We start from the raw sequence: 136,918 nt of genomic DNA, 5'->3' as shown, positions 1-136,918 counted from the left end.
GGGCTCTTCCCACCATGATTTATTGTCCCAGACTACCAGCAAAGCCCCAGGGGGGGCAAAGGTAGACAGGCTCAGCCTCTAGGTCAGGGCCCCCCATCTCCCCATCTTCCTGGACAAGAGTCTGGGGCACTGGGGTTATGGGAGGCCCTACACTTCTCATCACCAAACCCTGTCTTGGGGAACAGCTCACAAGATAGGAGGGGGCCCTCAGGAGCATGGGGCAGAGAAAGAGGGAAACAGGCAGGAGGTTAGAGGACCTTGACCTGGAGCTGAACAGCCAATCCTGGGTCAAAGTTTGTATACCTTTGCGTGAGAAGCCCTTTGGCTAGGATTCCCTAGCGATCGATACCAGGAACACAGGGGAAGGGGTGGGCAGTGCAGAAAGGAGAGGGCTCTGGGCTGGAGGCAGAGAGACAGCTGAGGGTTTTGGCCCAGCAGAGTGACCCAGCTTAGAGTCTTCAGTCAGCACTGCTGAGGGCTACGTGGCAAGGGGATGAGGAGACAACAAGACCCAGAATAAAACCCCTACCCCACAGTGGAAGCAGGAAGCACGCTGAACAGAGCCTATGCTAAATCTGGAAATGCTACAGGAGCTGTGAGAAGGCTGAGGTCCCTGGGGGAGAGCAGAGGACTAGAGAAGGGTCCCGGCATATGAGGAGTACAGGGAGGGCACACCTGGCATCGGAGGGGGCATAACTTGAACAAGTGGGAGGTGGAGGTGAGGCAGTTTGAGAAGAGTGGAGTTTGAGTGGATGTGGAGAACTGGGACTTGTCTTCCAATGTGTCCTCACCCCACCAAGCCACCCTCCACCCCACCTGAGATCTGAGCCCTGAGCACCTTCTCCTCTCCTACCTGTGCCCAGAGAGCCAGAGAGATTCGGTTTGCAGGATCCAAGGCTCAGATAGGGCAACCCCTGGCTCTCTGGCTCTTGGCTGCTATAGATAGGGTGACAATACTTTCCCAGGATAGTCTTGGACTAAGCCTGTTGTCTTGTCTATTAAAAGTGCCCTCGTTCCTTCTCAAAAGAGTCCTGGCTTGGACAATAAATTATATGGTCACACCAGTGATAGTCGACATGTGAGTGGTTTCGTGTGCCCAGGATCCATCCTCTCTTCTTCTTGAAATACCACTTCAATTGTCCTTTGGGGACCACCCCACCCTTACTCTTAGCCAATAGGCTTGGTGGAACTAACCCTACCCCAGGCTACCAGGCTGACACATGACTCAGACCAAGCCACTGAGAGCCCTGTGGGGTTTTAATGAAATTGTTGGAAAGAAATGTTCTTTCTGCCAGTGGTGGCTAAGCTGGTTAGAAAATAATTCTGGACCTACCAGTGGCCATTTTTTAAGAAGTCCATTAGAAGAAAGAAGAACTGGGAGATGAGGGGAGGGAGGGAAAGAATTGATGACATTGAGCACCTAGATCCAGTTATTCCTGAAGCCAGTGAAGTTCACCATAAAACATCTCTGTTATGTGAGTCAATAACATCACCACCTCCGCCATCTCTTCCTTTCCCCCTTTTTCCTTCTTCTTTACGGTTTCCTCTTTCTCTTCTTCTTTCTCCTCCTTCTCCTCCTCCTCATCTTTCTCTTCTAGTAGGAGTGGGTTTGGGGGTTTGCAACTGGAAGAATTATAACCCAGAGAGACTTACCCAACAGTGTTCTCTGAGTGATTAAACCTCGGAACTTGAGACAGATCTAAAAAAGGCCTGGGCAGGTTGGACAGAATCCTAAGAAGTTACTCCTAATAACTTCCCACTGGTTTGTCTCTGTGCCAACAATGCCACCATCAGCACCACTGCGAGCGGCTAGTTTTATCTCCAGAAGACCCCGTGATGGAGGTGAGGAGTTGTTGGCTGGGAAGTGCCTGGAGAGAATCCACACTCGAGGCAGAGATCATCAGATGAGTCTGTGCCATCTCACTGCTCTGGGAGCAGAGTTCACACCCTGCTGGCTGGGATGCCCTGGGAAGGAAGGTGCCCCATTTGCACTCCCAGCTCCTAGCTGAGGAAGTGACCCCATCCTTTCCCCAAGTTGAAGTTTTCAGAAGGAAGTTTTTGAAGAATCTCAGAGGAAACAGTCCTTACAATGGCCTGCAGGTCCCTTCCAGATGTGGCTCCCTTTATCCCTCTGACCTCCTCACCTGTTACTCCTGCTTCCCCGGCTCAGTCCTCTCCAGGCACAAGAGTAGCCTGAGGTTCCTAAGACACACCAGGCAAGTCCCTCCCTGTATCTGTCAGGGTCAGTCCCTGCAGGAAACAGAGAGCCCCCTCAAACTAAGTCACTGAGGAGAATTTAATAAAGGGACCATTCACAAAGGTTCAATGTTTAGGGAAATCAATAGGGACAATGCAGCGGTCCAGGGCTAGCAGCAGCAAGGCCAGAAGTGATGAGGGGAAAGAGCTGAACAGAACCCAGAGGAGGTGGCTGTGGAGAGGCTATAGAGAGGAGCTCTGGCCTTCAGTAGAGAGTTGCTGCTAGCATGCAAAGACCCTACAGGGAGAGAGCCTAATACTCTGATCTGGGACTTCCCTGGTAGTGCAGTTGTTAAGAATCCACCTGCCAATGCAGGGGACACGGGTTCGAGCCCTGGTCCAGGAAGATCCCACATGCCGTGGAGCAACTAAGCCCGCGTGCCACAACTACTGAGCCTGTGCTCTAGAGCCTGTGAGCCACAACTACTGAGCCCACACACCACAGCTACTGAAGCCCGTGCACCTAGAGCCCGTGCTCTGCAATAAGAGAAGCCACCGCAATGAGAAGCCCATGCAACATAACGAAGAGTAGCCCCTGCTCACCACAACTAGAGAAAGCCCACACACAACAACGAAGACCCAACACAGCCAATTAATTAATTAATTAATTAATTAATTTAAAAAGGGATGTATAACAAGAGATGCGCTCTTGTCCCTCTGGCCCTTGTCATGTCTGGATGTGTTGGCCGGAACTGTAGCAGCCATCTTGTGACCTTGGGGAAAGGCTGATATTCCAAGGATGGTGGAGCAGAAATTTGCAAAGAACCAGTTTATTATTCACGGTCCTTGCAAGAACAGAATCCATTCAAAACTGGATCATTGAGAAGAGTTTAATAAGGGGACTATTTACAAAGGTGTTGACAGGTTATAGAGAAACTAACACAGGATAGTGTGGTACCATATGACTAGTAACAGAGAGGAGCCCTTCCTATCTTGAGCCTGAAGGGGCAAGAGGAAGGATCTGTTTCTGGAGCCCAGAGAGAGAGAACTGTGAGGAGAAGAGCGCTGCCTGGCAGGAGCTGTGGCCTAGCATGGTGACTTTGCAGGGAGGGTCTGGAGAAAAAATACCCCAGACTCACTCTCCTCCCACCCTCCCATCTCATGCCCATGCCTCCCATTGACTGAACCCAACAAGTCGCCAGAGGGTGGGGAGCCCACTGACACAGTCTGCTGAGGTCAGCCTCTCGCTGCATAGAGCAGGGTGGAGAAGGGGGGGAGTGGATGTGGAGGACAAAGAGGATTTTCAGCACAACCTGGGTCTGCAATGATCTCATTCATCTGTTTGCTTGCTTGTTGTCAGTCTCCTCCACAAAGGCAAGGTCTGTGTTATTCACTGCTCTAAGTTTCCTCTGAGAACAGTGGCTGGCAACATAATTTATGCTCAAAGAATATGGCTGAACATCCACTATGTGACAGGTACTGCACTAAAAACTGAGTAAATAAGAACATAGTTTGCTTCAAGTTGTTCATGGTCTAGAGAGGGCAAAGGAAACCAAAGCAATATGCCACTGTGGTGTTTGTGCCATGGGAGAGCTATGCCCAAAGGAGGAGGATCTAAACCAGAGTAGGGGGTCAGTACACACCCCAGAGGAGGTGGACCTGGAGCAAAGTTTTGGAGGCTTTGCTTTAATGGAGAGATGAGAATGCTTTGTCACATATGCATCATAGTACTGCAATATAAGTAAGCATCTCTAACCTGGAAGCGATGCATTTCCATGAGAGTGTTTGTTGGATGGGGAAGAGGTGGTTGAGAGGAGGTTAGGGTGTTCCAGGCAGAGGGAACAACATGTTTGAATGCACAGAGGCAGAAAACTAGAAGAATTCTAAGAGTTCCTTCTGACTGGTGGATGTATGAGAGGGAGGGAGTCGTGGGAAACAAGGTGAGAGAAGTGAGTAGGAACTGGCTCACATGCTGAGCTAAGGAGTATGGTTTGGTTTTTGAATGTCTTAAGATATTAGTACTAAGGGGTTTTACAAAGGGATATGGATTGCTCAGATTTGCAATTTCAGGAAGTTCACTTGGGTGGCAGTGTGGAGCCCAGATTGGAGGGATGGGATGGAGGGAGCCTAGAACTGTGCCATCCAATACAGTAGCCACTAGCCACATGCAGCTAATTACATTTAAAATTAAATAGAATTTAAAATTCAGTATTTCTAGGGCTTCCCTGGTGGTGCAGTGGTTGAGAGTCCGCCTGCCGATGCAGGGGACACGGGTTCGTGCCCCGGTCTGGGAGGATCCCACATGCCACAGAGCGGCTAAGCCCGTGAGCCATGGCCGCTGAGCCTGCGCCTCTGGAGCCTGTGCTCCGCCACGGGAGAGGCCACAGCAGTGAGAGGCCCGCATACCGCAAAAAAAAAAAAAAAAAAAATCAGTATTTCTGTTGTACCAGCCATTTCAAATGCTCGCTAGCCACATGTGACTGGTGGCTACCTTATTGGATAGCACAGACTTAGAATATTTCCATCATCACAGAAAGTTCTACTGGGCAACACTGCCCTAGAGACAGTGATACCAGATAGGAGTTACCTGCAAAAGTCCAGGTGGGAAGCGGCGCTGAGAGTCTTCTCTGGGCAGTGCCACAGTGTTGGAGAAAGTGGGCAGACTCAAGAGGTATTTAGGTGGTAGAATCTTGAGAGTTTGGTGGGAGGTGAATAAGAGGAGTCTTTGCCGATTCCCAGGTTTCTAGCTAGGGTGATGACCCAGTAGGAAGGTGTTTGGGCAGAGAGGTGACATCATCCATTTGAACATGTTGAGGAGGCAGGGGCAGGGGCCCTCTGGGTGGACACATGCAGTAGCGGGTGATTGGATGTCCAGGACTGAATCTCCCGGTCCTTATATAATAGACTGTGAGACACACACCCGCCCCAGCTTTAATTATTTGCCCGTGCTTCCCACAGCACCTGTGTCCACCATGGTCCTTCCTCTCTGCCAGGTCTGGGCACAGAGATGAATGGGACTCAGCCTCTGTCTTAGAGGGGCCCACAGTCTGATTTAGGGTTTGGTTTAGATGATGATCCAGCCCCAAACTACAGCTCTTTGTGGCTAGATCCACAACAGAGGTGAGAATGGAATGATGAGGGGCACAAAGGAGGACTTGCTCCACAGGAAGCAGGGAAAAGGCTGCCATTTACTGTGTTCTGACCACTGGCCAGGCTGGTGAATGTGCACTGAATAAACTTGTTGAGTGACCCTCACCCTAACCTTAGCCACACCCTGCCTCTCCCTGGGCTCCCCTCTGGATAGTCAACTCTGAATGTGCCTTCTCTCATGATAGCTTCCTGATTTGCCCTCTCCCCTGCCCCGTGCCCACTGAACTGCTTTTCCACCATATTCTGGCTCTGGGGAAAATTACTTAACATCTTTAGGCTTTCATTTCATCAACTGTAAAATGAGGCCAATAATAGTACCAATTTCATAGTGCTGCTATGAAGCTCAGAGAGACAGCCAATGTTAAACATACAGCACAGATCTTGGGGCATAGTGGGTACTCAATAAATTTCAACTGTAAGGATTACTTGTAATTTCTATAAAACCAATGCAGGGAAATGCTGACAGCAGTCTTCACGAAACTCTTAACACAGGATAGCACTCTCACTTGTGAACACTAATTGATTCAACAAATCTTTTTCTAAATACATGCTGTGTGTCAGTCCCCATGCTAGAGACTAGAGATCTGAAGAAAAGCAGAGGTTGCCTTGACCTTCAAGGATCTCACAGTCCATGGGAGAAACAGCATGATGGGGGCTGTCGAGGAGGGCACTTTGGGGCCTGTGGGATCTCAGAGGAGGGGCTCAGACCCAGCCAGCATGGTGACAGCTGAGCAGCATATAAAATGATGAGCAGGAGTTGGCCAGGGAACACAGGATGGGGTGCAGGTTTCCAGTAAAGGGATCAATAAATGGAGAAAGACAATGGAGGCGGGGGCAAGTGGGACGTGGTGGCAAACAAGGCCAGAGAGGTTAAGCAAGAGCTGCCGCTGAAGCCTTTGCATGCCAAGCAAAGGAGTTCAGTTTTTATCTTGAAATCTATGGGGAACATTGAGGGGTTTTAAAAAGGGAAGTAGTCGGGCTTCCTTGGTGGCGCAGTGGTTGAGAGCCCGCCTGCCGATGCAGGGGACACGGGTTCGTGCCCCGGTCCAGGAAGATCCCACATGCTGCGGAGCGGCTGGGCCCATGAACCATGGCCGCTGAGCCTGCGCGTCTGGAGCCTGTGCTCCACAACGGGAGAGGCCACAGCAGTGAGAGGCCCGCGTACTGCAAAAAAAAAAGGGAAGTAGTCAACAGACACTCCAGGATGGTTGAAATCAGAAGATTAAAAACAATCCAATGGTGGTGAGCATGAGAAGCAAATTGAACCCTCAGTCACAGCCAGCGGGAGTAAAACTGGTTCAACTACTTTGGAAAATTGTTCAATGCTAGGATTTATTAACACTGAGCTATGCCTAGCCTATGACCTAGCATTTCCACTCATAGGTCTATACACAGAAGAAATGCATACAGAAACATGTGCAAGAATGTTCACAGCAGCAGGGCTCATCACAGCCCAATACAGAAAGCAACCCAAATGTCAATCAACAGTTGAATGGATAATACATTGCTGTGTATTTGTATTTTAACGGAACACCATACAGCAATGGGGATGAGCTACAACTATACCCAGCACTGTGGACAAATCTCCTAAAAAAGAATAAGTGACAGAAACCAGATACAAAAGAGTACACGCTGTCCACTGAATCATACACTTTAAAAATGTTTGAAACAGGGGCTTCCCTGGTGGCGCAGTGGTTGAGAGTCTGCCTGCTGATGCAGGGGACACGGGTTCGTGCCCCCGTCCGGGAAGATCCCACATGCCGTGGAGCAGCTGGGCCCGTTGAGCCGTGGCTGCTGAGCCTGCGTGTCTGGAACCTGTGCTCCGCAATGGGAGAGGCCACAACAGTGAGAGGCCCGTGTACTGCAGAAAAAAAAAAAAAAAATGTGTGAAACAGTAGATTTTATGTTTTATATTTTACCACAATTTTTTAAAGTGAAAGAAAATTCATAGAACTGCATAACACAAAGAGTTCGTCTTAATGTAAACTATGGACTTTAGTTGATAATATTGTATTAATATTCATTCACCAATTGTAACAAATGTATCACACTAATGCAAGATGTTAATAACAGGGGAAATTAATTGGGGGAGGAGGCATATGGGAGCTCTCTGTACTTTCATTCCATTTTTCTGTAAACCTAAAACTGCTATAAAAATGAAATCTATTAAATTTTTAAAGTTCCATGCCAAAAAAAGTACACAGCATGATTTAATTTACATGAAAACCAAAAACTAACAAAACTAATTTATGCTGTTAGAAGTTAGGGTCATTGTTATCCTTAGGGAGAGAGCACGAGGGGTTTCTAGGGTGCTGGTAACATTCTGTCTTTTGATCTGAGGACTGGTTACAAGACTTGTTAAGTCTGTAAAAAATTCATTGAGCTGTACAGATTATCTGCACTTTTTTGTATGCATCTTGTAATTTAATAAAAAGTTTTAAGAAAATATTTAAAAGAAAAAGATAAATCATCTCTTATGCAGAAGTCCAAATAATTTACCCAGAGACTGTCCTCAGGGAGGGGAGCAGAACTCTCCACTTGTTGGTGTGGGCTGTGCACATGACTCCCTTCCAAAGAGTACAGTACAGAAAGGGGAAAGGAGTAATGTTCCCATGGAGAAACCTGAAAAACACTACTGCAGCCAGCTGACCAACACCAACATCAACCTTCCTGTCAAGTTGATAGTATGTACCCTTGATATGATATGATGAAAAATGGCACTTTACTCCTATGGTTTTCCTACCAATAACCCATAACCCCAGTCTTACCATGAGAAAAACATCAGGCAAATCACAGTAGTGGGACATTCTACAAAATACCTGACCAGTTCTCCTGAAGAAAGAGTCTGAGAAATGTCTCAACCAAGGGGAGCCTAAAGGGATATGGTGACTCAATGTAACGTGGTGTCCTCCTTGATGGGATCCTGGAACAAGAAAGGACAAAAGGACATTAGGCAAAAACTAAGAAAATCTGAATAAAGTATGACTTTAGATAATTAGAGAGAGAGAGAGAGGGAGAGAGAAAGGAAAAGACAGGAGGAGAGAGAGACAGAGAGAAATAGTCAGTTTTCTACAAAACCTACTCTAACTTCAAACCTTGACCTTTTTTATAGAGTGAGCTGAACCCAATGAAGGTACAGAGAGAAAACATCTTTCCTTTCCTCTCAGCCACAGTCTTCAAACAGGCCCTGTGGCTTTTTCAGATTCCCCAGCCTTGCCCTTTGTTTTTTGTTTGGTTTTTTTTTTTTAAGTATTTTAGAATTTTATTTATTTATTTTTGGCTGTGTTGAGTCTTCATTGCTGCGCGCGGGCTTTCTCTAGTTGCGTCGAGCAGGGGCTACTTTTCATTGTGGTGTGCGGGCTTCTCATTGCGGTGGCTTCTCTTGTTGCAGAGCACGGCCTCTAGACACGCGGGCTTCAGTAGTTGTGGCACGTGGGCTTCAGTAGCTGTGGCTCGCGGGCTGTAGAGCGCAGGCTCAGTAGTTGTGGTGCACAGGCTTAGTTGCTCCACGGCATGTGGGATCTTCTTGGACCAGGGCTCGAACCCATGTCCCCTGCATTGGCAGGTGGATTCTTAACCACTGTACCACCAGGGAAGTCCCAAAGATAGCTTTATCTGCTTTAATTTTCTGTTGACTGGGGGCAAGGTCTCACTGTGGACTGCCACCATCATTGGGGTAAAGGATCCAGGCCACGACCGCTGTTTCCAGACTCTCTCCATTGTTTCTTTGTTTGATGGTTGGTTGTTGTTTTTTTCTGGGAATCCCCAGCAACACCCCAACTATTGTTCCAGTTTCTCAAGTTCATCAAGGTGTTTTTGTACCTCTTCTTTTACAGTTTAACTCCCACTTTCCCTCTCTCTGTCTCTGTCTCTCCCTCTCATTATCTGAATTGTGGGCAAACACTTTCCTCCTGGCCCCAAGCCCTTTGTTTGGATGTCTCAGACTCAGTGCTAAAACCCAAATGCTTGGATTCTTAACCACTGTGCCACCAGGGAAGTTCCAGGAACCAATCTCTTTATTTGGCTGGTGCTGTTTATCTTCTCTCTTAGCTCCAAATGCCCTTGTATGTAGCAGACGTTCCACTGCCAGCTTTTCATCGAGTACCTTTGAGCCCCAATGTGCCCTCCACATCACACAGTTCCTAACATAGCTGCTGGACTCTGGCTGACCTCTTGCCCACCCCTCAGCTAGTTCCCGCAGGGTACCCCCTATAACCTGTCATTGCAGGGTTTCCCACTCCTCTGTAGCCAGGTCTTATCCATGCGGTTCAAGTCCAGTTCCCTTCAGCATGTCCATTGGCCCTTCGGAGACTCACATCCTAGTAAGGCACCCATTGGGCTGTGCAGGCTGCCCTCTGCTGCCCCTGCCATGACAGGCTACTCTGCTCTGCCTCCATATGTCCACACATTTCCCCCAGATCCAGGGACACGTGTCAAGCAGGTGCACATAGTGGTCTGGAGCACAATCTTCTGAAGGTTTGAGCCCAACTCTAACACATTGCTATGTGACCTACAACAAATTACATAACTTTTTGTGCCTCCGTTACCCCTCATATTGTAATATGAGAATAGTATTAATTTCCATCCCATAGGATTACTGAGAATGTTTTTTGTTGATAGATATAAAGCTCTTATAACAACGCCGGCCCATAAGCATGGGGCCCATAAGCATAAGTTTGTGATAAATACACGAATGCCACAGTCTCCCTCACCATGGTCCAACCCATCTGGACTCACAGCTGAGGAGTTCCCTTCTTGAAGATATCCCACTCTTAAGGTTTGGGTCTCCTGGAGCTCCTTCACTTGGCTTTGTGAGATGAGGGAGGAGAGAAGCATCATGGGACTCCTTACCAAACAACAGCCAGCCCTCCACTTCAAAGCTCCCTTTCACACAATGGACACCCACGTACCTTCACGTAGGTTCTTATATAGCTGACGTCTGTCATATCTACTCTCTCTATAGAGATGCGCAGATAGACGTACATTTTTTAAAACAGAATCATTTAAAAATAAGTTGCAGAAATCATGATACTTCATCCCCTAAGCACTACAGCATTCATCTCCTAAGAACATTAATCTCCTAAGAATATTTCCTGAAATATTCTCCCACATAATCATGATGTTAGGCTCATATCTAAAAAAATTAACATTGATTCCATAATATCATCTAATCTCCAGTCCTTGTTCATGTATCTTCAGTTGTCCCAAAAATGTCTTTTGTAGCTTTAAAAAAAGTTTTTTAGATCCAGGGCCCAATCAACCTTCACACATTTTTGGCATTTGATTGTCCCTTTAGTCTCTTTGCTCTAGGAAAGACCCTTGTCTTTCTTTTTTTTCTTCTTTCTTAATGACATTGACCACTTTGAAGATTCCAAGCCAGTTGCCATGCCCCCACAGCATGAATTTTCTTCATTCACTTTTACCATCTCTCACCAAGAGGGAGGAGGCTGAGGGAGCCTCTCTTTAGAATATAGGATCCTCATCATTTCTTGTTTTCAGATTAAGGACCCGGGCTGAAATTCAGAGGTGGTCAGAACATACCTATTTCTTATCTGGTTTCACAGGTTGTTGGAGGGGTATTACAGGACACCTTTCTGGAGAGGAGCAGTGAGTCTCCCCCACTGATTAGCCTGGACTAAGTGCCCCCAGGCAGGGTCCCTCCTCATGGGTACAATGGGAAAGTAGGTTGGACTAGCCCAGAGAACTTTCACTCCCAGCACCCTGCATTGCCCTTGAGAGAAATAAGCATTACCTCCCAACTCTGGACCCTGAAAGGAGCTGGACATTCCTCCCCAGGGACATAGCACCTATCCCCAGAAGAGCTGCCCCTGGGCCCTGGGAAGTAGGTGGAGCTGAGGGATCATGGCTCAAGGCCAAGAGCTGATCCTTTCAACTTTTTTTGGTGACTTTGATATCAGGTGACCAGGACAGCAAGGCCAACCTGATTGGGGTGGTAGTTACAAAAGGCCACTCACCCGGAGCCAGAAGCTCTGTATCAGCTCCCGCAATCCTGCTGATCTCAAGCACCTGCCTCTACAGGTACCTTTCTTGGGCTCATTTCTTAGCCCTTGGGATCCCCCATCATATATCCTGGGAACCAGTGGAGATGGAAGGATATGGGAGAACACTGGGTTAGGTGTGGGAAGCCTGAGTTCTGGTTCTTCTTTTTTTTTTTTTTTTTGGTTGCATTGGGTCTTCATTGCTGAACATGGGTTTTCTCTAGTTGCGGCGAGCAGGGGCTTCTCTTGTTGTGGAGCACAGGCTCTAGGCACTCGGGCTTCAGTAGTTGTTGCACGTGGGCTCAGTAGTTATGGCTCACGGGCTCTAGAGCGCAGGCTCAGTAGTTGTGGCGCATGGGCTTAGTTGCTCTGCGGCATGTGAGATCTTTCTGGACGAGGGCTCAAACCTGTGTCCCCTGAAATGGCAGGTGGATTCTTAACCACTGTGCCACCAGAGAAGTCCTGAGTTCTAGTTCTTGCTGCCCAGCTCCAGACTTCGGTTTCCTCATTTTTAAATGAGAAGCTTGGACTGGGCCACCTCTAAGGACCCTTAGTGTGACTGGATTGAAGAGATGGGTAGGGCCCCCCACCTGGCATGAGGGCAGCCCTGGCCCTGGCTGCAGCCCAACCTCAGCCTTCCAGACTGTGAGAGGATGGGGCAGGGGGGTGAACTTCCCTGGTGGTCCAGTGGTTAGGACTCCACACCTCCACTGCAGGGGGCACGGGTTTGATCCCTGGTTTGGGAACTAAGATTCCCACATGCTGTGCCGCGCAGCCAAAAAAAAAAAAAAAGACTCTGAGAGAATGGGGACTTGTCCTTGGAGGAGGTGTCCTGGTTGGTCTTGATAAAGAATGCCCTGGGGAAGGGGGCATCAGAAGCCATTTGCATCAGCCCTGAGACCTTGATCCCATCAGTGTTGCTAGCGGGGAGAGCTCCCTGTTCCCAGAGTATGAGGAGGTATCAGCAGGAAGGGTCCCCGTGGTACAATGCCCAGCATACACCCTGCACTGGGGTCCACAAGAGTGCTTCTCCATTTTGAAGTGATCACTTCAGCCTCAGAATTGGTAACAGGTGATGGGCAGAGGGGATGGCCAGGGCTGGGATTTCAGACGCTCAAGTTGGGTATCTCAGGGCTCTTTTCCAGTGCTCAGATTCTGTGATACACCATGGGTGAGCTCCTGGGATGAAGGATCCATGTAATTTAGTGAATGCAACTTAGTCTTTCTGGTGTCCAGCTGGGAGCCAAGCACAGAACATGTACAAGTGCTTATTGACTGAGTAAATGAATGAATGAGTGGCTCTATCTCGTCCCTCAGTCTGGCTCCTCCGTTCTCTTCCCCTGTAGTTGGTACAAATGGCATTGTCCCAGGCCACTCCCTTCTCAGCCACAGAGCTTCTCCTGGCCTCAGCCACCTTCTGCCTGGTATTCTGGGTGGTCAGGGCCTGGCAGCCTCGGGTCCCTAAAGGCCTGAAGAGTCCACCAGGGCCCTGGAGCTGGCCCCTGATCGGGCATGTGCTGACCTTGGGGAAGACCCCACACTTGGCCCTGTCGCGGCTGAGCCAGCGCTATGGAGACGTGCTGCAGATCCGCATTGGCTGCACACCCGTGCTGGTGCTCAGCGGCCTGGACACCATCCGGCAGGCCCTGGTGCGGCAGGGTGATGACTTCAAGGGCCGGCCTGACCTCTACAGCTTCACCTTAGTCGCTGATGGCCAGAGTATGACCTTCAACGCAGACTCTGGACCAGTGTGGGCTGCCCGGCGACGTCTGGCCCAGAATGCTCTCAACTCCTTCTCCGTTGCCTCAGACCCGGCTTCCTCGTCCTCCTGCTACCTGGAGATGCATGTGTGCAAGGAGGCTGAGGCCCTCATCATCAAGTTCCAGGAGCTGATGGAGGGACCTGGGCGCTTTGATCCCTATGACCACGTGGTGGTGTCAGTGGCCAAGGTCATTGGTGCCATGTGCTTTGGGCAGCACTTTCCCCAGAGCAGTGAGGAGATGGTCAGCCTTGTGAGGAGCACCCATGATTTCGTGGAGACTGCCTCCTCCGGGAGCCCCGTGGACTTCTTCCCCATCCTTAAATACCTGCCCAACCCTGCTCTGCAAAAGTACAAGAGCTTCAACCAGAGGTTCATGCAGTTCCTGTGGAAAATGGTCCAGGAGCACTATCAGGACTTTGACAAGGTGAGCCCAGGGTATGGGTGGTGTGAGGGCACCCAAGAGTCTGTGTGTGGCCCCTCTTACCCAGCTCCAAGGTACCCACACACCTGGTGTGCAGCCAAGGCCTAGGAAGGCTCTGGGACCTCTCAGATCACCTGTGTGACCTGGAGCCAATCCCTCTCCCTCTCTGGCCTCAGTTTCTTCATGCCTGTAGCCTCCCTTTCAGGGCTGCTCAAAGCCCCAGAGAGATAAGGTCGAGAATGGGGCCCTGGCAGAGCCCTGTAATGTGGGGTGCTGTTATCATGAGAAGGCTTTTGTTCTGCAGGAAACTGAACTCTGACAGAGACTAATTCCCAGCTCGGGTGTCACTTTACTTCCCTGTACTCACCCCAACCTCCTTCTCTGATATTGGACCCCTGGGGTTATTGGGAGGAAGGGTCAATGGGGCATGAAATGATACTTTAAGCCCTACCTTGGGCTACTACCAGCTCCTGTCGTGAGCTCAACCCACTGCCCAGAGGCCAGCAGACGGTGTCAGATGGGATGGGGCAAGGTCCATACTTCTACCCCAGAAGTGCTGGGGTGCTCCTAAGCTTGTGCCCCCTCAGAACAGAGTCCAGGACATCGTAGGTGCCCTGTTCAAGCACTACGAGGATAACTCCAGAGCTAGTGGAGGCCTCATGCCCCAGAAGAAGACTGTCAACCTTGTCAACGACATCTTTGCAGCCGGTAGGAGCCAGACCCCTGCCCCTCCATCCCTCAGTGCCTGCTGTTGCCCAGCCCCGGGTCCATCAGATAACTCACCAACTACATGTCAGATGGTGCAGGACACAGAGACCAGGCCCAGGCTCAAGATTTGAGCCCAGGCTGTACCACCAACTCCCAGTGAAAACTCAGCCAAGTCCCTCTCCTCCTCTGGGCCTCAGTTTCCCCAACTAAACAGTAAAGGCTTCTCTGGGCTGTAAGTCTAGGCCCTTGTAATTCAGCAACTAATCATGAAAGCAGTGACTCAAGTTTGTGCTGAGGTGACTCCACCTCTGCCCTTAGAAAATTCAGGGTGAGGGGCTTTGGGGGAAAAGGAGGCAGAGAAAGACAATGTCTGGTACATACATGGTGGGTGCTTGGTAAATGCTGCCGTCTTGTTCCTGTCTTCCTTTCTTCCTCACCTTGCCCCATGCTGCCCAGGGTTTGATCCGATCACAACAGCCATCTTCTGGAGCCTTCTGTACCTTGTGACAAATCCTGAGATACAGAGGAAGATCCAGGAGGAGCTGGGTATGTAGTGTCCCCTAACCCTCTGGTGGAGAGAAGCCTTAGGGTCCCAGGTCATCTGTTCAATCTACATATAGCTGTTATGTACCTACTAAGTACAAGCCCTGGGCATACAATGGTGCCCACCCTTGCCTAGAGGATACTGGGGGGTCAGTGGGTCTCAGACCTGTAAAAAGACATAGTACCACATAGAGTGACACCTGGTATGATTGGGGATGCAGATGCCATGGAGCAGTCAGGACAACCCCTAAGCCTTGTCCGTCCTCTGTGTTCTGCAGACACAGTGATTGGCAGGGCACGGAGGCCCCGGCTCTCCGACAGATCCCAGCTGCCTTATTTGGAGGCCTTCATCCTGGAGACCTTCCGACACTCCTCCTTCGTCCCCTTCACCATCCCCCACAGGTGAGGCCTGCCTATTCTGCCCTCCCACCTCTGAAATCATTGCCATGTTTTCTCCCCAGCTTCTCAGCCCTGGCCCTGGTCAGACCTCAGCATCTCCTTCCTTGCCATGACACCAGATTCCTCACAGACCTTGGCCTCTACTCTGCCCCCATCCAGTCCAAACATGATCAAAGTACCCGGCTCTCAGGAGAAAAACCACACTTCTGACCTCAGCACTCATTCACCTCTGCTCACATTCCCTCCCTACAGGTACCCTCAACCCCACCAGGCTGGCCTCACCATCCCTTACAAGCATGAACCAGCCAGCCTCCAATTTTGCTTATGCTGGACCTTCTGCTTGGAAGGTCTACATTCTTCTCTGGCTACCAGAATCCTATCTTACCTTATTCTGACACAAACTTCCCCTCCCCTAGAAGGCTTTCTTGATTCATCCAGCTGGCATAACTTCATTCTGATATTTTGTAGGACTTACAGCCATTGGTCCTTGATTAGGTCCTGGGATTTTAACAATGTCAGGAGAATTAGTGAACACTTACTTCAGCCCATATTTTGGTCTAGTTATACCCAGAGGAAGAGGCCTGATGTCTCAGCCAAGCTGGGAACTCCCCAGGACGGGCCCAGACTGCCTGCTTCTTGGCTCCAGGGAATGGCCAAGGGCACAGATGGGTACAGAGAAAAGTTTAGTAAACATTTGTTGAAGAACAGGGTCTGAGAAAGGGGATGAATAATTTCAACCCTTCCTTGCTCCTGATATTCCCTCATAGTGTATGGTATAGAAACCATGGTGGACAGGCTATTGGAGTGGGGTGGAGGAGCAAGAATCTCTGGGGGGGGTATAAATTAGGAGTTTGGGATTAATATATACATAACTACTATATATAAAAAAGATAAACAACAAAAACCTACTGTAGAGCACAGGGAACTATATTCAATATCTTGTAATAACCTATAATGGAAAAAACCTGGAAAAGAATATATAGGTATATATATGGCTGAATCACTTTGCTGTACATCTGAAACTAACACAACATTGTAAATTAACTATAGTCAACTTTTTTTTTAATTGTTAAAAAGAAAAAAAACAACCTTCCAGAGACACACCCCAGTTTTCCAGCCCCTGAGACTGACAGAACCCTCTTCCCTCCTTAGCACAATAAGGGACACAACACTGAACGGCTTCTACATCCCCAAGGAACGCTGTGTCTTCATAAACCAGCGGCAGGTCAATCATGACCCGTGAGTACATATCCCCCCCGAAAAATGTGTGAAGTTCAACAGTCAGGAAGGCTGTTTGTCCCCCTAGGAACTGGTTATACAATAAGGGAATGGTGCCTCGATGGTTCTGCAGCCTGCTCTAAGGGACAAAATTTAGGTCCATTTTTCTCAAACTTTAGTGCATTCACAAGGAAGTTGGTTTTAGATTTTGGTGCCCAGTCCCCCGAGATTCCTCTTCGGTAGGTAAGATGGAGTATCTCAGGCGATTCTGATGTGAATGGCTTAGGGACTTCTTTGGAAAATCTCACTTTATAGGCTGGAGGATCTATAATTTACCATCCAAACTAGGGCACTTCTGCGTGTGAAAAAGGATGCTGTAAATAAGTACTCCAAAACAATAAGCATAAACCAGGATGGACGGTTGATTCCCCTTGTATATTGAGTAGGATAGAGACGGACATGTGTTCCTTCTTTTAATTTCTTTTAGTTAAAGTATTATTTCTTTAAGATAAAAAATTAATATTAAAAAGCACTATTTTCAAGGCTGGTGATTTTAGAGAGAGCTATGTAAAAGAAATAAACATCAAAATACAGTTTGGCTCCTTTCCCCACTCTCCTTTCATTGCTCTAGATCTATTCTAACACAGATGTCCCCCGCCCAGGCCTTTCCCGAAGGGCCTCCCCAGCCCAGAGATACCACTTCCTCTGTTCATCTCGCAGGAAGCTGTGGGGGGACCCATCTGAGTTCCGGCCGGAGAGATTCCTCACTGCCCATGACACCACCATCAGCAAGACCTTGAGTGAGAAAGTGATGCTCTTCGGTATGGGCAAGCGCCGGTGCATAGGGGAGGTCCTGGCCAAGTGGGAGATCTTCCTCTTCCTGGCCATCTTGCTGCAGCAGCTGGAGTTCAGCGTGCCACCAGGTGTGAAAGTGGACCTAACCCCTATCTACGGGCTGAGCATGAAGCCTGCCCGCTGCGAGCACGTCCAGGCACGGCTGCGCTTCCCCATCAAGTGAAGAAGTTACCAGCATTCTGAGGCAGAGGGAAGGGTGGAGGTCACTGAGGAATCTTTGTTTCTTTTCTTTTTTAACTAACAGCTTTATAGAGATATAATTCATAGACCATATAATTCACCTCCTTAAAGTATACGATTCAGGGCTTCCCTGGTGGCGCAGTGGTTGAGAGTCCACCTGCCAATGCAGGGGACACGGGTTCGTGCCCCGGTCCGGGAGGATCCCACATGCCTCAGAGCGGCTGGGCCTGTGAGCCATGGCCGCTGAGCCTGCGCGTCCGGAGCCTGTGCTCCACAACGGGAGAGGCCACAACAGTGAGAGGCCCGTGTAATGCAAAAAAAAAAAAAAAAAAAGTATACGATCCAATGGCTTTTAGTATATCACAGAGTTGTGCTGTCACACCACAATCAATCTTAGAACCTTCTCATCACCCAGTAAAGAAACCCATACCCCTCAGCAGTCACTCTCCATCTCCCCCTAACCCACCTTCCCTACGCCACTAGCACTAGAAAATTACTAATCTACTTTCTGTGTGTACAGATTTGCCTACTCTGGGCATTTCATATAAATGCAATTATACAATAAATGGTCTTTTGTGACTGGCTTCTTCACTTAGCATGATGTTTTCAAAGTTCATCCATGTTGTGGTATGTGTCAGTAAGCCCTGGTTTCTCGAGTCCTTAGACTAGGCTCAGTTCACTGTTCTTACTTCTTTCCTGTATGATTCACATCTTGGAACACTTGAAGGGAACGGAGAGGAAGGAACCCAGCCTTGTAGGCCAAACCCAGATGGGTGAAGGGGGATCCCTCATGTTCTATCCTCAAAAGGTAGAGAATATCTGACCTCTCACAATGTTCTGATTTGTTCATCCATAGCTAGGGGAAGATAAGCCCCCCAGAAGTGCTTGGGTTACCTGCAAAAAGCCCAGGTCCCATCAAAAGGGGACTATCAAAATAGTGAAAAGATAAGCCACAGAATGGGAGAAAATATTTGCAATTTACATATCTGTAAAGGATTAATATCCCAAATATATAAGGAACTCCTACAGATCAACAACAACAACAAAAAAAAAACCAATTTTTTAAATGGGCAAAAAAGTGGCGATCGTTTTGTAATGTATAGAAATATCGAATCACTACATTGGGCATCAGGAACTAACATAGTTTTGTAGGCCAGTTATATTTCAAAAAAAACAAACAAACTCATAGAAAAAGATATTAGATTTGTGGTTACCAGAGATAGGGGGAGGGAAGGGGAATTTGAATGAAGGTGGTCAAAAGGCACAAATTTCCAGTTATAAGATAAATAAATAAGTACTAAGAATGTAATGTACAATGTGATTAATATAATTACCACTGCTGTACATTATACATGAAAGTTGTTAAGGGAGTAAATCCTAAAAGTTCTCATCACAAGAAAACTTTTTTTCTATTTCTTTAATTTTTTTGTATCTATACAAGATGATAGATGTTCACTAAACTTACTGTGATAATCATTTCATGATGTTTGTAAGTCAAATCATTATGCTGTACACCTTAAACTTATATCATGCTGTATGTGAATCATATCTCAACAAAACTAAAAGGAAAAAAGACAAACAGAAATGGACAAAAGACTTGGATAGACAGTTCTCTAAAGAAGATATGCAAATGGACAAGTACATGAAAAAACACTCAACATTATTAGTTATTAGGGACATGCAAATCAAAAACACAATGAGGTACCATTTCACACCTACTAGAATGCTACAGTAAAAATTAAAAACTAGGGACTTCCCTGGTGGCGTAGAGGTTAAGAATCTGCCTGCCAATGCAGGAGACATGGGCTCGAGCCCTGGTCCAAGAAGAAGCCACATGCTGCGGAGCAGCTAAGCCCAAGCGCCACAGCTACTGAAGCCCGTGCACCTGGAGCCGGTTCTCCGCAACAAGAGAAGCCACCGCAGTGAGAAGTGCGCGAACCGCAACGATAAATAAATAAAATTTTAAAACTAGAGAGCTATTTGGGAATTCCCTGGCGGTCCAGTGGTTAGGACTCCGCGCTTCCACTGCAGGGGGCCCAGGTTCTATCCCTGGTTGGGGAACTAAGATCCCGCAAGCCGCGTGATGTGGCCAAAAATGAAAAACAAACAAAAAAACCCGCTAGACTGTGATCATATGATCACCTCAATAGATGCAGAAAAAGCATTTGACAAAATTCAACATCCATTTATGATAAAAACAAAAACCCTCCCAACAAAGTGGATATAGAGGGGATGTACCTCAACATAATAAAGGCCATATATGATAAGCTCACAGTTAACATCATACTCAGCGGTGAAAGCTAAAAGCTTTCTTCTAAGATCAGGAACAAGACAAGGATGCTCACTCTCACCATTTTTATTCAACATAGTATTGGAAGTCCTAGCTAGAGCAATTAGGCAAGAAAAAGAAATAAAAAAGCATCCAAATTGGAAAGGAAGAAGTAAAACTGTCCTATTTGCAGATTACATGATATATATAGAAAACCCTAAAGACTCCACTAAAAAATTTGTTAGAAATTATAAACAAATTCAGTAACATTTCAGGCTACAAAATCAATATATAAATATCTGTTGCATTTCTATACACTGATAACAAACTATTGGAAAGAGAAATTAAGAAAACAATCTCATTGTTTCAAAAAGAATAAAATATCTACAAATAAATTTAACTAAGGAGGTAAAAGACCTGTACACTGAAAACTATAAGACACTGGTGAAAGAAATTGAAGAAGACACAAATAAATGGAAAGATATTCTATGCTCATGGATTGGAAGAATTAATATTGTAAAATGTCCATATTGTCCAAAGCAATCTACAGGTTCAAGACAATCCCTATCAAAATTCCAATGGCATTTTCCACAGCTATAGAACAAACAATCCTAAAATTTGCATGGAAGCATAAAAAAAGATCCCAAATAACAAAAGCAATCTTGAGAAGGAAGAATACAGCTAGAGGCATCATGATCCCTGTTTTCAAACTGTATTACAAACCTATAGTAATCAAAAGAGTATGGTATTGGCATAAAAACAGACACATGGATCAATGGAACAGAATAGAGAGCCTAGAAATAAATCCATGCATATATGGTCAATCAATTTATTACAAAGGAACCAAAAATATCCAATGGGGAAAGGATAGCCTCTTCAACAACTGGTGTTGGGAACACTGGACAGCCACATGCAAACGAATGAAACTGTACCACTATCTCACACAATACACAAAAATTAATTCAAAACGGATCAAAGATTTGTCCATAAGGCCTGAAACCATAAAACTCCTAAAAGGAAACACAAGTGGTAAGCTTCTTGACATAGGTCTTGGTGATGATTTTTTGGGTTTGATACCAAAGGCAAAGGCAGCAAAAGCAAAGATAAACAAACAGGACTACATCAAACTAAAAACCTTCTGCTTAGTAAAGGAAACCATCAACAAAATAAAAAGGCAACTGACAGAATAGGAGGAAATATTTGCAAATCATATATCTGATATTTTGGTTAATATCCAAAATATATAAAAACTCACACAATGCAATAGCAAAACCCCCAAACAGTCCAATTTTAAAATGGGCAGAGGAACTGAATAGACATTTTTCCAAAGAAGACGTACAGATAGCCAACAGATAAATGAAAAGTGCTCAATATCACCAATCATCAGGGAAATACAAATCAAAACCACAATGAGATATCACCTCACATCTGTCAGAATGGCTATTATCCATCCATCCAACAGTCCATCAGTGGATGAATGAATAAAGAAAATATGGGATATATATATTGTGATTATATATATTTATAATTCAACCATAAAAAAGGAAGTCTTGCAATTTGCAACAACATGAATGAATCTTGAGGGCATTCTGCAAAGTGAAATAAGTCAGGCACAGAAAGCCAAATACCATATCAACTCACTTATATGTGAAATCCAAAAACAAACAAAAACCCCCAACACCCCCAAACAATCAAAAAGACCAAGCTCATGTGTATAGAGAACAAATTGTTGGTTGCCAGAGGTTCGGGTGAGGGCAGGGGGTGCAAAATGGGTGAAGGGTGTTAAAAAGTACAAACTTCCAGCTATAAAATAAATAAGTAATGGGAATGTAATATACAGCATGGTGACTAGTGTTAACAATATTATACTGAATAATTGAAACTTGTTAAGAGGGTAAATCTTAAAAGTTCTCACCACAAGAAAAAAAATTGTAACTATGCGTGGTGGCTGATGTTAACTAGATTTATTGTGGTGATCATTTTGCAATATATACAAGTATTGAATTATTATGTTTTACACCTGACACTAATATAATGTTATATGTCAATTATATCTCAATTTAAAAAATGGACATTAATGTGTTGGTGAGGACATGGAAAAATTGTGACCCTTGTGCATTACAAGTGGGAATATAAAATGGTACAGTCCCTGTGGAAAATGCTTTGGTAGTTCCTCAAAAAGTTAAGCATATAATTACATATAACCCAACAAGTTCACTCCTAGGTATCTACCCAAAAGAATTGAAAACAGGTGTTCAAACAAAAACTGGCACAGGAATGTTCATAGCAGCATTATTCTCAATAATTAAAAGGTGGAAACAACCAGTGTCCAACAACAGATATATGGATAAATAAAATGTAGCCTAGACATACAATGGAATATTATTCAGCCATAAAAAGGAATGGCATTCTGATGCATTCTACAACACGGGTAAACTTTGAAAACATTATACCAAGTGAAATAAGCCAGGTACAAAAGGACAAATATTGTATGATTCCACTTACATGAGGCATCTAGATTAGGCAAATTTACAGAGAAAGAAAGTATTATAGAGGTTACCAGGGCTGGGGCAGGTGGGGTGGGGAGGGAAGAATAGAGAGTTATTGTTTAATGAGTGCAGGGTTTCTGTTTGGGACAATGAAAACGTTCTAGAAATGAATAGTAGTGATAGTAGCACAGCATTGTGAATATACTTAATGCCACTGAATTACGCACTTAAAAATGGTTAAAATGGTAAATTTTATGTATATTTTACCACAATTTTTTTTTAATCTTTTGCCCGCACTGCACAGCATAGGGGGTCTTATTTCCCTGACCAGGAATCGAACCTGCGCCCCCTGCATTGGCAGCATGGAGTCTTAACGACTGGACTGCCAGGGAAGTCCCTTACCACAATTTTTAAAGGCAAGTAACACAATAAAACGTTGTGTGCAATAAAGAGAAACAAGCATCAAAACCACAAAAAGACATGGAGGAACTTTAAATGCATATTGCTAAGTGAAAGAAGCCAATCTGAAAAGATTACCTATTTTATGAATCCAACTATATGACATCCTGGAAAAGGCAAAACTATGGAGACCATCAGCGGTTGCCAGGATTTCAGGGGTGAGGGGGTGGGTGGGAGGAGGGGGAGATGAACAGGTGGAGCACAGAGGGTTTTTAGGGCAGTGAAACGATTCTGTATAATACTGTAATGGTGGGTACACAGCATTATACATTTGTCAAAACCCAAAGAATGTACAACACGAAGAGTGAACCCTAATGTAAACTATGGACTCTAGTTAATAAAAGTGTATCAATACTGGTTCATCAATTGTAAAATAATTACCTACTAATGCAAGATGTTAATACAGGGGAAACTGGGAGCAGGGAGAGCAGGTACATGGGCACTCTCGGTACCTTCTGCTCATTTGTCCATAACTACAACTGCTCCAAAACTAAAGTCTATCAATTAAACACACAAAAGGCAAGTAATCCAATAGAATATTGGCAAAACATTAGGGGGAAAAGGCCCAGGCCTCACCCTCTCTTCACATAGCCCTGGGGGTGGAGCACTCACTGTGCTCCCTTCCATGGTGCCAGAGCCCCCTTTGCTGCTCCGAAGCTCCCTAATTTCACCTCCAGTGTTTCCACCTGCAAAATGGAGGCAAAGAGTTGAATTAGTTTACCTCATAAGAGCCCTCGATTCTAAGTGCATAATAAGTTTGCTTTGGTCTTCGCAAAATGAAAGACGTGTTCATTATGTTTTATACGCATGAGCAAGGCCCTTCACCACTGAAAAAAATGGATACAGAAAAACAGAGCTTGAGGACGCTGAGATTTGGGCTTTGTCCCTTCCCACACACACCTGAACTGACCACTGCTTCCTTATTACCCCTCCAGCCCAAGGCTCTTTCCAAGGACATACCTTTATGCCTGGAGGGATCAACTGGATATAGTGTGACTCCACAGTACCCACCCTGGGGGTTGGGGATGAAGGAAGGAAAACGATGGAGGAATTCTCAGGGAGGGTCCTAGAAGGAGATAGAAGAGAATGACACAGAAAGAATGGCTGTGCCTGCACATCTATCCTGATGCCCTGTTTTCTGGAATAGCCTCATCCAGCCACATGGGCAGTAGAGCGGATCTCTGCAAAGTGAATCTTATTTTCCTACTGCCTTTTTTTTTTTTTGTGGTACGTGGGCCTCTCACTGTTGTGGCCTCTCCCGTTGCGGAGCACAGGCTCCAGACGCGCAGGCTCAGCGGCCATGGCTCACGGGCCCAGCCGCTCCGCGGCATGTGGGATCCTCTCAGACCAGGGCACGAACCCGCGTCCCCTGCATCGGCAGGCGGACTCTCAACCACTGCGCCACCAGGGAAGCCCTCCTATTGCCTTTTATTACTGCATTAGAGATGTGTTCTGTAGGGAAAATAGCCACTAATCGTTCAAAATGAGAATTTAGTAAGAAGATGGTTCAAATAGTGACCAACCCCTAGCTGTTGTGGTCCTAGGAGTGAGTTTACAGAGTTTTGACCCTGCCAGCGCTCCTTTCCAAGTAGCCCATATACACGGCTGCTGGACCTCACTTCCTACCACTTCTGAGCAGTAACCACAAGGACTAATAGGGCTAAGCTGTAATGCCACCTGACCAACAGGAGCTGCTACCTAATATATGCCATCTGCACTCTTGCTGAAGCGTTCCTTCAGTTTGTTCGTTTTTGTTTTTTTAAAGGGAACTTTATTATTTGTTTCTTTTTTTATTTTTGGCTGTGTTGGGTCTTCATTGCTGCACGCAGGCTTTTTTTAGTTGCAGCGAGCGGGGGCTGCTCTTTGTTGTCGTGTGCGGGCTTCTCACTGTGGTGACTCCTCGTTGCAGAGCATGGGCTCTAGGCATGCGGGCTTCAGTAGTTGTGGCATGCGGGCTCAGTAGCTGTGGCTCACGGGCTCTAGAGCACAGGCTCAGTAGTTGTGATGCACGGGCTTAGTTGCCCTGCGGCATGTGGGATCTTCTGGGACCAGGGCTCGAACCCGTGTCCCCTGCTTTGGCAGGCGGATTCTTAACCACTGTGCCACCAGGGAAGCCCCATCAGTTTGTTTTTGCCTTCTCTATTACTAATCAAGACTCGGCCTTATCTGTCCTACAAATTATGATTTTCTGAAATGAGATGAAAATGAGCCAGACCTCATTTTCAAAGTGTTCATCCAGTGGCAGAATTGCCTCAACATTCTGGAAATAATCATGGCTGTCTGTGGCTTTGAAGAAAATAATAAATTTAAGAATAAAATCAGCCGGATTCTGTGCTAAAGTCCTGGAGGGAGGAAGCACCTCACCTGAGCTCCACTTGTCTGTCCTCAAACCCAAAGCAAACTCCTCAAGGAACCCCTTGAGGAAACTCAGCTCACCTGTCAGACAAAGGAGGCTCAGCTCTGCCCTAGGGAACTCCAGTCTGAGGGGGAAGATAGTCCTGTCCTGGGAACCTGAGGGTGAGCAGGACGTGACCCTGTCCTGCACATCACAAGCAGAGGGAGGAGACACAGGCCTACCTGGGGACTCCAGTCTGAGGGGGAAATGAACCTGCTCTAAAAGTCCCAGTCTGATGACGGAGATGCAGCTCATCCCCCGGAATCTCAGGAAACACGGCCCTGTCTGAGGAAGGAGACAAACCCTTGTTCTGGGAGCTCCAGTCTGTCGGGGACATGGTCCTATCCTTCAGAGCCCCTAACTAGTGGAAAATTCCACTGAAGCACCCTAGTGGCACACATAAAGACCCTCAACAAGCAACAAACAGACATTGCCATACTTCGTCAATCCAAGACTCAGCAGAGGCCCAGCTCCCTGGGGAATTTCAGGCCCAGTGGTCACTCAGGGTCACTGCCCTGTCTGGCTCCCTGTGGTCAGAAACTGGCCTGAGCTTCTCACGCACACCTGGCCAATCTTTAACTCACTTGGGCTGGCTTAGGGCTCCCCTCTGGCCAGAGCCAAAGGAGGAGAAATTGGACATGGAGACTTTGCCCCCCACAGCAGGCTGGAGGTAGACTGCAGTGGTTCTGTCCTGGCCCTCCCTGGGCAGGTCCTGGACACACACCATCCCAGGCTGTTCTCACAACAACCCCAGGAGGCAGACACCATTATAACCACCCCCCCTTTTTTTTTTTTTTTGCGGTACGCAGACCTCTCACTCTCCCGTCGCGGAGCACAGGCTCCGGACGCACAGGCTCAGCGGCCATGGCTCACGGGCCCAACCGCTCCGCGGCATGATCCTCTCAGACCAGGGCACGAACCTGCGTCCCCTGCATCGTCAGGCGGACTCTCAACCGCTGCGCCACCAGGGAAGCCCCATTATAGCCCCTTTTGAGATAAGGAGCACAAGGCTTGGAAAGCCTGAGCTGGGAAATGGTTGGGGCAGGACTCAGGGCTGTGTCTCTTACACCCTGTGCAGGGTCTCTTCCCCTGCCTCACCCACGTAGCCAGGACTGTTCAGATAGAACAGGGCAGCTCAGAAAGGCAACACGATCATTGAACCGTGTGCAGAGTTGGAAAGAACACTGGGCTGGAGGATTAGGAACCCTAAGCTCAGGTTTTACCTGTGGGTGACCTTGGGCAAGTCCCTCCCCCTCTCTGGGTCTCAGATCCCCCATCTTCAGCCACCTCTGAGGTCTTCTCCAGCACCATAAACCTGAAGATCAGGCCACTGGCAATGACCCCTGGTCTGCCAACCTCACTTAAGGCTGTGGGAGAAATCACGTGAGAATCTGGCAAACTGTGGGGTGCAGTGCACTGGGGAGGGGTGATTTGGTTAAGATGAAATGATGGGAAAAGCCCTGGGTTGGGAGTCCCATGAAATGGTGGGAAAAGCCCTGGGCTGAGAATCCCACGTCAGCCTCAGAGGGAAAATTAAGTGATTTCCCTAAGTCTCCCAGCTTGTTCAGTTCAGTCTCTCAACTCCTTTTATCTCAAGCATCCACCACTAACCAGCTCTTTGCTTTACTTAACTCAGCTCAGGTTCTTGAGAAATGAGTTTGATTGAACCAGGCCATGTGTCAGTCAGTGTTGAGTCCCCTTGGAGCAACATCTGTCTCTGGTCCAAGTAGTCACAGCACACATGCCACCTTGGCAGGTGGACCCTGCACACCAGGCCCCGGAAAGACAGTGGCACAGGAGAAAGCTTACAGAGCCACACAAAAGACTCCATTTGTTATTTTCTCCTGCCCTGCCCACCCCTCCCCACCTTCAGTACAAAGCAATCTTGCCCTCACTCTCAGTCCTCCCTGAGACTCCAAAAGGTTAGGTTTCTTGACAAATTACCGAGAAAAACATCACTATTCTTATTTTGGCCCAGCTCATCCTTTTTCTGATAGGGACTGTGACACTGGGGTAGGTGGTCCTGCCTGGCTCCTTTTTCCCTCAGGGTGACCTCCTCCCAGGATCCCCTTGGTCCCTATGCAAATGAACCCAGTCACTGGGGACACCCCCCAGATCTGCCCAGATAACTCTTAGTCCAAAGGCAACTTGCTCCCTAAGGAAGGATTTTCCAAGTGACAAAGGACTCTGAGGAGGGAGCGGACTTCTGAAAGAAGGGTGGTGAGTGCACCATCTGGGTGGGGGAAACCAGAGGCTGGATTTTCCTAGTCCAAAGTTTATATGGTGCAAAGACGCAATCCATGAGTCAACCCTCCACCTTATCCCTGTCATTGGCTCCTGTCCCCGAGAGGGGGCTGCCACCAGAGGTCATCACACCCTGAGCCAAGTTCCCCATCCCTTAATGATCCCCTCTCTCAAAATTTGCCCCCCAAGATCCTGCACTCTGGTTACCCCTGTACCACGACATAACACCAGGTTTGCAGGATGCCCCTTGAATTGGGGCCGTGATTCAAGGTTGTGCAACTGTAGCAGCAGCTCTCAGGTTGTGCAGGGGAGGGGGAATTTTTGGATAGGGAGCCTACCCAACAGCCCTCAACCTGCACTGATGAGGGAGGCAGCCTCTGGTCTCCACTGAGGCCACCTGTGCTCTCCCTGCCAGCCCTGCGTGCCAGCAGATGTTTCTAGTATTAGAAGGACGACATGGTGATACTTGATATGCTTCCCCAAACCACCCCCTCACCTGTGCACCCTCTATGCTATCCTGGGCCAGTAATTAATGATAAGAGTCTAATCCCCAGCAGGGCCTGGGAAAGGGAAAGGGGATAAGGTAGGAGGCTGGCTCACAAAGAGAGGTCTAAATCCCAGCTCGCCCACTAACGCTGGGCCAGTTGCATAACCTTCCTGAGTCTAGATTTCCTCAGCTTGCAACTGGGGATGATAATCCTACCCCACAGGGTTGGGGAGGGCCTAATGAGATGGAGTGTGTAAAGTGTCAGGTATTAAATCAATGCTACATACACACACACACACACACACACACACACATACACATGCACGCACACCAGGAATGCTGGGAAAGGTGGTCTGGGGGCAGGACTGAACCCGGGACATGGGCATGGCATGTGCAGCTGTGCATATACCAGGTCCATGTGTGTGAGCCAGCATTCCCGGGACCCCACACCCTCTCACTGGGGTCTTGCCAGGGCCTGGGCTCAGCCTACTTCCTTCCACTGCTCCCCCCACCCAGCAGCTGGGGAGGGCTGGGGGTGCTGGCGTGACAGGGAACAATGGGCCCCCAACCCCTTCCGGCCCATTGCGTGAGAAGGAGCTGCCGGAAGGAAACTCACCTCCCAGTGGGACAGGCCACCGCCCCCCTGATGACTGCCCCAGGGAAGATTGGAGACCCCCCATGCTGCTCAAGGGGAGGGCCTATGCACTCTAGGACTCTCATTCTTGGTACATTCTGTCCTTGAACCTAGACTGGCCTCCCCCACCTCCTTTCAGAGGCATCCCTGACCCCCTCCCCAGGGGCTGGGCTGGGTCCTCCTGCAAGAGTCCAGGGCCCTGTTCTCATTCACCTCTGTGGCCCCAGAGTGGCCTGGCTAGAGCAGTCCCAACTGATGAGTGTTGACCAACTGAGTCAGTAACTGAGTGCAAGAAGCCAGTCCAGGGATGGTCAGGGCCCAGGGGCTGAGCCAGAAAAGATGAGAGAGAGGGAAGGATCCATCTCAGGGCTCAGCCAAAACTCCTACATTGCAGATAGGGATGAGGTCAGAGCCCCAGAAATCCCCCCAGAGAGCACAAGGCACACTGCTGGGGGACAAAGGATGTTCTCCCCCCGAGAAGTCCTTCCGGTACTCAGGGTTTCACTTATGTAGCAGCATCTTCACCTACACCCCCAACTTCCTCTCTCATGCACAATCACCCTCACTCCAGGTGGGTCCAGCGCCTCCACCCTCAGACAGGGAGCCCTCTGATGTGGGGGGAGGGGGCTCTTCCACTGTGCCTGTCCACACCCAGCAGGATGTCTCGGAGGGTTCACCCCTGGTGGGCTGCTGACCAGAGGCTCTGGACAAGATGCACCCTGTCTGGGCCTCAGTTTCCCCACGTGGCAGCCTATGTGGGGAGTGGACTGGGTGGGAACATCCACGTAGCTGGGCCCGACCATCCACGTAGCTGGGCCCTCCTGGCCTGGCTGCCCAGCGCACAGCTCTGTCTGATCTGCATCTCTCTCCACTACTCTTTTTCAACACCACAACCCCCCAAAGCTCTGGGCAGGGTCTCGGCTCGCCCTGTCCAGGCAGATGGTGTCAACAGGTCCAGGTCTCCAGGCTCTCAGGCGTGACCATCGTCAGCGAGAGGGAGGAGCAGAAACACGCTCCGCAAACCTGACTGGTTATCCCACCAGCCGCCTCCCCACCTCCACCCCCACCTCGGAGGACGTGCTAACCTGGGGCCTGAGAGATTCCTCAATTCCCACGGCAAGAAGGACTCTCAGGCACGCGAGTAAGCAGCTCCCGTGGCCCTGAGGGCACAGGAGACAGCAGGCACACCTGCAAACACACGCCTGGCTGCAAGCACGCACATACCTGGCTGGCATGCTGATGCACCTGAACGCACACCTGGCAGGCTCACGCACAGGTATACACCTGACCACACCAGGCTCGTGCTTGCCCATGTGCACGCACACACAGAGAGAGGGTGTCCCACATCTGCGGGCTTATCCACCCCCCAGGACTAGCCTTGACATGCATGCCCACCCCCACCCCCCTCCCCACCAGCCCACTGGTACTCTTGGCTGGGCCACCCCGCAGGAACAGCACCTTCCTTTTTTTAAAACTTTTATTTATCTATTTATTTTATTTTTTTTTTTTATGGCTGCGTTGGGTCTTCATTGCTGCACGCGGGCTTTCTCTAGTTGCGGCGAGTGGGAGCTACTCTTCGATGTCGTGCACAGGCTTCTCATCGCGGTGGCTTCTCTTGTTGCGGAGCACGGGCCCTAGGCGCGCAGGCTTCGGTAGTTGTGGCTTGCGGGCTCTAGAGCGCAGGTTCAGTAGTTGTGGCGCACGGGCTCAGCTGCTCCGCGGCATGTGGGATCTTCCCAGACCAGAGCTCGAACCCGTGTCCCCTGCATTAGCAGGCAGATTCTTAACCACTGCGCCACCAGGGAAGCCCTCCATCTTCTTATGGACCCACACCATGTCCACTTTGGCAGTTCAGAGGATACTAGGGGTATGGCAGGGCTTTGGACATGAACCCCAGGCAGGGCCCACGGGTAACAATGGGGTCTAGTGCTGTGTAATAAATGATACAGCAGTGAGTTTTTGTGCCCAGAAATTCTACCAATTCATTCATTCATTCATATAAGTTTTTACTAAAAGGTAACATTTCAAATCAATGGGGCAAAGATATATTACTGAATAAATCATGTTGAAAAAAATTGAAAAGATCGATCCTACTAAATAAAAGTAAATCATTTCTACATTTAAAAGAATCGTAAAGTCAAAAGACATACCACAAATGTGTGCTGGATCTCTTCCATTTTGCCCCTCCAGATACCCTCTCTACCCTTGTCTACCCTGCTCTCTGTCTTGTGAAGCTGGCCTGCAGGGGCCTCAGCCACAGGCACCCTTGCCCTCTGGTTTCTAGTTGGTTTCCTGGAACCAAATCTCTAATAGGAGATGGGAAAAGTGACCTCTCAGGCATCCCTCCGCGTGCAGCTCTTTCCCTGGGGGGTCTAGTAACAGCTCCCTCTAGTGGCATCCTTCAGGCAACTGAACTACCCCGAGAGCCCCCACTATTCCCTGCCTATGTACCCTTGTAAATAATCCCTTATTAACGCTTCCCCAAATTAACCTGAATTGAGAATTCCATCTGTTTCCTGCTGGAACGCTGCGTGATACACAGATAAAAGAATAATGTCCTTAATATGCAAAGAGGTCCAACCAAAAAACAGCAATCCAATAAAAACGCACAAAAACATGATTAACAGAAGAGTAAAATACAAATAAATTTTAAACTATAAAGAGATACTTATACAATATTGTACATCAACTATACCTTAACAAAAAACAAGAGAGATGCTTGACCTCACTTATAATAAAAGAAATGTAAACAATATACAATTTTTCACCAATCAGATCAGCAAAGATGAAATGTCTGCTAACACACTGTGCTGGAAAGGGTGTTGAAAACAGGCACTCATATTCTGGTGAAGGTGCATTTAAGTTAAAAAGTAAACCTCTAAAAAATGAATCTGACAGTATTCATCAAAATTTTCAAAGTACATACTCTGACCCAGCAATTCCACTTCTAGAAATTGATCCTTCAGTTAAGCTTACACAAATGACAATAATATGTTCAAGTATCTTTGCTGCAGCATTCCATTATTTCCAATAATCTGGAAATGACTAAGTAAATTATGATAGATCCATACAAAATAATATGCATGATATGGAAGATTCTCCAGAACAAAGTATCTAGTTTTGTTACCATTTACGTTTTTAAACACACTATACTAATACATGCAGAGAAGATCCTGCAAGGATGTATAAGAAAAAGTCTCTAAAGAAAGTAACGGATGTCCAGAGGACACGTGTTTGAGAGAGATTTTATCATTTTGTATCATGTGTATAGATTTCCTATGCCAAAAAAGGAATTTACATCATATTGATTGAATACCTACTATGTACGAGGTTCTGTGCTGGCTGGTGGAGACATAGCTGTGAATAAGATTAGCATATGGTTATTTCTGCTCTCATAGAGCTTAAAGTCTAGTGAAGAAACAGACTAAAAAAAGTAAACATACAAGTAAATACCCAATTACAAATTGTAATGAGATTTCTGAAGAAGAAGCAAAAGTGTAATAAAGAGACAAACAAGGACGATGGCTTTAGATGGGTGGATCAAGGCAGGCTTCTCGCAGGAGGTAGAATTAAATAGGAAGGGAAGAGGATAAAAGAGTTCTGGGCAGAGGGAGCAATATGTGCAAAGGTCCTGAGGCAGGAAGGGGCTTACTGTGTGCCCAGGGCAAATCACCACCCTTCTCAGGGAAGGCACAGCCTCACAAGTGAAATAACTCCATTTAAGAGATGGACAGACAGAGCCTCAGACAGGGAAGACGGTTTCCCCAGGAAAGTTGACGAGGCAGGACCAACACCTGTATCTTTTGAGTCCATGAACTCAGAGCTATTTTCAGTTCATTTGGGGACTTTTTTGCAGGATCACAGAGACCAGGAGCAGAGGTAAAGAGGGGAAAAGTTGGCCATTCCCCTGGCTCTTTCCACCATCTCAGGGCCTGAGGGAGGGGGAAATCAGAGAGACTTCGTGCACCTGCAAGTGTATACACACACACCATGAGCACCAACCACACCCCAGACAGCTGAGCTGCTAACCTACCATGGTCATCTCAGGCCTGAAGTCAGATACCCCCTCTACTTTGCCCCAGACTTTGAAATGTGTCTCTTAAAAAAAAAATTTTTTTTAATATTTATTTATTTATTTGGTTATGCTGGGTCTTAGTTGCAGCACATGGGATCTTTTTTAGTTGCGGCATGCAGGATCTTTAGCTGCAGCATGCAAACTCTTAGTTGCAGCATGTGGGATCTAGTTCTCTGGCCAGGGATCGAACCCGGGCCCCCTGCATTGGGAGCACGGAGTCTTAGCCACTGGCCCACCAGGGAAGTCTCGAAAGGTGCCTCTTTTAGAATGCTGCTTCTTTTGTGTACAGACCTCAGGGCACGCAAGTATGTGTGTCCTTGTGTATCTGCAAGCTTATGTGTGAGTATTCTCAGTGTGTTTACACTGAGCGCTCCCAAAGAACAGCATCCAGTTCCCATTTTCCTCGTTATGTAATAAAAATTTAATCAACAATCCTTGGGGCACACACTATTATTCACCCCTTTTTACAGATGAGGAAACTGAGGCCCAGATCATCACATAAGTTGTCCAGCAAGTAAATGGCAAAGACTCAGACCCAGGGGTGTGGGATGGCAAAGCCCCTGCCCTTAGCTCAACACTAGATAAACACGCAATGAATAAATGAATAAGTGAGCCTCGTGGCATAGATGGGGAAACTGAGATCTAGATAGGCACCTAGCAAGCTGATGTAGGCAAGGCTAAAACCCTAGCCTTCATTCTTCCCAGGCGGGCCCCCTCCCAAGAACCACCCTCCTCAGGACTACAAGATCCTGTCCTCCTCCTGCCAGGCTCCCACACAGCTGGGCAGGCAGGCAGTAGATAGGAACGGGCAGGATATCCTCTTTGCCATCCTGGGATGTAGCTGAACTCTCTGGCCCCTGCCCTGTACCCCCAACTTGCAGCCCGAGAGAGTCCTGGCCTTCTCTGCCCTGCACCCCCAGGGATGCACCAGATGATGAGTGTGACAAGGGGCTGCCTTCTCCCTAGGCTACTCCCTCACCCTACCTCCTCACCCAGAGAGGGCCCCAGGCCCCACTCTGAGGGCAGGTGGAAGTCCTTTGCTTACCCACAGCTGTGCCTGTGCTAAGCCCATGCAGAGCCCAGGGGAGCAGCTGACCTGGGAGGAGGCCAGGAGCTCTGAAATGAGCATACTCATTACACACAGGCCTGCTCCCTCCCACATCAGAGCCCCCCTTTAGCCTCCTTTCCCTGCAAGGTCTGTTTCCCTGGAGGGGTGTGCAAGCCCAGGATACTGGAAAGCCTGCACCACGGTCTGCCCTCCCAGGGGATGATGAGAGGTACTCCAGGAAGGGCTATAGCCCACAGCTCGCCACCCCCCATGCCTCCCACCTGGGGCCAGCACTGCCCTCCGGACTCCTCTCCTCCTGTGCTTTAGTCCCCCTCCTCCCTCCTCTCAGCAGCCATATGCTTACATTCTCCTTGCCCCAGAGGAGGGAGAATCTGTCCCTAGAGTGCCTCGCCCCTGCAGCTGTTCAATTCTGTGCCCCTCTTCCTGCCCCCAGATCTCAGATCAGGATCTGCCCCCATCCTCCTTCCTCCTGCTTGGAGCTGGAGCAGCGATAATGCAGTCTGGGCTGCCCCCTCGTGACCACTCAGAGAAGCACATGCTTCCCGAAGCCACTGATCCATCACCTGCAGCCCTGGGAACCCCATGCCAAATAGACAATCTAAGGAAAAGTGAGTTTATTTCGCAAATGCAGCTTCAAGACAACTCTCAAGTCCTTCCTTCCCATAAATTGTGGAGAAGCCACCAAGAATGGTCAGAGGACTCTCTTCCCAAACCCTTCCCCATCACTCCTTGGCCTGGTCTTCAGAGACACACCTAAAGTAGAAATTCCCTGTCCAGCTTCCTGATAGGCGTTCACTTCCATTCTCTTACTTCCAGAGACAGGGAACTCGCCCAAGGGTGACCCATCATCTTTTCTGTTCTGGGGCACCAGGAACACTGACAATGTAGACCCACCCCTGATGTCCTAGGACTCACACTGCTCAGGTAAGCAAACAAGGGCCTCAGGTGCACTGATCAGCACAGAGATGGGCGTGGCCAGTGCTACAAGGACCTACACATTCACCTACCTCTTCTCAGGGGTCTTTTTGGGGTTTTTTTGGCTGCGTTGGGTCTTCGTTGCTGCGCACAGGCTTTCTCTAGTTGCAGCGAGCCGGGGCTACTCTTCGTTGTGGTGCTCGGGCTTCTCATTCCAGTGGCTTCTCTTGCAGCGGAGCACGGGCTCCAGGCACGCAGGCTTCAGCAGTTGTGGCACGCAGGTTCAGTAGTTGTGGCGCACGGGGGCCTAGCCGCTCCGCACCATGTGGGATCCTCCCGGACCAGGGCTCAAACCCGTGTCCCCTGCATTGGCAGGCGGATTCTTAACCACTGCGCCACCAGGGAAGCCCTTCTCAGGGGTCTTGTAGTCAAAGGAATTTAGCCCTGGAATCTTGAAGATATCTGGAGGCTGACTGCCCCCTTAATTCTGCTTGAGAATCAGCCACAGTCCCCTGAGCACTTGCTCTCTGCCAGGTCCCTCCTGGTACTTTGCCCCACTTAGTCCTCACAACACTGTGAGGGCAGTGCACTCGTGTCTGCTGGGCAGATGGGGATGGGGTGCAGAGCGGGAGGTCACCCACCCAGGATGTCATGGCTAGTCATTTGCAGAGTTGGACTTGACCTCAGCCTTGCTGGTGGCTCCTGCGGCTCATGCAGACTACCCTGCCCCAACGCATGACATCTGGGCCCAAGCCAGACCTGCTGAGAAGGTTCAGGGTAGACTCTGAAGCCAGAAGTTTGATCCCAGCCTGCCCCCTCATGCCCTTCCCTTCCAGCTCTGCCTCCACCAGTGCCCCCACCTTGAGGCCCAGGGCCATTCCAACCAGACCCTCCTGCCCTGCACCAGCAGCTCCTCTATACCTCGAGGGAGGACTGGCAGGCGGGATGTAAACATCCTCCCCACAGCTCACTGCCCCTTCACTGCCAAGCAAACCTATGGCCTGGGGACTCTGGAACTGCCGTCTGAGACCAACCTCATGGGGCAGGAGAGAGAGCCCAGGCTTCGAGGTGGTTCTGCAAATCACCTTCTGTGGGCCTCACTGGCCATACAGGTAAGATCTAGATGCTACTGTTTTCCTTGAAGGATAGTGATCAAATGAAATCCAATGTACAAACACCCAGCACACAGTAGGTGTTCAACAAGGCATGCCTTCCTTCTCGACCTTGCCTTGCTCTTGTTATTCAGAAGAATACCAGGAGCATCAGCAATGCTCAGGCCAGTCCAGGCACCTGGGACCAGTGTGGTAATGGCCTTGGAATCAGAGAACAGTCCAAGTTGTGGGACCCTGGGGAATTCTGGCAGCCAGGACAGATCTGGCTGTCCCCCACCAGCATCCCATGTGGAAAAGCCCTTCCAGAGCCAGACAACAGCCACTGGGGGTGGTTTCTGGAACAGCTGGATTCTGCCCCTCTGTGAAGGGATGACCAACGCACCCATGCTTTCCAGAAGTGGTCTTATCTCCTCCCCTTCTAGCTGCCCTGGGTTCTCTGTCCTCATCTACCCTGGCCAGCCCTGCTCAGAACCCGCCCTGTGGCACTCTCAGTTGGTGAGGGTCAGCTCTGGCTCTGGCCCTCGTTGAGCCCTGGACAGGGTCGTGCCCAGGCTTCTAGAAGCCAACTTTTTCAGAGCAGACACCTGCTCTACAGGTGAGGCCCTGGGGCTGCTGGCCAGAACCTTGAGACTGCCTTGCCTCCAGCCCCATCACGTTCCCTTCCCCTTGGGATCTGCACTCTAGCCACCAGGAGGCGCTGTTCCCCCTCAGACCCGATGAGACCACAGGCCTCATCGTTAAATGAGACCAAACTCTAAGAGACAGCAAAAGGCAAGTCATAGCAGAGACTGCAAGGGGAAGACAATGGCCTTTGTCTGATGCTGCTATGAATCTGGCACTTCCCACACAGGACCGTACCTCATCCTCCAGCCGCCACAATGGGGGTGGGGTCGGGGGCACGGGGTGGGGTTCTGAGTCACAAACAACAGAAACCGACCTCTGGCTAACAAGCAAAAAATAAACGTGCTGTTCACCAAAACAACAGAAAAGATAATCACTCAAAGAAGACAGCCAACATCAGGCCTCCAGTGCGGTTTGAACAGGATGCTGCTCCCAGCTGCAACTGAAAATAATCAAGGGTCCCTAGAGTTCGTGGCACTGCTTTCCTCTGTTACACACCCTCACCCTCGCGGACTTGAAGCTTCATGTTCCCTTTGCACCACGAGCTCAGGGAAGCAACCAGCTCCTCCCAAGTTTTGGTCCTATCACCCCAACCTTCATCCTTCACTCACTCATATCAACACCAGGCACCTAGGACCCAGTCTCCCAGACTCAGGCAGGCCCGCCTTTCCTCTGAGGCTGCCGCCCTCACTGCTGACTGGCCACACGGTTGAGGGCCAGGGGGAGGGAGGGAAGGCCGGCTGCACTAGGTGTACCTGAAACTGGAGTTGCTTGGACCCAGGGATGGGGGGGGGCGGGCCTTTGGAGATAAGAGGACCATCTCTACAACCAGAACTGGCTTTGGCTGGAGAGAGATGTGACCTGGACCTCTATGTCAGGAGAGCACTCCTGGAGACCCAGCAGTTAAGAGCAGGGGTCTAAGAAGATGGGCTGGGGGGAAGGACAACAGGGAGGCAGGCAAGGCCCTTTTCCTTGGGATGGGAGCCCTGAGACCTATGGCAAGAATGGCAGCCAGAGACCCCAAGGAGAATTCGGTTGCTCACTTATTCACTCAATACACATTTACTGCTACAGGCTCTGTTTGCCCCATGGAGAGACAGTCCCTCTCCTCTCCACCCAGGTACCCGCTCTTCAGAGCTAAACTCTGAGGGCCTTAGAAACATGTCCCTCCAGGTGCCCATCCCTGTCTCAGGCAGCTTCTAAAACTTCCTCAGCTCACGGAGGACCTCCTCCCTGCACAGTTTCACCCCACTCTTCCAAAAGCTCCCCTGATCTCAGACACAGACACACAAGTTTATTCACAGGTACAACACCTGGGCAAGAGGATTTGCATGTGATTTGCAAAAGCTTGGCCTGAGGCTCAGCAGCACCCAGCTGTTCTCCCTTTGCAGCCCAAGCCAGGCAAACCTGCTTCTTCTCCTTGCCCACCCCCATCCTAGGCCAAGTTTCCAACTTTTGTACCGTGAAGAACCCAGAACCCCTTTTCGGCTTTCCCCCAAACAGTTCCCATGAGAAAGGCAGAACAACACCAACTCGGTTTCCAATCTGTGCAGTTGAGCCTGGGGACTTCTGGGTGGAGGCTTGTCCTGCTCAAAGATGACACGCGGCAGGAGAAGGTCTCCAGGCAGCCTCGAGGGGGAAGCATCAACCTTTCAGAAGCTTTCTGAGCCCAGGACTCCGGGTACCAAGAACCAAGGAAGCTCTGGCCCTGCCTGACCCCAGGGGCTCTAGTGCCTGGGTAGTAGTACACATGCCCTCAATATTTGGGGAATGGATGGAGGAGGGTTACTGTTCACAAGCCATTGTGAAACCGTAGGCTCAGGAACAGACAAAAGCCTCAGGAAGCTGGACTTAGAGGACAGCAGGGGAGAGCCAGTACTACACAGCCTGTTTCAGGAGTCAGAGAAAAAATATTCATCTCACTGCCAGTGAGTGCAAGTGTGCCTGGGGCCAAAGCACTGTGCTAAGTGATTAGCTTTTCTTCTTCTCTGTTTAGCAACACGAGTGAGGTGAGCCTCTCATTTTAGAGATCAGGAAACTGAGGCTTAGAAAGTTATATGACTTTTACTTAAGGTCACACAGTTGGGCAGGAGTGAGGCCAGGACTCTAAACCAGAAGCTTTTAAATTAAATTGGGTGAGAATGATACAGTGGCATCCTGAATCCTTCCTCTCCTACGCAGGGTCTGGTGGCTGAGTTCCCTCATGGAATCCCCTTCAGTTCCTTTTCTGCAAAATGGAGAGAATAATGATACATACCTTGGAAATATATTACAAGGATTAAATGACACTTAAGACATGTAAAGTGCTTAGGACAGTGTCTGGCATATGGTAAAGCCTATATCAGTGTTAACTATTGTTATTATTATTATTAATTAAAACTCACATCACTCAGTCATTCAACCAACATCTGAGCACCATGTTTCAGCCTCCAGTGGCAGACCAGGAAACTTGCACAAAGCAGGTAGTCAATGCTACAAAGCTGAGAAGAGGGCTCACTGAGGGGCACAGCAGAGGGGAGTGATCTAGCCTGGGGATTTGGGAAAGGCCATTGCAGCTTCCTGGAGGACAAAAAGCCAGTCAATTCTCCATCAACAGGAAGAAGTGATCTTTTAAAAATGCAAACACAGGGACTTCCATGGTGGTGCAGTGGTTAAGAATCTGCCTGCCAACGCAGAAGACACAGGTTTGATCCCTGGTCCGGGAAGATCCCACATGCACAGAGCAAATAAACCCGTGCACCACAGCTACTGAGCCTGTGCTCTAGAGCCCACAAGCCGCAACTACTGAGCCTGTGCACCACAACTACTGATGCCCGTGCACTTTGAGCCTGTGCGCCACAACAAGAGAAGCCACTGCAACGCAAAGCCCGTGCACCGCAATGAAGAGTAGCCCCTGCTCGCCGCCAACTAGAGAAGGCCTGCGTGCAGCAGCGAAGACCCAACGCAGCCAAAAAATAAATTAAATAATTTTTTTAAAATGCAAACACACAGCTAAGGCATTGGCGAAACCCTCAAAGAGCAGGGTTCCTCTGCCCTGAGGTGGACACAGGAGGCCCTGCAGGCTCTGGCCACTGACCTCTCCTCCCAAGACTGCCCCCCATGCCCTGCACCTCAGCCCATCCTGGCCTCTTTCTGTTCCTCCCAAAGCTCAACCCCTTCCAGCTCCAGGGCCTCTGCTCCTAGTATCCCAGGCATCTCTCCTCCTGCAGGGTCTCAGCACTCAGGTGAGGAGGGCTCCTCTGCTGTGCACCTGCGTCACACCTGCACATCTCTCCTAGTAACTCTCATCATGCTGTTTAACATCTGTGCCCCACCAGACAGAACATTCCAAAACCAAGGACCAAGGAGGAAAGAAATATGTGCCATGAGGAAGGCACCAGATAGTTTGCAGGGATCCCAGGTTCCTTGACCAATTCATGTCATGAACTTGGCTCTGCATCTGCCTGCTCCAGAGAGATTCTGAATTGGGAAGCCCAGACCCATGACCTTCAAGGTCAGGAGACCAGCCAATTAACCCCTGTGGTGTGGTCGAGGAAGCCCTATGTACCAGCTGCCTCAAGCCACAAGAGTGAGGTCCTCCAGCTCTCAATGGCCTCTCGGTTGGGTCACCACCACCGCTAACACCACAAAAGCCAAAAAGCCACCAAGCCATCAGCACCAAGACTTCTGCCACCATCATGGCGGAAACAAACAAACAAGCTTCCTTAGAAATCCCCTTAGAGCAAACTGTTGCGGTAAAGAGAAGAGACTTTAATCTCACATTTAAAACGTTTGTGCAGGGCTTCCCTGGTGGCGCAGTGGTTGAGAGTCCACCTGCCGATGCACGGGACACAGGTTCGTGCCGCGGTCTGGGAGGATCCCACATGCCGCGGAGCGGCTGGGCCCGTGAGCCATGGCCACTGAGCCTGCACGTCCAGAGCCTGTGCTCCGCAATGGGAGAGGCCACAACAGTGAGAGGCCCGTGTACCGCAAAAAAAAAAAAATGTTTGTGCATAGTAAGTGTCCAGTAAATATCAGTATCATCATCATTAATAATAATAAAGTATCGGGCACATAGCAGGTGCTCAGTAAATGGTAGTTCCCTGGTCCCAGGGGGACAGAAGTTAGAGTCCGTTGGCAGCTGCCCACCCTCCCCATGCCCAGGGCCTCCACCTGTGCACAAGGAGTCAGAGCTGCAGGAGATCACCAGATGCAACCCTTCAGGACACAGGAGGGGAAACTGAGGCCTGGATGGGGAGGACTTGCCCAAAATCAGAAGCCAGTCTGTCCCTAGAACCTGGGTCTCCCAGGCCAATGCCTTGTCCTCGTGATAAACTCAGCCAGCCCAAGGAGGGAGGTTTTCAATGAGTGATGCCTCTGGATGCAGGTGGGCAATGCTTACTCCCAAGGACAGCTTTGTGAGGGTGGGGTCTCAGGCCCCTTGAGGAGAGCACAGGGCTTAACTGGAAGGTCAAGTCTTTGCCTCTGCATGAAGCAGGCATAGCTTCTTGCCTTGACGGAGCCCATGGAAGCCAGCTCTCCTGCGGGTCAGGAAGGGAAAGAGGTCACAGGGGAGGCCCATGCTGGCCCCTGGTTCCCTGAGCCTTTAGCAGCTGTGGCTATCAGCTTGGCCACCCTGCCGAGTGGTCCCTGATGTTGAGATGGCCACTGTGGCCACTTGCTTTCTCCTGCTTCTGCCCTTCCCTAGGCCTCTCAGGCCCCAGCATTGGTCCAGTCTCCCCAGCTACCTTCCCTGAAGCCCCCCTTTGCATTGCTTCTACCCCTCGACCCACTCCCACAGGTCAGTGAGACCCTACAGCAAGAAGTGGCATTCACACCAGGCCTGAACGATCCCAAAGCCCATGCCCTCTCAGTCTGGTCTCACTGCCTCCTAGGTGTCCCCAGGTGCTGTTTCCCGTTGGTGCCTCCTTCCACCTTCCACAGCCTCTTGCTGGAGGGGGCTCATTCCCCCAAGGGCCTGGCAGGAGCTTCCTGTGGGGATGGTGATGACGAGGTTGAAGAACAGCTCCTAAAGCAGGAGAGCCGGCCTCTGCAGAGCCACCCAGAGGTGCTGTCAGCGAGGGAAGCTGCCCACAGTCAGCTCAGCCTGAGCACCTGCTCTGCAGGAAGTAGAAGGGGACTTTGCTGGAAATCTGCCTTTAATCTTGGCTTCCTGTTTTCTGCCCTGAGGGACTGCCCAGACATCTGAGTTTCAAACTATTTCACACCAGTTTCTCTAAACTGTCATTTCAGAGCAAAGAGGCTGGGGGAGAGGAGGAGGCAGCGTGGCAGGAAGTCCTTTCCTTCCCAGGGGACCCTGGGATCAGAGCTCAGTCCACCCATAAAGGTGCTTAAGCTCTGGACTTCTGGCTACCAACCCAACTTTGCATCGAGCTACTGCGGTGGCATTGTGTCATCAAATGCAGCCAGAAGTCCTAAGCCCTGTTCCCACATTCAGGGGTCTCAAGCCTCCCCTCTTTTCTCCATTCCCCCAAGGTGGGGACAACAGCTCAGCCTGGGAAAGCTAGCACTTGAGCCTACCTGGCAGGGAAGGGCTCCTCTTAAATTTCCTCCCCTATCCTAGAACCCAAAGACCCTTCTCTGAAAGGAAAGTTCCTTTCCTAGGGTCTGCTGAGAGGGGAGGCTGTTTGGTGCCCCAGGCTTTGGAGGTCTCAGATTGGAACCCCAATTCTGGGAGTGGGACTCTGGGAAAGTTCTGAGTTCTTCGAGCCTCAGTGGCCTTGTCCGTAAAACGTGGCTCCAAACGCCATCTTGACATCTCCCTGTCTCACAGGTGTCTTAACCTTAGCTTGTCCAAAGTACAGCTCCTGAGCGCTACCCCCAGCCTGCCCCTCTCCCAGGTCCTCCCTACCTCAGCAAAAAGCACCAGCATTTCCCCATGTTCCAGCTGTACCTGAGGATCAGGCCCCCTTTCTCCTGGGGCCTCACTCCCCCAAACAGCCCATCACCCAGAGCTGCCACGTGGCTCCCCTTTGTCCACTGGGGTCCATGCCCATCATCACTGGCCGTAATATGCAAAGTCTGCTCACTGGTCTCTTGACCTCTGCTCAATCGTGTCACTCCCCTGCTTAAAAATCCTTCAGCGGCTCCCCATCACTCATGTAATAAAATCCAAACTCACGTAATAAAACCCCCGCCCCATAACACCCTACCAGATCCAGCCCCTTCCTCTCATACTACTCCCCTTCGCTTGCTGGTCTTGTCACCTTGGCCTTCTGGCTGTCCCTTAAGCTGCTGGGCCCTCTGTGTCTGTTTCCCTGCCCCGTGCTCTCCTCCATCAAGCATTCATTGCCCTCATGCCACAGTGTCTGATTGCCCTGCTTATTTATTTATCCCATGAGGCAACAACCACGGTGGTCTTTCTCGCCCCTTCAACTCCTGCATCCAGGATAGTGCCAGGCACTTAGTAGCTGCTCAGTAAGTATTTGAGTGAGGGAATGAATGAATGAATGAATGAATGGTGGTGAGGTTGGAAGTTCATTGGCTCTTCCACTGGAGGATAGCTCTGTGGGGCAGGACCCTTTATTGATTTGTCCCCTGTGCCTGGCGTTCAGGGAAGTTAAAAAATTTATTGCATTCTACAGTGAAGAGGTGGAACCAGGATGCATATACAAGTCTATTTGACTCCAAAGTTCACACTTAGGCCACAGCAAACCCAGGGGAAAATGTCAAACATGTTTGGGGGTAAAGGAAAATGGATTGGTGAAAAACTGGGACAGGGATTAGAGCATTTTCCACATATCCCCACAGCCCTTTCCCATTTTGCCAGCTGATTCAGTCAGGGGAGGGGAGATATCAATTTGGCCCTTCCAGAAGCCTTCGCAGAGCTGCTGAAGTGCTTTCCTTTAGGCTGATAGGTGGCCCCATCCGGTCCCACTTTATCATTCCATCTTGACCTCAGAGGAAAGAAAGGGAAACCAGCCAAGCTGAGCACCCTCCCCACCTCCCCCACCCCTAGGCCATTATCTTGCTGCATCTGCACCATCTCTTGTGAGAGAGTTTGCATTTTGAGCTTGATCTTACAGAGGAGGAAACTGAGCTCAGAGATGTTAAGTAACTAGCCCAAGATCACACAACTAGGAAGTGGCCCAGCTGAAATTTAACTTTACAATTTGAACCCCAAATCCATGCTTTTTCCTGTTACACCATAGCTATCTCTGAGCTTACTGGATGTCTCCTCAAAGGGCAGTGGTGTGACTACCACTTCCCTCCTTGAAGGGCTGGCTCCTTTCTGGAAACTGGCCAAGGGGTGCACTGGGTCAGAGGGCCATCCTGCAGTTTGTCTGGGGAGGCACACCCAACTCCTGCTCTTTGCAATGCACAGCCACACTGCCTTCCCAACTCACTCTCCTCCAGGACCCTAGTCCCTCACTTATTTTGAATTTCAAGACTTTGCCTGTACACCTCATTTTCCCCACCACAGAATGCCCCGCCAATCCTGACCCTTCCTTCAGGGCCCAGTCCCTAGGGAGTAGCCTGCCTCCTTGTACCCACACTGGAGTCTCTGGTCTCTCCTCCATCATTGCCCCCGCCCCCAACTCTATGCTCCCCGCCCCGCCCCACACACACGCTGTCTGCTCCTGAGCTCAGAGCAGATCACGCCCTGCTCCTCGTTAACAGTAATATATAATAACAGACGATACTTAGCTAAGGGCTGACCATGTGGCAGCCACTGCACGCTAAGCACATTAAGCGTATTAACTCATTTCCTCCCCACAAAACCTTAAGAAGTTGGTGCTATTACTTTCCCCAGTTGGTAAACTAGAGCACAGAGAGGTTAAGTAACTTTCCCAAAATCACATAGCTACTGACAACTTCCTCACTGCTGCCAGGCTGAAAACAAAGTCCAGGAAAGTTCCATAAGGCCCTTTGGATCTCTCTTGCCTCTGGGGCTTGCAGGGACCCCATCTCCCACTACTTTCCTGGACCCACACTGCAAACTGCAGCCGTACTGAGCTATTTACAGTTCCCAGAGCCATCAAGTGCTCTCACCTCTCCCTACCTTTGTCCATGCTGTTCCTTCTGCCTAAGGTCCCAGCTCTGTGAAGTCTCATTAGGCCTTCCCTCTTTTCTGCTTCCTGTGGACCTTGTACACCACTTCTTCACTTTTATCAGTTATTTCTTAGCGCTTGTCTGTTGGCCTGTCAGTACTGGGAACTCCTGGACGGTAACGAAGCGGTCCTACTAGTAGACTCCTGAATAGTCACATTGTCAGCGCCAGGAAATGCTTGTGAATCTATGAATGCTGCTGTGAGTGAGGCCCACTCTCCACAACCAGATCCGAGGAGAGGGGACCAGGCCTGGCCTCAATCGCTTCTACATCGGGGGAGCTGCGCCCGGGGAAGGCTTGGAGGTTGCTCCAAGGCGGGCTGGTCGGCCCTCGGTGAGGGACCTTCAGGATCCTTCAGCGCCAGTGGGCAGGTGGGGGCAGGGCGTGGGTGCGGACACACCCCCCCGCAGTGCCCCCGGCGCCCGGCAGGGGGCGCCGCCCCGCCGGCCCACGCCCCGCGGCGCGCCGGGCCGGCTCCCTCGCGCAGGCGCGCTGCCGCGGGCGGAGGATCCGGGCCGCGCTTCCTCTCGCCAGGCCTGCGAGCTTCCTCCCAGCGGAGCCCAGGGCGAGCCGAGCTTGGCCGCCGCCACTGAGACCGCCGTCGCCCTCTCGCTCTCGCCCCACCCCGCACCCTGCCCGTAGGTCTTGCCGGGGTGGGGTCCGAGCGGGGCGATCGCCCTGCCGCGCCGCCGTCGGGGCCGTCCCCCGGCCAGCGTTCCCTCCCGCCCCAGTCAGCCTGTGGCCGCCGGAGCCTCCGGGACGTGGAACGCGGGGACCCCCTGCGGCCCCTATCCAGTGTCCGGGGCAGCCCCGGGCAGCCGGCGCGACTTCTCAAAATCGAACCTCTGTGGCGGCGTTCGGAAGCGGAACTCTACCGGGGCCGCGCCGGCTACATTGTTTCCTCCCCCCTACTCCCTCCCGCCCCCCTTCCCCCGCCTTTCTTCCCTCCCCGACCCGGGCCGCGAGGCCATCCCCCTGCCTGTCTGGCCGTCCCTCCTCCCCCTCCTTTCGCACCCAGACCTCTTTGTACCGCACCACCCGGGGACCCCTGCGCCCCTCCCCTCCCCCCTGGCCGCATGGACTGCCCCGCAGGCCGCTGATGCTGCCCGCAGCGAGGTGGCCCGGACCGCAGTGCCCCGAGAGAGGTGAGTGCCTGGCAGACCTGGAGGAGGTGGGCGTCCGAGTGCTTCCTAGCGGGAGGCGGGTGGAGGTCGCTCGTCCCGCTTCTGCTGCTTCTGTTGCAGCTGCCGTGGCGCCCACACCCATCCCCCACCTCCCTTACCCCCTCCTTCCCGGGTTCAAAATCTCCCGGGAGTCACTGTCAGCCCAGCCCGACTGGGAGGGGAGCGTACGAGGGAGGTACTGCCTTTGGAGCCCCACAGACTTGTCTTAGGCCACCCCGAGTCTGTCCTCCCCCTCTTGTGGGGGCTGGCTGGAACCTGGAGGGAGGGGGTCGGCATGGGCCAGGGCCCAGGAGAATGGGCGGTTTGCCATTCCCGGCCCAGGGCCTCCCTGCAGGTTCCTTGGCCTGCCTGGTTCTGACCCCTCCTGCATTCCCCTGCGGAGGCCCTGCCGTCTCCAGGAAGCCCAGGGCCCAGCCACCTCCCTTGAGCCTGCCAGAGGTTGAGCCTGTCACCCTCGGCCTCCCAGAAAACCAGGCCTAAGCCAAAGGACCTCTGACCCTAGGGTGGGGAAACTGGGCAGGACCTCTGTCCCGGTGGAGGTGACACTGGGCATTAGGACCATGCCCCACCTCCTGGCAGCCTTGTCAGCCCGTTCTCCCAGGCTCCTCAGGGCCCAGCCAGGTGTCAGGAAGGGGCGTGTCCAGCCACTAGATTCTTGGAGCTTAACTAGGGGTTTATCTTCCCTCCTGTTTTGTAGACCAGGGGACTGAGGCTTAAAGGGGGAAGTTGCTATCCCAGGCCTCTGGCAGAGTTAGGCTGTCTGTCCTTTCATCCCCACCCCCCCTCCGGCTCTGCAGAGCTGGACTGCTGTGGGTAGAGAGAAACCAGGCAGGTGCCTTTACCCACCAGGGACATAAGCCCCCAGCCTGGCCCATGGGTCCTCGTGGGGTGAACACGTGCTCCCCTACAGAGGGCTAGAGAGAAGGGAGAGGGCTTCCGGCCCCGGCTCTGCCTGGGTCTGGGCTCGGGCAGCATTGGCACTGCCCATGGGATTTCCCCCGGTGCCTGAGGCTGGGTCCCACTGAGGGATGTGGTGTGTGGGGCACCCATGGGGTGCAGCCCTGGTGCTGAACTGAAACAGCCTGGTGGTCATTTCTGACCCCTCCCTCCTATACACCTTTGGCTCAGCTGGTGAATGGGATTGGATGGGGAAGGCGAGAGCCCTGTTTCCCCAGGGAGCACCCTTCAGCCTTGGCATGGGAGCATTGTCAGAGTGGGGACACCCAGAGGGTCTCTTCCAAGCTCCCTACACCCTGGTGTTCCCAGTGTCTTTCTTGGTGGGGCCCTAGCAGGAACAGGGTGAAGGCAGCAGGAAGGAGATTGGGACTGTGGCAGGATCCTTTTGCTGCTGGAAGTGTGGGAGGTTCCCTGGAGGATACTTAGCCACGTCTGGGGCCCCTTGGGGCTGCTGGCAGTTTTGTCCCGCTCAGGCCTCTGCCCTTGATTTAGAGTTGTTTCCGGTTGCCCTGACATGCACAGTGGAGGGGACACAGATGTGTTGGGCCTGTGAGGCTCCCCTCACCCAGCCCTAACTTCCTTGCCAGCCTGAGGGCCTGGGGCTGAAGCCTGACATGGTTGGACGCCTGTGAGCTGTTGGGTGCAGGCTGGGGTCCCAAGACCCTTGTAGAAAGGGGTCTGGCTTCAGGCAAGCACGTGTGCAGGGCTTCGCTTTTTATGTGGCGAGCTTGGTGCCTTCCTCCCTGCTGTTCTCTCTGCCTTGGGTCTGGGACAGAGAAGGACCAGAAGACGGTCCCCAGCACCACTGCAGAGGGCACCAGGCCCCAAGGGGTTGAGCCACCACAGAGCAGACCAGAGTACAGGCAGAGACAGAGGCCCAGGGCTCACAGTGTGACGTGGCCGCCCCGACAAGCCTGATCTGGCAGGACGGCTTGGGTCCAGTTCTGAGCTTGTTCTTTGGGAGGTTTTGAATCTCATTGTCCCCAAAGGTGTTTGGTCTGGGAAAGAGAAGGTAGGGAAGGACCCTCATGTGTCTGAGGGGCTGTCCCAAATCAGAAAGGCCATCCCTTGATGTCCCAGACACCAGGACCAGAGCTGGGTGGCAGGTGGGTCCCCAGGAAGCAAATTTGAGCTCAGAAAACTACGTATGTGGGTAAATAGTATTAGGGTTCTTAATTTACAAAGTAACAAAACAGCACTACAGAAAATTTAGAACACAGAAAATTCACCCACTGTTTCTTCACCGGCACAGTGACTGTTAGTATCTTGGAGCTCCCAGCCAGTCTTTTCCTGATCTTTTTTGCCTTTGTCGCTGTTTTCATTTGGGTGTGCATGCCATCACACCTTTTTTCATTTAATACCATATCTGGGCGTTTTGTCATATTGCTACACAATCTGTGCAACTTTGCCCCTAAAAAGCAACAAAATATTCCCGAAAACTCTGCCACAGCAACCTTACCCCAACCCTCTTACCAAGCTTGTGCATTGCCGTTTCCCATCTGTTGCTGTTGTAATTGTTGTTACTGCAGGCCCCCAAAGCAGCTGAGGGTATTGGAGAGAGTGGGCAGCTTGGCACCCAACCAACGTGATTCCAGGCCCAGCTGTGCCATTTAGGCCAGGGAAGAGGGACCTTGGACAGGTCATCCTTTGAGCCAAAGTTCCTTTATATACACAACAGGGACGCTGATACCTACTTCAAAGGGGAGTGTGCGGACACGGAACTAACTAACCAAGGTACTAGAAGGTGTCTGGCACGCCCCCTGGCATCCACTAGGCGCTCTGTGAGAAGGGGTAGGCTTTGTTGAAGGAGTGCCCACTGCAGGCTGCCTCAGCATGTGCAGAAGACACCCGGGCCAGGGCTGGCTGATGGCTCACCTAGCCAAGGGTGGTCTCTGCCCAGGGAGCCCTTCAGAAACCCTGTGTTCAGAGACTGCTCTGGCCAGTATCCTTTCCCCTGCTCTCTGCCTTCCCCCGTCCCCATCACCATGTGGAAGGTGGGCTACTGGTTGGTTTCTGGGGCCTGGCCCTACCCATTCTCCCTCTGTTCTTCCAGCATCAGAGCTGAATGGACGAGGCCTTTTCTCTGAGAGCCTGGCTGCCTCCTGTCCCCCAGTTTCAGCTACTTCCTAGGCCAGCCCCACATTTCCCCAGTGGAGATAGAGGAGGCCCACTTTCCTTGGGAAAACTGAGTCTTAGCAAGGAACCCAGGCATCCGGAGCCCCAAGCCAGGGACAGCCATGCCAGCCTCATCCTCCCGCCCAGCGGCTGGGGAAGGGAAGAAAGTTGGGGTCAGAAGGCAGAGGTTCTGGAGCCTCCCAGCTGGGAGTTGAAGGGGAACATAGATGGTTCACAAATCACTAGGGAAGTCTTGTATGTTAGTGTCCTTCTCTTCAGCAGGTGCTCCCCAGGTCTAATCTGAGCGTGTACTGCTGTGACATCGCTTGCTTCCTCTTGTTCCACGTCTGTGGAGATCAGAGAACTGGGAGTGCCCTGCTAGGGTCAGCCCATGGACAGTATGAGGAAAACAGTCTCAGCTTGGCACTCCCAGGGCCTAGGAGACCATAGCCCCAGATGACCCTGGTATGTCTCACGACTAACCTAGGTAGAGGGTCCTCCCCAAGGTGGCCCATTCATTGCAGAGGGCTCCCAGGCGCGTGACCTCGGACTCCGGCCGCCAGACTTTTGCCTTTGGAGTGTCCCCCTCGTCCCTGGTCTTGGTGCAGGGGAGGCGGGCATTACAACTGCCCTCCTGTCCCACAGCTTGGGCTGGGATGAGGTCACAGGGTGCGGTCCTCTCCAAGATGCTGGCCTGGCTGGGGTGAGCACTTTGGGAGTTTCTCAGTGCCCCCCCTCCTTGGTTGGGGACAGGATGGGTGGAGGAGGCAGGCCACCCTCCACACCAGGCAGGGAGCACTGCCTCCCCTCCTCCTCTCCTCTGGGTCCCTTCATCCAAGGGCTGGAAATAGAATCCGCTAAGTAATGATTAAAGTCAAATTCAGACCTAAAAATAAAGAGCTGGTGAGGAAGAACTAGTGTGCTCCCTGCGTGGCTGAGGGGAGAAGCAAGCAGGGCGAGGCTGGCTTCGGGGGGCCAAGCCCTGCTACCCGGGAGAGGCCAGAGCCTGCTGGGGGACCAGGAGTACTCCACTAACTCGGGGTGGGGGGGGTCTCTTGTATCAGGCATGATTCAGCCTGTACCAATCAGGGTCAGACTGGCAGGACCAGGGAGAGAATCCCATTTTTCCCGTGGGGAAACTGAGGCCTGGGAGGGACAAGTGGTTTGTCCAGCAACTGTCCAAAGAGCTCCCCTTGGCAGGCCCCCAGGGACCTGAGGGCCCCATGCAGCCCAGCTCGCCCTTCTGCCGGCTCAGTTTCTCTTCCTGGTTTTGAGGTACTGTGATGAGGGTAGCTTCTCATCACACACCAGCTATGTACGCCTCAGTGGGGCTGGGCCTCCAACCGCAGCTTCCCTCTGCCTCCCCTCCCCTTCCGTGGTCTAGGCCCCTAGAAGCAGGAGAGGCTGCCTGGTGCGCCCCTCCTCCCCACGGGTCCTGCTCTCTGCACAGTTGGAAGCCTTGTGGGTGGGTGAAAACTTGGGTGTCGTCTGACGCCTGCACACCCTAGCTGCTGCTTCCCAGCCCTGCCCAGCCCAGCCGCTGCTCCTCACCCGGGCCGGACATCTGTGGCCCATGCTGTCAGGGAGACTGGAGTGGAGAGGAGAGAAGGAACCCTGAGGCCCCCCTGCCGACCAATAGAGGAGGCCAGAGTCAGATAGGAGTCAGTCAGTAGGGAGAGGCCTGTGGTTCCAACTTCCTGGCAGGGCTGTGGGGAGCTCAGAAGCTGGGGATCTGTGTAGGCTGGAGCAGCCAGGAGGGCTTCCTGGAGAGGAAGGGCCATGAAAATCAAGAAGCATTTGAGAAAGAGACAGGGTAGGGGCAGAGGTCCTTGCTTAGAGCTCCTACACTCTCTAGGGCTGCTGGCTTCTCTAGTTGCTGTGCGAGGCACGGTATGGCACATACTCTGTGCGAGGCACAGATGTAACCCATCCTTCCCAGAGCAGGAGGGCCGATCTCTGGGTGAACCTCCCCTCAGCTGCCCACTCTCACCTCTCTGTCCAGGGTGTCATCTGTCCTGCCCAAGGAAAGGGTGGAGGGGCTTTCTCCCGACCAAGTTCAGACAAATCTGAGCTGAAATCTTTGCTCTACCCTTTGGAAGCTGGGTGATCCTCCTCAGCCTGGTTACCCCTCTGTCAAACAGATCAGTGGTAAAACCTCATGGGGTTTTTTGGAGAATTAAGTAACTAAGGCAGGATTGAGTCAGTAGGCTCTCACTCTTCGTGCTTTCATTTTTACAGTCCATCCCGTGGGGCAAGGGTGTTGGTAACCCTTCTCCCTACACTGGGTAGCAAGACTGTACGTCCTTTGAGTTGGGCCCCCTCAGCTTTACCTTCTGAGCCATGTGTTCTCAGGGTCCCAGTTCTGAGATGGGGAGACCAGGAATCTGGGGGCCAGCTCACCGGCCTCTGGGCCGCAGTTTCCCCACCTGTAACGTGGCTAGGGGACTTGGGGGTGAGGGACAAGGACACTCTGGTTTTTAAGGGTTCGTTGGAGGTGGTTTTTAAGGGTTCATTGGAGGTGGTTTTTAAGGGTTCATTGGAGGTCAGTGCTGACAGGCTGTATGTAAATGTAAGCAAATGAAGATGCAATGGCCACAGGCTGTGCTGAGGTGGGTGGCGGAACAGAGGCCTGGAGTCCCCACTGCCCAGTGCATGTAGGTAATTAGGCTCCTGAGCGGTAATTAGAAACCTTTCTGGGCCAGGAGTGTCAGCCTCAAGCTGCAGCGGTGCCTGGGGAAGGAGGCTCCCCTTATTAGCCTCCTCTAGCTCCAGCCCCCACTGAGCCATTGGGGGGGGGCAGGAAAAAAGCCAGTGAGTTGCTGTAATTTAGTTTTTAACACTTTGCAGCCATTAAACTCACCCCTCCCCTTAGGGCAGGGGTGCTGGATGCTGAGGGAACCCTGGGGGTGAGGGTGGGGCAGCCCACACTGCAGACAAAGTGGGACTGTCCATCCTTCCAGCCCTCTCCTGACCCCCAGGGAGGTTCAGGCCTCTCCAAGGGTCTTGTGCCCAATTCTGCAGCTGCCCAGCTGAGGGCTCTGGGACCACCCATCTGGCTCAGTGGGAACCAGCCTCCAGCCCATGGCCTGGTGTGTGGCCAGGGGCATCACAGTGCCGTCAGCCTGGGTGCCCTGTGCAGAACCAGAGGTGGGGCTGATTTTACTGCTGCCAAACCAGCCCAGCTGCTGTTGGTGCCCCGCCCTCCTCAGGTGTCTTTCGGAGGGGCGTGCCCAATCAGAAACGCAGAGCTGTGTGCCAGACGCCTGGGTTCAGAGCCTCTGTTGACCCTCACCCTGAGCCTCCTCCAGCCTTAATTAACTCTCTCTGTACCACTGTTTGAAATCCTAATCCTGGCCCGATCTAGCACAGTCGCTTCTACCTGAGATCCTCCCCTCCCCTCCCCCTCTTCCTGGAAGCCCTCCCCAGTGGCCTTTGTCTCTCTCCTCTGCTGAGGCACCAAGCACACCTGGCCATGATTGATCACCTGGTAGCCAGGAGGGCTGGAGCAGGGCTGGGCACAGAGGAGAGATGCTGAGTAGCATTCTTGGGGTCCCAAGGGGAGGACCTCCTGGGCCCTTCCCCCCTCCTGTCCATCCTGGCCACCACACATGGAGCTGGGCTCACAGGGAGCCTCTTGAAACGGTGGCTCAAAGAATAAGAGGGCAAGGTGGACCTGCTTGTTGCCTCTGGGGGCTGCCCTGCCCCGCAGAGGCTCCAGCTGGGTCCTGTGGCAGGACCAGAGTCTCTGGGGGCCATGGCCCCCAGAGTTCCCCCAGATCTCTTGTGCACTTCCCTTTTCAGTGGCTATTTTTAGCTGGGTGTAAACAGTTACTGAAGGCTCCCACGCCCCATTAAGCAGTGGAGTTTTGGTGAGGGGGGCAGGGCAGGAGCCCCTTAACCTACCCTGGCCCTCAGCACGTGCTAGGCTGTGAGGGTCTACAGCTTCCCCAAGGCAGGGAAAGGGCAGTTGCTGGGCTTCCCCCCTCCCTGCCAGCCTGGACTCCCAAGAAAGGCCTGCCTGAGGCTGTGGCCACTGACCTCAGCGCTTGGGCACAATGCCCAGCCTGTTCCCGGGACCCCAGCACAAGAACTCCTGGGAGCAGGGTTTGGGGCAGGAAGTCGGAGTGAAAGTCCCCTGTCCCCCAGCCCTGTGGGGTGGAGTGGCAGCTGCTGTCCCTTTGGAGTTAAGTATAGTCCTGTCGGTTATGGGACTGCAGTGTGGTGCAGCCAGCCTAGTTTCCCCCTGTTGTTTGTTGGTTCATTCATTCATTCAGCACTCATGTGCTGAGCAGCCGCCCTGGGCCAGGCTCTCCTCCTGCAGGGGCTCCCAGGCCAGGGTCAGTGAGCTTCTCGCATGAGAGGCTCTGGAGGCCCGGAGCAGCCACCACAGCTGGGGAGCCACGGAAGGCTCCTGGCACAAGTGGTTTTCAAAAAGTTATTGATTTTCTTACTAATCTTATTTTTGGGGGGGAGGTAATAGATGCATGTGGTTAAAAAAACAAAAGTTAAAAGAACAAAATAGCAAATATACAACGAACAGTAAGCTTCCCTTGAACTTGATACTCACTACTCCTTCCCATTCTCAGAGACGACCTCTGTTATCAGTTTCTTCTATCTTTCAGAGATAATCCGTCCATATCTAAGGTTAGGGGCGAATGGTATGTCCTTTTAAAAAACAACAATTTGTAATATACCATGGGTGATGTCCTGCACCCTGCTTTTTTTTTCGGTCTTTGAGTATTTCAGACCTACCAAAAAGCTGAAATAATGGTATAATGAATACCCATGTATGCTTTACCCAGATTCACCAGTTCTTAACATTTTGCCACATTCGCTTTACCTCTTCTTTTATATACATGGACATATGTGTATACGTTTTTTTTTTTTTTGCTGATTTGAGTGTTAGTTGCAGGCATCGTACCTTTCTCTCCTAAGTACTTTATCATGTATCTCTTACATAATCACAGTACCATGATCACACCTAAGAAAATTAACATTAATTCCATAACATTATCTAACATTTTCATTTTCCCAGTTGTCCCCAAATGATCTTTATAGCTATTTTTTTCCTCTGATCCAGAATCTGATTCAGAATCACTCATTGAATCTTGCTATCATGTGTCTTTTCTTTTCTTTTTTTCTTTTCCAGCTTTGTTGAGATATAATTGCGATTTAATGTGTAAGTTTAAGGTATACAGTGTGATGATTTGATATATGTGCATATTGTGAAACGATTACCACAGTAAGGTTACTTAACACATCATTCACCTCACGTAATTACCATTTTGTTGTTGTGTCCTGTTTCTTTTGTGTCTTGTTTAATCCAGAACATTCCCCAGCCTTTCTCTGTTTGTTTTGTCTTTTATGACATTGACTCTAAGAGTCCAGGCCAGTTATTTGGTCTCTGTCTGCCTACGTCTTCCTGATTGGAGTCAGGTTAAGCCGCTCTGCGGGGCCATCGCACAGAGGATGCTGTGCCCTCCTTAGTGCAGGAGGCACTCAGTGTGCTCCTCTCATTATTGGTGATGCTTAATTTGATCACTCGGTTAACAAGGTATCTGCCACATCTCTCTGTGGTGGAGGTGCTTTTCCCTCTCTCTGATTAATCTGGAGGGTGGTACTTAGATGCCATGTCACTGTCCTATTCCCCCGACAACGTTTCCTTCATGACTTGAGCTGGCTTTTTGCCATTTCTACTTACTCTCTCATGAGGAGGTTTCTGTATCAGCACCTAGAGATCCGTCCTGGCCCCATAACAGCTGGAGTTGTGTTGCCGCCTTTTCAGGCTATCTGGTCATATATTTACTTGGTTCTTTATTAACGGACATAAAGGTTGTCTCCCAGTCTCTTGCTACAACAAACAGTACTTCAGGGACTGTCTCACTACATTTTCTTAGGCACACGTGCAACCCCTGAAGGTTGAGTGGAAGTTCCTTGGGTAGAGAAGGGGGAAGGAGTGGAGAGTGAATGCCAAGGCGGGGAGGTGGGTGGGGCACCAGGGTCCTAGGAGCAGCAGGTGAGAAAGGGATCTGGTTCAGGTGCTGGAGAGCCAGTGAGTCCCAGAAGGGTCAAGGGACTTTCCCAAGGTAACACAACAAGTTGGTGGCAGAGCAGGAACAGGACTCAGAGCCCTTGACTCCCTGGACAAGGTTCCTGCACTTCTTCCACAAAGTGGCCTGAAACAAGGTTCACATAACCCTGGAAGGGCCCCTCTGTGCCTGATCAAGGCCTGACTAGAGGCCTAGGTTTGCAGTAGCGCCTCCCAGCCACTCTGACTCTTGGCCTCTGACCTGGAGGGGGATAGTCCGGCTGGACCCTCAGAGCCCTAAGGATGGGACCTTCTTGGCCTCATGACTTCGCCAGGGAGGAGCCGTCAGAGAGGGTCTGCAGCTCCTGCTGGCAGGATTTCTGTGGGAAGAAAGCAGGCTTCAGAACAGCCCTGGGAGCTGTAGGGTTGTCACCAGCCCATTGTACAGATGGGGAAACTGAGTCCCGAAGTCATAGCCAGTAGAGCAAAGGGGAGAGGCTAGCTCCTCCCTCTCGTTTCCATATCTGTCAAAACCCAGACCCTCAAGAAAGGCCACCCTGCCCCTCCTGGTCTTGCCCCTTCCTCTGAGCACTGCTTGATTCTCCCTCTTCCCTTGCACTCTCTTTTCGAGGCCAGTGTGGTCCCAGCCTGCTGGCAGCCCCCGCATGGTGCATGCACATAGGCAGGAGGCACCAGGGGTGGGGGTCGAACTGGCCTGCTGGCTCAGGCATATGACACCTGCATGGGGCCGGATGCTCACTGGAGGTGCAGCCTCAGGTAAGGCCACTTGCCTCTCAGCCTGGCTCGGCATGCTCATCTGTAAAATGGGGATAATAATAGCCTCTCCCTCTCAGCTGTTAGAGGATTTGATGAACCATACTGTGCCAAGGACAGGGCGGAGCACAGAATAAGTGCTCAGCAAACAGGACCTATTATTATTTTTGTTATTATCATCTAGTCAGTGGGGAGGCGGCAGCAGCAGCTGCAGGCCTGCAGGGGAGGGAGTGTTTGCAAACTGACAGCTGGGACGGTGACTAATGGTGCCTCAGCCTCCTCGCCCTCTCGCCCTCGGTGGTGGTGAATCTTGCGAGGGAGGGGGAGGCATGGGGATGTGGAGAGCTGGCAGAGCCCCTATTCAGAAGGTCTTGAAGGGCTTCCCTGGTGGCGCAGTGGTTGGGAGTCCACCTGCCGATGCAGGGGACGCGAGTTCGTGCCCTGGTCCGGGAAGATCCCACACGCCGCGGAGCAGCTGGGCTCGTGAGCCATGGCCGCTGAGCCTGTGCGTCCGGAGCCTGTGCTCCGCGACGGGAAGGGCCACGGCGGTGGGGGGCCCGCGTACTGCAAAAAAAAAAAAAAAGAAGAAGGTCTTGAAGGTTGGGGACCCAGCTAGCCACAGAGGGACCCCAGTTCAAGTTCCGGACCATCACCCCTAACTAGCTGTGTGACGTAGGGCAAGTTGTTCAAACCTCATGAGCCTCAGTTTCCATTTCTATAAAATGGGGGCAAGAGGAGCTCACGGCTCCCACATGTGGTTCTTGGGAGCCTAGAGGTGCTTCCTATACTCATGGTGGTTCAGTCGTGTCAATGTATGTGTGTGTAAGGGAGTCCAGGCTCATCCTTCTTGTGCCCCAGGCTCCCTGCCCAGATGGCAGAGGTTGACGGGCTGGCCTTGGGACAGGAAGCACTATGTATTCCGGGAGGAAGGGAAGCCTGGAAGTGGGGCCTGGACGCGGTGGTGCTTCTCCCCAGCTCTGTTCTCCCCCGCTCCTTCTGGTCTCCTAGACCACACACTCCCCTGCTGAGGCCCACAGACCCCATGGCCCTCAGAAGCAAACCCTGTTTCCTCACGTCAGCGTTTGAAGCCCCCGCATCCCTGCAAGTTTTGTGCCAGGCGGACCCAGTACACATGGTCCCCTGCCGCAGACTGACGGGGTGCTCAGACCATCAGGGTCTGTTTCCCGCCCTCCTCACCATGGGCTTCCAGCCTGGGGTGCCCCTGCCTTTTTTAGCCCTCCAGCCTTCAGGGCTCAGCTCCAGCGCTCCCTCCTCCAGGAAGCCCATGTAAGCTCTGCAGTCCTCACTCACCTCACACCCCTAGGCACTTGCACTCAAATGTCTTCTTCCACCGCCTGGCCTGGGGTAGGTGGTAAAGTCTGTGAGTGTCAACCAGGCCCCAGGCCTTGTGTGTCCTGCAAATGAGCCTGGGAACAAGGCACATGCAGAAGTTTTTCTTCTAACATACTGTGAGCACGGAGTAGTCACTGGCCCTGTCTCAGCCTCAGTTTCCTCATCTGTCAGAAGAGAACAGTAGCCCCATCCCTCTGCTTCCTGGGACAGGTACTCCGGGGCTCTGGGCTGTGTTTGGGAAGATGCTGGTCATAGAGGGAGTGCTGAGCTGGGGCCACAAAGAGTATGTGTGCAAGACGGGGTTGACTTGCTGCTCTTGGGGCGTGGGGTTGGCTGGGGTAATCTTCTTGGGGTAGTCAACTTTACTGAAGTAAACACATACACCAAAACGTATACCAGCCACAAGCGTACAGCTCAGTGAAGTGCTACAGAGTTGAACTTGCCCCCTTCCAGTCACTGCCTCCTCCAAGGGGAGTCGCCATCCTGCACTGGAAAATCCCCTGACTGTGGAGTTTATACAAGTGGAATCACATGGCATGTGTGCTTTCTGTGTGGCATCTTGGTTAGCATGTTTAGATGCATCAGTGTTGTTTCATAGCTGTAGTTTATTCTTGTTTACTGCTGTCCGGTACTCTGTGAATGTACACAGTTTATCCATCTCACTCCTCATGGGCATCTGGGCAGTTCCCAGTGTGAGGTTTGCTACAGACCGCGCTACTGTGTGTGCTACTGTGCCTGTCTCAGCAGTGCCTGCCCTGTTTTCTCTTGGGTGTGTGCTGGGAAGTGGGGTTGCCAGGCCATGGGGTTGGCATACATTTGGCTTCAGAGATACTGCCTGGGCGAGTTTTTATAGGTGACAGAACTAAGAGGCCCACAGAGGACAAGGGACTTTCCCAAGGTGTCAAGCACCTTCCCCAGGTTCACAGCTGCCTTGTGGTCCCCCACAGACCACTTAGCTGATATCCAGCCGTGGGGCTGGTGGGGCAGGCACTACTCACCCCCTACGCTTTGTAGCCTCTGTTGGTCATTCCGAGGGCTGAAAGGCCACAATGGGCTCAGGGTTGACGGCCCTCTGTCCTTGGGGGTCCTCAGCCCTCATCCCCTGCCTCCTCCCCTGCCCCGTGCCCTCAGCCTGCTGAGACTGGAAAGGACAGCCCTTGCCCCAAGTCCCAGCTCTGGAAGCCTCTGGCGTCTGTTCGCATTGCTATGGGGAAGGAATAGGGTCTCAGTGACAGAGGGAACCATCTCCTCTCACAGCCTTCCCGCAATCTTCCCCTCTCCCCACAGCTCTCATGGTACCAAGTGACAGGTTGGCCTTCCTGTGACACGGGGACACCAGATCTTCTGAGAAGATGTCGGCAATTCAGGTACTGCAGGGGCAGGGGTCTAGGGCAGTGGAGTATCCCCACCACCACCACGGGGGTGCTGAGAAGAGAGAGAATGAGGACTCAGGTCGATTCAGTCCCCTTTACCCCAGTCCTGGCTTTCAACAAAATGGGATTCCAGGGCCCACTGTCAGATGCAGGGCCCTCAAGATGGGAGCACAGGTCTGGGGGCAGAGGGGAAGTCTCAGCTAGAAGGACACCCAGAGCTCTCCGGGGGAAGGGCACCTCACCCAGACTCAGGGAGGCCAGCCAAGAGGCTGTGACCTTGAGGGCTTGCAAGCAGGTGGGTGGGGGCTGCCCCAGGCTGCACCCGCCCACGTGTCGCCTGCCCTGCAGGCTGCCTGGCCATCCGGTACAGAATGTATTGCCAAGTACAACTTTCACGGCACTGCTGAGCAGGACCTTCCCTTCTGCAAAGGAGACGTGCTCACCATTGTGGCTGTCACCAAGGTAACCAGGGACTTCACATCCCTACCCGCTTCCTACCTCTGGGTTTTGTCTCCCCTGCACGGCGAGGGTGAGCCTGAGAGCGTGTCTGGGCTCCCTCTCCCCAGGACCCCAACTGGTACAAAGCCAAGAACAAGGTGGGCCGTGAGGGCATCATCCCAGCCAACTACGTCCAGAAGCGGGAGGGCGTGAAGGCAGGCACCAAGCTCAGCCTCATGCCGTGAGTACCTCGGAGGAGTGGTTGGGAGTTCCCAGTCTGGGAGGAAGGAGGGCGGGGAGCCCTGGTACCCCTGGAAGAGAGTCAGGAAAGCAGGGAGGCGAGAGTGAGGGGCTGGGATGTCCGTGAGGGCCTCTCGAGACGAGGGGAAGGGCATGGGTGCCGGACCTCAAAGGGGAGGACAGAGCTAGGAGGGCTGAAGAAAGAAGGGCAGGAAGCAGAGGATGAGGGCCTCCAGAGCCTGTCTGAGCCCTGAACTGTGGAGAGGTGCCAGCCAGAGGGAGAGCCTTCGGGAAGTGGAGCCTGGCAGTGCCCTTGGGCCACCATGACCCCAGGCCCGGCCTCCCCGCAGCTGGTTCCATGGCAAGATCACGCGGGAGCAGGCAGAGCGGCTCCTGTGCCCACCAGAGACAGGCCTGTTCCTGGTGCGGGAGAGCACCAACTACCCCGGGGACTACACTCTGTGCGTGAGCTGCGACGGCAAGGTGGAGCACTACCGCATCATATACCACGCCAGCAAGCTCAGCATCGACGAGGAGGTGTACTTCGAGAACCTCATGCAGCTGGTGGAGGTGAGCGGAGCGTGCCGGCCCTGATTCCGGCTACAGTCCCACCACTCTAGCTGGGTGACCTTGGGCATGTCCTGCAGCCTCTGCAAGCCCACGTTTCCTCACGCCTCGATAGAGCCCATGCTGTGTGCCAGCATTGAGCTCTGACCCCACAATGCCTGCACAGGGAGGTGGTACCCCAGTTCATAGGCCAGGAAACAGAGGTTCAGAGCAGTTAAGGGACCTGCCTGTGGTCACACAGCTGTGACTTGGAGGTGCCAGGACTAGAATCTGAGTATTCTGATCCCAGAACTAGCTTCCTTCCAGCCACTCATAGAGCTGTATGCCCAGATGTGTGTATGTAAACATGTCCTCATGAACTTTACCTTGATGGCCCACATGTCCCTGCAGCTCCCAAGGCCATCTCTGCCCCAGGCAGCCTCCAGATGCCTCCTGTACTCACTCTCAGCACCTTCCCCCTGTTGGCCTGGCTTGCCCTATGGCAGGGGAGGGTCCTGTGCACACCTGGCTGGAGGCTGGTATTAGACTGAGCCAGGGCTTGTCCTCTGCTTTGGGATGCTGGTGAGGCCCAGAGTGATCACAACAACCCGGTATCTGTCCAGCACCTGGGTGTGGGGTGGCATGGGAGATGGACCATGTGTCTGGGGCCTCCCTAAGCCCTGTTAGACATGGAGAGCCCTCCTGACCCAAACCAACTCTGGGCTGGGTAGGACTGGCCTCTGCTGCCTCCTGGTGGTCAGACCCGGGCAGTGCACGGGAGCCACGGGTGGTGCACAGGGGGCTGGCCCTGATCGCCTGCCCTGCCCTCTACAGCACTACACCTCAGATGCAGATGGGCTCTGTACCCGCCTCATCAAGCCAAAGGTCATGGAGGGCACCGTGGCGGCCCAGGATGAGTTCTTCCGCAGTGAGTGCCACCCCCCCACGCCCACTCCTCACTTGCCTACCCGCCTCCTCCCACCCGGGCTTCCTGGAACTACCCCATCCTGGTGGCTCTGGAGACGTCCAAGGAGCCCCACATAAGTCACAGTCCAGTCTGCCTCTGCTGTGACCCCCGCTCTGACTTCAGCACCCCTCACTCACCACCCACTCCCCCCGCAGGCGGCTGGGCGCTGAACATTAAGGACCTGAAGCTGCTGCAGACCATTGGGAAGGGGGAGTTTGGAGGTGAGCCAGAGAGGGTGGGAGCCCTAGGAGAGGCTGCTGACTGGGGGGAGTCCAGGAAACGACCCCCAACTCTCTTGCCCCAGACGTGATGCTAGGCGACTACCGAGGGAACAAAGTCGCCGTCAAGTGCATTAAGAACGACGCCACTGCCCAGGCCTTCCTGGCTGAAGCCTCGGTCATGACGTGAGTTGGGGCAGGGGGTGGGGAGGTCACCCGGGGCCAAGAGGTGATGGGGAGGCTGGGCAGGCTCTGACCACCCCGTCCTGCCCCAGGCAACTTCGGCATAGCAACCTGGTACAGCTTCTGGGCGTGATCGTAGAGGAGAAAGGTGGGCTCTACATCGTCACCGAGTACATGGCCAAGGTGTGTGCCTGCCCCGTGATCCAACTGCCAGCCTGGAGCTGAACACTGGGGCTCAGGCCTTCCAGCCGCCCCAAGCCCCCCACCATACCCTTGGGCCCCTGCTCCCTCAGTCCCTTCTCTCCAACTGGTCTTTGAAGTCACCAGGGCTTGGCTTTTGTCTTGGCTCATCATTTATTCACTACGACCTTGGAAAAGTTGTGTCACCCCTCCAAACCTCAGGTCCTCATCTGTGAATGGAGATAGTAACAAAGTTTACCTCAGAGAGTTATGAAGATTAAGAAATAATGCATGATAATTGCTGAGCACAGCGTCCAGCGTCCAGACTCTGATATTCCTTCAGTAGTGACGTCCTGACCTCTCCCCTGCCCCTCCCCTCTCCTGACACCTCCCTTGAGTGTCACCATTTACCCAGCCCCAGGCCCACTGTTCCCAGGGTCTAGAGGGCAAGTCTGACCTATAGGGCCTGTTGGTCTGTCTTGTCCTGCCCCCAGGGGAGTCTGGTGGACTACCTGCGGTCTCGGGGTCGGTCGGTGCTGGGCGGAGACTGTCTCCTCAAGTTCTCACTGTGAGTGAAGCAATGCCTGATTGGGAGCGGGGGCTGCTATGGGATCCCTGTCTAAGGGGACATGTGGCTGGCTCGCCCCCAGAGATGTCTGCGAGGCCATGGAATACCTGGAGGGCAACAACTTCGTGCACCGGGACCTGGCAGCCCGCAACGTGCTGGTGTCTGAGGACAACGTGGCCAAGGTCAGCGACTTCGGCCTCACCAAGGAGGCTTCCAGCACCCAGGACACGGGCAAGCTGCCAGTCAAGTGGACAGCCCCCGAGGCCCTGAGAGAGAAGGTGGGCACGCCTCTCCTCAGGGCCTGAGCAGTGGTGGATGGGGTTCCCGGGTCACCCGCATCCCCCAGTTCCCAGGACCTGACACTGCCTCTCCCATCCACGTGGCAGAAATTCTCCACCAAGTCTGACGTGTGGAGTTTCGGGATCCTCCTCTGGGAAATCTACTCTTTCGGGCGAGTGCCTTATCCGAGAATTGTGAGTGTGGGTGCTGGGGCTGGGTGGGGCTTGGAGCAAGGGAGGGGGTGATGGGGAGGGGGACTGGCTGGGCCCCGCCTCCCCGGCCTGAGGCCTAGAAGCTGCAGACCTGCCCTCGGGACCTTCCAGGCCATTCCCTGGACCGGGGCTGAGGCGGAACTAGGGGGGTCCTTGGAGAGCAACGCTGAGTGGGGGTCCCCTCGGGGGTCAGGCCTTACACTGATGCGTACCACCCACCTGCCCGCAGCCCCTGAAGGACGTTGTCCCGCGGGTGGAGAAGGGCTACAAGATGGACGCCCCCGATGGCTGCCCACCTGCAGTCTATGAGGTCATGAAGAACTGCTGGCACCTGGACGCCGCCATGCGGCCCTCCTTCCTGCAGCTCCGTGAGCAGCTGGAGCACATCAAAACCCACGAGCTGCACCTGTGACTGCTGGCCTCCACCTAGGTCGGGGGCCTGTGGGGACTGAACCCAGAGAGATTGCGGACCTGGTGCCCCACTCGCTGGGCCCAAACCCGAACTGAGCCCAGCAGGACTGTGGGCCTCTTTTCTCTGTTGCAGCCTGCGCCCCTTCTGGCCCCCGGAGACCCTGCCTAGGCCTGGCACCTTCTCTCATGGACCCACCTGTGGGGCTTTGGGAACCCTGCCCAAGGGCCAAGAAGGGAGGAGGCTGAGGAGCCCTACTGGGGTCAGGCTCCCCCTGGCCTCCCATATCTCGCCTTCTTAGAGTTTTATCCCTTTCCTTTTTTGAGATTTTTTTCCGTGTGTTTATTTTTTATTATTTTTCAAGATAAGGAGAAAGAAAGTACCCAGCAAATGGGCATTTTACAAGAAGTACGAATCTTATTTTTCCTGTCCTGCCCACAAGGGTTGGGGAGACCAGGCCCCTCTCTAGGGACCCATCGCCCCAGCCTCGTTCCCCACCCCGTGTTCCTTGTCCATGTTGCCTCGGTCGCCCCGTGTCTGCGCTTGACCATGTTGCACTGTTTGCATGCGCCCGAGGCAGACGTCTGTCAGGGGCTTGGAGTCCGTGTGCCGCTGCCGCCCGCCCACCCACCTGCCTTGTGAGATGGAATCGTAATAAACCACTCCATGAGGACCCCGCCACCCAGTCTCGGCGCTTCCTCCGCCGAGCCTGCCTGTCCCACCCGGCCTCCCATCCCCGTGCCATCTTGTCCATCCCCCTGTCTCTGTGAGTGAGGCTGTGCTTGCCCTGTGAGTGGGGCGGGGTGGGGAGCACCGCGGGGAGATGTAGCCGCCGCCTTATGTCAGCTGCACGAGCGAGTGTCCTGTGTCTGCCATGGGAGAGCTCTCACTACCCGCCTCTCTCAGTGTCCTCCTGCCGGGCAGCTTGTCCCTGAGACCGTCCCGGGCTTGGGTCCCGTCCACAGGGTGATGCCTGGGCATCCCGGCCGCCTCTCCTGCCGTGTTGTTCAGGCCCTCAGCACGAGGAGGGCTGGAGCCACGGACGGGGGAGAAAGCCAGGCCTGACCAGCTGGAGATGGGCTCCCCTTGGTAGGAGGCAGGATAAACGTCTCGTGCTTCAGAGGAGATGGTGATCTGGAGTGGGAGGGGGAAGGGGAGACCTAGATACGCTGGTGGTTCTCACAGTCTGCCTAAGATGTAGCACTGCCGCCCCGTCCCCAGCCCTATGTGTGCCCAGCCCCATGCCTGAGGATGCAAAGGTGGTGGGTGTCTTCCCCACCCCACCCTGTGGGGCACAGATGGAGAATGCGGACCAGCCATGGGATTTTCTCCCCTCGGGTTCCCCAGGGCCAGTGGTCAGTGCGGAGCCTCTGAGGGCTGTGGGGAGGCTCACCTCATTCACTGAGACAGGCAGTGGGGGTGGGGTTCCCCTTGGTGGCACTCCGCGGCCGCCTTTCCTAGCCAGCAAGCCCTGAAATCCAGGCAGTTCTGACTTGGCAGTCCTCACGGCTGCAGGTCCTCGGCCCACTGTGGTCCAGCGCCGTCACCTCCCACAGCCCAGTGCTGCCACTCCTCACCTCCCCGAATCCGTTCTCTCTGCACACAGCCAGACTCATTCTTCTAAAACTAGACTGTTCATTCAACAACAAATATTTGGATACCTGCTGTGTGTAGGACCGGGGTTCAGCAGTGAGCAAAACGGGCCCCCTGGAGTTCACAGCTGGGAAGACAAATAATCACATAGACAATTACAAACTGCTAAGTGCTGTGAAAGAAACGTATATCATGGGAATCGGGCCTTGACTAGATCAGGGAGGGCTTCCCAGAAGAGGCAGCATGTAAGCTGAGGTCAGAAGGATGAACGGCAGGGTAAGGGAGTGGGTAGCAGCATACTGAGAGGGAGGAGCCAGCTGGTCCCTGCTTCCCAGAAATCACGGGAGAGGGGAACTGAGCCTGCCATAGGTGTTAGCCACAAGGAGGTTGCTGGTGACTTCAGCAAGACCTTAGTTTGCTGGGGGTGGATTCCAGATCACAATGGCTAGAGGAGGTGCGAGGAATGCGGGAAGGTAGACAATCTTTGGAGGAACCTAGCTGTAATGAAGAGGAGAGGGGGTGGGCTTCCCTGGTGGCGCAGTGGTTGAGAGTCCGCCTGCCGATGCAGGGGACGCAGGTTTGTGCCCCGGTCCGGGAAGATCCCACATGCCGCAGAGCGGCTGGGCCCGTGAGCCATGGCCGCTGAGCCTGCGCGGCGGGAGCCTGTGCTCCGCAACGGGAGAGGCCACAACAGTGAGAGGCCTCCCCCCAAAAAAAGAGGAGAGGGGGTGAGAGGATATTTAAGGCAGCAGAGGCTTGAGCAAATCTGACTGCCAAAGGGAAGGACGTTTACCTTGGGATAGTGTCCACATACTGAGAGGGAGGCGGAAAATATAGAGGGGAGGTCATGGTAGTGATTGAAGGTGGAACCTTCCCTAGAGCAAGGTCAGGCAGCTGGAATCCAGACCGTGAGGGGCAGTGGGTCTGCGATGGGAGAGGGACTGTCCTGGTGAGACTGCCGAGGAGAGGGAATCACGCGGTGGCACACTGATAAATGTCTGACACTCAGGTCTAGGGCACGTGTGGGGGAAGGGAGCTCTGATGTATAGTGTCCATGGTGTACCCTCTGCCAGGGTAGATTTCATGCTACCAACATGACTTCACTGAAAGCAGGGATCAGGGTGGACTTTGACAATTGGCTCTCACTAGCTGGTCCAGAAGCCAGTTCAGGTTCAGAAACATGCAAAGATGCCTGCAGCCATGAGGCCACAAGAGGGGCCAGGCAGGCGTGATAATGCAGAATTGCACCAAGTGTGACAAGCAAGAGTAAAGGGGCAAGATCCGGCTGATGGGGCGCTGCAGGAATGCAGGCGCACGTAACGGGATGTTCCTTCTACCTGGTGGCATGTGAGCCCCCCTCCTGCCCCCATTCCTTCATTACTTCTCCCCTCTCTCCCTTGATTTATGGTTTTTTATTTTCCCCCTCTTTCTTCTCTCTCATCCTTCCCTTGTGCTCTACTGGCAACTACTGGCAACTGGCATGTCATAGATGAGCGAGACAGAGTTCTCACCTAAGGAGCTTACAGACCTGGGGGAATCCGCTCAGGACTCAGCTCGGTGCCCAGAAATCTGGTGGATGTTGCCCACCGCCAGCACTGAGCCCGTGAGGCAGAGGACGGAGGCGTGGGGCCGCTTCTCAGACGTGTGGAGAACAGTCAGGGACGGGGTGGGGTGATCCTGGCAAGGGAAGGGCACTGACTGGGCAAAGGCGGTGAGGTGCTTAAGTGTGGCCAGGCTAAGGTGCCAATGGGTGTAGTTTGGGAGCAAGTGAGGCTGAAGAGAAAGCAGGGCCCAGACCCCACCTGGCTTTGCAGGCCCCTCAAGGAGTTTCACTTTATGCAAAGATGACCAAGAGCAATTGAAGGATTTAGGGCAGAATGACATAGATCTGCATTTTAGAAAGATCATTCTGGCTGCAGTCTGGCTGGAGGAGTTTGTTGCCAAGATCTTGGCTCTCTGCACCGCTGCCGAACGGAAATACAGAGACAGAGTTACAGAGGAGAAAAAAAGAGTGGCTTTATTTCTTTGCCAGGCAAAGAGGGAACACAGTAGTCTAGCGCCTCAAGAACTATGAGCCGCTCTTTCTCCTCCATAACTCTGTCTCCGTATTTCTGTTCGGCATCGGTGCACAGATAGCCAAGATTTTGGCAACAGGGTGGTGGTGTCTGGAGTGGAGACAGGGAGATGGTGGGGAGGCTGAGAGGCCAGACAGGAGGTGACTGATGGTGGCCTGGACTGGGGAAGCTGGTAGGAAGTGGAGAGGAAGATGAACACAGTTGGTGTTTTACTGAGCTGAGTTCTGTCACGCCTTGTTCTAATGGATGTAGTACCTCACGTAACCCTCCAAACAACTCTTGGAGATATACGCTATTATCTCCATTTTACAGATAAGGAAAGTGAGGCTTGGAGAGATTAAAGCATCAGGTAACAGTATGAGAGTGGCAGGAGCAAATTGAAGAGCTTGCTGATGGCTGATGCGAGGATGAGGCAGAGGAAGGGATCTGGGGGGATTCCAGTCTCCAGCTTGTTAAGGTGGGTGGTGCCACCCATTTCCCCTCAGCCTTGGAGGAGGATGTGCTGGGGCTTGGAGAAGAGGAGTTTGGTTTGGACATGTTGTCTGGGGGCCTTTGAGACATCCAAGCAGAGAGGTCTACTCCAGGGTTAGACATTCATTCGGGGCTGTGGCTCCAGGAGAAGCCAGGCTGAGAGTAGAGATTTGGGGATCATGGGCACAGCAATGGTGCTTGAAGCCATGGACGTGGACGAGCTTGGCCAGGTAGCACGTGGAGCCTGAGGAGAGACGTGACCCGTAAGGGGCCAGGGAGGGAGAACAGTGACCAAGAAGCAGCTCCTGGGATGGCCCAGGGCAGCAGAGAGGCAGGTGAGCCCTGGGGCAGGGGTTCTTAGAGCAGGGGGAGGAGAGGGGGTGTCCACAGCATTTCACGTTGCAGAGACCGTGTTGAGAATTGTCTGCTAGGCACAGAGAACGGGCATTATCAGGCCTTGCTGGAGCAGTTTTCCTGGGAGGCGGAGGTGGGGAGGGCAGGAGCTGGAAGGACTTGGGGGGAGGCGAGGAAGCAGGGCTGGAGGGGAGCCCATCTTTCCACAGCTTGGCTGTGAAGGTGAAGGGGGAGAGCAGGTGGAGGTAGCTGAGGGCTTAGTGTAGAGAAATGAAGTTCTTCTTTTAGCGTGCCCTAAAATGTTCCATTTACAGCCTTGGTTTTAATTACTTTGTGGAGCTTCAGAATCTTAATCCTACTGGGAGTTTACAAAGTACAGTAAAACTTCAGCTACCCAGAAATCTTGGCAAATGAGCTACTCCGGAAAACGAAAATGTATTTGGATGAAAAGATTTGAAACATAGGGTTTCTGACTTTTTTTAAACTTTTTTTATTATGGAACTTATCAAACAGATAAAAGTAGAGAGAAGAATATAAGGAAGCCTCACGTCCCCACTACCCAACTTTATCAGTTATCAGCTCAAGGTCAATCCTGTGCCATCCGCACTCTGTTCCCCTCAAGCTCTGGGATGTTTGGAAGCAAATCCTAGATGTTATGTCAATTCATCCGTAAAGTTTTAGTATGTTTTTCCAGAAGACATAAGAAAAAAAACAACAACACTACCATAATACCATTATTACTCCAAAAAATTCTAACAAGAATTCCTTAATTTAATCAAATAGCCATTGTTCAAATTTCTCCAATTGTCTCATTTTCCCCCCATTTAGTTGGTTAAAATTAGGCTCCAAACAAGGTCTATGCATTGCATTTATTTACTCTGTCTCTTAAGACTCCCTTTCTATTTTCATATACTTTATTTGTTGAGGAAACCAGGTTGCTTGGAGGCATGAGCGTTTGGGAATATGGCAGAGAGCTGAGTATCGCAGCAGGGAGAGCAGGATAGGGAAGGATGGGGTGGGTAGGTAATGGCCAGACAGTGGGGACATCCATCTGTGGGAAGGAGGCAGGATGTAGGGGCCCATCCCAGGCAGGGAGGAAAGTCAGAGCTGCGGAGGGTGGCCCGTCCCAGTGACCCCTGAGGCCCTGCAGCCGCTGGGGCAGAAGGGAGGTAGAAGGATGGCCTGAGCTGAGGAGCAGGGGCAGAGCTCAGGTGGGCAAGAGGTCAGGCTGCCCGTCAGGCTGGAGGTGAAGTGATGGGCGGGACCTGAGGTCAGGCCTGGAAGGAACAGGATGTCTGTGCTGGGCAGGTGGGGAGAGGACAGTGCCAAAGCCCAGCTCCTGGCCCATCCCAGCTCCTCCCCACATGGCCCCATCCCAGGAGGCCCTCCCTGGCCTCCCAGCTGCAAATCCACCCTTGGGCCCGGATACCAGATCCTTTCACAATGCTGGTGGTCCGTGGCCTGGATCCCTTGCTCTGCCTCTCCTCCTCCTCTTACTCCTGGACCCTCACAGCCCTGAGTGGGGCCACCCTCCTCAGAGAAGGTTTGAGTACAAGCTCAGCTTCAAAGGACCAAGGCTGGCATTGCCTGGGGCTGGAATACCCTTCTGGAGCCATCACGGAGGTAAGGGGGCCAGCCATGCCCAGGGTGGAACACTGGAGGGGCTGACTAGCTCTGGATGGCTGTGACTTGGTGGGGAGCAGGCCTGCCAGTACCAGCCACTGCCCAAGATGGGGCCAGGCCTGGGCAGCCAGTGCCAGGGGCCCAGGACCCCTCCCAGACCTGTCTGCTGCTCCACGACAGCCCCACCCCCACCCAGCAGCCTCAGTTTCTCCTCTCTGCTTCTCCTCTTCTTTGCCCTGGGGCTTCTTTCTTCTCTCTCTTTTTTTTGCGGTATGCGGGCCTCTCACTGTTGTGGCCTCTCCCGTTGCAGAGCACAGGCTCCGGACGCACAGGCTCAGTGGCCATGGCTCACGGGCCCAGCCGCTCCACGGCATGTGGGATCTTCCCGGACCGGGGCACGAACCCGTGTCCCCTGCATCGGCAGGCGGACTCTCAACCACTGCGCCACCAGGGAAGCCCTCTCTTCGCTTTTTACCCCTCCTTAGAGGACCCCTCACCCTGCCTCTTGGACCTGTGAACATACACACACACACACACACACATACACACACACACACACACACACGTTCATAGGCTGAGTCCCAGACACACAGACACCAGGCAACTTGGACCAGCACCAACCTACACTTTGGCTCCACGCTGTTGGGTCTGTGGCTGTCCAAGAGAACTAGGGGGCTGCCTGGAGGGAGGCATCCCCATGGCCAGCTGTTTTGCCAGAGAGGGCCCCAGCACTGCCCTGTATGTTTGTTGGGTGGAAGCAAGCATGAGAGCATCTTAGCCCATACTTTGTATCCAGGGCCTTCCAAATCCGGACCTACAAAGAATCTGTCTTCTGCTTGGTCTTGTTCTAAAAAGATTCTGGAGGACTTATAAGGACCTATGCAAAAGAGAGAAGTTTAAATTAGGAGTGAGCAAGAAGAATAAGACTTAGGGTTGAGGCCTGAAATGAGTCCAAAAATGTGGCTTCTTGCCAAAACATATGCTGTGAAGTCTGCCCACCCTTCAGAGTTGGGCCATGGATCTGGTTCAGAGCCTCCTAGCAGACAAACCAAAGAGAGAAAGCAGATCCATTGTGTATTTCCGTGTCTGTGAGATGAAGTTTCTGAAAAACAGCATGATTCCTAACTGAGACCAGAATAAATATCCCTTTAAGAAGACGGGCCCTCTCGGCAGGGTTTTGGGCCCAGTCCTCCCTCACAGAGACACAGGAGGTAAGCAAAGGAGGGGGCTGTTCCTCATAGACCCGAGCCAGGCCCTGCCTCAGGGCCAGGATGCCTGAGGGCCAGGATGGCAAGGCCCATGCCACACTCGCTGCCCTGGGCCATGCCAAGTCTGGGGTGTGCCAGGCCATATAGGGGAGCAGAGGTATATTCTTCAAGGTCACCCAGTGATATGCTCACTGTCCATTCATTCATTCCTCCTTTTATCAAACTCGCCCCATGCCCTGTGTGCCCAGCCCAGAGACGCAGGGCTGAGTCTGGTTCAAGGGGCCCACAGCCTAGGGGGAGGCCCCATGAACAATCCACATGAGGCGGAGCACAGAAGGGTGGCAGGTGTGGGCAATCTCCGCCTCCTGCCTGCCACTCCAGAGGCCGGGGTGGCTCCCAAGGGCTCCAGCACTCCTGGCCTTGCAGCCTCTGAGCCTCCCTGCCCCCAGCTCTGGCCTTTGCCAAGCAAACAGGCTGGATTATCAGTCTCTAGAACGGCCGGCAGGGACTGGGCCCTGGGCCAGGTTCCAGGCTGGCAGGCCGCAGAGGAGGGGAGCCAGCAGGGGCGGGGCCTCTGATCGCCCTTCTCCTTTTCCTGCCAAGCCTGCCTCAGTTTCTCACCCCTTTCTTCCCTCCTCCCCCACCCCGCCCACACCAGTGGTAATTCTCACACTCACTCCATCCCTCACCCTTTCCTCAGTCCTGCAGACCAGTTCCCACCCCTGCTTTCATACTTTCCCCACCTTGAGATGTCCCCTAGGTGCCCCCATCAGGAAGGCCCAGCCGCATCTGGACACACCCAAGTGTCTGTTCAGGGTCTAGCGTCCTGACCCTCCATGTGGTTATTCTCTCCAGGTGATCCACTGTGTTCTGTGGTCTCAGGCATGTCCTTTCCCTCATAGGGCCTCTGTTTCCTCATCTGAGAAACACAAAGGGTTGGACACAAATCTCTCTCATGGCAGAAAAAGCTTGTACTTTGGAGTCAGACGGAGATGAGTTCCAATTCACTTAGTTCCTCAACTTTTCTGAGCCTCAGCTTCCTCATCTATAAAAGGGGGTCTTATAAAAGCAGGCCACACAGACCTGTGGCGAGGCTTACATGAGAATGCGGGGAAAGTGCTCTGTGTGGGTTTGGCCTCAGTTGCCCTCCCCTGGCAAAGGCCCATCCAGCCGTGCTGGGGTCCCACTTCTTCGGTGGATTCCTGTGTCAGACTAGCCAGCCTGTTATCTAATGGCTGTGGTGTTACCTCCTTCCTCCTCCTGGAGCCCAGCCTTGCCCAATGTGAGAGAATGATGGGGGAACTGGGGCTGGTGGGGCCCAGGCCCTGAGCTGCCCTGATCCGCAGATGCCATCCCAGGCCTGGAGGAGGTACGGCTGGCCCCAGCCATGTGGAACCGGAATGGCGCCATGTGGAGCAGGACCCCTGTCCTCTTCTCTGCCTGGGAGGTGGAAACGCAGATGAGGGTGACTGGGCCAGGGCGCCGGGGAGCCCAGGGCATGGTGAGTGGCCCCAACAAGGTCCAGTAGAGGGGGTGAGTCAGGGGGGCTGGTGGTGAGCCCAGGGTTCCAGTGTCCTGCAGGGACCCTTGAGCTGAGCAGCTGGGGACCTGCAGGCCGTGTGGTACACCCGGGGCAGGGGCCAAGTAGGCTCTGTCCTGGGGGCGCTGGACTCTGGGGACGGCATTGGGATCCTCTTCGATTCCTCGGCTGAGAATACCCAGGTGAGTCATGGTCTCCTGCCCGCCATCCCGCCCACACCCTCACCCTCCTCCCTGTGCCCGTGGCTCAGGCTGCTTGTCACCTCCCACACAGAACAGCCCTGCCATCCGTGTGCTGGCCAGCGACGGGCACACCCCCTACAAGGCGCTTGGGTAAGGCCCCGCCTGGCCTGCCCTGCACCCCATTCCTGCGCTGCGAAGGGCTTGGCGGTTACCCGCTCTGCCCACCACGCCCCTGCCCTGGCCTCTGGCGGGGAGTCCCCCCTCCTAGGGCGGTGCCCTCCTTTCTGGTCTCTCATGTAAGCTGATGGCACTGCCCTGGGACTCCCTCCCACTAGGTCCCAGCAGTGCCTCCTCCTCCAGGGGCCTGGGACCAGAGTTTGCTTGCTGTTCCTGGGAACCACCCACTGAGTCCTCAACTCATTCAACCCAATAGCCCCAGGCAGTGGGAGCAGAGAAATGATGCAGGGTGGGGCCCATGCTCAGTGTTTTCACTCACGTCATCTCATATTGACACTCTTGAGAAGTGGGGATTATTAGTGCCCAGTTACAGGTGAGGACACTGAGGCCCAGAGAGGGGAATGATTTGCCCCAAGTCACACAGTTGTGCACAGAGCTGAGATACGAGGGCAGACTTGCCCATGGAGTGTCCACGCCTTTCCCGCACCAGCAGCCTGCCTGCCTGCCTGCCTGCCTGCACCGTCTCTTTCTCTCAGATGACGTGGCTGCCCGTCCCTCCTCAGCCAGGCTGCCTCCTCAGTAGCTGGGCCAGTTCATCATTGTCTTCAGCAGACATCCCTTAGCTCGTAACAATTAGAATAATTGCTAACGTTTATGCCCTGAGCTTACTGTATGCCAGGCACAGCGCCAAGTACTTCACATTCATTACTTGGTTGACCCTCATGACAATGTTATGAGAGAATCTCAATTATTATCTTCATTTTAAAGGTGGGGAAACTCGCGTTTGGAAAGGTGAAGTAAATTGCCCCAGGTCACACGGCTCTTCCCCTGCCCCACGCTGCCTCCCTCTTGGCTGAAGGCAGTAGTGACAGGCTGTCTGGTGTGAGACCTTCTGAGAGACTCAGGACGTCTGGGGCTCAACACTCCTCTAACAAACACCCAGAGCTAGCGGCACCGCCCCTCGGGGGGAGGCGGGCTGGTCATACTGTCCTTGGCTGCTAGGATGAGTCTCGTGTTGTCTGTCCTGCTTCAGGCCAAGCTTGGCAGAAGGAAGAGGAAAGAGAAGCCGTACCCAGAGGGAAGCCTGTGGGACGAGGCCCGGGGGACTGGGGGTGGAAACCCCACTCTTGGTCCAGGCTCTGCCCCCTAGGGAGGAGTCCCAGGGAGGGCCAAGTCCCAGCATTCCGCCAGGCAAGGCCTGCTTTCCCGCTCCCCTCTCTTCTGCTACGGAAGCAGAAGAGAGCAAGGGAGGCTCGAGGTAGACGGCAAGGACAGGTCCTGCACCAGTGGGGGTGGGTGGCACTGCAGGCCTGGGCAGAACGGCCTCTGGGACCACCCCTGCTGGTTAGGCCTTGGGTCCTGTGCGGCCTGGCTGGATTCCAAGCGCCCACAGGGATGGAGCCAGCCGGGTGCTGGGCTTCTGCCACCAGGACTTCCGGAACCGGCCTTACCCCTTCAGAGCACGGATCACCTACTGGGGGCAGAGGCTGCGTGTGAGTCGCACCAGTCGCTGCTTTTGTGGGTCCACCAGGCAGGGAGTGCAGATGACAGGGCTCGGAGCTTTATGAATGCCCATGACCCTGCAGAATGCCCATGACCCATGTGACCCCACACAGGGTCCCTGGCACATGCAGGCAACACCCCAGGGATCCTCCTCCCTACACAGACTCCCTACACAGGCCCTGAGCACATGCTTGGGAGGGCTGGCGTGAGACTGGGTGTGCGAGACCCTCTGCACCACTCTGACACCAAGCTGCTGCCCGCCTTCCGGGCCAGGGGAGCCAGTGAGTCAGGTGGGGACGATCCCCTTGCCAGGGGTCAGGGAGAGGAGTGGGCTTCCTCTGCAAGGGGCTCACGCCCTCTGTGCCCCTCAGGTGTCCTTGAACAGTGACCTCACTCCCAGCAACACGGATGAGATCTGTGTCGATGTGGGGTCCCTGCTTTTGGCCCTTGGAGGTTTCTTTGGGGTCTCGGCAGCCACCAGCACCCTGGCAGGTGAGGGCCCCTAGCTGGGAGCTGTGTGGCAAAAGGAAGAGGGACAGCCACAAGGGACATTTAGAGAAATGGAGCAAAGGGATGTGATATAACAGAGAACCCATAGAGGAACTCAGCTGGAAAGCAGGGAGCAACCAGAGGTGGGAGTCCTGGAATGACAGGGCTTGGGTGCTGGGGAGCCATGGAAGGTTTCTGAGGAGGACAGTGACATGGTCAGAGCTATGCAGAGGAGGTGGCCTCTGTGTGGTGGCTCCTGCCAGCAGCAGCCAGGCTCTGGGCCTGAGGGTGCTGCTCGGCCTGTGGTCACGGCTCTCGGCCAGGACTGTCCAGTTTTCTCACTCACTGGGGGTCCCCCTCTGGCTCTGTGTGTGGGTCAACCCTCACAGCCCACCCATCTGCTAGTCTGATCCTCACGCCTTTCCCATGAAGTGAACAAGACAAGGGTCAGAGCTGCCCAAAGTCACCCAGATCTCTTGCCTGCCAGGAACATAATGGAGGCTGGGGAGAGAGGGCTGAGTGAGTGAGTTGCCGGGTGGGAGCTACCTTCCCTCTCTACCCCCCTTTCCAGATGACCATGATGTCCTGTCCTTCCTGACCTTCAGTCTGCGTGAGCCGGGTGCAGAGGTAACGCTGGCCCTGGGCCTTCCCTGGGGGTAGGGCTGGGAGAGAGGCAGCCCAGGGATCCCTCCCCTCCCCGGATGCTCTGCTTATGTCCAGCTCCCAGACCTGTCATTCCAACCCTTATCTCTACCTGCTCATGGAGCTCTGCTCAGGCCAAGTCTTGTGCTAGGCAGTGCTGGGGACCAGAGGTGACCCAGAGCCAGGCCCTGTCTGTCCTCAAGGACCTCCCAGCCTGATTAGGAGCTATGGGAGCACAGAGGGGTCCTAACCAGCCAGGAGAGCAGGGAAGACCTCATGGCAAAGATGAGCTTGAAAGAACACAGGGAGTGGCATGGACAAAAGCCTGAGGCCTGAGAGAGCTGCTGGGGTCTGGGCTTCAGCAGGAGAGAAGGGTGTGAGGGTCAGCAGTGCAGTGGGGCTGGGAGGACTGGAAAGTTCTGGGCCTGGTGGCGGAAGGAGAACCAGCTGTATGGGAAGGAGAACCAGCGTCGCGGGGGTGTCTTCCCATGCTGGGGTGAACGTTTGGTCAGGGAGGGGGAGTGGGCTTGTGGGAGGCCCTGTGAGGAGACTCCCCGGCCCCCAGATCTTCCATGGGTTTGGGGCCTAAGTTTTCCTCTTCTTCCTGCAGCCTCCCCCGCAGCCCTTCCTGGAGACAGAGCAGCTCTGCCTGGCAAGGTAGCTGGAAGGGCTGCCTGGGCACCAAGGAGGACATGACTCCAAAGCCGAACTGTGAAGTCCAGGAAAAGGGTAGGGACTCAGGGAACGGGCAGGTGGGGCAAGGGCCCGATTGAGGGTCACAGGATCCTCTTCCCTTTGAACCAGGAGTCCTTGAACCAGGGGGGACATGGAGACCTGAGGAGGCCATATGTAAGCAGGCTCTGGGGCTCAGGTGATGTGTCCTGTCCCTGCCCCACCACCCAAACACCTCTTTCCAGGGGAGAGTCTCGGAGGCAGAAGCCACACCTTTCTGGCCCTCCAAGAAGCCTTCGAAAGATAGGATCTGTTGCCCCACCCCAGCTGCCGGCTGCCTGTCCCAGCTCTGCCCCAATCCCCAGGGGAAAGAAGCTTTGACCTGGAGGAGACACTGCACAGACACAGCCAGATCCTGCAGGCTCTCTAGGGTCTCTCCAAGCACTTGGCACAGGCTGAGAGGCCATGGAAGAAGCAGCTGGTGTCCCCAGGCCAGGCCAGGCCGGAGGGAGCCTGGGTGAGTGGCCCCTCAGGCATCCAAGGGTCTGCCTGCAGGCCTGGAGAAGCCGAGCCCCATAGGCACTGGGTCTGATGGCACCAGTGCGCTCCCTCTGTCCAGGAAGAGGAGCAAGCACCGTACTTGGGAACTAGTCTCCCCCAAGGTCTGGAGGGAAAGGAGGGCAGGGGTGAAATGCTGCAGGTCACAGGATGGGGTGGACCTGCCAGGCAGGGGAATGGGCAGGAGGGTGGCTCTGCACAAGCAAAAGCTCACAGAGCCCCACGGCTGGGGCTGGGGAAACGAGTTGTCACGTATTTAGATGTGGGTCTCCAGACAAGTGACAGAAATAGACCGGGTGTTTATTTGCATGTAGCTCCACGTGTGATTTGATTCACATACGCTTGCTTAATGCTCAGAGGCACCAGAATCCTCATTTCCCCTCCACTGCCATCCTGGCTTCTCCCCTGGGGAGTCATGTCCCATGGCAGACCCAGCCTGGGGCCTGAGTGCTGAGCTCAGTCAAGATGTTAGATGCTGGGCAGAAGAGGTCAGTGGCTCCTGTGAGCTTTGCTGGGCTCTGGCAGCTCTAGGTTTGAATCATGTCCTCAGGACAGAGCAGCTGAGGCTGGGCTGGAGTGGGGCAGAGGGGAGGGAGGCCACACTCCAAGGCCAGGTCTCCCTGATCCTACTGCCAGGCCCAGGACTCCCCCTGCCAGGTTCTACCCACCCCTGAGAGAAGTGGCCAACTCTCCAGGTCACTCGTTAAGACAAGGGCCCAAGCACGGGGAGCTGACTGTGCCCTGGGGGAAGTGGGGAGGAGAGGACTGGCCTCCTTTGGGGGCAGAACCACTTCTGGAAAGGGGAGGGACTTTGAGAAAGCTCCCAATTGGCCACTGTCAAGGGGGAAACCACCATCCTCAAGGAGAGGCTTTGAGAGGAGGGGGTAGTCAGAAGCCCAGGTGGAGAGGGTCAGATAAACCTAATGTATCCCAAATGAGGAGGGCCCAGGTAATGGGGTAAGGCATCTAGAAGGAAGAGGGCTGCAAATCCCTGGGGAAGGTGAACTCTGAGAAGAGAGGGGCTGTGCCCTGGGCCCTAGAGAAGGGCCTGCAGGACTCCTGCAGGACTCAGCTAAGGTCAGTGCCCTACTCCGCGGACAGCGGACTCTGCTCCGAGACCTGCAAGAGATGAGGTAAGGGCACAGGGAGATGAGGATCCTGGGGGAGAGGGAGAAGTCCCCATCCATCAACTTGGCTTCTCTGCCTGAAGACCCCCCCCCATTAGTCCTTTATTCCTTTCATCATTTCCTGAGCACCCAGCACAAAGTCTGGAGCATAGCGAGGGGCTAGGGGCCGAGTTAGGTTTGTTGAACTGACCTGAAATTAACTGAATCAAGTTAAAATTTTGAAACTCCTAGTTTAAGCACAACTCCCTAAGACATTCTCACCCCAGGAGGGTTAGTAAATTTGAGCCTTCCTTCAGTGATAGCTTCTGGAAGGAGGGAACTTTTTTTTGGGCCGCTCCACGCGGCATGTGGGATTGAACCCACACCCATTGCACTGGCAGCACGGAGTCTTAACCACTGGAATGCCAGGGAAGTCCCAGCAGGGAACATTTTGATGGGGTTCTTGGAGGGAGCACAACCAAAATCAGGCCCAGTTGGGGGGTGGGCAGTCCATGACTTCATTTTACCCTCCTCCGGCCTCCCAGCATCCCTCTCTAGGTCAGGCCTCTGGAGTTACCCATGAAGCCCTGGGGGCAGGGGGTCACCTTGATGCCATGGGAGGAGGATGGCTTCAGGTTGTATGCTGTGGCTGCGCCCCAACCCCAGCCCTCCTCCCTACATCTAGATGCCTGGGGGAGGGAAGATGGGATGAGGAAGAGGATCTAAATCCCTGAGGGCCAGAGACTGAAGGCAGAGCCCAGGGAGCCTGGGGTTGAGACAGACAGCTTTAGGGAGATGCTTCTCTGAGCTAAAGCTGTCTTGAGGAGAAGCTCTGGGGTAAAAAGACCAGTTCCCAAAAGGAGCCGTATGGATGGTGTCTGTTTCTCCCCCAGGTGCTGCCTTTGGGGATTATGAGAAATGGTTAGGCAGTTTGGGTGCAATCAGAGGGGATAATGAGCTCTTTCCCTTGGTTTCCACCCTGCACCAGGGATGCAGCTGCTCACATGGCCTCAAGAGCCCAGGTCTTCTATCTGCCTGTGGGCACCAAGCATCATTTCTTAGAGCTGGCCCAGATCCTGAGCCGTCTGCAGAAGGACCTGCAGGGTCCAGTGGTGAGGGGCAAGGAAGGGAGGGCCGTGGGGCTCAGCCCCCTTCTTCCAGCACTTCTGCAGCCCCAGGCCCCTCCTGCCTTTGCCTTCCCCTCCTGGGACTCCTGTCAGGCACACCTGTGTCTGTGTCTGTGTGTGCATGCACACAGGCATGCAGGCACACAGATCTCATCTTCTCTCTGTCTTCTCTGCTCTCTGGAGAGTCCCACAGACTCTCAGTACCAGCAGGGCCCTGGAGACCACTTGGCCCAACTTCCACAATGACCAGAAGATAGATGGGAATGGGCTGTGCCCAAGATCATTCAAAGCTTCGTGGTGAAGTCCACCCTTCCTTGTGTCCCGCCCCATCTTGCTCTTTTCCTTGCCCTCTCTACCACGCTGCCTTTTGCGCTCTACTTCTCTCTCTTGCTTATCTCTAGAGACTTCGGCCCCCTGGAGATCCCAGGCCCCAGGCCCACCCAGCTGTTCCCACAGATGGACCCATGGCATCTGGGGTGGGGAGGCAGCTTTGTACTCTGCCCTCTCTCCAAGTTCCCTGGATGAGAGTCAGGGTACCCCAACACTGGGAGAGGGAAACAAAGCCAACAGTGGCCCAGATTCTAGGTCCCCTCCCTCCTTCTGGGTAAGAAGCTGATCCAGGATCTTAGAACATCTCCTTTCAGAAAGCGGCAGCCAAGGACTCCTGCCCACCTGGTCGGCCCCCAGGGGTTTCCTCGTGCCTGCAGCCTGGCATCTTCCTGTTCTTCCTCCTCATCCAGACTGCAGGCTTCTTCTGCTATGTACACTTCAGGTGGGCCTTCACATGGCAGGACTTCCCACACCTACCTAGCATCTCTTGGGTCTGGGCCATAGCCATTCAATTTGAGAGAGGGGATACTGAGGCCCAGCGGGGGACCTGCATGGTCCACCAGCTGGCAGCACCCAAGTTAGGACCCATTTTTTTCAATAGAGACTACTGACTATCTGCTCATCTGCTGGCCCCATCTAGGTCCTACCCTCACAGAACTCACTCTCTAATGTGAGAAACTGACAAGTAACTGACAGTCACATCCTTTGTGGTCAATGCCATGATGGCAGGAAGCTCAGGGGCTATAAGAGTGCAGGAAAAAGTACTTGAGCCAGCTTGGGGAGATCAGGGAATCACCTGGAAGGGACATTTGATATGGGTCCTCAAGGCCACTAGGAGATTTCCAGCCTGACAAGATAAGTAAAGGCATTGATATAGAGGAAAAAGCATGAGAAAAGGCATGGAAGCATGAAAATATATATATTTTGGAGAAAAAGTGGCAAGTTCAATACTGTAGAGCAAAGGGTGGGACCAGTTTGTGAAACTGGGCAAAGAGAATTTAAAAGGTTGGGGGGAGGTCACTGTTTCTGCTTAATGAGTGTTTGTAAATGAATGAAACACTTAGAGATGTAAGGTGTGCTAAGGAGCTTAGAAACAGGACAGTCTTTGTTGGTGGTATTTCAAGACAAGAATCAGTGTGCACAGGGATGGTCCTGGAGGAGGAGTGAAGTGTGCTGAGCTTTAAAAGCACAGTGGGAGAGGGGATGGCCGGCAGATGTGGAGAACAGCAAAGGTATGAGGCAGAAATGATGACAGGCTTATGTGTTATATATGAGTGCAATGGTGGCCATAAGGCTGGAACCACCTGGACAGTCCTTGAATGCCAGGAGGAAAGTGTGGTACTGATGGAGCAGGCCAAGGGAGCCATAGAAGGCCCCAGAGCAGCGGGTGCTATGGTGCAGTGAGTGTAGGGAGGTGGGTGTAGTAAATATAAGGAGCCTGGTCTCAAGTGCCCAGAAGGGAGAAGCCCAAGTAAACTTCTTCTCTCCCTGGCAGCAAGCAGGAGCTGGACAAGAACCTTCAGGACTATTTGTCCACAGGCAGCCTTCCTTTGAGTACTGCACCACAAGTCCCTAGGATCCTGGGGGCTCTGAGGAGGCAGCCCCTCTCCCCCAGCATACATGAGTGACCTCCCTCAACGCCCTGAAGAAATGTCCACTTCTCATCACTAGGAAGTCACTCTATGTCTGGGAGGTGGAGAGCTTGGCCAGTGTCCTCTGCCTCTGGGTACCCAGCTCTTACCCACACCTTAGCTTTTGGGGAGCTCCAACCTTATTAAAGGTGATTTCTCTCTCCTCATGCTTTGATATGCTCATTTACCTTCCAGCTTCACCTTAATCTCTCTGAAGGCAACCTCTTCTAGATGGTAGCTGAGAGTGGGCTCCAAGCAGGCAAGGAGGCCAAGGACTGGCTTGACTGACAAAAGACCAGATACCCCACAGGCCTTGAACCCTGGGCTATGGTGGGAGATGGAGTCACAGCTGTGTATAATTCTGTCCCCAGATTCAGCCAGAACAAGGAGTGGTGCCTCCTGGTCCAGCCCAGGCAGCATCACCAAGAACAACTCTCTCTTGATGCTCCCTGTAGCTCCAGGGATCAGCAGGGCAGGCGCGTGACCCAGAACTCTGAGAGGCAACCCATGGAGCCATAATTGGGATTCCCTGCTCTCTGATCTCCCTCCCTTTCCCAGTGTCAAGCTCTCTGGGCAGCTGCTGGGGCAGTGGGTTGGAAAGAAGGTTGGGGAGGGCCCAGGGCTACTCGCATTCCCAGCTGAAATCCTGGCTACCCGGGGGAGGAGGAAGTGGACGGGAGAATAGGGAGCTGTGTACTGGGCGCATAACAGCACAGCTCGTTCCCCTGGGGAGAGACCCCCTCCCCAAACCCCTCGCAGCCGGCCCCAATCTGTTGGCAACAGTGCCCAGAGGAGCTTGGCATTGAAGGAGGCACGTGGGGGAGGCGGGAGTGAGGAGCGGGCACGTGGTCCCGCCTCCTCAGCCCCGTGCATGCCCCCCGCCCCCTGTGAGGAGGGGTTTGGGGAGGTGGAGGCGGGCCCGGACAGGGGCGGGCGGTGGGCGGTGCAGAGCGTGGGGCTGCTGCCGCAGGCAGGAGCTGTCCGTAAGCCCTAGTGCTGAAGTAGGCGCGGACGTGCCTGGGTGCCCGCCGCGTGGTACCCGGCGCCCGGTGCCCGAGCCAGCGAAGACCATGGCGTTCATGGTGAAGACCATGGTGGGCGGCCAGCTGAAGAACCTCACTGGGAGCCTGGGGGGCGGCGAGGACAAGGGGGACGGGGACAAGTCGGCCGCCGAAGCGCAGGGCATGAGCCGAGAGGAGTATGAGGAGTACCAGAAGCAACTGGTGGAAGAGAAGTGAGTGGGATCCCTTCCTGGCTCCAGCAGCCCTCCCCACCCCGCAAGGGCCGCGCGGCCCACCCTTAGGGCAGTCTCAGACCCCGAGCCCCTCACCTACTTTTCTAGACGAGGTGAGAGGCTGGGATGCGCCCTCTAGGCTGCCCTCAGAGCCATCCCATCTCAAACCCAGAACCCCGCTCCACATTCGGGCCCAGAGGGAGTGGGGGACGGGGAGATAGGGGCCTGGGACAAGGTGAGGGCACGTGCATTTCTGACGAAACAAGTAATCCCTTAATCCGATCTGGTCCCAGCCGTCTGTGTCTTCCAGCTGGAGCTCCTCTGAGCCTGAGGCTCTGAGAAAAGCGGTGCAGCTGAGGCGGAATCAGTCATGGAGACAGATCCTGAGATGGGGGCACTCATAGATAATTGAGGCTACTTGTGTGAGGACGACGCTGGGACAGAGAGGGAGGTGGAGTGGCGTTAGGGGCTGAACTCCACAGCTAGGCTGTTTGGGTCAGATCCTGGCTTCGTTTCTTTTTATCTGGGTGACCCTAGGCAAGTTACTTAACCTTTCTGTGCCTCGGTTTCTTCTTCTGTAAAATGGCAATGGTAATAAAACATGCCGTATATATTTATGAGGGTTAAATTACTTAATGCACATAAACTGCTTAGCGGAGCGCCTGGAACATGGCAAATCATTAAATGTTAGCTATTATTTCACTTAATCGTGATAACAGTTTTGTGAGTTGCAAAGTCTTATCCCCATTTTACAAAAGAGGAAGGTAAGTGACTTACTCAAAGACATAAAGTGGTAGTGGATCCAGGACGCGAACCCATGTCTGTCCTGAATACTTCGCCCCACATGACACAACCTGTCAGGAAAGGAAAAGACCGAGTCGGAGACCGCGAGGGACATATGTTAGGGTCTGCAGAGACAGCCAGACAGACACCCACGCCCCGATAGCTCCCGTCCAGCAACAGGTATGGAGGCGATAAAGGGCTCTGTGATAGCTGGGAGAGGCAATACAGATTAATCCCGGCTGGTCAGAGCACCGAGCACCCAACATACAGGCCCGTGGGCAGGAGGGATGCAAACTGCGGCCAGGACCCAGAGACCCTTCCCGCCCCTTCCTCACAGACACCACCCATTTTCTCAGCCCGGGCAGTGATTCCGCCCTCGGTGCCCCCACAGGATGGAGCGGGACGCCCAGTTCACGCAGAGGAAGGCAGAGCGGGCCACGCTGCGAAGCCACTTCCGAGACAAATACCGGCTGCCCAAGGTAAGCTTAGGAGCCCGGGCTGTAAGCTCTGAGCTCTGGGCTCCGGACTCTTTGCCCTGCTCCCGGCACCACAGCTCTCAGGGAGTGTTTGATTAAATCATGGGTTCTCTCACTCGTTCATTCATTCACCGTTAACTGGAGCCCGCCAAGGTCCAGGGCTTGGCACTGAGGGGTAGTCGAGTCCTCGGGGGACTGATAGGTTTGTGTTTCTGGAGCCAGTCCAGGCCCCTTCTCTCCTCCAACCCTCACTCACCCAACCCAGAGTCAGGCCTAGGCAGATGGAGAGTTGGAAGGCAGTAGATTTTACCGCAGGTAAAATCTCTTGGGGCTTCTGAACACCCAGGGAGGGAGGTGGGTGGAAAGAAGGCAGCACCTTCTGTGGGCCAGGCACTTGACCTTCACACCCTTACCTAACCCCTCAGTAACTCTGCCAGGTAGCTACTACCCACACCTACAAATAAGGAAACTGAGGCTCAGAGAGATTAAGGGACTTGGCTAAGGCCATACAACCAGTGAGTGATGGAACTGGGATCAGAGATCAAGCCTCTGCAAGCTGAGCCTGCACTTGCTCCCGGACCCCTTGCTGCCTTCCAGAGTATGAAGTCTGTCTGCAGAGAGCAAAGGAAGCCCTTTGGTTGGCCAAGCAGTCAGGAGGATGTCTCCCCTAGGTACTGCAGCATCAGATGACCATATAAGTGTTCTACTCCTGTTGCCTAAGGAGGGAACTGAGGCACAAGCCACTCCCAGTGCCCAGAATTGGGCTAGACTCTGAAGAGAAACAGAAGCACAGGCTACGGTACACCTGACCTTGATCTTCCACTTGAATTGGAAGATCAGATATGTGAATGTCACATTCACTCACTCATCAAATGTTTACTGAGCTCCTGGCTGCCTCTGACTCCCCACAGCACACTAGTCTTTTCAAAGTCTCTCAAAGGGAGAGTTAAACTCAGCTAGGAATGGAGTCATTCCTCCGATGCTCGCACTAAGCATATAACAGACACAACTCTGCCATCAGGGAACACTGAGTCCAGTAGGAGAGAGAAGACTTAGCTGTAACTGAGTAGGACATAAAGTGGAAAGCCCCAGGGCCCCCAAAGGGACAGGGAAGTGCAATGACATTCAGTAGGCAGGTGCTGTGCAAGGAGAGCACAGATGTTGGAATCAGGGACATAGGTTTAAATCTAGCTCCCTCATTTCCTACTGGTGTGACCTTGGGCAAGTTACTTAAGTTATCTGAGCCTCAATTTCCTTTTTTGTAAAATGGAGAAAACAATACCTTCCTCACAGGGTTGTTGTGAGAATTAAAAGCACTCCGCTCAGTGTCAGCCACAGGATAGGTGTTTGGTGAATGGAACCCATCACTGTGATTGGTAACATCCTTCAGTGTAGTTAACGATAGTCAACACACGACTTAGCTGACTCAGTCTGACTCTGAAGGATTTTCATGTTGTCATTACTCACTATGCTAGTGTCTTACCTTCAGCATCTCAGAGTGAAGTAAGGTGTAAAAGGGCAAGGTCTCCATATCCAAGCGTCAAAAGCTTGATCCTGGGATGGGGGAGGGGGACTGAGCTCACTGGAACATGGAGCTCCAGAATCCTGGGGCCTGGAACCCAGTCCAGGCCTCCTCCCTGCCACTCAACTCTGGGTTCTCACAGACCTCCAACCCCACCCCACCCCTTTTCCTCTTCCCTTCAGAACGAGACAGATGAGAGCCAGATCCAGATGGCAGGTGGAGACGTGGAGCTGCCCCGGGAGCTGGCCAAGATGATTGAGGAGGACACAGAGGAGGAGGAGGAAAGGGCCTCGGTCCTTGGGCAGCTGGCCAGTCTCCCTGGCTTGGACCTTGGCTCACTTAAGGACAAGGCCCAGACCACACTGGGGGACCTCAAGCAATCAGCTGAGAAGTGCCACATCATGTGACTACTTCCTCTGGGGTTGCCCACTGGGGTGACCAGAGGGCTGGCCCCACATAAGTGCTAACAGCATGCCTCAAATTCCAGGGACCCCTATCCTATCTTGGCTTTGTTTCCCTGCCCCAGGCCAGCCCCAGGACCCTTCTCATCCATGGCTCCAATCTGCCTTCTGCTTTCTCCCTCTCCACTGGGAGCAAAGTCCCCATTCCTCACCCTACCCCTCAGGACCCAGCCTCCCTACTCAGCCTGGGAAGGCCTCCCAAGATGGTAAGAATAGGCCCGACCCTCTCTGGCCACAGCCCCAAGTTCCTGAACATAGAAGCACACATAGAGGGACACACAGAGGGACCCTGGCATGTGCAGAGGGATATGCCGCAGATGCATCCTGGCACACGCAAACGCAAACACAGGCCAGCTCCCCTGGATGCCTAGCTCCTCTAGACACCAACATTCAGATGCGCTTAGAGAGGGGCTTGAGGCAGACCCCCTCAGCAGTCAGGAGGCCTGAGTTCAAGTCTCCACATTTATTCTCCTTAAAACCCAGTGCCCTTTCTGGGCCTTATTTCATCATCTATAAAATGGGAATGGACTGGGTGATTTCTAAGACTTTCTAGCTTGGCCTCCCTGGCCCCTGAGAGTCAACCCCACACCCCTCGTTGGGTAGGGCAGCAGCTGCAGCCATAGTCTCAAGCGGCTGCCACTGTGGGCTCTGGCTCTTGGAAGCTGAGTGATGCTGTGTGAGGGGGCTAGTGCCAAGGATGAAGCTGGCACTGAACAGCAGCCCAGGTGGCTCTGGGCCTTCTCTGGGCCCAGGGCCCAGCCAATTTCTGTTCTGTTCCTGTAGAACTGTCTCTGGATTCCATAGCTGGATTTCCTCTCTCAGCTCAGTGAAAAATAAAAATTCCAGATGACCTGCCTATTCTCCCCCTTCTTACTGACCTCCAGGACTCTTGGGTTTCACAGGCCCCTAACCCTGCCCTTGGAGGGTGTCCTCTACCTCCTCACCCACAGCTTCACAGGAGTGCCAGCTCCTATAAGATAAGATATTCAAGCTCTGCCCTCTCAGGGCCCTGGGCTGGGGCAGGGTCCCCGCACTGACTGAGCGCCAGGTTCAGCCTGTGGCCAGATGACATAGATCTGGGCTTTGAGGAGGCTGTGGCGGCCATCTGGATGGGTGGCACCTCAGGAAGGCTGGGTCACTACCTGAGACTGTAGGAGGGTCTGCGGCTCACCCACAGCTGTCTCTGGCACCTGTGCCTATATTCCCCTCCACACCTTGGAAATGGAAGGTGTATCAAAAAGAAGGCAGGGCAACTGTGTTCCAGCCCAGGCACTGCTGTGTGACCTTGAGCAGGTCCCTTTCCTTCTCTGAACCTGTTTTCCCCCCTGTGAAATTAAGAGCCCCGCCCCACCCAATAATAATACCTGTTTCAAAAGGTGATCATTTGTAAAGCCCTTGGCATATGATGGACCATATCAATAAATGGTAACCCATTCTTTAAAGTGAAAAGTCCAAATCTCATCTCGTGTGTGTGTGTGTGTGTGTGTGTGTGTGTGTGTGTGTGTGTGTGTGTGTGTGTGTGTGTGTGTGTGTGTGTGTGTGTGTCTCTCTCTCTCTCTCTCTCTCTCTCTCTCTCTCTCTCTCTCTCTCTCCAGGAGACCAACCAGGAGGGTCCACAAGCAGGCCATCCCAGGGGCCTGAGAGGAACAAGGTGCTACAGGCTGACCCTGGTGCCCCCACTTGACACCAGTCTGTGGAGAAGCCAGCCAAGATTTACAGGTGGAAGAGCTGAGGGTTTGGTTTCAAGGGCAAAGCTTCTGTTAGGCCTCCTTTGTAAAATAAGAACAAGGAACATAAAACCTGTGCAATAGGTAATGTGGGGAGGGACAGGTGGAGGAGAGAGGACGAGGAGTTAGGAGGGTGGAGGCAGGGAAGGACGCAGGCCCAGGAGCTGGGCAGTGCTGCTCAGGCTGTCACGCTGGGCCTTCTCTCTTGAGCATCCCAGGGGAAGGGGTCTAGGCCTCTGAGCTGCTCCTAGGCTGCCCCCCGGGGTAGTCACTGGACAAAAACCCCTCCTGATCTTCCTGGAGCTGGAGGAGACCAAGTCCCGGCCCCAGGCTGTGTGTGTGGGGCAGGCATGGGCCTCCTTGGCAGCGTCAGCATCAAGGCTCACGTCAGCACTCCACCCTCCGGGGCCTTCTGCCTAATGGGATTGGACAGACCCCTTTCCCTTCAGTGGTTTGCAGGACCAAGGGCAAAAGAGGCAGGAATTCGGGCTGTGGGGAGGCTGGGGGGTGAGCACTCACTGAACCCTCACACAACGGGCTGGCTGGGGCCTGAGGTTAGGGAGCGGCAGGTTCCTTCCTCACAGCCTGAGAACCCTGAGCAGCTCTGACCTGTCTGCACGTCCCTGGAATCGGGGTGGGGGCTGGGTAGTGGAGGCTCTGGGGCTCAGGCAGAGATGGGCACGGAGGGCAGGCTGAGGGGTCCCCAGGCTTTGCTGGCCTCCCCCGCCTCCCGCTTCCTTCCCCTGCTCTTCTCCCAGGGTTGGTCCCTTGGGAGAAGGGCCCAACGCTGGCTAGGCTTGGGGGACTTAGTGGAGGTAGGAGGACAGGGCAGAGTGAGCGCCCAGATGCTGGGGTGGGGGGTGGGCAGCAGGGGGTGGAGGGGCCCTGCCCTGCCTTGGGCACTTTCTTTTTTTTTTTTTTTACCGACCTAGTTCTAACTGGTAGTGAAGAACCATAGATACATCACAAACATTACTTGGGCACTTTCAAAGTTTTAAAGGTGAGAGACAGAAACAACTCTTGTTCCTAGGAGAAAAAACATATTATTAAAAAAGCAGATTAGCATATTTCCCATAGGCCTCTGTCATTCAAAGAAAGCCCTAGGGAGCCCCACCTCCTCTGGCTGGGCTGCCTCCCTCCTTGGCAGGTGGCTTAGACACATCTAAATGTCTTGCCCGGGAAGGGCCCTTCCCCAGGGCCTCCTCCACCGGCCTCAGCCTCCCAGGCCTTTCCTGTACCCAGTGCCCCCATGGGGACCCACTCCTCTCCACATCCACGTGTATCATACTACCAGGCCCCTATTCTCAGACAGCCAATGCAGACATCACAAACTGGGGTGTGAGGGGCCAACCTTTCATCCAATCATCCTTCTATTCAATTAGTCTTTCACAAACCCTGTCCTCCTCACTCCCACTCTCCCTCCCACCCATTCTTCTCCACTCACCCACCCAGCTGGGTCCATTCATTCTCCTCCTTCCTTCCCCTCATTTTACTCACTGAGGCTTTTTCGTCCAGCCCGTTCCCCAGCTGAAAATACATTTATTGAATTGTGTGTGCCACGCTCATGTACAGTGACTCATTTAATCCTTAACATTCCCACGGGGCATTTATCTTCATCCTCATTTTACTGAGAAACAGGCTAATCAATGGGTCCCAAGCTTCAGGGCCAAATGGCAAGGCCAGAATTGTAGCTATGCTTCCTGCCCTCTGGGCCACTGCTCTACACTGCCTCCCAACAGTCAGGCTTCAGGGAAATTAGGTCCCTCCTGACGTTTCCTTCCCTGCACAGCAGCCCTTTAAGGTCTGCACGGAAGGCCGAGCAGCCTTGGTGGCTGTCCAGGAGGGGGAGCTCCCCTTCCCCTAAGTCCCCAAAGATGCTCCTGAGTGCCATTCAGGCCAAGACCCCATCAGTGGCTGGGGTGAGGGCTGCTGGAAACCACCCCAACTTCGGGGGCCTGGGGAGCTGGGCATGAACACAGGACACCCTAGAGGATGCCCTTTCCCCGATCTAGCTCACTGCCCACTCACTGGCCCGGGGTAAGAGGGGGTAGCAACTGGGGTGAGGGAGTGTGCAGTGCAGAGCACAGAGGGTAACAGGACCGCACTCTTGCCACTGAGCACTCATCCACGTGCAGAGAGGAAGGGCCTTGCCTGGGCTCCCAGGCCTGTGCTGGTCTCCTGGGTGGTGGGAGGACTGGTGGCTGGTCCACCTGACTCTCCCAGATCTCCCAGGGGCTAAGGGCAGGAGGCAGATGTGGCTCTCACTCCCCCACCCTGGGGCCTCCCCCAGCCCTCCCTCATGTCACCCAGCTTTTCCTGGGGCTCCTCTAGTCCCAGCCTGTGAACAGGGGCTACCTCCAGTTTTTCCCAGGTCAAGAAGAGAAGAACAAGTTTAGAAAATAATAGAAAAACAATGAATTACATTCTTTACACCCAGCCTCCTACAGGGAAGGCAGACAACTCTAGCCCCAAGGAGGCATTTCAGGGCAGAAGGGTTAGAAATCACTAACACCCTCTCTGCCTTTTTAGAAAAGAAACCCCTAAATAACTCTAGGTGTATATAGTCTTTCCAGGTTAAAGTCACTTTGTTCTCCTGGAAGCCCATGTAGGGGGTTGAGGAGATGGTAGCAGTCCCATTGGAGAGATGGGGAGACCCAGGCCCAGAAAGGGGAAGGAGCTTGCCCGGGGTCACACACACACACACAGCAGCAGTGTCAGACCTAGAATCAGGTCTCCTGGATCACTGGGTCCCCTGGAGCCTGAAAGGCCAGGCAGCCCCCATGCCTCCCCATCCCAGGCCAGGACCAGCTCTGAGGCCAGTAGGGGCATTCCCCACAGAGGGATGAAGGTGGGAGGGATGACTGAGGGCCCCTCCCCTTGTACCCCCAAGGCCAGGGCAAGAACAAGGCATGGGATTTCTCAAATTTGCCCCACCTCTACAAAAGCTATTATTTTCATGCATGAAGGATTATCTTAAAATATTGAGAGGGTGGGCAGGGGTCAGCTCCCAGGAAGACTGGTGAGTTCTGCGGGGCTGAGTGCATATGGTGGGATGGGTGCTCCCTGAGGGGTCTTGGAGTGCCCTGCTCCAGTGCAAGGAGGGAGGTGACTTGCAATAAAGGCTCCCAGGAAGGAAAGGGGTGGACACAGGGCACAGCTGCCTCCTGGCAAGGAGGGGAAAGAGAACAAGTGCCCTGCAGAGGGCTCCCTGCTTGTCTCAGAGCAAAAACAGAAATCAACAGGCTCAGGGCTCAGCAACCACCAAATAACAGAAGTCACGTGAAAGAAACACTCTTCTCCCAGAGTCCTCCCCACCCCAGTGCTCCCAGTACACACAGTGGGTAGGGGGTTAAGAGTCATTCAAGTGGTGCTGGGGATGCTGGGATGTGGGGCGTTCCAGGGTTGCCCATCCAGGAAGCCTGCTCCGCAGGGTGGCAGAGGGCCACAGAATTCTGAGGGTCAGCTGGGGTGAGCGTGTCCCCAATTCCCAGTGACCTGTCCAATCATCCTGCAGGGTCACTGCAGAGTACAAGCTGTGGAGGGGAAAGTGGGGAGCGTCAGTCTCAGGTCTCTGGCAAAAGAGGCAGAATCCAGGGCTGCCCCAGCTCCCACCCCTCCTTGCGGGGAGGGTCAGACTCCAGGGCAGGACTCACAGCTACGAACAGACTCCGACAGCCCCTCTTTGTCCAGGGTCTCAGCTTCCCAATGAGACTCCCTCATCTGCAGAACATAAAGGGCAGAGACAGTGATGGAGAGGCCTTCAGACAGAGACGAGAGGAAGACATACACAGCGGGGAGTGGGGGACACACAGTGGGGAGCAGGGGACAGACAGCCACAGGCAGAGAGGAACAGAACACATAAAGCTTCGCCCCAGTGTGGGCCCCCATGTGCCCACCTTGACCTGCTCCTTCAGGTATTCAGCTCGAGCCATGAGATTCTGAACCTGCCAAGGGAAGACATGCCCATGGACGTGGGGCGAGGAGAGGCCTTCAAATTGAGCTCCTCCTCACTCCCGATGCTCTCCAGAACCCTCTGCCTCATTAGAACAACTTGCCTCTGAGTCCTTATCTGCTCCTTCCTCCAGGAAGCCTCCTGACTGCTGCTGAGTTCCCAGATCCTGCCTGTCCCCTTGCCCTGACCTGAGCACCCAAGCCCTGATGGAGTGAGAGGGGCCACCAACTTAGCAAGTCTGTGTGGTCTAACTCCCAGACTTGGAGCACCCTGAGGGAACCCAAGGAGGTCCCCACAAATGGGAGTGGGGCAAAAGGGGAAGAGGAAGCCCCCCAAGCCTCCCGACCCCAGTGGGCACCTCAGTGTGAAGTAGCTCCCGCCTCCGGCCTGGGGGCTCCGCTGCAGAGAGAGGGAGGGCACGTGGTGAGGGCAGGGCAGCCAGGGGCTTAGGGGAGTATGGTGATGGGGCCTCACCTGCCAGCAGTAGAAGCAGCTCCTCCAGGCTGTGCTGGTACAGGGCCAGAGCATCCTGCTCCCCACCAGCCTCATCCTCCTGCAGCCACAGGGACACCAGGTCATTTAGGGGGATGACTTGGATTTCTCCCTGCCCTGCCCAGACCCCTCCCACTGGCTACAAACCTTAGCCATGGCAGCTGAAGCCACTTCCAGGGCAGCTAGGAGGCACGGCTTGTCCCGGGCCATCTCTGGGATGAGGCGCAAAGGCTCAGGGTGAGGGGAGCAGCCTGCTTTCTCATCTCAGGATGCCTACCCCAACCTGCCTCCCCCTCAGGCTGGAGGGAAGTTGCTGGGAACTGGTGGTCAGCCAGGATTGGGGCCTACCTCTGAGCAGGTCTCGGGCAGGGGTCCCCTGCCTCAACAGGGCCCGATTGGAGGAGGAGACGATGGCCTTGAGCTCCTCAGCCCGGGACATGTACTGTCCCACCTGCAGGAGGACAAGGGGCCGAGGAACGGCTCTCACACCTTGCCTGCCTCGCCAGCACCCACCTCCAGGTTCTCCCTCAGGGACCGCCCCAAACTGTAACGTCAGAGGTCAACTGAGGCTGGCCTGACCCCCTTCCCAGGGAGAGAGGTTCCTCTAAGAGCCAATCCCCAGAGGCCCTGGGATCCCTCACCCATTTCCTCAGGGGACTCTTATTCACCTTTGCCTTAATTGCCTCCTTCTGCTGGGTGTCCACTTCATCTGCAGAAAGTGCGGGTTTATATGAGGAGTCTAGAGCGAGGAGACGCCTGCCCCACACCAAACCCTCTGGAATCCCCCAAAGCACTAAGTTCCAGATTTACCCTCTGCCTTGTCTCCCACAAAATTCTGGAAGGGGAGCTGCTTCTGGAATCCAGCCACTGCAACTATGGCTGACCCCACCCCTGCTGCACCCGGCCTGGCACTCACAGTGCAGGGCAGGCACGAAGAAGTCCAGAGCCTTGCAGTAGAGAGATAAGGCGGCCGCAGCGTCCCCCTCCTGGTCCTTCTTCACAGCCTGCACCACCAGGGCGGTCTGGGGGACAGACAGATGAGAAGTCATGCCCACCCCCCATACTCACCACAAGGGGCGATGCCCTGAGCCCACCCTCTGCCTCCTGCTGGGCAAGTCACCTGGTCACCACTGAAAGGGGTAGATGAAACCCCCAACCTGCCCTCAGCCCACCCATCTCCACTGGTTGCTCACTGCTCGTGCCAGGCTCTCCCCACTGGGCATGTGCTCCAGGTCCACCCAAGGGTGGGCAAAGAAGTCCTGGAAGGAGATGCGGCGGCTGGGGTCCCGCTCCAGGAGCCGCTGCAGCAGGTCCCGGCAGTCCTGGGAGAGGGCGGGACGCAGGGGGAGCTGCGGGGGTGGGGGAGGTACAGATCACACTGGGCTCCGGCACCTCGGCCCCCAGCCCCAGGCGCCGGTCAGGACCACCCTGTCCTGGGACGCCCCAGAGGTACACATTTGACAGAGAAAGTGAGACCAGGAGGAACAGTGATGGGTCCAAGTGTCGCAGCCAGTGAGAGCCAAGCCTCCTCCCCCAGGCTCCTGTCCACGCCCTCACTGGAACCCGTTAGCTGTCATGGACCCCTGTTTCCAGATCCTTTTCCCCTCTCTGGAATATGTTTCGGGGAAGGCTGGGCCTATGTCTGCTTTGGCCATCTCCCCATGGGGGGCCTTCTCCCCATGGGGGGCCTGCAGTGGGCTGTGGGGCAGACCCTTTGCTCCCTGTTGTGGCTGATCTGGGTTCCTGGAACTGAATGGAGCCGACTTCCAGGCTAGAGTGTGCCCCAGCTCCACGAAGGTGGCCTGGAGCCCACACCCCAGTCTGTGCAGGTGGCAGTGAGGTCTCCTACCTCAGGGGCCTGACTCTCTCCGCCCCGCAGCAGGTGCCGAGGCCCTGCTAGACCTACCTCAATAACCCGGTTGCTCCGGATCTTCTCTTCCAGCTCCGAGAACGACCTGGAGGCAAAGGGGGGCTGCCCGAAGAGGGCTTCTGTGGAAGGGAGGCAGAGGGGAGGCTGGGAGGGGATAGGGTCAAGCCTGGCCTGGCCCACTCCTGGGGAGCAGCCCCAGACCAGGAGAGTCAGCGTTCTCATTAAAACGCCTCAGGAGTGGCCCAGAGAGGGCTTGCAGTGCAGGCCTCCAGGTGGGGGCAGGGGACAGCACTCTCACCATACAGGATGACCCCCACGGACCAGAGGTCCACACGGGCGTCGTACTGCCGCTGACACACCATCTCGGGAGCCATGTACAGGGGAGAGCCACGGAGCACATGCTTCTCATCCCATGGGGACATGTGCTGTGCAAAGCCAAAGTCTGCAGGCAAGAGGCCAGGCAGCAGGGCTCAGATTCCAGCTGCTTCTGCTCCTGGCCTTTACAGCCTCACCCTGGGCTCCAGTGCAGGGCTCCTCCCACCCTCTAGACTCACCAGGATTAATCCCTACTTTGCTCACTTTCCTACTTTGCTCATGCCGTTTCTCTCATTATAAACCTGGAACACACTCCTACCTCTTTGGGGGCATATATCCTACCCATCCTGCACAGCCTCCTCAGCACCTTTTTCCCAGGAAGCCCGCCCTGATCACACTAGCGATGAGGATGAGGGTCCACTAAGGGGTTAGAACTCTCCATCACTGTCCCACCGAGCTCAGTGGGCCTCTCTGGCCTCCAGTTTCAGGTTAATGGGCCTCTCTGACCTCCAGTTTCAGGGTAAGGGGCCTCTCTGGCCTCCAGTTTCAAGTCAGTTCTCCTCCAAATTTTACCAGGGGCCACAACCACTGCTTTCCCACCTCACACTCTCCAACACTGCCACCACAGACTGAGTCATACTTTGAGCCCCAATCTTGGTGACAGATAAAGTACTAACCCTGGTCACACTCTGAAACCTGACTCTGGTCACACACTGAGCCCTGAGCCCGCCCATGACACTGCTGGAGTTGAGCCTGGGTAGCCTGAGAAAGGCCCTACCCTTTGGTGACGGGGCCCATCCCTGGACCTCCCAGTCTGTCACTGTTTGATGACTCAGTAGAGGGCTCCATGAGAGCCACCCTCCAAACCTCCATGCCTTTTGTTCCAGACTCACACCTGCCAGTTTAAGGTGAGGCTTCTCCAAGGAGCTCAGCAGAATGTTCTGTGGCTTCAGGTCCAGGTGAGAGATGTTCCGTTCATGCAGGAACTGCAGGGCACTAGCTGGGGAGTAGGACCCATGCAGAGAGACAGGTCAGAGAAGCCCATCTCCCACACCCTCTCACCTCCCCAGCCTTATATCTGCCCCTTTAAGCCTGCACAACTCCAGTTCTGACCTGGCTGGTCTACCAAATGCTTTACATACAAGCACCAGGCTCCCCCTTCTGCTAAGAATTTTCCCCACCCCCACCTCAAGTGACCTCCTTCCTCCCTTGTACCCCTTCACAAGTCTCCCCTCCTCCTAGAAGCTTCCCTAGATGCCCCAGCCCCTTAGGTCCTTGCCCTCTTCCTTAGCAAAGCACTTGGGTCTTTGGTATGTTGTATGAGGTCTTTGCATTACATTCCACGTGTGGAAGCCTGCACTCCCCACAGATGGGGCTCCTCCCCGTCTCTCACAGCATCCTTAAGCCAGGGATGGGCACATAGGAAGGATGGGCCCTAAAAATCCAAGCTGGGATGGGAGACGACTGCTAAGAGTGTCAGAGCTCTAAGCCTGGGGCAGGGGTAGTGTGAGAGGGCAGAGATCATGGGAAGGGGTGTCAGGCTGGGGTCAGAGGCTTTTACCCAACTGCTGCATGAAGACCCGAGCCACCTTCTCAGGCAGAATCCTGCGGGTATGGATGAAGCGAGACAGGTCACCTCCTGCACAGAACTCCATGATGAGGTAGATGTTGTCACTGTCCCACTGTGGTTAAAGGCAAAGAGGAGGCTTGAAGAGAGTGTCTCTTCTCCAGCCCCCTTTAGGGGTGGCCCCATCCCAGGCCCACACCTGGAAGTCTTTCAGCTGTACGATGTGGCGGTGTCGAATGCGCTTGAGGATCTCAATCTCTGTCAGGAGGTTTTCCACAGATGCCTTGTTCAGACTCTTCTTGGCCACGCACTTTATGGCTACCACCTCACGAGTATCCTTCTGTGGGGAAAGGAGATTTGACGGCTCTGCCTGGAGGGTACCAGGGACTATGTGTGGCCAGAAGGGCTCTGGTTCCCTCTGCCCCTCTCCCCCTCACAGGGCCTACCCACTCACACTAGCATCCAGGCTTCCCAGCTGCCCCTTCTCTGGCCAATGAGGCACCCGGATTCTGGAATCCCGGCTTCCCCACCAGCCTGGTGTTCTCTGCTCCACAATCCCTTTCATTGTATTCTAGAGTGCCCCTGCTAAAGCATGTTATTCACTGTTCTAAACTGCCCACTCTGCTTCCTAAGTGGGTCCAGCCTTCTAGAACCCTGCCCCAGACTCCTCCCAGCCCATAGGTATCCTCCCTGTTTTGAGCCTGTTCTTCAGCCACTGACCCCGAGGTTCCATCGAGGTCTCCACCTGTCTCTTCACACAACAGGGGTGTGTGTATGTGTGTTTGTTTTGAAGACCTATTGGTGGCGGTCACCACCCACCTCCTCCACGGAAGGTCGGCCTGGGACAGGGCAGGCCGTGGGCCCCTAACGGCTCTCACACCCTCTCTAATCCTTTCTAGTTGCCCGGCCCGGCACCCGCCTGGGCTTGCTCAGGGTCTGGCGGGCACCGGGGCCAGGCCCTCAGAAGTTCTCGTGCCCCCGATTCCTGCCTCGCACAGAAGCCCCGGGGCGCCCCTCACCCACCTTGGCGTAGGCCTTGTACACCGTGGCGTACCTGCCACTGCCCAGGCGCTCGGTGAGAATGAAGCCGTCCAGCTGCGGGGGGCCCCAGCCAGGGCCCGCCATCCCGACCGCCTCGCGCCCGCTGCCGGGCGCTTCCTGGTTCCCGGAGCCAGGTTCCGGCCAGGAGCCCAGAACGGACAGCTCGCGGCTGTAGGACAGAACTCCACGCTGCCCCCAGCGGAGCCCGCCGAAAGTGCAGCGCGGCGGGCGGGGCGGGGCGCCGGCTCCCCACCGCCCCCGAGCCCCGCCCCCTCCAGGTGCTCCAGGGGCTGCTTCTGGGCGCCTGCACCCGCACTGGAAGTCACATGACCCGCCAGTACCCGCAAGATCCGTTTGCGGATACTGACGAGCTCGCGGGCCTAACGGGAGTTAGTGGAGGCCAGGAGACGAGGTCACCTGGGGAATCCCATCCAGGCTCAGACAGCATCCTAGAGATCGCCCACGTGAAGGGGGCGATAAGAGAGAAGCCCGGCTGAGCAGGTGTGTAAGATGGGGAGGAGGGGTTCAAAGAGGTCCCCCACCCCCAAGACCAGCAGCTCTGAAAGTGGAAGTACTGGGACAAGAAAGTACCATGGAAGACAACAAGCAATCTCAGTACGGGGCTCAGCCCCAGGGATGAGGGGCTTGGCCTGTCACAAACCAGCCAGGGAGTAGCGCAGCCAGACGCAGCGTCTTCACTGTCTCCTCTCGCCTATGGCTGGCGTGCCTCAGCCCCTACCCTATGGGCCACTCCCATCCTCCCAAGTCCAGCAGACATGAGGACCAGTACTGTCTGAAAATGTCTTGTTTTTATTTAAGGACAAAATTGAGACATAACATATACATTTATACACGGAGAAAAAAATACCAGAAAGGAGTTTACAAAACCTTGGTCACTGCCATTATCATTCAGTGGCTCTGGGGCTGTGTAAGCTGGCAGCCTGAGGGCTATCTAAGCTGGCAGCCTGAGGGCTGTCTCTGGGTAGCAGGTTGGCCAGCTTTTTGAGAAGTCCCCTCAGTCCACCCACCGACTCCTTCCGCCTCTGGAGGACAGGGTACAGGATTTAACCGTGAACTCCTAAGCACCCATCACAGTGACACACCTCCTTGGGAATCCCCAGGACTAGTGGAAGGTGACCTAGACTCTACTTGGGAGTATGGGAGAACCCTAGAGGATTAGTCTGGGACCCTCAGAAAGGTGGCCTGAAGGATGCAGTTCTGAACTGATTCCCCCTGCCCTCCCTATGAGTCATACAAGCTAGTTATTGCTGATGGTGGGGGGCAGGGGTGGGGGGGGGCAGAGTCTGAGGCCAAGGGAAAGGGCAGCTATCTCTCCGGAAGAGAAGAAATCAAAACAGACAGGACCAAATAAACCACAACCAGTCAAACCCACCTTCCTAGAAGACAGCCAAAGGCTGGCCAAGACAACTTTGGGTCGGTGTCCTCTATCCCTCTGCATCCGCAAATCCCTACCAACCCCATTGCACGTTCAGTAAGCCTAAAGAGGGAAGGGCCCCAGAGGGCACACTGGGAGGGTGCAGGGGGTCTAAAGGGCTATGAAACTGTTTGTGAGAAACATGAGGCAGGAAAAGAGGCTGGGGCAACCAGGCTAGAGGCTCTGGGAGCCCGGAGACCACCCCAGTGATCTGAGGAACAGAGTTCAGACTGCAGCTCATCTAAAGGGGAGCCCTTAGGAGGCTACCTCAGCCTGGGCAGGAAAGAAGGGCAGGACTGTGGGAGCCACAGACTGGGTCTGTGACACCAGATTCAGGGCAGGCCTGCTGGGGAAAGAGTGGAATCTCAGGACTCCAGCAGAAATAAAACTCCATCTGGGGTGGGCCCAGGGCAGCCAGTGACCCCAAGTGTTTACATGTGTGTCTGTATGTGTGTGAGTACATGTGTGTGTATGTGTGTAGGGAGAAGAGAACTTCAGTCCCGCTGCTTCCAGAGAGACAAAAAAAAACCCACCAAACCACCACCAGAGAAGGAAAGACAGCTGTTTGTTTTCCTCTTGTGTAAGAAACAGTTCCTGTCCCTCCCTCCACTTTCCTCGGGTGGAAGGGAGAGCTGGTTGCTGAGGAAGGAGGAAGAGCCACGGGGAAGACCTTCCCCAGGTCTGTGCTGGGCATAGCCACTGCTTAAGGCACCCACGGAAAGTGCAGCTCAGAAGGCAGGTGAGAGAAAAGGCCAGGGCAGAGGAAGAGAGTCAGGAGGACTAATTCCCCTGGAACGTTCCTCGGGCAGCAGATGAGGCGGCACTGCGGAAGGTCCTGTTACTGAAGATGCCCTGGGAAAACTCCTCTTGGGCCTGCTGGAAGCTGGCCCCGGTCCGGCGGTACAGGGAGTGCACCTGCGGAAAGAGGCTATGGTGAGAAAAGCCCCGCCCTGTGGGCCCCCAGAAACCAAGTCATCCAGGTTATATTCCCAAGGGAGCCACCACAAACCCCAGCCTGCCTGACCTCGCACCCAGCACCTTGGAGGAAGCTGCTGGACCTTTGAGGACCCAGGAGGCCCAACTGCTGTAGGGATGAACACCCCCATGGAGTAGGCAGGAGAGAGGTGCCTGCTTCCTTGGGTTTGCAGCTGGCCCAGCACCCACCACTCACCCGCTTCAGGAGGAAGAGTGAGAGCACGGCACAGAGGGTGAAGAAGCCAGCCACCACCATCATGATGATCGACACAGCCAAGTCTTGCTTCAGTATAGACAGGGCTGCGATCCAACCACTGCAAGGGAGGAAGAGGCCAGAGGGGTTGTAGTGGGATTGGGCCCCAGAGCTCCCCGTGAGGGGCTCTTCTCCAAATGGCCACTATGTGCTGAACACCGCCCAGGCATCTCCCTGCAGAGGCCAGGCCTCTGTGAAGGCCATCAGGCCCCACACTGCCCACTGGGAATCTTTGGGCCATGTAAGGTCTGGAAGGGAGGATGTGGCTACTGCCTTTACAGTCAGGAATAGCCCTGGGTAGAGCCTTTTCCTGCTGCTCTGGGGGTTAGGGGGACATGGAAAGCCTGGCTACACACTCCTGAGGGCCCTCTCTCTGGGAAGGAAGACCACTGGCCAACCCACTACATTCATCCTCTCACCTCAGCTCCTCCCACTGCAGCCCAGGGACAGCCCCTCTGCCTCCAGCCAGTCATGTCTCCTTCCTGAGCCCCAGTGTCCTCATCTATAAAGGGGATGTCCTCACATTTTCTGATTTTAAAACTTACTACAAAGCTATAGCTATCAAAACAATATGGTACTGGCATCAGGACAGATGTATAAATCAATGGAATAGAATTGAGAGTACAAAAACAAACCTATATATTATCGTCAACTGATTTTTTTTTTTTTTTTGGCCACGTGGCATGTGGGATCTTAGTTTCCCGGAAGCGCGGAGTCCCAACCACTGGACCACCAGGGAAATCCCAATCATCAACTGGTTTTTGACAAGTGTGCCAAGACCACTGAATGGGGAAAGAATGGCCTCTTCAACAAATGGTGCAGGGACAACTGGATATCCACATGCAAAACAATGAAGGGGGACCCTACTTCGACCACATACAAAAATTAACTCAAACCTAATAATAACTAAAACTATTGGATTTCATCAAAATTTAAAACCTTTGTACATCAAAGGATACTATCAAGAGTGAAAAACAACACACAGAAAGGAAAAAATTTGTATCTGATAAGCAGCTACAATGCTGAATATATAAAGAACTCAACAACAGACAACCCAATTACTAAATTAGCAAATGATATGAATAGACATTTCTCCAAAGAAAATATACAAATGGCCAAACAAGCATGGTGAGGATATGGAGGGACCGGAACTCTCACACATTGCTATTGGGAACGTGAAATGGTTCAGCCTCTGTGGGAAACAGTTTGGCAGTTCCTCAATAAATTACACACAGAATTACCATATGACCCAGCAATTCCACCCCAGGATACACACCCAAAAGAACTCAAAACAGGTACTCAAAAACCTGTACACAAATGTTCACAGCAGCACTATTCACAGCAGCAAAAAGGTGGAAACCCAAATGTTTATCAAGCGATGAGTGGATAAACAAAATGCAGTATCTCCAAAAACAATGGAATATTATTTAGCCATAAAATGGAATGAAGTAATAACATGAACCTTGAAAATACTATGCTAAGTGAAAGAAGCCAGGCACAAAAAGCCACATGTTGGGGGGCTTCCCTGGTGGCGCAGTGGTTGAGGGTCCGCCTGCCGATGCGGGGGGCGCGGGTTCGTGCCCCGGTCCGGGAGGATCCCGCATGCCGCGGAGCGGCTGGGCCCATGGGCCATGGCTGCTGGGCCTGCGTGTCCGGAGCCTGTGCTCTGCGGCAGGAGAGGCCACAGCGGTGAGAGGCCCGTGTACCGCCAAAAAAAAAAAAAAAAAAAAAAGCCACATGTCGTATGATTCCGTTTATATGAGATGTTCAGAATAGGCAAATCCAGAGAGACAGAAAGCAGTTCAATGGTTGCCAGGGGCTCAGGGAACAAGGGAATGAGGGAATGAGGAGTGATTGCTTAATGGGCGTGGAGTTTCCTTATGGGGTGAAACAAATGTTCTGGAACTAGACAGTGGTGATGTTTGCACAACACTGTGAATGTACTAAATGCCACTGAATTGTACATTTTAAAATGGTTTAAGTGGTAAATAAAATGATAAATTTTACGTTATGTGTATTTTACAATCAATAACAAAAAAGGGAGGGGGGATTATATCCACCCAATTGGGGGGATTCTGAGGTGAGATGAGAAAGGAACTGGGAGGCTGGAGGCTGCAGAGCTCATCCAGGCAGGGCAGTGAGGGGCTGAGCCAGGACCAGAACTCAAGCCTTCTGGCTCCCAGTCCGGGGTATAAACAGCAGTTATTAATCACAGCCTTTTACCAGGACCTCACTTAGGGTAATGAGTAATGAAACTGGGTCACCAGTCAAAGAGAAAAGGGGCCAGATTAGAAACAGCAAGGTGAGAAGGAAGAGGGGTGGGGGGAGGGCAGCGTGCACTTGCTCTGAGTGCGAGCTGAGTCACCCCTCCCCACCACTCTGGACTTGCCAGTTCCACTGGAGGGAGGGGACCAAAATAGTACAGCCCTTCCAGGCTCAGGCTTTCAGCCAAGTGCCAGCCTGACCTTTCTGTAATGTTCCCTGTGCACTGGAGCAGAAAGGAAAACATCAGCCATCGGCTTTTCTTTTTGAGACTAATTCTGAGCTGAAGACTGCAGTAGCCAGGACACTCAAGCCAGCTGTGCTCAAGGGGAGCAGCCAGAAGGAGCTGATCCATGAGGGGCAAGGGCTCCATCTCCTGAGATGACAGGGCCTCTGGAAAATGTCACAGCTCACAGTTTGCAAAGGCCAGGACACCCATCAGCAGCTGCCCAAACCTCAGGGCTTTCTCTGGGGCCTGTGAGAGTAGCACCAGGCTCTAGGAGGGCATGGCAGGAGAAATGGAAGAGGAGGCCATCCAGGGCAGGACACAGCCCTGGTAGCCTAAGGATTCAGGCCAAGTCCACTCACAATGCCCCAGAAAGTGGTGAGCAAGGCAAGACAGTGAGTGTAGGCTACCAGTGAAGAAGTGGATGGGGGCACGAAGGCAGACCCCAGCTGACCCACCGTCCCCTCTCCCTGCCATGGTGGAAGATGGGTCATCTGTGGGGGCTTTCTAGGAGCAGAGAAACAGGGCACAATTCCCTCTGTGCTACCCCAGCTCTCACCTGTCCCCCAAGTTAGGGATGCCGACCAACTGGATGATGTAGATTCCTATTTGACAAAAAAATACAAAGAAGAACACGAAGAAGCTGAAAGAGTTGTCGGACCTGTGGAGAGAGGGGGAAATGAGAAGTCACAAGAGGGTTTGGGGCTCATTCCTCAGCCTTCCTCACTTGCTATGACACCTTCCTCGCTAGGAGTCAGGAGGTAGGATGCTAGTAGAAAGAGCTCCAGTGGGCCAGCCACACTGTCCATAAGGACACAGGCACTCACCACCATAATCAAAAAGGGCTTGCCTTCCACTGCCTTCCAATTTAAGGGGTCAGTGCTTGACTCCTTCCTCAAAGAACTAATAAAGTTGCTCACCCCAAGGACAATGTAAACAGCCTAACAGTCCATTTCCTGGAGTACTTATTTGCATTGTAACAGGGAAGAAAATCTAAGACTGTTATAAAGATAATAAATCTTTTATAATAAAACTGTAGTCCTGGGCAGAAGAAAAGATATTTGGGGAGTAGGGAATATGAGACAAAACTGGTGTTTTGAGTACTTCCATCTCAGTGTCCTGGAGGGCAAGAATACAGTGAGTGCAGGTTTTACCTGCTGAGTGCATGGGAGGGTTCAGCCACTTGCCCTGCCCCCTCTTCCAGGGGCCTGCTGGGCTCTCTGTCCTGAAAGCATCAACTCTGAGGCACAATTCTGAAAGCTCTAGTGGGGTGTGAGGTGGACTCATTCATGTCCACAGAATGGACTCTAGGTCAACTGGTCAAATACTGGCACTCAGCGATGCTCAAGAGTTATTGGGGAGGTGGGGGAGGAGCAGAAATGAGCGTGGAGGGGTAAGCCATTCAGAGCTTATCCGACTCTGTCAGACTCTGTCTATCAGAGAAGTTCCACTTCTATCAGAGAAGCACACCCTCTTCCAAGTGACTAAAATCCCACTGAACCAGACAAACTGGGAGCAGGGGGAAGGCAAGTAAAGCTCCTGATTTCCTCTCTAGGTCTCCTGTGTCTAGTCCAAGGACAGGGCCCAGAGCAGACCTCAGGTACAACTGAGGAAAACAGCTTTCCTGTCTGCTCTCACTATGGGTGGAAATGGGAGAGTGAATTTCCCCACCAATCCATTCTGCTCTAAGACTGGGATGGGGCCCCAGGGCTTATGGCCCTTGGCCTGCAACCGGGGATGCCAGCCATACACTCACCCCTTGCCCCAGCCCCACTCACCTAAAAGCCTTGTAGATGGGTCGGTACCAACAAAGGAAGGCACAGGGCGTGAAGATCACAAACCACAAGATTGAGAGGCCAAAGTCTACTCCCTTGGAGGTGTCGACTAAGAACCAGGCCAGGCAGGCAAGCAGGTTCAGAAACAGAGTCACTGAATGCACTGGGAAAGGAGAGGGGGGGGAGAGAGGCTTGTACCAAGGTGACTGAAGGCTTCCCCAACAAGGCAAACCACCCCCTGCAGAGGAAAAGAAGTCCAGGCTATGAGGGCAGCTGCAGAAATACTAGAGGACCTCGGTCTGTACACCGGCGGGGTTAGCTCCCAAATCCTGGTTTTCTGCGTCCTTAAAACCAGGGACCAAACCAAGTTTCTAACAGACGATGGGACAGCCTAGGTATATGAGGAGTGGCAGTGGAGGGGCAGATGCAGACCCAAGGGCTGACCCTTGGGGAATGAAGTCTTTCTCTCAGCAACTCTTTCCCCTGGTCCTGCACAGCTCACAATGGAGCTACAGGAAGTTTTTTATCCTCACTCCTAGGAGCTGAGGGGACTGTGGGGAGGGGAGGCCTTCACCTAAGGAGGTCCTTTAGCGCAGTGAGCTCTGCAGGAACTCAGAAGCCTCCAGCTAGTCCCACTCTACCTGATCCATGGTCTGGACTGGCCCTTGAGGGGAGGTTCCTAGGACAGGCAGCAGACTGTAGAAGGCCAATTATGTGGGCAGAAGGCACCCCGCAGCCCAGCCCAGTACTGAGAAAGGCTGGAGCCCGCCAGGGAGGAGCAGCCAGAGCAGAGAGAGGGCTCTCGAGTCACAGCCCATTTCATCCTGGAGCTCAAAGGGGCAGGAGTGGGACTCACACATCCAGAGATAGTAGAGCATCTTGCATATCCGCTGGTAGTCGGCAGGGATCTCTGTGGAGAAATCCTGATAGAAGCAGGGCTTGACAGGGCACCACACGGGCAGGGGTGGCCAGTTGTTCTCTCTCACTGTGTGGAAAGAGGTGAGGAGGTGAGCCCAGCCTCAGCAGCAGCTTGGCGGAATGCACACACCGGCCTCGTTCATGGGCCAAACCAGGGCTCCCAGAGCGGCGCCAGCAGGCGGGGCTCGGGGTCTACGGATACGGAGTGGGATGGGAAAAGGGTGATGGGACACAAATACCCAAGAGCTCACCCCAAGATAATGGACCCCAAATGTACTGGGAAACACAGAGCTTAACAGCCTAAGTGATTATTTTCATTAACAACCAGACCATAAGCGCAAAGGGTCCTCATCATGAGTAAGGAATCCTGGGAACAGTGCCCCCACTCTATCTAAGAATTGTAGAGCTGGGAAGGAGTGCAGAAATAATCTATATCCATTAGGACTACATGGCAAGTCTCCTGACCCCCACCTTACTTGGTATTCCCCAAGGCCAATGCCATTCTAAGATGAACAGGAGTTCAGCAAAGCTCCGAGGCTGCCCCAGAACAAGAGGGCTCGGGGAACTCCCTGAGCCAAGCACGGCGGCCTCCCTTACTGTGTAAGTTGGCCACAGTGCTCTGCAGCTCCCGCTCCTTGCGTTCCAGCTCAGCTGCTTTCCTGTCCAGTTCTTCCTGCTGCCGGAGCAGGCTTGCCTGGGCTGCAGAGGCCACAGCCTGGAGGGAACAGAGGAGGTGGCGGGTGGCCAGACAAAGAGACAGTGAGACAGTGTCAGCGTGAGCAGAAGTCAGAGGGGCCTTGCCCCCATGCAGGGAGAGCCCAGAGTCCTAGCCCCAGGGTGTCTTGGGTACCTGAGACCACCGTAGAGAGGCCAAGGTGACCTGCCCCCTACCGCCTCTATACCACCTCTGGCCCCTTAGCCATTACCAGGGCTCTTCTCTCCCCTTCATCCCTGAGCTTGAGTTAGGGTTAGTGTTATTTCCCATATTGGAGTCCAGGCAAAGTTCAGTTCAAGTGATTTCTGGAGTAATGGCAAAGGGAAAATGAGCTCACAAGAAACTAACCTACAGCCAGAAGCCCAGAGAGCCAACCTCACTTGAAGAGTGAGTGAGTGAGTGAGTGAGTGAGAGAGAGAGAGAGAGAGAGAGAGAGAGAGAGAGAGAGAGAGAGAGAGAGAGAGTGTGTGTGTGTGTGTGTGTGTGTGTGTGTGTGTGTGTGTGTGTGTGTGTGTGTGTGTGTGTGTGTGTGTGTGTGTGTGTGTGTGTGTGTGTGTGTGTGTGTGTGTGTGTGTGTGTGTGTGTGTGTGTGTGTGTGTAGGGGAAACAGTGCAAAACTGCCAGCAGTGTGAGGGGAAGGGAGATACTCGAGCACAGCCTTCGGTACCCAGAGCCTTGGGGATCTATGTTTGAACTGTTACCCAGTATAACCCAGGACAGCCCTTTAGGCTTGTCCCTGCTTCGCCTGACTTTCATGGCATGAAGGGTCCAAGCTTTACCCCTCTCCAGGCAGAGCCAGGCCTCTGAGTGAAGCAGCTAGGAGACTACACGTGAGGCTGAATACGGCTGGGCTTGGGTCTGGTGTTCCAGCCCGGGGCCCTGCTCCCCCTGTTGGGACCTGGTTCCTCCTGAAGTCTACAGTCCTCTTTAGGGAGTAGGTATCAAACAGGTCATCTCACAGGATGAGAAGGCAGGCATACCTGTACATACGTAGCTGAGCGCGTGCGCTCTCTCTCTCTCCAAAAGGTGTTCTCCAAAGAGCTAAGGCTGCCTTCAGGAGGTAAACTTCAGGCAGTGGGGGCGGAAGAATTGACCATCCGAGACCACATGGAGGGGCTTAGCCTCCTCTCCCAAGTCTGCAACTTCAGCTGAGTAGGTCCCTATGGCCCACCACCCAGCCGAACAGGAAAGTCACCCCTGCCTCTAAGCCTTGCCTCACCTCCACAGGGTTCTAGGGCCATGGGTGGGGCTCAGGGGCCCAGGCAGAGCAGAACGTTCAAAGCAAGTCCAGTCAGACGGTAGGAGCAGCCTGGGGCCCACTAAAGTCCACAGCCCAGCTTGGGCAGGCTCCAGGGGCCTTGCCCTCACTCTTGCTCATCTATACTTTGCCTACCTTCGGAAGGTTTCGCACGTAGCTGTCTCTGAGGATACTATCTCCTCCTAGTAGCGTCTGCCTCTCTGAGAGCTCGCTCACTACCAGGAATCTGGTAGGCAGGAACTTGCTGGCCTGTCTAAGCAGGAGCTGCAACATACAACTCCACTGTGGGCCATGCTCACCGGGGGCAGTGAGGAGCGTGGGGTAGGGCAGTGAGGCATGAAGGGGAGTGTCAGGCACAAAGCAGAAAGATTCACAGTATTTGGTGAAGGGACAAAGGAAAACAGGAAGGTGGGCAGGAATAAGTTAAAAAAAAAAGGAGGAGGAGAGAGAGAGAGGGAGGGAGGGAGAGAAGAGAGATTCTGGGCCCTGTGTAAGAGAGAACAAACCAGAGGCCCAAGGAGGATGTGGAATGGCACAACAGAGGCAAATGCTCTCTCTGACACCAAGGACCCTGGCCTGGTGAGTAGAGTTTATTTTGGGTGGTGGAAGTAGGGTGGGGGGAGAGGACATGGGGAGAGGATATAGGTTGGCAGAGCAGACTCTCCATCTGCAAGTGACCAACTTCCAAGAGATGATCCAAAGGGCCCTGAAAGGGGAGCCAGGGATGAAAGCCCTCCGCCCACCCCTCAATCTCAGGGCTCAGCTACTGGTCTGGGTGTGTCCCTTTCTGGAAAGGAGCGGTTACAGGGATTTTGTCAACAGTACCTGGGGGGTTGGCTGTATTGGCTCCACTGAGGGCTGGAGAACTGCCGGCTGCGAGGGCCCGGGGAGCTGTGTGACAGGAACCGTTGTCGCTGCATTTGTCTGCAGGGGGCAGATCAGAGGAGGGAGGTGACTGGGCCTCCACCAGTTGGCCATGTGGGGACAAACCCAGAGCAGGGTGAGTGATATGCCCCTGCCTGCGAGGGGCACTCCCTCTGGGCCTGCCCTGGGCCTCCTTCCGCAGCTTCTTGGCCAACGAGCCTTAGGCTCTGGGCGATGTGATGCCTAACCCAGACCCTTGCTGGATCCAGAGCTCCCCAGCATCTCCTGGTCCTGTTCCGGGAGGGGCCCAGATCATGGATCCCAAGGGGAGAATGGATGAGTTCCTCATCCTTACCCCACCCCCCTGAGCTCACATTAGGACTGTCCCTTTGAGGACTGCAGCTTTTCTGTCTCTGTCTCTGCCAAGTCTCCTTACCCCAGAGACGCCAGCACCACCCAGAGGACCCAGGGACTCAGAAAGAGGGCACGCTCACCAACCTCGGAGAAGGGGTTGAATTCAGCCAGGCCTCCTTGTGGTGTATTGGTCAGTTGGGTCACAGAGGGATCCTGAGAAGGTGAAAAAGAGCCATTAGACGCTAGGGAAAAAGGAGAACCTTGGTGAGGCAGAGGGAGATCACCATCTCTCGGCCCCTCCCAGGGACACCTGGCTGAAGTGAGGCTGCTAACAGCCCTTCCTAGTGCCCTGGAAAGCCTCTCCCGAAGGCTCCTGTGCCCAGCCCCTGCCACACCACAGCTGCAATCGCTTCTCCCTTTCTGGAGAAGGCGCGGTTCAGCCCAGATGACTTCCCAGAAGAGACCCAGAGCAAGGTCTACACTCTGATGCGTGGGAAGAGACACCACACAAGTTCCTATTAGTGCCCTTTAGAAATTCAAAATGGTTAGGGAGTTCCCTGGCGCTCCAGTGGTTGGGACTTGGCGTTTTCACTGCTGGGGCCTGGGTTCAAGCCAGTGAACTAAGATCGGGGAACTAAGATCCCACAAGCCACGTAGCACAGCCAAAAAAAAAAAAAGAAAGAAAGAAATTTAAAATGGTTTATAGTATTTACCTCCAGGGAGGGTTTGTTGTTTTTTTTTTTTGTAGGGGAAGCAGGTGGGGGAGGCGGGTAAATGAGGTGGTGTGGATGGATACGTACTTTTCACTTTCTAACCTCTCTGTACTGTTTTATTTATTATTTTACAGAAAACATTTATTCCTCTTATTTTTTAAAGGACAGTTTAAGATTCTGGAACAAAAACATGCTGCTGGCTGCCAGTGCTAATTTTATTAAATCATGCACACTTGCTAGGAATACAGATATGAAGGACTCAGATGAAAAGCCAAGAAATTGTTTTGGGTTTTTTTTTTTTTCCAGATTCTTTTCAGAAAATGCAAAAACGTCCTCAGAACACAGCCTTTTCCCGAGTTTTCAATCTTCCCTTTCCCATCTGATCTCTGCCGAGGCCAACCCTTCATGCTGAGGGCCTCACGCAGGGATCTCCGCCACCCTCTCCACCAGAGCAGCTTCCATGCTGGCCTGAGGCTGGGCTGTCTTCATCCTGCCCCTCACCCAACAGAGCTCCTGTACACTCCCTCCCCTTCCCCATACAAAATAGTATGGGGCTCAGGTCCAGCTGGACAGAGATGCCTCTGAGGGAAACAGCTGCCACCAGACTCTGCCAAGGTCCCCATTATATAAGGCCTCACCTAGGCTCCCCTGTCTGTACACCTCACCCCTAGTCCCTCACTACTGGTCCAGATGCTCCTGTCCTTCATGCCCAGCTTCCCCTCCAGCAGGAAGCCTCCATAGATTGGATTCTTAAACACAATGTTAACAATAAACAGACCCTCAGAGAACCACCCCTCAGTTTTTAGATGTGGAAACGGATATCCGCCAGAGTGCAGTACTTGTCCTAGGTCTCAAAACGGGAGCTGGCTCGCTATTCTGAACATTTATAGAGCCACGGGTCAGCACCGAACGTGCCTTTTTCACACACACTAACTTCCTACCAAGGCCATCAGCTCCTAGAAGGTGAGCCTGTGTCTGCAGGGCCCCAGGGCCTAGCCAGCCCCAACTCATTTCCCGTCTCTGGGTGGTCCTTGTCCTCTGCACTTCACCCAGTCTCCTCTGCAAAGAGGCAGTGTGGCTGTGTCCTTTCTGCCGGACACCATCCCTGCCTGGTGGCTCCTGCAACTTGGACAAAGTGACAAGGTGAGGCTTGAGAGGCCACCTGAAGTTGGCGAACTGGCCTTGAGGTTATTTGTTGGCTGAACATCTAGAAGATTTATCCCAGAATTACTGAGCTGCCTTCCTGCATGAAAGATCTGGGGCTCAGTATCTGTTCCCCTTTCAGACTCTGCAGACATCAAGCCACAGCAGAGAAAGTGAGCTGAAGTCACTGAAATCAGATCCACTGTCCAAGGAACTTTAGTCTGTCACTACAGGACAAGGACAGCAGGGCAGCTCTGGCAGCAGTTTCAGGAGCCAGCGCACATGCCTGGCTGTGGTACGCATGTTTAATAGGCAGCCTCCAGAGCCATGAAAAGACGTCATTTCCTTTACCAAGGTCAGCCAGAAGAGGATTCTGGGAGGCAGGGGGACTGACTACCCTATCCATAGTGATCCCTCCTCCTTTCTCTAAAATCTTTTAAAAAATTGGCCCTGGACCCTCACCAGGCTCACCACAAACAAATCCTGTCTCCTCTAGCAGGCTATAAACTCTGCAGCCAGGTGTTTCTGGATCTAGTTCATATTTCTGGCTCCCTAGTGCTTGGTGAAGAGAGCCTGATGAAAGCAGAAGCTCAGGTAATGTCTGAGAATAAGTGCTAGATGCTGCAGGCCCTCCTCTGCTTTCTCTGGGAAGTACTGCCCAAATGCTAGGGCACACAGAAGGGGAGGGCCATTTGCATCACAGCAGCAGCCCTGGGGCCCAGAGGCACCTTGCCTGGGAAAAGGAGCCTGGAACACTCTGGGAGACACGGGTACTTTCCACCTGAGGAGACCTAGGCCCTTTCTGAAAGATGTACGTGGCTTCAAGAGAGGCTGAGGCCTGGTGAGAGAGGGAGGGAAGAAGAGGGACAGACAAGGGAGCAGACGTTTACTGAGTGTCTACCATGTGCCAGGCTCATCACACAGTGATGCTACTGTGGAATTCTAGTCATCCCAGAACTGGCCACTGTGTCAAGCCACCAGAAAAGAAGGTTCTACCAGGTTCTTTTTCAACCTGGTTCCTCGACAGAATTAAGCCCCACTGCCCCAAGGCATCCACTGTCTGCAATGACTTGACTTCTCTCCTGCACATCTAGAACAGTCCTGGTTATGTTCCATCCTTGGGAGAATGGAGAAAACAGTAGGTTCACTCAGCTTCTGTGTTCCACAGCTCAGCTGAGCAGCACTGGCTGAGAAAAGCTACCACGCACCTCCTCATTCAACCTCACAACCATCCTGTGAGGGAGGAGTATGCAGATGAAGAAAGTCCCAGCTCAGAGAGGGGAAGGAGCTCATCCAAGACCTCAGGGACTGTAGTGGCTGAGCCAGATTTTGTTTTTGTTAGTTAGTTAGTTATGGTTGCGTTGGGGCTTTCTCTAGTTGCGGCGAGCAGGGGCTACTCTTTGTTGAGGTGCACGGGCTTCTCATTGCAGTGGCTTCTCTTGTTGTGGAGCACGGGCTCTAGGGTGTGCAGGATTCAGTAGTTGCAGCCCGTGGGCTCAGTAGTTGTAGCTCAAGGGCTCTAGAGCGCAGGCTCAGTAGTTGTGGCACACGGGCTTAGTTGTTCCGCAGCATGTGGGATCTTCCCGGACCAGGGCTTGAACCCGTGTCCCCTGCATTGGCAGGCGGATTCTTAACTACTGCGCCACCAGGGAAGTCCCTGAGCCCAATTTTGAATCCAAGTCTGTCTGTCTCCAAAGACACGAGTGGTAAACCTGAGTGGGCAGTGCGTCCCCAAAGCCTGGCTTGGGGGCTGACCAAAGGAAGGTGTTCCGTCAACGTGGGGTTGAGGGGTTGAGGGATGCTGACAAGGGCACCGTGAGTGACTGGGACGACTGCTTCTGCTCGGCTCTTTACTCCCAGACTTCAGAGCAGTCTTTCCTGGCGAACACCCCTGGTAGGACACAGGCAGAGAATCTTGCAAGTAAGGACCACACTGACTGGCCTGAATGAGGACCCTCAGATTTTACTCCAAGTCACAAGTAAGAAGTCAACAGCAGCAACCTTCCTTCCCACTCACCCAGAATCAGCTGGCTCATAAGTGGGTCAAGTAGTTATTTAAAAGCATGGTGAGAGATAAGTTTCAACTACAAAGAAGTAACCTGACACTCGCTCAGTGCCCAAAGGACTCAAACTGGTTAATGCCCTTTACTGAATTTATAACAAACAGAACGCTCCTGGTCGCAGTTCTTTTCATTCAGCAAGCAAGTCACAAACAGTGTGAGGGACACACCAAGAGGAAAAGGACGCAGCTATTGCCCTTCTGGAGACCAAAATCTGGTAGCTGAGACACGTGCACACAGCACGAGAGTAAAAACTGGAGGGGAGAGGAGGGGAGGGGAGGGGAGAGGAGGCCCAGGCGGGCTTGGAGAAAGGCACGGTTCCAAGAGGAGGGGAGGAAGGGGAGCAAAGGCCCAGTCAGTAGGCCCAGGCCACCACAGCTGCGGGGCAAAGGAACACTCCCTGGAGCTGGGGTGTGAGGGACCGAGAAAAAGAGGCAGCACAGCTAGGCTGCAACTCTGCCGGGGAAGGGCCTTGAAAAACACACTTGCTTTCACTAGTTTGGCAACCCCTTTCCATGCATCTCCCAGGTCCTGGCTGTGCTCGAGTTTACTGTGACTCTTCCTTGCTTTCCCACCCTACCCTCCACCCAGGCTCCCAATGTGAGATTTACTTCAGGCTCCAAATAAACACATTAAGTAAATACCTCATGGACTAAAAGAAACTCGGCCACTTTCTCTGGGAGGCAGAGAGTCACCAGTACTTTGGAACCTCTGGGAAGTCCTATTTGCTTTAGTGACAAGGCTGTGTGTCATAGAACAAGAAGGGGCAGTCATCGCCAGATAGGCTGGCTGGGTCCCAGGCGTACAAAGAGTCACAGTTAACCTTGGTCCTCTCTGAGCCAGAGCCTGAGAAGCCATCCAAAGGAAACATGAGGAAAATATGTAAAAATCTGTATCTGCAAATGTATTCATTGCACCAGTATTTACAACAGGGGGAAAAAAGCAGGGAACGACTTAAATATCCAGTGACAGCGAGCACAAGTACATTTTGGTGCACATCCCCTCGATGGCCTAAACAGCCACTAAAAATCACAGCTATGAACACAGGACAGCAATAGAGAAAAGGCTTGGTTATATGAATATCAAATGACAATTCTGTCAAAAGTACTCATATAGAAAACACATCAAAATAACAATGGTTGCAAAAGACTGGTAGAAATATGGATGATTTACTTTGTTTTACAAATTTTCTGTAATGTAATTATGTTATGTTTATGTTAAACACACACGTACACCACGTACACACTTATTTTTAAAAAGAGAGCCTGAGAACCCACCAAATAAGCAACATGCACCTTGGGGCCTCCCTCCCTGCCACAGCAGTGATGTACAGAAGCACCCAAAAAAGTGAGTCTAAGTCCCCAGCCTGGCGTCAAGGCCGTCCCTGACCTGGCACCAGCTCTCCTCTCGGCACAGCCTGTCCTCAATCAAATGGAGCCCCCGGCATCTCCTTCCACCTCGGTCTGTTTACTCCCTACACAAACCATTCCACACCAGCACAGGGCAAGGGCACCAAGAAAAAGCCTTGGGCCGGGCACAGTGGCGCGCACCTGTAGTCCCAGCTCCTCGAGAGGCTGAGGCAGGAGGATCGCTTGAGCCCAGGAGTTCTGGGCTGTAGTGCGCTATGCCGATCGGGTGTCCGCACTAAGTTCGGCATCAATATGGTGACCTCCCAGGAGTGGAGGACCACCAGGTTGCCTAAGGAGGGGTGAACTGGACCAGGTCGGAAACGGAGCAGGTCAAAACTCCCGTGCTGATCAGTAGTGGGATCACGCCTGTGAGCCACTGCACTCCAGCCTGGGCAACATAGCGAGACCCCGTCTCTAAAAAAATGAAAAAAAAAAAAAAAAGAAGCCTTGGTTCCTGCCCCCAAGAAGCAAATAGCACAGAGAACACAACAGAAGCCAGGGCAAGAAGTGACAGGACATTATCAGTGCTGAACAAGGGGCGGGCAAGTGCAACAGGCTCACAGAGGAGGGGGTGAGGAAGCTGTCTGGAGACTCAGGGAAGGCTTCACTGAGGTGGCATCTGAGCTGGATCTTGAGAGAGGAAAGAAATTTAGCAAGCACTAAAGAGGGAGAGAAGAACAGCATTTGCAAAGACACAGCATCTTTAAAAAGAGCTTGCGTGTGCTCAGGGAGAAGGTTCTGGAGGCAGTGGGGCGAAGTGCGTATATAGAGAGAGGAGCACCAGGGGCCCAGACTGCAGAAGAGGTCAGGCCGGACTGCAGGAGTCCAGACTTCACCCTGTGGGCAATGTGGACAACTAGAGGTTGTGAGCAGTGATCACCTCTGCCAGCAGTGAGGAGAGTGCGATGCGTGGGGAAGGAGGATGGTGGGAAGACTGGCTGGGACACAAGAATCCACATGGGTGGTAATACGGCCTGAACTGAGGGATGACTCTGGAGATGGAGAAGAGGGTACAGGCTCCAGAGACCCTTCTCAGGTAGATGGCACAGGCTCGGCCACTCCCCGGGATGGTCGAGGTATGGAGTTACTGAAGGACAAGACAGGGAGGGGAGGGGAGGGGAGGGTGCCACTGAACAAGGCGGTCATGGGAGAAGAGGAACAGCATTTTCAGGAGCAGGTGTGTGGGAGTGGGGAGAGGATCTGAGAAGGTACTGCGTCGCACTGGAGAGACGTATAAAATGTATCTCGGGACTTCCCTGGTGGCGCAGTGGTTAAGAATCCATCTGCCAATGCAGGGGACAAAGGTTTGAGCCCTGGTCCGGGAAGATCCCACATGCTGCAGAGCAACTAAGCCCATGCGCCACAACTACTGAGCCCATGTGCCACAAATACTGAAGCCTGCGCACCTAGAAGCCACCACAATGAGAAGCCCACGCACTGCAATGAAGAGTAGTCCCTGCTCACCGCAACTAGAGAAAGCCAGCACGCAACAACAAAGACCCAACACAGCCAACAAATAAATAAAATTAATTAATTAATTAATTAATTTTAAAAAATGCGTCTGGGTGGAATGGGTAGAAATGTCCAGGTTAGAGTTGGAAGTACTGGTTTGAAGCTCAGGAGAAGGGTGAGGGCTAGAGTTCTAGATCTGGGACCGCTGGTATGCAGATGCTATTCTGAAGCCATAAAAGTGGGAGGACTTACTTGGAAAGGTATACAGTGAGAACAAAGTTAAGGACAGAACTTCAGGACGCCCTTAAAGGTATGAGACAGGAAGAGAAAACAGGCGGAAGGGGGTGAGAGTTACCAGTGTAAAGAGGCCAAGGACAGAGAGAATTTCAAGAGAGACTGGCCAAATGAGCTTGTGCATCGCAAGCAGCAGACATATCGTGGGCCCATGGCTCCCAGAGAGACCACAGGATCCAAGACTGAGGAGGCGCCTGGGGCTGCGGGGGTGACAGTGCGTGGAAGCGACTTTAAGTTCCTGGCGCTCCTTCACCTGAGATACCCTCTCTTGCCATATGCCAGGCTTTCTGCTCTCAGCTCAAGCCCTTCCTACCACAGGACTCTGCCTCGTTCCTCCTCAGATCCCTCACAGATCCTTCTGGCAAGTTTTGACTGCCCTTTATGCACCACGGCATGCTGTCATGATCAGCGAGCATTTCTTAGCTCTCCTGCCAGATTACAAGCTCTGACAGGCCACGTGCCCATTTATCTTGGTCACCTGCACAGGATCTTGGAGCAGCAGTGGCTCAGTGATGTGCAAAAACATGTCAGCATCTCAAAGGAGCACTGCTGGACAGGTCACACCTTGCTAATTAATGTGCACGGCACTCTTGTCTTGAAGAAGCAGCAGGTACCCCTTGTTTGTCCTGGTTAAATATACCATTTCTCTGAACCCAGGATCATCCTACACCAAGTGGCTCCAAAGAAAACTTAATAGTGTAGGGTCAAAGTTCAGCTGTGTCTCTGGCCAAGTGCTTTCAAACACCCAGCCTGGCTCCAGGCGCCAACCATAAAGTCAGGGACACCTCCCTCACCCGCCGCCCCCATCTGGGCAGCTGTCTGCGGTCAGTTAAACTATATGAACCTTGCCATTTTCAAATTTCTCGAGACAATGCTCCTGTTCCACAGGAAAGTTCTACCAGGTCCACTGGTGGTTTTGAGAATTCCCAAAGGTACAGTCAAGCTGGAGCCCACCCTCTCTGGGAAGTGACAACGCCCTCAGTGTCTGTGCAGGGAACTTCATGTAACTCTGTTCACACCCAAATCACGTTTCTGCCACCACTTTCTCCTCCCACAGGAGAGAAACGTTTTAAATCCTTGGAAGCAGCCACACCACTGAGATTATCTTTTAACTGCAAGGAGGCAACGTGTGAAAGTGATATGGTGTGATTTGGCAACTCATGAACACTGAAAGGCTTTCTCTGTTCAGCACCACCAGCTAGTCCACTCCCCCTCCTTGAGATCAATGCCGACTGTCTGGGGTAACCTGGCAGATACGCCAAGAAGAAAAGCAGCCCAGGCATTTGCCTGGGTGAGCTGCTTGTTAGTGGTCTGCTGAAAAAGAAAACGGGGAGTACAGTGCCTACCTGTAGCCCTCAACCTCTTCATCACCCAAGACTTTCTGAGAAAATTTTGGCAACAGACATGCTGGAAAGAAGGACCTGCATACCCAGATGGTACAAAGCAGATGTGCCATAATTCACAGAGGGATTAGGGAGTGCCAGTGGAGGTTGGGAAATCAGCCACACTTGGCTTGCAGTTTCCTGCTTCCTCCTAGGAGTTTGGTAAAACCTCTTCTGCACTCTTGTGACAACTTTCCACTCACAGTGTTACTGTGCAGGAAGTTTTCTAATAATCCCACTATAACTATACACAAGGAGGGGATCATAAAAACCCATGCCCACAGTTTGGGGTGGGGATGACAGTAGGATATATCTAAAGAACATTTATAAGGAGGTCAGCTTAAAGGCACACCAGGAGCTTCAGGGGATATTACAAGAGTTAGCAGAAAAAGGATTCTGTGGCTGAATAACTTTGAGAAAAGCTGGGTCAAACAAAGTTGAGCAAATATCTTTACTGTAGGATTTCTCGGAGCCTTTAACAAACTAAGAAGCCTGGTCAACTTTCAAGTAAAATGACTCCTAAACTTATTAGACCACAGAACCCTGAGCACCTTTCAGGACTGGTATTACTCAGAACACATGCTGCATTAAAGGACCATTAAAGCACAATACGATCCATATTATTCCAGCCCCACCCACTGAACAACAACAAAAAAGCTTACCTAATATTAATTTGTTGGCCTAAGTAACACCAAGGCAGTTTAAAACCTTTAAAACAGCACTGTCCTGAGAATGAGACCCGGATCTGAGTCCCTTCCTGCTTCAAATTAGCTGGTGACTCTGGTATGTCCCATCCTCCCTGGGTTCTTGGTTTCCTCATCTCTAAACTAAAGGGTTAGAAGAGATTTCTGAAGATGTTCCAGCTCTAAAAGTCAACCATGGACTCCGAACACTAAGTATATTTTTGTAAACCACCATGGAGGAAAAAAAAAAGGCTCTGCTCTGAAGGCCGGCTAGGTGTGACAGTTTCTGAGCCTATCTCCTCTCCACCTGCTCTCTCCTGAGCTCTGTGCCAACACCCGAGGTAAATGAAGCTGGGTTCACACCCAGTCACGCAAGGGCTACACCCTCCCAATGTCCCAGCTCTGGCAGTCAGGGAAGCAGACACTACCGTCACAAGGAGAGGGAGGGCAGCTCTCCAGGAGAAGGAGATCTGGGGCCTCACACCCAAAGCTCCTTCTCCCCACACAGCTGTGCACCAAGAGGGAAAACCCAGCCCAGGGCAGGAGGAGCAGAATCGCAGCTAGCCAGCCCTCTTCTTCCCACACAGGCTTCCCCTCCAGATGTTGCTCTTTACAGGACCACAGCTGCTTCCTGTCCTGCCATATCCTGGGGCTGCCTGATGGAGACTGTCTTGCTTGAATGCAGAAGTTACTTCTACCACAGTTTGCACAATCATTTCTGGGGTTGGAGATATGGTTTAAGACTTTCAAGCTGCTATTTATACAGGGCAGAATTTAGGCCAACTATTTGTCCCACTGCTAGCACTGAGGACAAGCTCTCTGCATCTTTGGACAGCTGACTGCCTCTGTCAGATGGCAGCAGACATTTTATTTCTGATTCTGACAGGACAAAAAAAAAAAAAGGAAGAAAGAAAAAGGCACATCATTACACAGCACACATACCAAAAGGCTACTAGATCCTTACTAAAACTCAAACTCCAGTAACATACAGCAGTTTTATAACTAAAGCAAAACAGTTACCTGAAGACACTGGCAGAAGAAAAAAATGCAAATGTTCTTTCTTTACTCAAATAGAGATGACTGCATTACATAAGAGATAAAGTCCTCCAAATAGTTCTGTCAAGAAGCATTAAGCTACATGAGGAATGTTAGGAATTCCCTGAGGTTACAAAGCTATCAAAATTTGCCTTGAGGGTTCCCAGTGTCTAAGTCACCTTGAGACCAAGAAAGAGACGTAAAGTTTTTACTATCAAGACATTCATTCTAGTCTCCTTTGTGTTTGTTCTAACTCCTGAAGGGATTCAGGTGGGAAAGCTCATGCTGTGAGTTGCAGGAAGAACCACTCCAAGAACTTCCCCTACACCTGCAGGAAACTTAAAGTTGCCAATGACCAAAATAAAGTACAAGCAGGATGAGTTCATGTGCCTGGTGACATCCTGACAAAGCAGAAAGCTCAGGGCTCATAAACCACCAGTCAGCACAAGCAAGCTTCCCTAGAACTGGTTTTGAGCAGACATGAAACAAGAGGCATAGGAACTGTGGAGCTAACAGGAGTCCCAACCCTTCATCATGGAAAAGAATAGCCTTGTGCTCTTAGCTCAAAGGCGGAAGAGTTTTGGCTTTAAATAGGAAGTCTCTTTCTTCTTAGGTCGATTGTTCAAAAGGTCAGGCCAGCTCATAGGTCAGTGCATCTCAACTACCACAGAGGGCCATCAGACCAACATTCCTTGCACTTCAAGACCCTCGGAGGCTCCTCACTTCTCCTCCCTCCCTAACCTGGGCTCTCACATCTAGCCAAAACCCAGTCCAAACTAGATCCATGGCCAAGGTGTAAAATTGTTATCAAGGCCGTATTTCAGCTTGGGTTACCAGCCTCCCTTTCCTGACAAATCTCAGGGGCTCTCCTATACCTTATAGACTAGTTGGCTGTGTGTATGTTGCGGGGGGTGGTGTTCTTGGGATTTTCTCACATTTCTCCATCCCACTAGAGGGTTCCACCTCCTCATTATGTTGCCGTCACCCCCTCTCCTAAAGGGACTCAAGGCTGGTGTCTCTCCAAGACTGCGGGACGTGGTAGCCACACATCCCCCTCAGGTGAAGTCGCTTCTCTCCCTGAAGTTGGGGGTCTCCCTGATCGTGTCTGCGCCAGTCCCCTTCCCCAGCAGTGTCCAGTTAGAGGGGCTACGTCCCGGGAGCTAGACAGTCCCACCTCTTCCCAGAGTACAGCACCCCGCCCCCTCCGCTATTCCACCTGCTGCTAGTCCCGCCCCCCAAACGCTACGATAGGCCAGCCCTCAAAGCCCGCTCTCCCATTGGGCAGACGGCCCGTCCCTCCTACGCCACGTCTCCCGGCTCTGGCGAAGACGCCCGGGCGGCGGCCTTCGGCACTAGACAGCGCTGTAAGATGAGGGCTCTACCTGGAAGGGGTTTACGTCCACTGGGTCCGCGAAGGGGTTGGTGTCGAAAGACGACATGGCGGTCGGGGACCGACGGCGAAGCTCCGAGAGCGCTTCTGCCTCCGGGCACCCAGACCCAGCGGCGCTCTGCGTGTAGACCCTCCACTTCCGGGAGTGAGGCAGCCGTTCTGGCGCATGCGCAGCGTCCTCTCAGAGGGGCGTGGTCATGTGACATCACAGAAGTCCGCTCCGCCCTCCTGCTCAACCCACTGTGGAGCTGCTGGAGGGCGTTCCGCTTCCATCGGCTTTTTCGCTGTGCCTGTGCTTCAGGGGTTGGGGAGGCCCCGAGGTATTTGGGAGACAGAGGAGAGGCTGGCGCCGTTCCCAACTGCCTCTCGGTCAGATAGGTTCCAACATGGTATTGGGAACTCCCCAAAGTGGAGTTGGAAACTTAACCCCTTTGCTTTCTTGGAGGGCAAGTTTGGGAAGTACGCACTGGTTCAGGCAGGGGACAGAAGTTCGAGCCAACGGAGTTCCTGACTCGAGAGGACTTCGCCAAGCTAGGAAAGGGTTCTGGTGGTAGGGGCCGAGCAGAGAGGTTCTTTTTGGAAGAACCGACCGTGCAGCTGTCCCCCACACTAGCTGAGCCCTGCCTCTCTTAGGCCTTGCCCCCGGATGTCAAGTTTTATCGTTTTAGGGATGAGGATCCCTGAGCCCAGAAAGGTTTAGGGCCTGAGCTGGGATTAACCTGGGCATCAAGCATTTATTAAGTGAATGAGGGAGTTCAGCAGTAGAGCCATCAAACATGGGGGAGATGGCTGATTCACTCTCCGCAAACCCACGTTATTTATTCATATCTTTCTATATTTCTGCAGCCCCTGAATTCAGCCACTGTCATCCCTTACCCTGGACAAATACAGGGCTGCTAATTGGTCTATTGTTGTTCATGTTGTAACTAGAGATCCATTCAAAGGGGGCAAAATTACTACGGAACTTTCTGTTTAAAATCCTTCAGTTATTTTCCATGAAGGCCCAAATTCTTCGTTTGGGCTCTAGGACTTGCAAGATCTGTGCCCCACCTATCAATCCTTCCCATTCCTTCTTGTGCCTACCCCGCCCCCACGTCCCACACCGCTGTGTATTCTAGCCCTGCTAGTGGCTTTTCAGTTCCTCAAAATTCCCTTGTTCCTCCCTGCCTCAGGGCCTTTGTACTGGCCTTTCCCTCTTCCTGGTATGCTCTTAGCCCATGCCCTCCTCAACCCCTAGTTAACACCTGTTTATCTTTCAAATCTAGGCATAGAGGCCCCTTGCTCAGCAGTGGTCTCTCTTCACCATAGATTAGAGCACTCTTCCCCCACAACGTAAGCTCTTCTATTATCCCGTGCTTTTCCCCCATAATACCTATTGCAGGTTGTAATTACACGCTTGTAAAGGTGGTTATTTATGTCTGTCCCTCCCACCAGATTGTAATCTCCACAAGGGCAGAAGCAACATCTGTTTTGCTCACTGTTGTATTTCTGGCACTAACATAGTACCAAGCAGATGATAAGTATTTAGTAAATATTTTACTATTTCCTTCATCCACTTTTCTTAGGGTCCAGCTCAAGATTTTTTCAGGAAATGTCCTGAAGTGGGGGAATGGTAGGGATCTATGTTTGTGTCCCCTTAGAAACTACTTACCCGTAACCACCCCACACACACACCACGGCTACCCCTTTTAGGGCAGTATAAGGAAAACCTCTCATGTTTCTCCTTTACTAGTCACACAGGACATTTCTGTGACCAGACATGTGGAGTTTTTTTCCCCACACTAATCAATTTTCTGATACCAGCTGGGTGTCATTCAATTTAGTCTGACACTATCTACCTGGAGTTAGGGTCAGATCCCACAAGTTAAGTAAGCACTCAGTCCCACAAGATTGCCTCCACTTCAGAGGCCAATTACAAGTCCGGGTGTCATGTCATCACCTGTACCTCTATAAATCAGGGTTCCCACTATCCTCTCCTTAGGTTCAATAATTTGCTAGAATGGCTTCCAGAACTCAGAGAAACACATTTACTGGCTTATTATATAATAAAGGAGATGATAAAGAATTCAGATGAATGGCCAGTTGAAGAGATACATAGGGCGAGGTCTGGGTTCTGAGCGCAGGAGCTTCTGTCCTTGTAGAGCTGGGGGTTGCCACCCTTCTGGTAAGGAGATGTGTTCAACTGCGGAAGCTCTCTAAACCAGTAGTTCAGGTATTTTTATGGAGGCATCATCATGTAGGCGTGATCAACTGTTAATTCGATCTCTCCCCCATAAGATGGGAGGTGTGGCTGAAGGTTCCAAGCTTCTAATTGTGGCTTAGTCTTTCTGGTGACCAGCCCCCATCCTGATGCTATCCAGGAGGCCACCAACAGTTGCCTCATTAGGATAAAAGATGCTCTGATCACCCAGGGAATTCCACGGGATTTAGGAGCTCCATGTCAGGAACCAGGGTCAAAGACCAAGTATTAGAACAAAAGATGCCCCTAGTACCCTTACTGCTTAGGAAATTATAAAGGTTTTAGGAACTCTTGCCAGGAGCCAGTTATTCTATCACAGTATCACAGGCAACACAGAGATCTTTGCTGTCTGCAGCCTGAGAGGAGAGCAGTCCACACAACATGAGGCTGTCCTGCCTCCTCCTTGTCTGCCCAGCCTTATACATTGCTGGACTGTTGAAGAAAGAATGGAATTTGATATCACCAACGTGAAGCTTGTCCACCCATCTATCTCTGAAGACCCCTGGGATCTGTCTACTTCCCTCTGAGAGAGACATCATACATTTATTCACTCATTAACTTGTTCAACAAGGGAGGAAGTATAGCAGATTGGAACTCTATGCTCTTGGACCTGTTACCTCTCCAAGACCCATTTTTCTCATTTCGAAAATGGGGCTAATGACAGTACCTATCTCATAGGGTTGTCCTGAGAATTCTTGAAAAGGGCTAGCATAATCGTTAGTACATAACAAATAAATGTTAGCTGCTATTATCGCTTGAGCATCAGCTGGGCACTGGCAGAAATGTGAAGATGAATTAGACATATGGTCTAGAAGGAGAGAGAGGAAAGCAGATCATCGCTAGATAACAAAGTGTGATCAGTTCTATTAGAGGTAGACAAGCAAGAGTTAAGGGTGAAAGGTTCTAGGCTCTCCAAACACCCTAGTTTCCCTTCTAGATATATTTTTCTGTGTGTAGGGAGGGTGGTAAGGGGTGGGGGCTCTGTCCCAACAATCTAAGTTCTTCTTTCCCTGTGCAGAGGTACTGTGAGGAAGGGACTCTAACTTGACTTCAGTGATGGTGATAGTGGGAGGTGCTCTAAGAACTCCCTATGCCTAGACTAACCCCTCATTCTTCTCCCAGAAGGTTCATATTGCTGGAGGAGTGGGGATGAGAGGAAGGAGAGGTATTCAAAGCTAGGAGGTATGTGAGATGTGCTGTTTGTATGGTTCATTTTCTTATTCCTTAGTGTATGGTGAAGCTTCCTTTGAAATGCAGGCTGATTTATCTGAGCCAGGGGACCCTTAGGGAGGTCGATGTCCATAGCTGGGCAGAACATTGCAGAGAAAACAGTACCCCTCTTTCCCCTGGACATGTGTGGTAGAGGCCATGGGAATCAGTGCGGGAGGAAAGAGGAGGCAGAGTCAGGATTATAGGCCCTTACTCCAGGTTCCCTGGAGCTTTGGCTGCTATGCTCCTGGGCCCCTCCAGCTGGCTGCCCTCTTCCTGGGTTGTTGACTGAGGAGATCTGTATGTCAGAGCCTTTCTCTCCAGGATATAGCAAGATTACTCCACAGCCAAGGCCAAGCCCAGCCTTCACAATGCAGGACTCCTGGTGACTTCCCTTGACTTCTGTGTGTGTGACTTGTGAACAGCTCAGCCTGGAGGAGAAGCTAGGGTTCTGAGTCCTGCAGTACTTAGGGCAGGAAGAGTCAGAGGAGCACCAATCACTGACTACCTTCCTGAGTCCCACATCATCCCATCTCACCCTCCAGCAAGCCTGTCAGTCCAGCATTATCATCCCCATTTTACAGAGGAAGAAACTGAAACTCAGATTAAGGGCCTTGCATATGACATTTGCCATCATCATCAAGCATTAGTGAGTTCCTAATTAGATCATAACAATTCTTTGCTCAAACCGGCTAATGAAAACCTGAAGTCGTGACAATAGCCTACAAAGTTCTGCTCATTGCCTTTCCTCTCAAACCATCTCACTTCCACCCTTCCTGCTCACTCTGCTCCAGCCACTCTGGCCTCTTTGCTATTTACTCCGTAAAATGACAGGCACATTTCCACGTTCCCACCTTAGGGCCTTTGTTCTTCCTTCACAAGAATGTAAGCTCTACAAAGGCAAAGTAACCGTCATCTCGTTCTCGGATGTACCTCCAGCCCTCAGAACAGTCCGTGGCATTTACCAGGTTCTCAATAAATGTGTGCCTGGTGAATGAACGAATAAATGAATACTGAGACCTAAGACTGCGGGCTGGAAGCCTCTGGACTGGCGGGTATTCGTTCTGAGAGCTGGAGGGTGGGAGAGGGATTCAGAGTGCGGGGAGTGGCCACAACGGGCGCACGGGTCTCCGAAAAGGCGCTCAAGAAACTACATTTCCCATGAAGCTCTGGGAGCAGAAGGGCCGAGGGTCCTGCCGGGAAACGTATACGTGCTAGAAGCCAGGTCTGGTGCCGCGAAGATGGCCGCTCAGAGAGGTGGGCTGTTGGCCGGGGTGCCAGCGAGCGTGGGGGTGGGTCGCGTCCTCGGACCCTTCCCGACTTGATATACCAGGTAGAACCCACCCGCGGGGCTCTGCGGAAAGATGGATGGGCGCCGGGCAGAGGAGGGGGCACCTGCGATGGGAATTGAGCCGTTATTGCAGCCCTCGAAGAAGGGTCTTGAGGGGAGGGGGCTGCGCGTGGGTTACTTCGGGACCCGGTGCGGTGGAAATAGATTCCTGCCACCCTCTCCCCGTCACCTTAACGCAACTATCTGCCTCACGTCAGCAGAAGATCTTTACTGCCGGTCTTAGAGATGGGAACATCGAGGCCTGCAGAAGGGTCTCAACTAACAACCTACAAACTCCTTATTTGTATCCCCCAGACAGAACCCTCAGCTAGGGTGTAGTTTCCCCGGGACAGGAGGGTCAGGCCTCAGGAGTGGAGTGGAAACTGACGCTCTGTCTGTACCCCCAGTATTCCCACTTTCCTGTGTGGTGCAGCAGTATGCCTGGGGGAAGATGGGTTCCAACAGTGAAGTGGCTCGGCTGCTGGCTAGCAGTGACCCACTGGCCCAGATCTCAGAGGACAAACCATATGCAGAGGTGAGACCCAGGCTGTATTTTAGCCTACTTTACCAGCAGGTGGGACCAAGGTACTCCTCCACTCACGGGGCCCCAGGCAAGTCATGTGAATCAGCTGGGAAGGGAAGACAGGAAAGAGAGAGGAGGCTTGGCTTTTGAGATCTGTGCAGGTTGATGAACCCACATGATAGCACCAGAAGTGAGGTTTTGTCATAATAGACTGGAATTTCCCAAGAACTGTCAGTACTTACTGACTTTTATTTTATTTTATTTATTTATTTATGGCTACATTGGGTCTTCGTTGCTGCGCGGGCTTTCTCTAGTTGCAGTAAGCGGGGGCTACTCTTCGTTGTGGTGCACGGGCTTCTCATTTCGGTGGCTTCTCTTGTTGCGGAGCACGGGCTCTAGGCACGCGGGCTTCAGTAGTCGTGGCACATGGGCTTCAGTAGTTGTAGCTCGCGGGCTCTAGAGCACAGGCTCAGTAGTTGTGGCGCACAGGCTTAGTTGCTCTGTGGCATTTGGGATCTTCCTGGACCAGGGATCGAACCCACATTCCCTGCTTTGGAGACGGATTCTTAACCACTGCACCACCAGGGAAGTCCCAGCACTTACTGAATTTTAATTCAGCCCTCCTTGACAATTAAAATTTTTACTTTGACTAAGTTTGACATTTTTAATAACCTAAAATATATTTTTTTCCTGCCCATTTAGTAGAGAAAAAGCCAAAGCACAGGAAGGCTTAGCCTCTACTTCTGAGACTAGAATAAACGAATGTTAACCCCTCACAGAGCCACCTGAGAGTCAGAACTTTTCAGTGACCTTGACAATGCAGGTTTCATTCTCCTCACTGGACAGATGAAGAAACTGATACCCAGAGACAGGAAATAACTAGCCCAAGCCTCCACAGCTGGTTGGAGGCAGATCCTGGACTAGAGCTTGGGTCTCCTGACTCCTGGTGTTCTGGGTCTTCTGCCCTCATGTATGTCTGTGATGATATGAGCATTTATACCCGGTCTTGGGAGTCCCATTTTAGAACTTGGCTGCCCTGTGGGAAGCACAGGGTAACAGATTGGGGCAGGCCAGTGGGTGGTGCCAGCTTCTTCCTTTTTCCCTCCCAAGTTTCCTGTTTTTACAGCTGTGGATGGGGACCCACCCCCGGGGAGATGCCAAGATCCTTGACAACAGCATCTTGCAGAAGACCCTAGGCCAGTGGATTGCTGAGAACCAGGACTGCTTGGGTTCGAAGGTCAAGGACACCTTTAATGGCAAGCTGCCCTTTCTCTTCAAAGTGCTCTCAGTTGAAACGGCCCTGTCTATCCAGGCACACCCTAACAAGGTACAGGATCAGGGTAGGGCACAGAGGTCAGGGTAGAGAAGAACTTATGTCAAGGCCCTCCCACAACTTTTACTGCTGCTTTTACCCTGCCCATGCCAGACTCCAGCCCCAAATTAAATTCAAGCCTGTCAACTCCCAATTTAGCTCTGCCAAGCCAATTGCTGGTGACACATGTAGCAGCTAAGTTTAAGTGGACAGCTGACCAGCCTGTGCCAGGGGAGCTTCTCCACACTTGTTCCTGGGCTCCCCTCAGCCAACCCAGGACTATTTATATCTGCCATTTTTCCACCTGGCTCTCTCAAAGAGTTTACCTTCCAAGGCAGGGCAAGTACCCTAGTCACTGCCTCAGCTCCACTCCCATGTCTTTCTGCACAAGCCCGTGAGTCACAGCCTAAGCATTTGTCTGTCCAAACTCCTCATTTCTAGATGAGCAAAGTAAGACCCAGAGAAGAAAGGGATTTACCCAAAGTCACACAGCTTGTTAGTGTCAGAGCTTGGCTTGGTGTTTGGGTTTCCTGATTCGCAGTCCTCTTAAAGCCTGCCCCACCTCTCCCCCACAGTTGGTCCACGTGCCTGCCTTGGGTTGGCTGAGCCCCGAGTTTCTGAATTATGCCTTGACTGGGCTCAGTGCCAGAGGTAGGAAGCTGACTGGGGAGTGTCGAGAACAAGGTCTGGGTGAGACTGGTGTCTTCCTAGATGATGGCTGCACCTTAACCATTCTCCTCTTCCCTGGCCATCCCACAGGAGCTGGCAGAGAAGCTGCACCTCCAGGCTCCACAGCACTACCCCGATGCCAACCATAAGCCAGAGATGGCCATTGCCCTCACCCCCTTCCAGGGCTTATGTGGCTTCCGGCCAGTTGAGGAGATTGTGACCTTTCTGACAAGTAAGGTTGGGCAAAATGCTGAGAACATGCATATTGGCCTAGGATGCATGGGCAGCCCAGGGCAGAGCTGGAACAGTAGCAGAGAACAGAGGCTGAATGTCACAGGAACTGAGGGGCTGGTTGGCCTCATGAATTCTTGACACTCCGAGGACGGGTCCATGAGACCAGGCTCAGGTGTGATTGCTGAGGGTTGGTGGTGAGCTGTCGCTTTTCACTGCAAAGCTTGCATAGCATTGCGTGGCTCCTTGGTTAGGGATGAGATGGGGAGGCCTCCTCCAGCTTCCCACGTTTGCCAGTTCCATCTTAACCATTCCTGATATGGGCCCTGGCCTGACCTTCCTGCAGAGGTGCCCGAGTTCCAGTTTCTAATTGGAGATAATGCAGCAACACAGCTGAAGCAGAGCCTGAGCTGTGACTCCCAGGCTGTGGCCTCTGCTCTGCGGAGCTGTTTCTCCCACCTGATGAAGAACGAGAAGAAGGTAGTGGTGGAGCAGCTCAACCTGTTGGTGAAGCGGATCTCCCAGCAAGGTAGGTGTCTCAGGCCTGGGTGCACTGCCCCGTCCTGGGCCCCTGGCACAGACACTAGGCTGTGGGGATAGGGTTCTCAACCCCTTTGTTCAAGTAGAGCACCAAAACAGGCCTGACTTAGGTGACCTGTTAGTGACTTAGCATTTCTTTCCCAGTCTTTGTGGAACAAGGCCCTAGGTTGAGTGCTGCTTCTAGCTGCTCTCCATGGAGGGTTTTATACTTTGGGGCTAGAGAGCAGGAAGGAGATGAAGGGATCCTCTCTCTCCTCCAAAGGCCTGAAGTCCAGAGCTTTCAATCAGTAGATCTTTCCTTAAATACCTGCTCTGTACCCGACCTTGTGCTAACTAAGGAGAGTTCAGGAAATGACTGTGATGGGTATGGTTGTGTCACCTTTGGGTTGGAGAGTCAATACAAGTAGTGAAAAACAAGGCAGAATGGACTCTTCTGCTGGGTGCTTATATGGCACACGTGATGAGGCCTCAGCTCCTTTTCCGGGCAAGCCCAGAGCTCTTCTGGTTCTGTTTCTACCCATTTCCCCTACTACCTTTGACCCACAGGGAACTATTTATTTTACCCAAGCATATCCTACGTTTTGTTTTGTTTTGTCTTGTTTTTTGCTGTCTTCTCTGCTTGTATGCCTCTCCCTTTAGGGCTTCTTGCACTCACAGCAGAGCTGATTACTTCTGCTCAGAGCTCCCATAACACCCCATTCATACGTCAGGTATAGCACTTAACACCTGTGTGTAGATATCATCACATGCACACCTGTTAAAACTGGAGTTTTCTCTAGGCCAGGGACCTGTCTCCTTGACCTTCGTGTGTCCCCACAGTGCTTATAACAGAGTAGGCATTCGTCATGTGTCTGTATGAAGACTCAAAACAACCCTCCAATCCAGACCAACTGGTCTCTTCATTGTGGCACTGACACACTCTGCTTTTACTTAGAGACACCCTCCCCCTTCTCTCCACAGTCAAGGAAGCCCAGCTCACCACCCTCCCCTCCTCCCCCCAGTTCCCAAGAAGCCTTCTGCCACCACTCTTGCTCAAGCTGACCTCATCTCCCCTGCTGCCTCCAGGACACATTTTGGCCCTTGGTTGCATCCTGCCTCATGCTATCTGGGGTGACCAACCATCTCAGTTTGCCTGGGACTGAGTGATTTTCAGTGTTAAGGGAAAGGCCTGGGCTAACTGGGACAGTTGGTCACCCCGCATGGAACCCTTGAGTTATCTCCTAACTAGATTTTAAGCTCCTAGAGCAGAGGTTATCAACCAGGGGACACTGGCAGTCTGGAGACATTTTTGGTTGTCAAACCCAGGTTTGGGGTGCCAGTGGTATCTCGTGGGTGGAGGCCAGGGATGCTACTGAACATTCTGCAATGCACAGGACAGTCCCCACAACAAAGAATTACCTGTCCCCAAATGTCAATAATGCTGAGGTTGAGAAACACTGTCTAAAAGGACTACACTCTAGCCCTTTTAGTGCCTAGTAGAGTGGTGGGCATATAGATAGTCAAAATGGGGGAAACGGCCATCTGTGTAGGCTGGAATATCAAGGAAGGCTGGCCCCCAAAGGGTGGGGGATGTGACGAGGAGAATATGCCCACCAGTTTCTGGATTCCTTGGGTAGGGTCTTCTCCAGGACTCTCCTTGGCCAGGAGGGGGCTGTGAACACCACTGAGGGTTCCTAAGTGGCCTTGGGGTGCTTTGTGACCCTCAGTGGCTGCTGGAAACAACATGGAGGACATCTATGGGGAACTCTTGCTGCAGCTGCACCAGCAGTACCCAGGTGATATCGGATGCTTTGCCATCTACTTCCTGAACCTGCTTACCCTGAAGCCGGGGGAGGCCATGTTTCTGGAGGCCAACGTGCCCCATGCCTACCTGAAAGGAGGTGAGCCGCATTTCGGCAGTGAGCCCCACTGCCATCTGCCTCAGGCCTTGTTTCCCCATCTGGACAAAACAGGAAGGGGTGGTCGAGGAGACCACTTTTAAAGTCCCATCCAGCTCTGACCTCCCAGGGTTCCTGGGGTCAGCAGGGAAGTGACCAATAGGGATGATGAATGCCAGATTGAGTTGGACAACTGCTTGGATCCTCACACCACCCCTGTGAGGTCATGATGCTCTCATGTTAAGACCTGTCAATATGTGTGGGAACCACAGTTTGAATCCAGGCTATATTGTATCAAGGCCATTGTTCTCTTCCCTGCCTTCACAGGTCTGTCCTGTCTTCACAGAGATTTTATGTTAAAAAACACATTGCCGGACTTCCCTGGTGGCGCAGTGGTTGAGAGTCCGCCTGCCGATGCAGGGGACACGGGTTCGTGCCCCGATCCAGGAAGATCCCACATGCCGCGGAGCAGCTAGGCCCGTGAGCCATGGCTGCTGAGCCTGCGCGTCCGGAGCCTGTGCTCCGCAACGGGAGAGGCCCCAACAGTGAGAGGCCCGCGTACCACAAGAAAAAACCCAAAAAACAAAAAAACAAAACCAAAAAAACCCATTGCCACAGAACGGTGTCACATTTTGACTGTTGGCCGTTTATCCACTCGTGGACAGGATTCTGTGGTAGAAGGGGAGAATACAAAGTCTCCAGAGGGTTGGGGCTCCTCCAGGGGATAACATGACTCCCCTTGACAATGGTGGGTGATGTGTCACCTGTTTTGGTATCTGTTATCTTAGCCTATTCTCACAGAAGACGCAATTCACACATCTTTATCTGATTCTACAGGGAGCTCATGGCACTCAAGTTAGAAGGCCCCGCCCTGGAGAGCCAAATTCCAAGGCGTCCTTCATTAGCTTACCACATGACAACTGTCTGTCCCCAGACTGCGTGGAGTGCATGGCATGTTCGGACAACACGGTGCGCGCTGGCCTGACACCCAAGTTCATCGATGTGCCAACTTTGTGTGAAATGCTCAGCTATATCCCCGGCCCCAGCCAGGACAGGCTTTTTCCTCCAGCATGGAGTCAGGAAGACCCCTACCTCTCTATCTATGATCCCCCTGTGCCAGACTTCACTGTCATGAAGATGGAGGTGAGAGGGCTGTGGTGGGTGTTTTTTGTGTGGCATGAAGAACGCTGGCAAGGGCCACAATGTGGAGTATACCTGGGGCTGGGTTTCCTTTCTGCCAAGCTCATGTGGTGGGAGAATGGCCACGGGGCCTGTCTGTGGCTCTCTGCACCAGGGACCAGACAAGGGCCTCCGTGCTGACCAAAGCCCGAGCCGTGGGGGAGAAGGCAGCAGAGCTCTCCCTCACTGTCCTTGGGGTTGTCCCGGGACCCCTGTGAGCTAACAGCAGCTCAAACCCTGCCCCAACTTGCTGTTTCTTTCTGCCCAGGTGCCTGGCTCCGTCACTGAATACAGGGTCTTGGCACTGGACTCTGCCAGTATCCTCCTGATGGTGCAGGGGACAGTGACAGCCAGCACCCGCACAGCCCAGGCCGCAATCTCCCTGAAGCGTGGTGGGGTGCTCTTCATTGGGGCCAGTGAGAGTGTCTTACTGAAGCTCATGCTGCCTACGGACCTGCTGATGTTCCGTGCCTGCTGCCTGCTGTAGAGGCTACAGCCTTCCTGGCTCTTCTCTGCCAGTCACCGTACATCCTGGCCAGCCTCACCTCCTCAGGCCCAGCCCAAATCCTTTCCGTGTTCCGGGCTCTTTGGGTATACCCTGAAAGAGCTGGGGTAGAAGAGCTTGAAGTCAGTGACTCCTGAGCAGGCCTAGGCTGAACCGTCTTCTTCCTGGTAGGAGAATTGAGGGCTGATACTCCCCTTGTATTCTTGCCACCCTTGAGCCAGGCTCTCCTCGATGCACGAAGCGGCAGCTCTGTTCCAGCCTATAGCATTAGGCAGGGTGGTAAAATCTATGATTAGCTCAGCATCAGTCACGGCAAGATAGGTAATTAATTTGGAAGAACAGGGTTCTGGCCCCGGGACTGCCCATTTCCTCAGTGCAGAGAAGGAGGGAAAAGGGTAGGCCTGTGGACTAATGTTGCTGTGTCAAATCAATTAAAGATCACCTTTGTTGAGGCCTGTGGGCTAAAGAGCACTCAGCCTTTGCCATTCCAGTCCCTGAAGCGGGCTGAAAGAGCCCTCCCTGGATGTTGTCCAGTTTCTGCTTTATTCCTGTTTCAGACAGCTTCCTGAGGGAGGTAGGCAGGCTAGACTCCAGAGGCCTTTTAAAGGAAGGTTTGGGAGAGAGAGCCTGCTGTAGCCTCAGCTGCAGAGCTTGCAGGCAAACCTTGGGCCCTCCAGCCCTGCAGACAGTGGAAGATGGGTCTAAAGAAAGGCATTGTCAGTGCAGAGGTTCTTCTCTCCAGTGCTTTAGTTGGCTTTAGGGCAGGGATCATCAGGCTAAGGCCAGCAGGCTGGATCTGGCCACACCTTCATTTACATACTGTCCAGCTCCATTCAGGCTACAATGGCAAAGTTGAGTAGGTGCACCGAACTGTATGGCCTGCAAAGCCAAATGTACTGACTGGCCCTTCACAAAGGTTGTCAACCACTTCTCTAGAGCACATTCAGTCACTGTAGATACAGGGGCTAAAGGACAGGACAATCTAATTAGTGTTGTGAAGAGAAATCAAGCTACTTTTTTCTACATTGGCAGGAAGTACCAATGAGGGCATCTACTCTCCCTGTGCCTACCCTCTAGAGGTGGGACACACCCAGGAGGTTGCACAGCTGTGTGTTTTGCCACTGAGGCTTCTGACTAGCAGTCTTAGATGCTATCACCCCAGACCAAGCGGAGACCCAGGCTAGTGGCTCCTTCCTGTAGGTAAGGGATTAATCTCACACAAAAGAATCTTTCTGGGCTGCTGCCCACACTAGACCTGTACAATGGAATTCCAGGAAGCTACCTTCAAAAAAGTTCTAGCCAATCTGTTCAGCTTTTTTTGGCTTCCAGTAAATTTTCTTCAGCTGAAAAAAAAAAAAAAAACCTGAAAAACAAAACAAAACCTGGGAAGAAAGGGTCTGCCAAAGGGAATTCATTCTAATGAGAAGTGATAGGCAAAGGCCTATACCATCCATGGTCTCCAATGAGCAGGCCTGAAAATGACGCCTATTGGGAACAGGAGAAAGGAGAGGCAGTCCTCAAAAGAACAGTTGGGGCTATTAGGCTATTTCTTCATTTCAGAATTCAGAAGGGGCAATGACCGTGGTCTAGGCCTTTGTTAAAAATCCTATTGCAACACAGACTCGGGCTCAACTAGCATGATTGTATTTATTCTTACAAACTTACAGAGCTATAGAAGCCTAAGCCAAGAGTTATGTAGAGTAAACACCATACAGTACCACTCCCATCTGTGAGGTAAGCCTGAATACCTCCCTGTGTCCTCAGAGTGCTGTCACCTGCAAAACACCCAGCACTTTTAATTAAGGCAGTCTGGTTCTAGACACCTTGGTGCCTTTATTCGTGACATTAGGCTTTATTCATGACATTCATGGCTTCTAGCCCCAAGCAATCAACCATTTCTACCCTTCCTTGCTGTACAGTGTTCCTGCAACTTTTTCTACAAATTTAATGCCTTCCACACAGGGTCAACCAGCTCTGAAACATTACGGGGAGAGGTGCAGCCAAATACGCCAGTGTGGCTTTATAACAGCAACCACCGGAGGGCCTTGTTCTTGGGGTCCTGCTGCCATCCTCACCCCCAGCAGCTGTCACTCAGGCTACTCTGTCCTAACCAAATGAAGCAACAGACTGGGCAAGTTCCCAAGTTGGGGCCACACCACAATCCTGACTACCCTACCCCTTAGGCTGGGAACCTTGTCCACTCCCATTCAGTCCCATTTGGTTTTAGGTAAGGCCAAAAAAAAAAAGAGAACCACTAAAAAATTAAATTCCAGACAGAGGTCTGGTATCGCAAGAGATGCTATCTACTGGGGGTCACGGGAGATGATGCTGACCTTTTGGTGTTTTCATACTGGGGACTGAAAGAGGCTGTATTGAACCTAGAGGTTTACTGTAAAGCCCAATCCTGAGTATCCACTGTGAGGCCCATGCTGTGGTCAGAGGAATCTGGATGCAACGGAATGGCTTTCCCTAGGGTGAAGGGAGGCCCTCTGCAATGGCAGGATTATTTCCTCAGGTGGGGGCCGTGGGAGCTTTCACAGGTCCCTCATCCTGTCTGTGAGCCCCTGTCTCTGTCAAAGGCCACATACCTGCACCAGTATACTTTTCACCCATTGCTGCTCCTCAAGTGTAAAGAGTTAAATAGGGGAATTCCCTGGCGGTCCAGTGGTTAGGACTCCGCGCTTCCACTGCAAGGGCCTGGGTTTCATCCCTCCCTGGTCAGGGAACCAACATTACCACAAGCCGTGGTGCGGCCGGGGTGGGGGAAAAAATAAAGTTAAATGGGAAGGCACCTAACTACTCCTGCAGCTCCCTCTGCTGGTAAGCAGAAAGTGCAGGCTTCCAGGGTGAGCTCCAGAACCTTCACCCAACCTTAGCTCAAGGACTGGGTGAAGATACTAGCTAAGACCAAGGTGAAGAATAGCAACCAAGGAAAGACAAATTTTGTCTACACAGTAGAGCAGTTTTTCTCTAAGGATGGACGGACCAAGTTACTAAGCTCACCCAGACAGTTGGACCAGATGGGAATGCTCTGCTTCCAGGGATTCTGGAAGCCTTGATCAGGTTGTGCCATTAAGCAGCCTGCTGTACAGTCAAACAGGAACAACTGGAAGAGGGCCAAAGGGCCCTGCTTTATGTTCTCCTGAAGGTCAAACAGGTAACCCATCTTGGAGCTAGGAAGAGGAGAGCATATCGAATTTCTTGAACTGGACTGCTCCCAAATAGTTAAATTCTTTTTCAAAGACTCCCAGCTGCAAGCCATAAAGTGCTGTTCTCTGCCTCCACACAACACATCCACCACAGCCTGGGCGCAGAAGCTCCCTTTCCCCTCCACAGGGCATGGTGACAAAGATGTCTGCTGCAAGTTTTTCTCTTAGCCAACTTTGTCACTCACCATAAGAACCAGAATTCCTCTGTTCCTTCCCTTATTAAAGTGGTTTCTCCAAACTCTACTCCAACAGCAGAGGAAAACTGCAGAATTCCACCTATCCCCTGTGGCCCAGATGGGGGCCTCTGGCCTGAGAAGCACCAGGTATGGGGTAACTGCGGTCACTGACTTTCCCAGAGGGTCAGTGTCTCCAGTGATTCTGGGGTTGACAGCAGTTCCCACTGCACTCTGTGACCGACGAAGGGCCAACAGGACTCTGCAGTCATGGTGAGCAGGGCCCATCTTAGGGGGTTATGTCTACTGAAGGGTACAGGAGGAAGCATCCCTAAGACAGCACCAGCAGCAGGAGCATGTTGAGGAGGTCATAGGCTTGGGGGGAATGAGGTCCAAGTCCTCATCATCTGGAATCTCATCCAGGTGGTACCCATCCTGGAGCAGCTGCCGGCTCACATCCTGGTTCACCTGCTAAGAGCAGGAGAGGAGAGAACTATAAGCCAGGCTACAAGGCAGAAATAACTGCTGCCCAAAAGGCAGACCCACATTTCCTTACTATGCATGCCCCACCCTCAGGCCAAGCCCACACAACCCTGGATTACATGAAGAAGTGCTTCACCCAGCAGGGAGGGACATCCAGGGGCCTGAGCCAGTACTATCCAGGCTGCATTGTCACTAGCCCCCAGGGAAGCTGCCCTCACTAAAGAATCCTGAGAAAGCTGATATAAATATCAGATTACAGATTATGTTTGAAAGTCAAGACCTGACCATTCCCACTGGGAACCCAGATTGGTCCCTATGAAGGCTGAAGAATATGGAACAATGATAACAGAACAATCGGGCAGAAGAGTAGAGGAATATGGGTTAGAGTTGAACGGGGTGGGGAATCGCTTTTTCTGCACTGCCAGTTAGACATGTCATCCTTTGATGCCAACAGAGCTCATTGCTTGCAAAGTGGAACCTGTCAGCCCGGCTTCACCAATTCCACTGAGCAGAAGGAGAATGTGACTGCAGAGTGTAGGACTTTCTCTGGTTCTTGGCTAATTTTTTTTTCTTTTTTTTAACAATCTTAGGCACCCAGAGGTTTAAGGAGGATACAATTTTCAAACTGCCCGTATTCTCTGGCAGAAACTCAGGGGGCGGCCAAGGGTTTCCAGGAGAATAAGGAAGAAATACCAGTGGTATACAGTCAGGTCCCCAGCACTTCATCTCTGTCAAAGGCAGTAAGCCGCACATGCCAGAACTTGACGTCCCCGTGTTTCTGTCTGGGCCAGTCACTCTGGAAACTGTCCAAAAGGCCAGCCCAGGAGTATCTATCTCTGTCTCAGTTCCCATAGATGGAACAACTGAAGGAACAGAAGTTGGCCTGGAAGAAAGCAAGCTTGGTGGAGGATGGCCAGGGGAGGGACAGAAATGCTAATCTCAGACAAAAGACAATCAAAAGAAGGGAGACTAGGGGCTTCCCTGGTGGCGCAGTGGTTGAGAGTCCGCCTGCTGATGCAGGGGACACGGGTTCGTGCCCCGGTCCGGGAAGATCCCACATGCCGCGGAGCGGCTGGGCCCGTGAGCCATGGCCGCTGAGCCTGGGCGTCCGGAGCCTGTGCTCCGCAACGGGAGAGGCCGCAACAGTGAGAGGCCCGCGTACCGCAAAAAAAAAAAAAAAAAAAAAAAAAAAAAGGGAGACTAGAATTACTGTGTGATACTGGAGGCAGGACTAGGACCACTAAGTCCAAGCTGCAGGAGACACTTCCAATTAACAAGGAAGACTTCTCTACGAGCTACCTGAATTGTGTGTGCCGGTCGGGGAAGACAGGCAGCAAGGTTTCTCGAAGGTAGTACTCACTACTCACTACCCAATTACAAGAAGCATTCAAACAAACAGAGGATGGTAAACACTTAGCTGGGATTTATCAAGAGGATTCGTTTTCTAAGTGGTGGCCTGGATTAGAAGACTAGCGAGGTCATTTCCATCCCTAAGGGTCTATGGTCTCCTGGACTTTCAACAGCGCTCCTCAGACACCCAAACTTCTGCTGGGGGAAGAGGGCAGAGTAGAAGATTGGAGAACAGACTGGAAGTCTAGCACAGTGCCATGCATACAGCAGGAACCAGACAAGCATTTGGCAGTGGCAGTGACACTGCCTGCAGCCTGGCCCCACCACAGAAAGGTGCTCTGGACTTGCCTCTGCAGAGGAATACCCCGAGGAGTATCTGGATTCCAGCTCCCCATCACTAGGAGAAAAGGAAGACAGTCAGTTTGGGGAGATGCCCGTGGAGCACAGCTACAAATGGCAAGGTGCACAGCATGCAAAGGGGTCTGAAGGACTTGTGAAGCAAAGACCACACACCATAGAACTCAAACCCATAATCTGCCATGAGTATAAATGGCTCCTTCCATTGGCTCCAGCAGGGACAGGGTCACTGTCACTAACAGTGCAGACATAATAGGGCAGGATGAGTCCCCCAGACAAGGTTGGTGCTTCAAATCCAAGAGCAGCAAGATCACCTATGAGTCCTCTAAGCAAGCCATCCTGGGAAGAGAGAGTGCTCTGAAGCAGCAGCCCTGGAACATGCACAAAAGGTCTTGGAAGAGACAGGGAATAAGCGAAGCAAGAGATCTGAAATTTTACCCAAGTCACTCCCCAAGGGGTATTTTCAAGGAGGGCACTCACCTGTCAGAATCGAGGGACACCAGGTTTTCATCTGGACTCTGACTAAGAGCAGTATAGCCCTTGTTAAACTTCACTGACCTGAGGGGAGATGGCGGGACAGACCAAGCATAGATGAAACGCCAGCATTTCACAGGGAAAGCCAGAGTCCTCGCCCTTATAGAAAAAAAAAAAAAACCTGCACTACTCCTGACTTGCCTTCTGTCTGGACAGCCACCACTCCCTGCCATGTATCTGGCCACAGCTCCTCAGAATGTGCACTTCCCCATACCACTCCCCCTGCTAATCCTGAGCAAAAGCACACCTCCTCTTTCATGAATCAGGAAAAGGCCCATCTCCCCACCTTATTTAACCAGAGAACAGAAAAACCAAAGTCCTTAGACAAATTCCTTCACCTGCTTTAGCTCTTCTTTGTAAAAGAGGCTCTGGATAAGGTCCCATCCAGCCCTCAGAGTTTACCGGCTGTTAAGAAAAAAATACAGCCCTGGCTGTTTCCACACTGCTCTCCATCCTCACTCCTGGGGACCCCAGCCACTATGCTCCCCCCTAATTTAGACAGTGAATGATCCTAGGCACTGACGAAAACTCTTATTCCAAAGCTCCTTCCCTGACGTCATCACATCCTGGAAGGGAAAGACAAGGTCGTTCCTCTTCCCGTTTTAAAACAGTGAACCGGACCGGTTGGCCTCAGGGGCATCACTAGCTGGGCCTTAAGCGTGGGTACTCTGTCTCCCAGACTACACTAAGGCCTTCTCTGGAAACGCTTGCACAGAGGAGGTGGCGCCTGCTGAGACCTTTTCCCTGAAGAGTCGGGGCGATTCGGCGCGGCCCCCAGCATTCCTTTTCTCCGCAGAACTGCCTTAGCCAGGTCCCGGTGCTTCTCTGGAAGTCAAAGGGACCAGGTCAGCGGGGTGCTCCTCACTCCGCCGTGCCTCCCAAACGCCAGGAGCCCGCTCTCCGAACAGACTTCCGGGTGCGGGAGCGGGCTGTAGGAGCCCCTCCGGGGTCGACCAAGCGGCGCTCCGGAGCCCGCCCGGGACGCGGCAGCCCGCCCAAGCAGAGACCCCTCATCGGGCCGCACTCACGCAGCTTGGCCTGACTGGAAGGCGCGCGCGCCACCATGTACGGCCCCCGCTTCTCCACAGCCGCCGGGGTCCGCTCCCCCAGCCAGGGGACTCCAATGCCGCTTCGCTCGGTGAGCGGCCCCGCAGCTCCGGTCCCGCTGGGCCGGGGTGCCGGGAGAGACGCCCTCACCGCAGGTTCGCTGGGCTCCGCGTTCGCCATCGCCTGGCCACGCCCCGCCGAGTCGCGGAGCCCCGCCTCCTGGTTAACCAGCTGTCAGCCGGGAGAGAGGCGGTCCCTCCTCGAGCAAGATGGCGGCGCGCAGGTGAGGGCCGTAAGCGCCCGAGCTTTCTGGCCGCGCCTGCTGCGGGGTTGGCTCAACTGTTCCGCCCTTCCGGGGGCTGGATTGTTTCAGTCCCTCCTTTCTAGCACCCTGTGGTGCTCGTAGTCGGTCTGAGCCTGGGGATGTCAAGCCAAGTTATGTCTCTAGTCGAAATTAAATATCGATATTTCCGGGGGGCTGCGGGTGCGCGCCCTCAGACTCAGAGCCCGTTAGGCCCTGGCGCGCACGCGCTGCCCGCAGTGTTTCCGCACAGGTCCTC

The 136,918-nt window shown here is 53.0% G+C and overlaps 8 protein-coding genes across 19 annotated transcripts; 5 read left to right on the top strand and 3 right to left on the bottom strand.

Annotated features, from left to right (window-relative positions):
- The first annotated feature begins 12,700 nt into the window (after window positions 1-12,700).
- LOC132487468 (cytochrome P450 1A2) lies at window positions 12,701-17,414 on the top strand. Its single transcript, XM_060095156.1, has 6 exons — window positions 12,701-13,531; window positions 14,116-14,236; window positions 14,693-14,782; window positions 15,058-15,181; window positions 16,331-16,417; window positions 17,117-17,414. Exons 1-6 carry the CDS (start codon window positions 12,701-12,703, stop codon window positions 17,412-17,414), a joined length of 1,551 nt encoding a protein of 516 aa, XP_059951139.1.
- A 27,328-nt stretch (window positions 17,415-44,742) lies between these two features.
- CSK (C-terminal Src kinase) lies at window positions 44,743-62,948 on the top strand. Its single transcript, XM_060097004.1, has 13 exons — window positions 44,743-45,395; window positions 57,949-58,028; window positions 58,383-58,496; window positions 58,601-58,713; window positions 59,063-59,282; window positions 60,093-60,186; window positions 60,381-60,446; window positions 60,530-60,629; window positions 60,719-60,809; window positions 61,301-61,374; window positions 61,457-61,652; window positions 61,761-61,847; window positions 62,095-62,948. Exons 2-13 carry the CDS (start codon window positions 58,014-58,016, stop codon window positions 62,275-62,277), a joined length of 1,353 nt encoding a protein of 450 aa, XP_059952987.1. The 5' UTR covers window positions 44,743-45,395; window positions 57,949-58,013; the 3' UTR covers window positions 62,278-62,948.
- A 5,309-nt stretch (window positions 62,949-68,257) lies between these two features.
- LMAN1L (lectin, mannose binding 1 like) lies at window positions 68,258-79,552 on the top strand. Its single transcript, XM_060096106.1, is given in 15 exon segments — window positions 68,258-68,390; window positions 70,945-71,099; window positions 71,213-71,320; window positions 71,412-71,470; window positions 72,891-72,990; window positions 73,372-73,492; window positions 74,061-74,116; window positions 74,742-74,803; window positions 74,805-74,860; window positions 75,169-75,320; window positions 75,998-76,063; window positions 76,427-76,494; window positions 77,456-77,579; window positions 78,239-78,370; window positions 79,427-79,552. Coding segments are annotated over 14 exon segments (1,344 nt in total). The 5' UTR covers window positions 68,258-68,390; window positions 70,945-70,985.
- Window positions 79,553-80,625: 1,073 nt separating this feature from the next.
- Window positions 80,626-83,977, top strand: CPLX3 (complexin 3). Its single transcript, XM_060095155.1, has 3 exons — window positions 80,626-80,789; window positions 81,964-82,051; window positions 83,753-83,977. The coding sequence occupies exons 1-3, from the start codon at window positions 80,626-80,628 to the stop codon at window positions 83,975-83,977; spliced, it is 477 nt and encodes a 158-aa protein (XP_059951138.1).
- Window positions 83,978-89,035: 5,058 nt separating this feature from the next.
- ULK3 (unc-51 like kinase 3) lies at window positions 89,036-95,146 on the bottom strand. 5 transcript variants are annotated; one of them, XM_060097000.1, is made up of 16 exons: window positions 94,978-95,146; window positions 94,154-94,294; window positions 93,949-94,069; window positions 93,281-93,387; window positions 92,371-92,514; window positions 92,109-92,216; window positions 91,396-91,551; window positions 91,119-91,224; window positions 90,871-90,911; window positions 90,551-90,653; window positions 90,350-90,414; window positions 90,185-90,263; window positions 90,069-90,109; window positions 89,655-89,702; window positions 89,412-89,478; window positions 89,036-89,291 (listed from the first exon to the last, which is right to left on the bottom strand). In XM_060097000.1, exons 1-16 carry the CDS (start codon window positions 95,077-95,079, stop codon window positions 89,275-89,277), a joined length of 1,446 nt encoding a protein of 481 aa, XP_059952983.1. In that variant the 5' UTR covers window positions 95,080-95,146; the 3' UTR covers window positions 89,036-89,274. The 5 variants fall into 5 exon arrangements, with proteins under 5 accessions (XP_059952983.1, XP_059952985.1, XP_059952984.1 ...); XM_060097002.1 differs by having other exon boundaries at window positions 92,109-92,174; XM_060097001.1 differs by having other exon boundaries at window positions 92,109-92,191; window positions 93,283-93,387.
- A 639-nt stretch (window positions 95,147-95,785) lies between these two features.
- Window positions 95,786-117,745, bottom strand: SCAMP2 (secretory carrier membrane protein 2). Its single transcript, XM_060095154.1, has 9 exons — window positions 117,584-117,745; window positions 106,175-106,243; window positions 105,638-105,736; window positions 103,437-103,554; window positions 102,778-102,906; window positions 101,925-102,084; window positions 100,706-100,807; window positions 97,602-97,719; window positions 95,786-97,345 (listed from the first exon to the last, which is right to left on the bottom strand). The coding sequence occupies exons 1-9, from the start codon at window positions 117,638-117,640 to the stop codon at window positions 97,211-97,213; spliced, it is 987 nt and encodes a 328-aa protein (XP_059951137.1). The 5' UTR covers window positions 117,641-117,745; the 3' UTR covers window positions 95,786-97,210.
- Window positions 117,746-122,263: 4,518 nt separating this feature from the next.
- On the top strand, window positions 122,264-130,567 carry MPI (mannose phosphate isomerase). 6 transcript variants are annotated; one of them, XM_060096990.1, is made up of 8 exons: window positions 122,264-122,296; window positions 122,777-122,904; window positions 124,019-124,219; window positions 124,964-125,105; window positions 125,451-125,633; window positions 127,351-127,524; window positions 128,456-128,664; window positions 128,969-130,567. In XM_060096990.1, the coding sequence occupies exons 1-8, from the start codon at window positions 122,281-122,283 to the stop codon at window positions 129,185-129,187; spliced, it is 1,272 nt and encodes a 423-aa protein (XP_059952973.1). In that variant the 5' UTR covers window positions 122,264-122,280; the 3' UTR covers window positions 129,188-130,567. The 6 variants fall into 6 exon arrangements, with proteins under 6 accessions (XP_059952973.1, XP_059952974.1, XP_059952978.1 ...); XM_060096991.1 differs by having other exon boundaries at window positions 124,003-124,219; XM_060096993.1 differs by having other exon boundaries at window positions 122,289-122,372.
- A 215-nt stretch (window positions 130,568-130,782) lies between these two features.
- On the bottom strand, window positions 130,783-136,586 carry FAM219B (family with sequence similarity 219 member B). Of its 3 annotated transcripts, none has more exons than XM_060096997.1 (5): window positions 136,340-136,581; window positions 136,049-136,136; window positions 135,258-135,335; window positions 134,769-134,817; window positions 130,783-133,055 (listed from the first exon to the last, which is right to left on the bottom strand). In XM_060096997.1, the coding sequence occupies exons 1-5, from the start codon at window positions 136,536-136,538 to the stop codon at window positions 132,891-132,893; spliced, it is 579 nt and encodes a 192-aa protein (XP_059952980.1). In that variant the 5' UTR covers window positions 136,539-136,581; the 3' UTR covers window positions 130,783-132,890. The 3 variants fall into 3 exon arrangements, with proteins under 3 accessions (XP_059952980.1, XP_059952979.1, XP_059952981.1); XM_060096996.1 differs by having other exon boundaries at window positions 130,784-133,058; window positions 136,340-136,580; XM_060096998.1 differs by lacking the exon at window positions 130,783-133,055 and adding an exon at window positions 134,275-134,615 and having other exon boundaries at window positions 136,340-136,586.
- Window positions 136,587-136,918: the final 332 nt, after the last annotated feature.

The sequence above is a fragment of the Mesoplodon densirostris genome, chromosome 4 (assembly GCF_025265405.1).
Source record: "Mesoplodon densirostris isolate mMesDen1 chromosome 4, mMesDen1 primary haplotype, whole genome shotgun sequence".
Classification (NCBI taxonomy): domain Eukaryota; kingdom Metazoa; phylum Chordata; class Mammalia; order Artiodactyla; family Ziphiidae; genus Mesoplodon; species Mesoplodon densirostris.
This window is presented reverse-complemented; position numbering and strand designations above follow the sequence as displayed.

Coding starts and splice junctions, on each gene's coding strand:
- LOC132487468 (XM_060095156.1), top strand. CDS start 12,701: ATGGCATTGTCCCAGGCCACTCCCTTCTCAGCCACAGAGCTTCTCCTG. Junction 13,532..14,115: donor ACTATCAGGACTTTGACAAG/GTGAGCCCAGGG, acceptor GTGCCCCCTCAG/AACAGAGTCCAGGACATCGT. Junction 14,783..15,057: donor GAAGATCCAGGAGGAGCTGG/GTATGTAGTGTC, acceptor TGTGTTCTGCAG/ACACAGTGATTGGCAGGGCA.
- CSK (XM_060097004.1), top strand. Junction 61,375..61,456: donor TGTCTCCTCAAGTTCTCACT/GTGAGTGAAGCA, acceptor GCTCGCCCCCAG/AGATGTCTGCGAGGCCATGG. Junction 61,848..62,094: donor GAGTGCCTTATCCGAGAATT/GTGAGTGTGGGT, acceptor ACCTGCCCGCAG/CCCCTGAAGGACGTTGTCCC.
- CPLX3 (XM_060095155.1), top strand. CDS start 80,626: ATGGCGTTCATGGTGAAGACCATGGTGGGCGGCCAGCTGAAGAACCTC. Junction 80,790..81,963: donor AAGCAACTGGTGGAAGAGAA/GTGAGTGGGATC, acceptor GTGCCCCCACAG/GATGGAGCGGGACGCCCAGT. Junction 82,052..83,752: donor ACAAATACCGGCTGCCCAAG/GTAAGCTTAGGA, acceptor TCTTCCCTTCAG/AACGAGACAGATGAGAGCCA.
- ULK3 (XM_060096999.1), bottom strand. CDS start 95,079: ATGGCGGGCCCTGGCTGGGGCCCCCCGCAGCTGGACGGCTTCATTCTC. Junction 92,192..92,370: donor CGTGGGGGTCATCCTGTATG/GTGAGAGTGCTG, acceptor TCCCTTCCACAG/AAGCCCTCTTCGGGCAGCCC. Junction 91,552..92,108: donor GGAGCAACCGGGTTATTGAG/GTAGGTCTAGCA, acceptor CCACCCCCGCAG/CTCCCCCTGCGTCCCGCCCT.
- SCAMP2 (XM_060095154.1), bottom strand. CDS start 117,640: ATGTCGTCTTTCGACACCAACCCCTTCGCGGACCCAGTGGACGTAAAC. Junction 106,244..117,583: donor TGGACGTAAACCCCTTCCAG/GTAGAGCCCTCA, acceptor TCACCTTCTCAG/GATCCCTCTGTGACCCAACT. Junction 97,720..100,705: donor ATCCCTAACTTGGGGGACAG/GTGAGAGCTGGG, acceptor CCTCCCTTGCAG/TGGTTGGATCGCAGCCCTGT.
- MPI (XM_060096990.1), top strand. Junction 124,220..124,963: donor TCCAGGCACACCCTAACAAG/GTACAGGATCAG, acceptor GCCATCCCACAG/GAGCTGGCAGAGAAGCTGCA. Junction 128,665..128,968: donor TCACTGTCATGAAGATGGAG/GTGAGAGGGCTG, acceptor CTTTCTGCCCAG/GTGCCTGGCTCCGTCACTGA.
- FAM219B (XM_060096996.1), bottom strand. CDS start 136,538: ATGGCGAACGCGGAGCCCAGCGAACCTGCGGTGAGGGCGTCTCTCCCG. Junction 136,137..136,339: donor TTCCAGTCAGGCCAAGCTGC/GTGAGTGCGGCC, acceptor TTTGACTTCCAG/AGAAGCACCGGGACCTGGCT. Junction 134,818..135,257: donor GTGTCCCTCGATTCTGACAG/GTGAGTGCCCTC, acceptor CTTTTCTCCTAG/TGATGGGGAGCTGGAATCCA.